Here is a 144,179-nt window from a genome sequence, read left to right on the forward strand (position 1 = left end):
TTAGAGAAGAACTTTGGGGACTTCTGTCAGAGTAAAGGATGCTATCAAAGAAGTATATGATGAACAAAGAAGGACTGTTTATATAGTGTGTGAAGGATAAATGATGGAAGGCCCATAGATTCCACTATGAAGTCAGGAAAAACTAAGAATTCCCTCAGCATGTTTAGTGGACTTTATAGGATAACATAGCTAAACTCTACATAGTTTGGGCAGGTCCAGATGAGTTGCAATCTGTATCTTTTGAATCAGTATCAATGAAGTCATGGATCCATAAGAATATTTGTGAATCTGTGTATGTGCTCTCTGGCTCCAGTATAATATAAACTCTTTTAGATCAGAGATCATTTTGCTTTTGTTTCTATATCTCCATTATTTAACATAGTACCCTTACATAGGATCAAGATCAGATTTCTAGCTCATCCAGGTCTTCATTTTACAGAAGAAAATTAAAGTCCAAAGAGGTTAATGCAGTAGACACTTAATAAATGCTTACTGAAGTGAATTTCCTAGAGTTGCATAAATAGCAAGTTGGGAAAAGGGGAATTTATCCCCAGGTCTTTGGATTCCAAGTACAAAGTGCTCATTTAACTACCTCTTCCTCTTGTCCATAATGAAATTTTAAAATGTTAGAGTTTTCTTTACTCTAGCATGTTATCTCTAAGACTATGACTAATAGAGTCAAGAAAAAGCAAAATGAACTCATCTCCAGTAAGCTCCAGAGTCCCATCAACTCCTTTCAGCAAAGCACTAAGGGATCTAGAAATCCCATCAGCTGGACCATCTAGTCTAAACTCCTCATTTTAAAACTGAGGAAACTGAGTCCTAAAGAGGTGGTGGGGGCAGCTAGGTGGTGTAGTGGATAAAGCACCTGCCTGGAGTCAGGAGTACCTGGGTTCAAATCCGGTCTCAGACACTTAATAATTACCTAGCTGTGTGGCCTTGGGCAAGCCACTTAACCCCGTTTGCCTTGCAAAAAAAAAAAAAAAGAGGTGATGGCAATTGTGTAAAATTCCAAATGGGTAGACTTGGATTTCAGCCAAGTCTAGGAATTGGATCAGGGGGTCTCTGACTCTAAGCCTACATCTATCCCATCGAATTATGCAGGAGGGTTGAGATTTGGGAAATGAAATTTTTATTTCCACAAAGTTCTTAAAAAGAAAACTTTGTAAGATGAAAAATGGATAGTTCCGATTACAATAAATTTCTAAGAGTGTTGTACAAATAAAAGCAATGTAGCCCAAGGTTAAATGAAAAGTAGAAGATTGGGGGTGACATTTTTATAGGCAATTTTTCAGATAAAGATATCATAACTCAAATATATAGAGATCATTGTCAAATTTATAAGAATGCAAGTTATTCCTCAATTGATAAATGGTCAAATGATTTGAATAGGTAATTTATCAATGAAGAATTGAAAGCTATATGTATTCATATGGATAAATGTTATAAATCATTATTGATTAGATAAATTAGGTTTTGCCATGCTGTGAAGGCCTAGCAACAGAATTAGGATGCTCTCCAAGGCTAATTAAGTACAGAAAGGTTGATCACCAGTAGGTGATGAATTCCTTGATCATGACAACTCAAGAAGCAGTCTGAAGATTAACCGGATTCTATATCAATATCACTATTTATTAGATATCATCTTCATGCCAGTCATATTGGCTAAAATGGTAGAAGGGGCAAATAGTAAATGTTGGAGGGAATTTGGAAAAATTGGGACACTAATACACTGTAGATGGAACTGTTAACTAATTCAGTCATTTTGGAGAGCAATTTCGAATTGTGCCCAAAGAGTTAAAAAACAGTGTAAATCCATTGAACCAATCATACCACTATTAGATCTGTTTCCCAAGGTGATTGGGGAAAAAGCATAAGAACCTGTATGTTCTAAAATATTTATAGCAGATCTCTTTGGGGGAGCAAAGAACTAGAAATTGAGAAGATTCTTATCAATTGGGGAATGACTAGACAAATTATGACATATGATTGTAACAGAATACTACTGTCCCATCAGAAATGATAGATCAGTGATATTAGAAACACTCTTGATACAGTTAAGTATCAGCAGTTTATTGTAGCAAGAACTAAGAAGAATACTATGATTCTGGTCAGAAATGGACTCCATTGGTGAGAGAAGGCTTTTATGGGATTAGTATGATACAATTCCTTCAGCCCCTCCCTTTCAAGAGTTATATTGGTCTAACTCTGTTCCAAGTTACAAACTTCCAGATATACCTTTCCTTAAAATTTTCCTTTCTCCTCACTAAGCATCCCATATTATGAAAATGAAGCTTAATTTTATGAGGGGAGTACAAAGTAATATATATTAAACTTATTAAGCTGGCACAGTTCTTTCTTAGGTCATTGCTAAGTTAGCACCAGCTCCCCCTTTATTCTGTCCCCCTTTTTGCTGTTTTTGTTCATTCTTTTTTAACTGCAAACTTAACTTCTTTATTTGACCTTGTATAGTCCTGATTAAATGTTTCTCCATGTAGTTATGAAAAGTTAACTCTAACATGATCCTGACCTTGTCCAGCTCATAAATAGATGATTCTCATCAAATAATTGTAGGAATTCAACCCTTTCATTGCTTACACTATCCTGACCTTGCCTGTCTCATGATTAGATATGATGTGGAAACTTAAATTTTTATTGCTTCAATAATCTTAGAAAAACATGGAAAGATTTTTATGAAATAATGAAAAGTGAAGTGAGCAGAACCAAGTGAATGCTGTACATAGTAACAGCAATATTGTTTGAAGGTTATGAACAACTAAGTTATTCTGAGTATTATAAATGCTCCAATCAACTACAGAGGACCTAGGAAGAAAGATACTCTCCACCTCCAGAGAAAGAACTGATAAATAAATAGTATGAGTTATGTGCATATGTGTACACATGGGTACACATGGATATATTTTACATAATTATAGATACACATACATATATAGTATATACAATATAAGCAAACTGTGGAATGAATATAATTTATACAGAGGTGGTATAAATGTTTATAAGCATTCATGTATATATGTATATGTGTGAGTATATACATAATCTCTGTCAAAGAGTGGTCTTTTCTATTGTGGTTTGGGAAGGAGGGATGGAGCCACTTTGTAAATTAAAATGTGACAAAAAATGTAAATTAAATTTTAAAAAGAGCACATGAATGGAGTCATTTCCCAACTCTCATTTTAGTTGGTGATATTTTGACATAATTTTCCTTTCTGAAAACCCAAGAGTGTTGTACCTAATAGCACAATGAAAGACTACCCTAACCCTGACAAATACCCCCCAAAAAACATGAAAAAAAGTAGAAGTTAAAGGATTTCCCCCCCCCATAGAAACTCTGTGACCAGAGAGACATTCATGGACTGTTTGATGAATTCCCTGGGTCTGACAGAGACACATTCCCCACTGTAAGTGGAACTGTTGTAAAAACCCCTACAATTCATTTTCTATTGCTATGACAGTTGCTCAAATGAATTAAAGTCTGTATTCAGAGAAAGCTGGTGTAAATAGATTAATTTGTTAAATTCCCATCTGGTTCTAATGTTGTAAGAAAGCCATGATACAAAGCAAGGAATATAAAACATTCTTGCTAAATAGGGGCAAAGGATTGATGAGAATTTTTGTCCCTGGTTTCCCAAGAGTGATTGTGCCTGCCCTGGTCCCTTGCTTCTGCAGCAGATAATCTTTTCAATTTACCTGACAGGGGAAACCTAGCTGTGAACAACCTATGCCAGGGAGCAACCTAAGAAGTCCTGTTATTTGCTTACTGAATGATCACATCTGAACAAATCCAGTAACTACTTCCGAAGATCCCTCTTAATTCAAATGCCTTCCCTCTGCTGATTATTTCAAATTTATCTTGTATATAACTTGTTTGTATGTAGTTGCTTGCTTGTTATCTTCCTCATTAGACTATTAGCCTCTTGAGATCAGGGACCATATCCCCAGTGCAAACAAAAACTGACCCATAATAAGTGTTTATGAAGTGTTGATTGACTTATTAACTCATTTTGATAGGTCCTGTTTTTAATGGCAAGCAATCCCCATGGAAAGTGGGACCTCAAAGCAGCCTCTTTGCAAATGAAGGTCATAGAAAGTTAAGATTTCACAGTCCATGATATCATCCAAGGATCAATCTGGCATAGGAGAATGAAATTTGAATTTATAGTTAGAGGACTTCGAATAGAAATACTAGCTGTATAAATTTAGGCAAGTTTCTTCCCAAGTTCCTTTGAATCTTAATTTCTTCATTTGTAAAATAAGAGGTTTAAACCAAATAATCATTAAGGTACCTTCTAATTCTAAAATCTGACCCTGGACTAGTGTCCCATCTTCACTATCACTGAAGGGCTCAGGGTAAGGGCTACAGGAAGAAAAGGATCTAAAAATGCTACTCTCCCTTTGCTGAAAATTCTACATTGAGATAAACAACAGTTGAGAGCCAGACAGGACAACTAGGTAGCTCAGTGATCAGAAAGTCAACTTCAGAATCTGAAAGACTCATCTTCCTAATTTCAAATCTGGCTTCAGATACTCAGAAACCACGTCACCCTGGGCAAGGCACTTAACCCTGTTGGTCTTAGTCTCCTCATCTGTGAAATTTGCTGTAGTTGGATATGGCAAACCACCCCAGTATCTCTGCCAAGAAACCCCATATGGGGTCACAAAGAGGCAAACATGACCAGAACTACTGAACAGCAACAAAGAGCCAGACAAATAATCAGATGGATAGAATCTTTGAAAGGACTTTTCTGTGAGCTCTCTCGCTCTCTCGCTCTCTCTCTCTCTCTCTCTCTCTCTCTCTCTCTCTGTGTGTGTGTGTGTGTGTGTGTGTGTCCCTCTGTCTGTCTCTCTACTCTCTCAGTTTTTCTCTGTTTCTCTCTTTTCCTCTTTGGTTTTCTGTCTCTGTTTCTGTCTGTTCCTGTCTCTCTGCCTCTCTAACTCTATCTCTGTGCCTGACTTTCTCTGTGTCTCTATCTCTGTTTTTTTGTCTCTGTCTCTGTCTCTCTCTCTTTTCCTCTTTGTTTTTCTGTCTGTTTCTGTCTGTCTCTGTCTCTCTGCCCCTCTAACTCTGTCTTTATGTCTGATTATCTCTGTGTCTCTATCTCTGTTTTTATCTCTCTCTCTCTCTCTCTCTCTCTCTCTCTCTGTATTCTATGTCAGACCCAACACATTGTGGGTGCTTGATAAATACAAAACAATAACAGCCATGTTTACCAGAGCCGTGAAAAGCAAGTCCACAGCTGTCTTTCCTCTCTTCTAGCCATTCACACTCTATTTGCTCCTTTCACATCTTCACTCCCCTGTTCTTACCACTTCAGAACAATTTCCGCTCATATTTAACTCGGGAATATCCAAGGCACCAGTTGGAGCAACAAAAGAAAATTTAAAAGTCAAACATTCATGGAGCTTTAATTACCTCCAAAAAAGAGAGGCCTCACCATCAGGAGGCAGGTTAAAATGCAGCCATGAGTGGAAGAATGAGGATGTTTTTTAAACAAAGCAAATCAAAGAAATTACATCTGCTCTTCCTTGTCCAAGGCTGTCCAAAAGCTCTGACTTTTCCACACTTACTGATGAAAAAGAAGTATCCAGGTACACTGGAATAGAGTGTTTGATTGGGAACCAGAGGACCTGAGTTTGTCTGACTCTGACACTATGACCTTGGACAAACAACTTAACCTCTGAGATATCACTTTCCTCTTTATAAAGAAAACCTCTATAAAAATATAACCTACATAGACAATTCACAAACCCTACTAGAACAACTCTGGGATCTCTTCCAGCTTAAAAAAATCTATGAAACCATATAATGAAGACTTGGAGTCTAAAGATTCCTGCTTCAGAAATTGATGCTGGAACAGAATAAAAGCAAGCAAGAGATGATTACTAAGAGCAAAGCCAGGTTTGCATAAAACATGGGATGATTTGAGAGGGAAAGGCCTACCTGTCCAAAAAGATTTCCTTCACTGATACTGGGAGTTAGGGAAAGGGAGAAGCAGGCAGAGATGAACTCTTATTATTAGTTATTCTTTATTATTCTTCTAAGCTAAATGAGAGAGGCCTTTGTTATAATGAAGTTTTCTATGAATAAATAATATAATAATTGTTGTTTTTTGTTCTTCATTCTCTCTTTTTATATTTACTTTCATCCATTTGTATAGGTATATTTCCAAGTTACAAAGTTTCCCTCCACCCTCCCTTCCCATCTCCCTCCCCTCAATTGGGAACAGTCAGGTTAGCATTTTACATACATATTTTGTTAAGCATATTTACAAATTAGTAGTTTTTGGCATGAGGAATTAGGATTAAGGGGAAAGAGATACATAAGAAATAATTTTATAAAGTGTCCATCAAATTTGGTAGGGATGGGTTTTTTCCTCTGTTTTGTTTTGCTTTGCTTTTCTTACTGTGGTTGGGGATAATATAGTTTATAATCTATCAAATATGGTTGTCCTAGCTTTCTGGACTGCCGAGAGGAGTTGATTCCTTCAAGGTTGTTTATCTCATAATGCTTAAGTGCAAATTGTTGTATTGGCTCTACTCCCTTCGCTCAGCATCAGATCCAGTAAGTCATTGCATGCTTCTCTAGAGTCCAACCATTTATTGTTTCTTATAGAACAATAATATTCCATAGTATTCATGTACCATAACTTGTTTAGCCATTTCCCAATTGATGGGCATCCCCTCAATTTCCAATTCTTTGCCACTACAAAAAGGGCTGCTAAGAATATTTTGGAACATGTAGGACTTTTTCCATTTTTTACAATCTCTTCTGGATATGGTCCTAGAATTGGAATTGCTGGGTCAAAGGGCATAAACAGTTTTATGGCTATTTGGGCATATTTCCATATTGCTCTCCAGAAAGCTTGGATCTGTTCGCAACTCCACCAGCAATGCATCAATGTCCCAGTCCTCCTACAACCTCTCCAACATAGATCATCTGATCATCTTCCTTTTTTCTCATCTGGGGAAATCTAATTAGGTGTGAGGTGATACCTCATTGTTCTTTTAATTTGCATTTCTCTAATCAATAGTGATTTGGAACATTTTTATATGCATAAATATATATATGTATAGATATATATATATAAAGCTTTAATTTCTTCATTTGAAAACTGTCTGTTCATATCCTTTGACTGGGGAATGACTTGTGACCTTATAAATTTGATGCAATTCTCTATATATTTTAGAAGTGGACCTTTATCAGAACTCCTGGTCATGAAGATTGCTTCCCAGCTTTCTGCTTTTCTTCTAATTTTGGCAGCATTAATTTTATTAGTGCAAAAACTTTTTAATTTAATATAGTCAAAATCATTCATTTTGCAGTTTATAATGTGCTCTAATTCTTGTTTGAGCATAAATTTAACCCTTTTCCATAGATCAGATAGATAGAATTTTTTTGGTCTATTAATTTATCTATGGTATTGCTCTCTATGTCTAAATCCTGTATCCATTTTGACCTTATTTTGGTATAGGGTGTGAGATGTGGATCTATGCCTAGCTTTTGCCATACTATTTTCCAGTTTTCCCAACTATGTTTGTTCTTCATTCTCAAAGAGGACCATGATATCAGGAAGGTGATGTAATGAAATGCAAGTGGATTGGATTTAAGTGAGGGAGAGCTGTGCATAGTCACCGGTCTCACTTTCTCTTTCAGGGTCATCTAGGTCCAGTGGACAGATATGAATCAGAACATCTGGAGATAACTCTGGATGCAGTGGTAGACCTTGATCTTCTTAAGAAAAAATCTATAATAATCTCAGTTTGACTGTTGCAATGCCATTCAGTGATCTTGGCTAGGTAAGGAAAAAAAGTAAGCAAAGAATGACCTTTTACCTGGTCAAAAAAATCAGTCTGTGAGAAGATCCTCAGGAATTCTGACCCAAACAGAAACAACTGCTATTTATATTCACTCTGAGCCAAACACTACAAAAATAATGATCAAGTAGGGCTTAGTCTTGGATTAATTGTTGGTCAATCAATGACAGCCAGAGTGATTTGGGACTGGCAAATCCAAAATATCTTGTCAGCTTTCACATTTAAAATTTACATTCCTTTGGGCAGAGAACCTGCCAATAAGGATATATACCCTATGGGATACTCTATGTAGAGAGAGAGAAAGAGACAGAGAGATTAAAAACTCCTAGATCCTAGGGGAATGAGAACTAGGATAGGTAAGTTTTAATTGAGGGAAACTAGTAAAAGCGAGGATGAAGAGAGGAGAGAAAATCACTTCAAACAAAACTTTGCCTGCTGCCTGCATCTTAATGTACAAACACAGGTATTTGTACTTTAATAGTAGGAAGAAACAAAATTTAATTGTGCTATTTTTTTATTGTCAGTAGAAAATAACTGAAAGGACAGGCTTGAGAAGAAAATGAGCACCAAACAGAAACAATATCAGCAGAATAAAAACATGGATGAAGCCAAGATCCTAAGAGGATGTTTCAGGGGACATGGAATATAAATCTTGAATCATTCCCCCAAAAAAGACATGTGCTGTAGTTTCACTTTTGGTGGTAACAAACCAGAGGACAACAGTGATTAATACATGGTGACTCCATGCATTAATGGTGATCTTAAGAAAACAAAAATGATATAGCAGGCTCATCACAAGCTTACCTAATTCTTCAAAGCCCAGTTCTACTCAAGGATTGAAAAGCTAATAAGCTGAGCTTAAATCAGGGTCATATTAATCAGAGAAACTGAAAAGCTCTTTGGCTTGGAGACATGTTTTTAAAGGAACAATTTTATAGAAGGAGGCTTTGGGGGAAAGGAAGGAGAGCTTAGTTATCTGGAGCATGTTATAAATAAAATCCCTTTCCTTTCTAATATCATTCACAGATTCTTGCCAGTGATAGATTTCTCTTTCTTTGTTTTTCATCTTGTTAAAATGAAAATGATATCTGCTTTCTTCCACCAGAACCACTAGTTCTGTACTGAGTACCATGATTGTCATTTTGTTTTTTAATAATCCATTTAAAGCCAGTTAGTGAGTGAGTATACACATTGGTGGAGGAAAGGCCTTAACTGGGAATCCAAAAAACATTCTTTTTTTCTCAGGCTTTTGCAAGGCAAGGGGGTTAAGTGGCTTGCCCAAGGCCACACAGCTAGGTAATTATTAAGTGTCTGAGGTTAGATTTGAACTTAGGTACTCCTGACTCCAGGGCCAGTGCTCTATCCACTGCACCACCTAGCCATCCCCAAAAAACATTCTTGGAGGAGGATGTCAGCACAGAGCTCCACTCAAAAATTTCCACAATTCAACTCAATATAAGGATTTGTTTTCTACTCCCTCTAAGATAGGATGGTTTGGAGCAACAGACTGCTCCAGGAAATCATTTTGCTTACTCTAGACTCCTCCAACATTGGCAAACTAAATCTCTGCCTTCAGAGCAGAACAGTCTTCAGCCAGTCCCCTGGATGATGAGTGTCCCCTGAGGAACTTCCCCCAGCCACACAGCACCTTTTGACCCATGAGTCTTGACTCTCTCTTGCAAAAAAGGGTTTTCCTTTTATAAAGCAGAAAAACACTATTTACAATGACTATAATATTGACAAGTTCATTGTGGAAAAAACAATAGTAAAAGAAATCAAAACTGAACACTGTCAAATTATATTGACGAAGTCTAGTCTCAAAGAAGAGATGAGACAATGTATTTCCTCTCTTTGCCAGAGATATGGTGGTCTACATGGGGGTTGATAAAAGAGATTAGAGGGAACATTGCATATAATCTGACCTGAGATATTTTCCAGTTGTTTTTTTTTTTTATTTTGGACAATGACTTTCCAGAGCAGTAACAACAAGGAGAGTTTATTTGGAGATAAAAGAAATGGAAGAGTTAATCATTGAATCAATGGACAAGCTTTTAGGAAGTGCCGACTTGGCCCAAGGCATTTGAGACTTCTTAGGCACAAAGACAAAAATGGTATTGTCCCTGACCCTGAGAAGCTTATATTCTATTTGGGGAGATTATGAATGCATAAATAAATTCAGTATACACAGACATCATGCAAAATAAACACAAGGTAATTTGAGGAGAGAGGATACTAGGATCTGAGTGATCAGGAATGGCTTTGATCAAAAGAAACAGAGGAGTGGGCTAGGTCCGATCTAGATACCATCCAAACAGCATTAGAAAAGGGTACTTAGAGGCTGCTATCTTAATAGTAAAATGAAGCAAAGGCTCAATCCTCTAAGCATACTTTGGGCCTGGGATCTTTAGAGTCTTCCTTTCACTAGAATGTCTCTTTCCTCCCCCTCTTCCTCCATCTCAACCTTGATTCCTTCTGCCTTTTCCTCACTTTGCCTCTGCCTCATCCTACATTAAGGGTTGTACAGACCAACAGGAGGTCATGACTTAGCTAACTATCAATAAAATGCTTTTAACTTAATTTGGTTTTTGCTCTTCCTTAAGGTCAAAACATCCCTATTTGGGGAGTTTTCCCAATAGTTTTATCAAGCTTAATGGAGAAAATGGTACATGAGCAGACTTTTGAAGGGAGTGAGGGATTCTAAGAGTATTAGGTGGGATGAAAATGTTTTCCATAAATGGAATTCGTGATGATATAAATACAGAGAGGAGATAAAATATTGTATATGTCAAATAGATCCTAGAGTCCCAGAGAGGAAGCAATATGTAATAAAATTGGAAAAGGGGGGGGGGGGTCAGGTTATTAAGGTCTTTAAAAGTTAGAGAAGCTTTTATTTTTTAGAAGCCACAGGGAAACACTGGAGATTACTTAATAAAATAGAGACAGGGTCAAGCTTGTTTTGGGGAAGTAACTTTGGTAGCAGAGTTGGGATGGATTGGGTTAGAGATATTTAAGATAGAAAGAGCAATTAGGACAGTCCCATTATAGTTCAGGAGAGAAATGATGAAGGGCTGGCTTAGGGTGGTAGCTGAATGAGTAGAGAAGGGCAGATAAGAGAGGTGTTGTGGAGGTAGAAATGCCAATGAAGTGAAATATCTCTTAAAACAGAGTATCTTCCTGAGTCATGTAATCACTCAGAAAGATTCCCTGTCCCCCAATATAGCTTCATATTTCAACCAGAAAATATATGATATTCCTCACTTCCTAGAGTTGCCACTATATCTGTCCAAAAGAAAAGTAAATGTTTAAAAATATGCAAAGGTACATATTACAGATGGAAATGAAAAATTGAAAATGGGACAATTAGAATAATGATATCTAAAATACCCGATTTGTCAAAGTCTCTTGTGTATGTGTGATATGTTCCCTTTTTCTCTTTATCCAGAGTTGCAAGGAGTAAGGAATGTAGAAATTGGAGGTTTACCAGGTTTTCTGGGAGAGTTAGGACAAAATCATCCTAAGACATTTGCCTCCTTCTCCACCCAGAAAGTAATCTGCATCTCCCTTCCTGACCTGTGACATAACAAAGCTCTCTGCACATTCCATAGTGAAACAGTATCCTGGAGACCAAGGTCAAGGGGGCCTTAAGGAATTTCAAGAAAAAGGGCTTTTTTTTTCCAGGTGAAAAATGCAAAACCCTCCCATTCCTGTCACCTGTGCTGAACATGACAGCAGTTAGCGCAAACTTGACTCCTGTCTCCTTCGTTGTCCTCTTTCTTCACTGTTGGGGAGATACAAAACCCCAGATGATCACCATTGATCCAGGTACAGTCAGAAGGTTCGAGATTATAACAAAGATTTTTTTAATCTTTTTACCGAACTTATTGTGAAAAGACATCAAATGAGAAAAATTCTCTCCCCATTCTATTTTCTGGTTGCCATAGGTTTCTTTATAGATACATAGATGAGAGAGAGACAAAGAGCAACAGAGAGAAGAGAGAGAGAGAGAGAGAGAGAGAGAGAGAGAGAGAGAGAGAGAATGTATATATGTATGAAAATATAAATATATATGTATATATGTCTTATTTGTCTGATCATACTTCCCTTACCCTCCTCTCTCTTTCTCCTATAGGCATAGGCATTTGAGGAGAAGGATAGGAAGAAAAGGAGTGCAGATTTTTCCCAAAGTTCATCATGGAGATCAGAGCTTCATCCTGTTCTCCTTAGTAATGCAAATTTGAGTTAACTTTGATCATGGGAATAACTGAAGTTATAATTACTCCTAGGAGGAAGGAATTGCAGGTTAATGGAAAGACCATTTACCTGAGAGTCAAGAATAAGAACCTAAGGTTGAGTGCTAAATCACAGTCTGTGTAGCCTTAGCCCAAAGACGTACAATTGATTTCAAAGGTTGGATGTTACAGATATATTAGCTCAATGAAAGGGGAAACTTTCTAATAATTAGAACTGTTAAAAAAAAGTGAGATAGTGAAACCGATGCCCCCCTATCAGTATCAGTCATCAATAGATCTAGACCTTGAAGGTCAACAATTCCAAACCTTTCACTTTATAAATTAGGCCTCTGAAGCACAAAGAAATTACATGATTTGTTAAAGAGTATATACTTAGTTAAGTAGTAGACTCAGGATTTAAAGGTATAGATTCTAGCATCTGATCTTCAGGGTTCAAACTGAGGCTGGATACCCACTTTTTAGGAATTCTGGAAAAGATGTGTTCATGGACTGGGCAAGAATTCATGCAAATGGCATCTATGGTCTCTTCCAGTTCTGAGATAATGCACATAGACTCCAAGGTTGCATTCTGTTCTAAAATTGTATAAAATAAGCACATTTAAGAGAGGTTGATTATTTATCTTTCCATGACTACCAAAAAATAGGCTTGTTTTTCTAGGGAAGGTTTCTCTCTATTCTATTTTTACAAAATAGAATTCTTGAGGCATAGTACTTACTGTTTGAAGCCCAATTACCTATCTATTTTATCATCTGATCTACCTGTGATTCTTATGCATCCACACTAAATCCCAATTGAAGCAGTGATAATTCAGAAAATTTTAATCCATCCACCCCCTTACCCTCCAATATTAGCTAAATAAAAATTAACGAAGGAATCAGAACACCTATCCTTTTGGACACGGTACAATCCACAGATATTGAGTGAGGCTTTTGTTTCAGAGCTTGCCTGGGGGTTTGTGGCATTTTTACATGGTAGAGATGAGGTGACAAGGGGAAAAGGGGAAAGTGTCTATACTCCACAATACACTCTTGGAAACCATACGACTATTATAAAACATAAATATTTTACTGCATGCGCTTACTGGCTGACTTGCACAATGCTTCCATTATAATTACGGGACAGACATGAAATGAAAAGAATATTTTTAACAAAGTGCTTGCCGATGATGCAGCTGTATCCATTCTTAATCATTCATTAATGTCTCATCAAAAGAGTACTGTACTTTCTGTTTGTTTCATTTACCAAAGGTCAGCATACTTGGAAGCAATTGTCATACACCATTACAGACCTTTTTACATATTTTCCCTGTATTGTTCTAAGCCATCATGTGCGCAAATGAGTCAATTGGTATGCAGATTGTCTGTCATTAAAACCATTTGAAAATCAGCTTTGTCACTGGTTTACTGTTGGAACTTGAGATTCTGGGAATACACGTCTTGAATATACTGTGCTGCTCAGAGCAGGTAGGTGCCTGAGCTTAGGGAAGACTTACTCTTTGGAGGTCTACTTGCTTTGACATATAAAGTACAAAGACTGGTCATCACCTTGATACACCAATAATTTAGTGGTAAAGGTCAAATATTCTAGAGTGTGAGGACCTGTGTTCTCTGCCACTAAATGGTCTAAACTGCCGGGTTTTTATTTACAACGCCGGCTTCTTAATGCTAGTCCGTCCTCTTACTCACCAGTCCAACGCGTGGTGAGTCTTCGGGGTACCTCCGGCCCCCACTCTTTGATGGGGGAAGAACCAGACAGAGCGCCTGAGGTGGGTCATGAGTCTTTATTCTTCTGTGATCACATTCCCGCTTCTTCCAACCTCTCAGCAGACCCTTTTATCCCCTCTGTCCTCCCTCCCATGAACTCTTACTCAATGAGGGGCCGAGTTCTGTAACATTCCCTTATAAGGTGATTATGTTTCCCCCTCTAAGCGACCGCCAAGCCTCTTCCCCCCGCCCCCAACATCTCCCCCTTTCTGTTTTACAAGGTTATCACTTGGTGTGACCTTAAGCGGTGCTGAGGTTAGCCTTAAGCGGTGTCATTTCTACTGGCCTCTGATAGCCGGGGGCGAGGAACCCTGTCTTAGGTCATCTCCTTCAACCCAGGACCTTGCCCGTCCTAGGCGCCCGACACCCTCAGGGCCTGTCTTAGGTGGCTGGGTGAGGAGAAGTTGCCCGTCTTGGGGATTACCTCGTCTTACCCCTAGGTGTCACATGTCATGCATGGCGGCTAGCCAGACTTGGGGATCCGCCGGGGGCGAGGAACCCTGTCTTAGGTCATCTCCTTCAACCCAGGACCTTGCCCGTCTTAGGTGGCTGGGTCAGGAGAAGTTGCCCGTCTTAGGGTTTACCTCGTCTTACCCCTAGGTGTCACATGTCATGCATGGCGGCTAGCCAGACTTGGGGATCCTCCCCCGTCTCCATGGCCATGAAGGCTTTCTGAGTAAGAAGCATATAGCCCCTCTGTCGCCTAGCTAGGCGGCAGAAACAGACAACAAGTAGGGTGATTCCCAGAATCAGCGTCCTTGTTCACCCTCAAGGGGGTATCCTCCCGCCATCTGGCAATCCCTCCATGGTATGGGATCCTCGATGTCTTCCCCTGTGGCCACACATGAGGGGCCCCACCGAGGCAGAAGGGAGCCCCATCGATGTAGATCGGGGAGTTCCGTGCTACCGGAAGGGGAGAGGGAATAACTCGGAGTATTCCCCATGTCGGATATCCTTCAGATGGAGCACCTCCAAGGATCCCTACGATGATCAGAAGGCCTGAAAAAGAAAGAAATTCCTCTCACCCCGTAGGGTTGGGCATTAATCAAGGTCTCTTATCTTGTAAACAGGGAGCCATCTTTCTGGCTCTTCTATCTTATCCTCGGGATGAAATGACAGGTGGCCCTGTCTTCTGTTCTTTACCGTTACAGGGCCATGCCAACCTCCCTCTTCATCTCTCCACATGACTTTAGAGCCTGGTAGGGCCTTGGTGGGAGAGGGCAGGAGCGTTGGTTCTTTCTTAGCATGTCCTTTTGGGGAGAAAAATCTCTGGGCGGCTGTAGTGCCGTCATCCCTGACTTGTAGGAAATTCATGGTAAATAGTACCTGAGACAGGTTTGCAAATTTTTCTTTGTCCTCCGGGTGGAGGGGAATGCTATAGAAGCAGTCTTTAACATCAATCACTATAATAGTCCACCCTTGCGGGACTGCAGTGGGCATAGGGAGACCAGGTTGGAGGGTCCCCATGGGTACCATGTTGGCATTTACTGCCCGAAGATCAATCAACATTCTCCAACTCCCCCCTTTCTTTTTTATGACAAAGACGGGGGAGTTATACGGGCTAAGGGACGGTTCCACTTTGTTCTCGTGCAGGAGGGTCATTACTATGTCTGTGAGGGCGATGAGCTTTTCTTTTGTCAGGGGCCACTGCTCAACCCAAATAGGTTTCTTATTAATCCATGTTATTCTGGGGGAAAAGCTCATCTCTAGAGTGGCCCCAATTAATTTCCCCGCAGGCTATCAGGGGTGGCAAGTGTCAGGTTAAGCTGGCTCAAGATATCTCTACCCCATAATGCATAAGGGAGGTCGGGTAGGCACAGTGGGGTGAAGAGTCCAGATTCTTCCAAAGCTGACCACCGTAAGGCGTGTGCTGCTTTCATGGCAGATCTATTGCCCCCCACCCCCGTCACTGCTTGAGGGCTCTGTAGGAGTGGCCACTCGCGCCTCCACTGTCCCCTATTTATGACAGAGCAATCGGCTCCAGTGTCAATTATCCCTTCGAGCTTCTGATTTTCCACCGTGACGGTTAACAGTGGTCGCCCAGAGCTGACCGGGTGGACCCAGTTCACATGAGCGGGAGGGGTCCGCAAGGGCAGCGCCTTTCCTACCTCTTGGCCCTGTTTTACCAAGGTGGGAAAGGGGTGGGGGTTTGTGACCCTTACGGATGTGGGACTTCCGGGACCAAAAATGACCTGGGTATGGGTGACTAAGTCCACACATCTCTCAGCCCCTGTGATGAGCGCTGGGAAAATATTTAGCTCGATGGGAATCATCGAGGTTTCCCAAGGCCCGATCTCTCTCTGCTGTGTCCCTTCTCTATAGTCAACCCTCACGGGGATAGTCACAGTAATGGGGCCGCTGTCTTCGAGCACGGGGGGGGCCCCGCGGCCGGGCCCCTCCCTTTCCCTTTTCCCGACTTCCCTTTGGATCGGCAGAACCTGGCTATGTGACCTGGCTTTCCACAGGAATAACAGGTCGGAACTGAAGTGGAGGGGGGCTGCTGCCTGCACTGTGCTTTGAGGTGCCCTGGCTTTCCGCACCCAAAACAGGTGGGTCTCACCTGCATACCATGAAGGGCGGTCAGGAGGCTATCCTCCCGGTTCTCCATGGCAGTCACTAAGGCCTGAATTGAATCCTCGCTGGCATGTCCAGCAATTTGTCAACAATTCCTTCTAATGAAGCGTCAGGGGGAAGGCTGCTAATGGCTGCGATCCCTTTGGGGCGAAGACCCTCTTTAATCAATTGTCTCATAAGTAGATCAGATCCCGGGGTGTCTCCCATTATACGAGTCACTGTCTCTTTAACCTCGTTCACAAATGAGAGGGGTGTCTGATCTGCTCTCTGCTTCAGCCCAACCAACTTCTGTGTGGCTCTCCCCCCTTTCATGGCTCCAATCTTATCCCAAGCTGCAACATGTGTTTCTTTAACAGTCTCTAGCTCAAACTGGCCATACTGGGCCTGAACAGCAGGGTCAGTATAGGCTCCAGTTCCACACAGGAGGTCAATGGCTAAATCCAGGGGAGTATAACCCCGGGATTTTGCCAGCTTAGAGGCCTCTCTGCGGGCCTGAGCCTTAAAAGCTAAATATAAGGAGGCATCTAGGCAAGCGGCTGCAATTTCGTCAAAGTCAGCAGGGGTCCAAGGGTGCGTAGCAAAGAGGTTTTGCATCAGTCTTTTTACATAAGGGGAGCTTGGGCCGTATTTAGTCACGGCCTCCTTAAGTTCCTTAAGCATCTTAAAAGGGACAGGGCGGTAGTCTCGGGCTCCGGTAAGGGGGTCCGTAAATACCGGATAGAGGCCCCAGTCATCCCAGTCCACCTCCTCCCCTTTCTCTATTGCTATGGAGGCACTGGTGGCAAGTAGGCCGGATGGGCGGAGCCCTTGAGGGGATCTCTGAAGGGCGGACAAGGAACACGGGGGATTTTTTGCCTCTGTTTCCTGGCTGGGCCGCCAAGCCTGGGGCGCGGCAGCTGTCCAATCAGCGCGGACTTCTCCCTCCTCGTCAGCAGCCTCCCGGTCCCACCTACTCACGCCCCTCTTCCTGCCACCCCTGAGGGCTGTTTGCACCCCTCCCTCCCCGCGCTCGGAAACTTCCGGCCCTGAATCTTCTCCCTGGGGGCCCCTTGTTCCCCCATTGTTTCTTCTAAGTTCCTCCCACGGATACAGGGGAGGGAGTGGCCTTCCCTCTTCCTCTGAGCCCTCTGAATCCGATCCCGCCAACGAGCTATCCACCTGAGTGCTGATTGTTCGTGCTAAAGTCACCTTCTGGGGATGCAGGGCTGCATCCACTATCTTATACACTGTAAAATCCTCGGGGGTCAGTTTTCCCGGGCAGGTGTCATTATAGGAGGCCATCTGCTGCCCTACCACCTTCCATTTATCTGGTTGGATCCCACTATGTTGCACCCAAGGGCAGATGTTCCAGATATTCTCAACAAAAGCACGGCACGTCTTGATAGGTAATTTACAGCCATGCTTAGCGCAGAGTTTATAAAGCTGCACTGCAACGGCCTCTTTTTCCTCCGGCTCAAAGGCGGGAATACTATTCCGGCCCCCCATGCTGTCTACTAGCCGAGGCTGCAATTCTAACAGGTGGCAGAACTGGAAAGTTCCCGTTCGGCAAAAGAGAAGGAGGAAGCAGGGCACAATCAGACAGGCCAGCACGGCAAGGAGTGTGATTAGAGCAGAAGGAGAAAGGGAGGGGAAAGAAAGCATAGTCAACACAATAGGGGTATGTCCTTCAGGCAATATCTGAGAGTAAACGCCCTCTCCTTCCTCCCGGTCAGAAACGACCGAGGCTGTCTGGAGAATCCGACCAGCGGATTCAGACGTTCCCTAGCAAAATCAGGTCCCGGGTTTCGGCACCACTTGCCGGGTTTTTATTTACAACGCCGGCTTCTTAATGCTAGTCCGTCCTCTTACTCACCAGTCCAACGCGTGGTGAGTCTTCGGGGTACCTCCGGCCCCCACTCTTTGATGGGGGAAGAACCAGACAGAGCGCCTGAGGTGGGTCATGAGTCTTTATTCTTCTGTGATCACATTCCCGCTTCTTCCAACCTCTCAGCAGACCCTTTTATCCCCTCTGTCCTCCCTCCCATGAACTCTTACTCAATGAGGGGCCGAGTTCTGTAACATTCCCTTATAAGGTGATTATGTTTCCCCCTCTAAGCGACCGCCAAGCCTCTTCCCCCCGCCCCCAACATAAACCAAGTCATTTCATCTGTGAGACTCAGTTTACTTGCCCTTAAAATGAAGGGTTGGATAAGATTATTCTGTCATTCCATAATTTTATGATCTCCTGCTATTTAATCCCAGATCCAGATAACCGTTAATGAAAGATTTAAGATTCTATCTCCCTTATTTGGAGAGGTTGGGTTACTATGAGCATGGAATGTTGCAAAAAAAAAAAGTCTGGCATAATTTGTGGGCTGATTGATTTTACTGAATTATTTTTAAGTCTTTGTTAAAAGACAGTACTGGGTATGGAATGGCATACATTCAAAAATTAAGATGATACAATTGCAAGTAATCTCAGTAGCAGGCATGAGGGGGGAAAAAGTAAGATTTAGAACCCTTTGCCTTATCTTTCAATGAAGTTGTAAGACAGATATAGATGAATATAGATATATAGATATAGATAGATATATAGACTAATTAGTCCTTACTTTATATTTCACAGTTTGGGTTATATCCATTTTTTTTAGCCAGTTTGTTTCCCCAATGTGTATTGTTAGACCAGTCTTTCTGATTTTCTATGGATTTCACTTGCTGCTTTGCCTTTAGAAATCTAACATTTAGAAAACTACATATTAATATTATCTATGCTTTATTATATTTCATTTATTTTGTTAAATATTTCTCGGTTACATTTTTATATGGTTTGGGCTACATATCTGACATCTCTATGCAGGCCATTTTCAGAAACTATTTGTAAAGTTGAGAAGTTTGTCATATGAACCAGTTGTTAATATTCTTCTGTTAACATTCTCCCCTCTTTCTGATATCTTGAGAATAAAGTTTTATTAAACGCTTTAAAACTGTTTTATCTCCACTGTAGAGGGAGAAAATAAGGGAATAAACTTATATTATCTATTATGTACCAGACACCAGCTAAGCACTTTGATCCACTTAATTATCCTGTGAGGCAGGTACTATTTTTATTCCCATTTTATAGCTGAAGAAACTGAGTCAGAGAGAAGTTAAGTGACTTGATCAGGGTCACAAAACTTGAAAGTTTCTGAGGTTACATTTGAACTCGGGTCTAAGTGACTTTGATGCTACCTAACTGCCTGACTATATTAACCAGATGTTTTTCTTAACTTCATTTAGTTTATTTTTTCATGTAACATATGGGTCACTTCATTGTTAAAAGTTCAAATATACAGACTCCATTCTCAAGAAAAAGACATAGTGCTAGATGCAGAGTCAGAAAGACTTCATTTGGATAATTACTAGCTATGTGTACATGGACAAAATCATTTCCCTTCTTGGAACCTCAATTTTCCCATCTGTAAAACTTTCATAATAAGATTTATAATATCTTGTTGTGAGGCTCAAATGAATTTAGGCACAAAGCATTTTGAAAATTTTAAAACATAATATAAATATTAGTTATTATTTTTACTTAATGATGTATACTGGCTGTATGACTCTGGAGAGTCAATTTCTCAGAACCCTAAGGCAATTCTCCAAAGCTAAAAGATTTAAATAAGGTGAGATCTGCACTAGAAAAGAGGAAGTTTTCTAAAACAATGGACTCAAAAGCCCAGTCTCTATCCTATCCCCATTCCTAATACTTTTCTAAAAACTTTTTTCAGACTCTTTTCTAATGTTTAAAGTATTTATTGCACTTATGCTTTCATCTTTAGTAAGAATTTTCTTAGTTGAACTTTCTGCAAGCTCATTTTTCTTAATACTACTTCTTATCATTTTATGGTAAAAACATAATCTTCTAGGGGTGACTAGGTGGCGTAGTGGATAAAGCACTAGCCTTGGAGTCAGGAGTACCTGGGTTCAAATCCAGTGTCAGACACTTAATAATTACCTAGCTGTGTGGCCTTGGGCAAGCCACTTAATCCCATTTGCCTTGCAAAAAAAACTTAAAACAACAAAAAAACGAAAAAAACATAATCTTCTCCCATCTTTATTTGTGAGATGTTACAAGGGAGCTTTCTTTAAAAGTACACCTGATAATTGCCTTTGGTCATCATATCTCCCTGCTTTCTAAAGATATCAGATGTTTGCTAGTCAATGTGATTTCTAGTCTCTTCTGATCTCCTGGTTGTGGTGATTAGTTTATATATTAAAGTTCCTTAGGTAATGGTAATAGTCTCCCATGAGACATGTTCTTTTAAACATTTCACATTCTGTGATGTCAATGAGTTGTTTAAATAGGTCAGAGGGCAGCTAGGTGGCACAGTGCTCTAGGACAGAGCCCTGACTCCTGAGTTGCAAGGACCTGAATTCAAATCCAGCCACTAGCTGTGTGATCTTGAGCAAATCATTTAGCCTTGTTTCATATTCAGGGTCATCTCCAATCATCCCGATCCATATCTGGCCACTGACCCCAGATGGCTCCAGAGGAGAAAGTGAGGCTGGTGAAAGCACAACACCCCTTACTCAAATCCAATTCATCTGCATGTCAAGAACAAACAACAACAATAAATAGATCGTTTGTTGTTTCCTCAATTATATGTCACCTCTACTTTACTCCTATATTTTGATACTGATTTTGAACTGTAACAAGTTTATAGTATGCTGAAACTTAATTTGAAATTTACTCTATCAGAAGTAACTTTTTATTTCCTATCCATTAAAATATAAATTAACTTTATTTTATGATGTTATTTTAAGTTCATCATGTCTGGTGGCTCCTAACAGTCTTCTCAAATAAATTATGAGCACAGAGCTTTTGAATAATCTACAAACCAACACATGATTTCCCTTGTTTCTTAACCCTGAGCCATATTTTCCAATATAGTTTTCACTGTCCTCCCTATGTCAACCTTCAGATGGATATCACAAAGCATTAAAATGTGTTGCTTTCATTTGGAGTATTTTAGCAAAATCTTCATGGAATTTCTTTGCCACTTCATCATCTGCAATAGATGTTGTTGCATAAGCAACAATTCTTGAATTTATCTGTTTGCTTATTTTTCTCATGAGCCCTGCAGTGGAGAGTGAAAAATTTTCCCATGAAAGGACAGGGTTTTTTCCCTTATTCAGAAGAATAATTAAAATCAACCCCAATAAACCCTTTATTTGCTTCTCTGAAAATCTAAGAGTCATTCTTCTATTTCCCTATAATTTTTTTTGTTCTTCTGGTTTGCAGTGACAATGTCAAGATTGAGATAAATTCAGACTTTTGTTTGTGAGAGTCATTATTGATGTTTAATGTGAACATTTACAACTCAGAAAAGGTGTAAGTTACAATTCAAACCCTTGATTTATTGTTGTGTAGATTTTAATGTTATTGTGTAGTTTTGTTTATTGTTCAGTTTTAATAATGCAGATTAAACTTGCAAGTCTGTGTGTGTTTGTGTGTGTGTGTGTGTGTGTGTGTGTGTGTACATGTGGGCATACTTCCTCCCATTCACCAAGACAGTCTGATTGTTAAACATTTATCAAAACACTCCTAGCTAGGATTCACTTCAAACTGCCATACAAAGGAAAAAGATGTTGCATTTAGAGTACCAACAGAGGGGGCAGCTAGGTGGAGCAGTGTATAGAGCACCTGCCCTGGAGTCAGGAGTATCTGAGTTCAAATCCAACCTCAGACACTTAATAATTACCTAGCTATGTGGCCTTGGGCAAGCCACTTAACCCCACTGCCTTGCAAAAACTAAAAAAAAAAAATGAAAATAAAAATAAAGAGAACCAACAGAGGAGTCAAAGTTTATATATGACTTTGAAATGGGTTCCTTGGCACTCCCTGCCTCTGGTCCCTTTTTCACCACTATCCCGCCACTACTGTAGAAACAGAAGAGAACAGAACATAGGACCAAGAACCATTTTGTACTATACTTTTATTTTATGGTTTACCATGGGCAAAGCATTGCATCACTGAAAGGCCAGTAAAAAGTCTTCCTATATTTAGCTAGACTGGTCCTCAGAAATCAGGCACAGAATGTCACCAGAATTGTATCCAAAACCTTTCAAGCATGGTAGAATTTCTTATATTGTGATTCATTCTATCTTTATTATCTGTATTATCTATATTACTTTATACTATCAATCAGTCAATTAATAAACATTTATTGATTACCAACTATGACTAGGGACTCTGCTAGGTATATAAAAACAGGCAAAAGACAGTTCTTATCCTCAAGGATAAGAATAGCCTTCAAAAAATCAATGTACCCATGGTTCCATGATGGGAATTGAGAGAAGTATTTTTTAAATAGTGAAATATGACTATACAATTATAAATTTTTATATGTCACTAAATATAGTATGGCATAGAAATTAGCATATTGGATTTAGAGTCAAGGACATGCATTCCAGTCTCTAAGATTTACTAGTTGTATAATCCTGGATAAGTCACTTAATTTCTATATGCCTTAGGTCATAGATGCATTGTGTTCTGCTTGAGTGAAGGGGATTTTTATAACTAATGAATATTTATCAATAGTAGTGAAGGCAGTAGACACCCACAAAAGACAAGAACTGGAATTCAGAAGACTTTGTCCATAGCCAACATGTTACTGACCAGTGGTCTTGGAGCATTTTATTTGCATTGTCATTTATTCTTCATAAGAGATGAATCAACCTTTCCATTCTTTCTTCCTTTTGGGGAGGTTTCAATAAGTAATGATTACCATTTGCTTTAAGTCTTGGAATATGGAAACTGAACTGCATTAATATTTCAATATATCTATTTTCCACTTTTCAGAATTAGACTGACACATTTCTGAAGCTTTCCCAGTTTATCCATCTAAGCATTGTTGATAAGAGAGGTGAAAGCATCATTTTTTACAAGTTATTATGTGTTCCTCTTTGCTTTCCTAAAAATGAAAAAAAAAATTAAGTGAACAAAAGCATCAGTGGGAACAGTGTGCTGAGTTGCATTGGTGAATTTGTGATAGTATTGTCAAAAGACCTGTGCAAAATATAATTCATTTTTATTGTAATATGCCATTTACTCTTACAGAGGCAAGGGTAAAGTCAATGAACAATGAACTGTGAGAATATCTTTTTATTAACCAGTTTCAGATATTGAATTTCCATCCTTTACAAAAAGTCACAACAGATCAATGGCTAAAACACATGGTAAGCAATAATCTCATTACACTCCCCTATCTGGTCTTTGTATTTTAAGAGGATACTGATGACAGTAGACTTGCCAGCCATGATGACAATAAATAAGATTAATAGTCATCATTTATATAGCATTTTAAATATTACAAGATTTCATGAATGCAGGAAAATTAGACTGGTTCAGAAGACAGATTGCTGGATGTAGAGCAAGAATACCTGAGTTCAAATCCTTTCCTTGGCCCCTTTGAGGAAGTCATTTAACTTCTCTGAGTTTCAGTTTTATTACTTTCCCTTATCATCATCACAACCCTTTAGGTAAGTGCTGTTTATATGAGTGGATTCATTCAGGCTTCTACTGACTCCTTGCCAGCACTCTCTTCACTAGAGCGGAAAAACTGGTGGTCCTTTCCTTGCTATACATATACATGTGGAGAAAGTATTTTTCTTTGAGGTCATTTTTTTCAGAATCTTCCACCTATATCCCATACATTCGTAGAGTCTTAGGGATGGAAGAGACTTTGGAGATCATATATTCATAACTCTTTAGTTTATATATAATAAGAACAAGAATAATTAGCATCTAAAGAGCACTTTGAATTCTGCAAAGTGTTTTATAAGTATTGTCTCCTATTCCCTCAACAACCCTGAAAGTGGGTACTATTGTTATTATTATTATTATATTATTATTTTTTAAATGTGGAATCTGAGACCTATAGGGTTTAAGTAAATTGACCAATGTCACTCAGTTAATAAGCGTCTGAGACATAATTTAAACTTAGATCTTCCTCTGGGTCCAGCATTTCATTCATTAGTACCTGAAATCTAGAGAAATAAAATGACTTGATTATGAATACACATGGTTTAAGTATGAGGGCTCCAGTAAAAATGCTTAAATTGGGAACTTAACCATACCTCTTTTTACATTGTGTGATTCTGGTCAGTGTGCATTGACTCAGACAACTTATATGTGACTACTTTTGTCCTTTGTGAAAAACTCCTGTCAAACTTCATTGAGTGGGGTCAAGACGCATGAATTCTGAGCCTACTTCTTTTACATACTCCCTGTATAATCTTGGAAAGACATTTAGGGGGAAAATCCCTGTCTTATTTATTTTATTTTTATAGACCCTTTCCCCAATTTCAGCACTCAGCACAGCACCTTGAATAGAGCAGACACTCAAATACATATATGGAATTGAATCTCAGTATCTTTATCTAAAAAATAGGAATAATATTAACTTTCTGGTCTAAATGCACAACTGTTATGATAAGTGAGTATCTTAGAGAGTCAACTTACATAATAGATAGAGCTAGATTCAATTCTAGGAAGACACAGAGGAGTCAGACCACAGCCTTCAGGCTGCATGTGTCAACAATACTCTCAAAACCAGATTAACATGTTAAACAAAATATAGTACAACATAGATCATATTAATGTGTGTTTTTCTAAGTCAATATTCAGTAGTTAGGTGGTATAGTAGACAGAGTACTGGGTCTGGAATGAGAAAGACTCAGAAAGAGGTCAAATCTGGCTCCAGATACTTACTAGCTGTGTGAACTTGAGCAACTTAAGACTGTTTGCCTCAGTTTTTTATCAGCTGGAGACAAAAATGGCACATCACTCCAGTATCTTTGCCAAGAAAACACCAATGGGGTCACAAAGAATGAGAGATGAGTGGAATGATATAACAACAACAAACAATTTAGTTTGGAATGGAGCAATGGATAGAGCACTGGGCTTGGAGTCAGGAATACTCAGGAATACTCATCTTCATGAATTTAAATCTGACCTCAGACATTTACTGTGTCATCCTGATCAAGTCACAACACTACTTGCCTCATTCCTCTAACCATGGAAACCATAGATGTATTCTATATTCCTACTGATGACACTTCCAGTCAACTGAATTTCCTTTTAATTGCTAATTTTCTAGCTAACTGAAATTCCTAATTGTTAATCAATATATTTAGCAGTTAAACTACTGAGAGAAAGTTCCCTTTGCATAAGTTTTAGAGCCTGGCTTTAAAATTTTTGTTGTTGATTAACCTTTCATTTTTGGAACTCTGAAATCCCAGTCTAATGGTTTCACCTCATTCTCCACTCAATATCATCCACAAGTCTCTCTCGTTTCCAGTTCATCTTTCACTCAGCTATCACATTGATCTTCCTAAAGCCTAAGTTTGATTATGTGACTTCCCTATGCAACAAACTCCAGTGGCTCCTTGTCTCTTCCAGGATCAAACAAATTCTGTTTGGAATTTAAAATTCTCCATAATCTACCCTCCTCCCATTTTTTTCAGTATTCTTCTTTAAAGAGCACTCACCCAATATCCCCATCACTGCCACGGTGACCACATATTCAGAGATCCAGCTACACAAATGCTGTTCCTTGAAAGACACTCTACCTCCTGACTCAGAATATTTTCTTTTCTTTTCTTTTTTTCTTATCCAATTAAGAACAAATATAGTTTTCAACATTCATCCTTTTTCAAACTTTTGAGTTTCAAATTTTTCTACCTTCCCTTTCTGCCTCACTTCCCTCCCCCCTCCTCATGGTAGCAAACAATTTAATATAGACTGTACATGTATAGTTTTGTTTAACATATTTCCATTTTAACAAGATATTTTCAGTGACTTGTGCCTTATGTCTAGAATGCTGTAAATTCTCATCTCTGCCGCCTAGATTCTCTGGCCTCCTGTACATCCTAGCTAAACTCCTACTTTCTAAGGGAAGCCTTTCCTGGTCTTTCTGAATTCTAATACCTTCCTTCTTTTGATTATCCCTAGACAGAGTTTGTTTGTATGCAATAGTTTACATGTTATCTCCCTCATTAAATTGTCAGCTTCATGTTAGCAAGGACAGTTTTTTATCTTGCTTTGCAGCCCCATTGCTTAGTACAATTCTATGCACATAGCAGTCTCTTATGGTTTATTGACTGACAGAATGACTTCAATTTCAGAAGCAGAATATCAACTACAGTTATCACTTTTATAATAACAGGAGCTAGGGGTATTTGGAAAATGTACCTAAAAGTTTTTGGTCCTCCTTGCATATTACAGAAAAAGTCTGGTTTTTTTTCCTTTTGGGGAGTGTTTGCAATACCTTTTTGCAAAACTGATTTGATAATCATACAATACTATAAATATATTTTAGGCTTTTCTGAGTTTTTAAACTTTTTCTGTGTCATTTTCTGTGTCATCTGTGGCTTCCACAAAACTCCTCCAAAATTCCCATATACTATTATATCAACCCACAGTATATTAAAACCAAGATGAGGAAACTCACAATGTGGAAGTGATAATTGTAGTGCCAATTAATTTTGAAAGAGATCTTAATTTCATATTTATATAGTAAGTATAATAAAACTTGTCCTATAATTATCAAATTAACCTAATTTCTGATCATTTGTTTTTTCCTTTTTTAACTAAACCCAGAAGAGAAGAAAACTTTATTTTTCCAAAGTTTCATATAAAGAGAATGCAAAAGGTTGGAAAGTTTGTACAAAATGACAGGTATTTCAGAAATAAACTTTGAGTAGAAACAGAAGGTAGAGGTGACTCTAAAGTAATCAGAAAATACTTGGAAATGAAAAGTACTTGACACAACCAGAAAGTACTCATTAAAATAATTAGTGATAATAATATCAATCTCAAGGTGCCTCTGGATCTCTTACCTAGAAAAATAAAGCTAGACTGAGTCTATGTTTTTCCCCCGATCAAAACTGCAATTTCTCTCTAGGTTGAAAACACAGAAGGAATCATAAACCTTTAGAAGTTTCTAGGCAATGACAAACAAATTGACTTCACAGAATTCTTAATTAATCTAATCTAAACATACATGGATCTATATATTCAGTCTTTGATACATGTATAAAGGACTCAGATTGTCATATTATATGCAAATTGTTACATAGAAATAACTGGAAGCTTCAAGAACCTCTTATCCATTCCCACTGCTGTTTCATGGATTTGTCTTCTGAGTTAGCTGTCCACTGGCTCTGACTTGAGAACTCTCCTTCTCCCCCTCTTGTACCCCATCACCATTTTTCATCAAACCCAAGGGCCCTATCCATTTGGGACAGGATGAACAATAAGTTAATAGCAAGGAGAAAAGCTAGGGAGGAGGGATAAAACTTTTTTTCACTCTTCTACCCCTAGTGGGGATTTTCCCAACCCCAATTCTACTATCTTTAGCAGTAGCTCCAAGTCCCATAAAATCTCCCATAGCCCTCTCAGATACCTGTTCCATCATCTTCATCTCAAATGGACATTTCTACCAAAGATGTTTTGATGAAATGAGTAGGATAACCTGAGTCTGGTTTTTTTTTTCTTAAAATTTAGAAAAATGCTGCTTGAATCTTTTATGCAAAGACTCACCTTTAACAACAAAATAGTTTCATCTTTCCTCATAAGGTCTAAGTGACCAGCAGATGGGTAGTTGGAACAAGAGTATTCATCAAGAAAGGGGAAATAGAATCAAATATTAGACTCTTTGAAAGCCAAAGTCATCATGTCATCTTGAAACAATAGTAGACTATGATGAAGATTCTGCAAAAATAAACCTCAGGTTCAAGTTAGCATTCTTCCCTGAAGGATTTACAACATGGTCAACCATTAAGGAGTATTTGGGGGTGGGGGGAGAAGTAGTCATTATAAACACTTGTAGAAGAGAGGCAAGTGATAGCTGAAGAGATTCTTTCCTTATAAAATTTATTATAATTAGTTACTATATCAGCTTTTTTAAAAAAGAAGCAAGATATAATAACTAGCCTTATAGTAACTATGTTAATCAATTAAATGACTAAAAGTAAGAAAAGAATTTCTATCTACAAGAGAGCTTGTAACATTCTCTAACATTTCTTATCACATATTCATGTGAACAAGCATTTTTACTTGATTCTTGTTATAAATTAAAATACAGAAATAAATTAATTGCAGAACCAGATTTGAGACCATCAACATTAAGTTTATATGTGATTTTTATATTGTATTTGACAATATAATTTCAAATTATAATGTGAAATAATATAATATAAATACAACATTTATAACATAATATATAATAAAATAAGGTAAATATAATTTTAAAGTTATAGCTTATATTTAAATATTATTTATATTCAACAAAAGTTATACAATAAATTTAATGTGAAATATTAAAGATATTAATAAACCTATAAGGTCTTGCTGAATTATTTATTTTAATTCTTATAGAATTAAATAATTAAAAATTAATTCTTATGACTTGTCCCCATAAAATATTCATAGTAATCTTATAATTTGAATTTTATCATTTTAAACCTAGAGTTTTTATAATTATAAGTAGAATAACATTTTATAAACACAGATTGAATTTTACTTAATTTTTCCAATTACATGCAAAGGTAGCTTTCAATATTCATCCATTTATAAGTTTATAAGTTCCACATTTTCCTACCACCTTCCCTTCCCTTCCCCTGCCCTCCTCATGGCAACAAATAATCTGGTAAAAATTATACATGTACAATTGTGCTACTATATATATCCATTTTACTCCTTTCATGAAAGAGGAATTAGAACTGAGGGGGAAAAAATCATGAGTAAGAAAGAAAAAACAAAAAAGAAATTTAAAAAAATAAATATATGCTTTGCTCTGCATGCAGGTTCCATATTTTTTTTCTCTAGATGTGGATGGCATTTTCCATAACTGGTCTCTCAGGATTGTCTTTGATCATTGAACTGCTGAGAGGAGCATCATCCATAATAATTGATAAGGTCACAATGTTGTTCTTAATGTCAACAATGTTCTCTTGGTTCTGCTCACTTCACTCAACATTAGTTCATGCACGTCGTTCCGTGCTTCTCTAAAGTCCAGCCACTTATGATTTCTTTTTTTTTAAGGTTGTTTTTTTTTTGCAAGGCAATGGGGTCAAGTGGCTTGCCCAAGGCCACACAGCTAGGTAATTATTAAGTGTCTGAGGCTGGATTTGAACTCAGGTACTCCTGACTCCAGGGCCGGTGCTCTATCCACTGCGCCACCTGGCCACCCCCACTCATGATTTCTTACAGAACAATAATATTCCATAGCATTCATATACCATAACTTGCTCAGTCATTCCACAATTGATGGGTATTCCTACATTTTCCAGTTCTTTTTCACTATAAAAAGAGTTGCTACAAATATTTTTGAACATGTGGGTCATTTCTTGATTTTTATGATTTATTTGGGAGATAGACCTAGATGAGGTATTGCTGGATCAAAGGATAAGCACATTTTATTATCTTTTGGACATAGTTCCAAATTGCTCTCCTGAATTGATAGATCAGTTTACAACTCCACCAACAGTGTTCCAATTTTCCCATATCTTCTCCAACATTGATCATTTTCCTTTTTTGTCATCTTAGCCAATCTGACAGATGTGAGGTGGTAGCTCAGGGTCATTTTAATTTACATTTCTCTAATCAATAATGATTTGGAGCATTTTTCATATGTTTATAAATATCTTTAATTTTTTCAACTGAAAAATGCCTATTCCTATCTTTGGATATGACTTGTAATCTTATCCTTGGATGGGAACTTTGGAGAATGATGTAATCTTGTAAATTTGATTCACTTCTCTATATATTTTAGAAATGAGTCCTTTATTGGAAACACTATCTGTGAAAATTATTTTCCAGTTTTATGCATTTCTTCTGATCTTGGCTGCATTGGTTTTATTTGTGCAAACCCTTTTTAGATTTAGTATAGTCAATATCATCAATTTTTCAATTTATAATGTTCCCTATTTCTTGTTTGGTCATAAACTTCTCCCATCTCCATGGATCTAATAGAGTGTTTTTTTTCTTAATTGGTCTTAATTTATGTCTAAATCCCATATCATTTCAACTTTATTTGGGGAAAGGATGTGAGATGTGGTTCTATGCCTAGTATTGCCAAACTATTTTCCTAGCAGTTTTTATCAAATACTGAGTTCTTATCCTAGAAGCTAGTGTCTTTGGGTTTATCAAACAGTATATTACAGTAGTCATTTACTACTGTTTTGTACCTAATCTAAGCAACTTTCTTAGATAGTACCAGACAGTTTTGATGACTGCTGTTTAATAATATAACTTTAGATCTGGTAAAACTAGAGCATTTCCTTTGCATTTTTTTTCCATCAATTCCCTTGATATTCTTGGCCTTTTTATTTCAGATGAATTTTACTATTTTTTAGCACTATAAAATAGTTTTTAGGTAGTTTGGTGTGACAATGATTAGGTAATTTGATTTGGATAGAATTGTCATTTTTAACATATTAACTTTGCCTAACCATGAGCAAGAGACATTTTTCCAATTGTTTAGATCTAATTTTGTGTGAAAATCATTTTGAAACTGGATTCTGAGTTTTTCTTGGGAAGTAGATTCCCAAGTATTTTATGTTACTTTAAAAGAAATTTCTCTTTCTAGCTCTTGCTCTTAGATTTTATTGATCATATATAGAAATTTTGATGATTTTTGTAGGTTTACCTTATATCCTATTAATTTGCTAAAGTAGTTTTTAGTTGATTTTCTAGGGTTTTCTAAGTGTACCACCATATTGTCTGCAAAAAGTGAAAGTTTTATTTCCTTATTGAATATTCTAATTCCTTCAATGTATTTTTCTTCCCATATTGCTAAAGCTAACATTTCTAATACAATATTAAATAGTAGTTGTGATAATGGTCATCTTTGTTTTACCCTTGATCTTAGGGAAATGCTGCTAGTTTAGTCCCATCACATATAATGTTTATTAGTGGTTTTATCTTTTAATCTGCTTACCATTTTAAGAAAAACTTCAACTATTCCTGTGCTCTCTAGTGTTTTAATAGGAAATGCTGCTGTATTTTGTCAAATGTTTTTTCAGAATCTATTGAGATAATATGATTTCTATTAATTTTGTTATTGATATGACTAGATATGTTGATATTCAATCATCCCTGCCCTCCAGTATAAATCCTTATGTATTATCCTAGAAAAAACTTGTTGTAATTGCTTTGCTAAAATTTTATTTAAAATTTTTGCACCAAAATTCATTAGAGAGATTGGTTTCCAATTGATTTTTAATTTATCTTTCTGTGATCTTTTATCAAATGCAATTTTTATTGTACCCTGATCTAAAAAAGATGTATTTAATATTTCTGTCTTTCTGCATTTGATTGTGAGGTTTTTTTAATGCTCTAATACAATGTTAATTTTGCCATGTGCTGCAGGAAAAAAAGATATATTCTTTTCTATCCCCATTCAATTTTCTTCAGAGGTTTATCTTATCAATGTTTTCTAAAATTCTATTCACCTTCTTAACTTTCTTCTTGCTTATTTTGTAGTTAGATTCATCTAATTCTGAGAGAAAGAGGTTGAGGTCTCTCACAATTATAGTTACACTGTCTATGTCTCCCTGTACCCTGTTTATTTTCTCCTATAAGAATTTGGATGTTATACCACTTAGTGCATATAAGCTTAATATTGATATTACTTCATTGCTTCATTCATATAGTTTCCTTCCTTATCCTTTTAAAAGAAATCTATTTTTACTTTTGCTTCATCTGAGATCAGGCATGCTTTTCCTACTTTTTTATAACTTCAGGTGAAGCAAAATATATTCTGCTTCGACTTTTTCCTTTAACCTGTGACTATCTTTCTGCTTCAAATGTGTTTCTTGTAAACAACATATTGTAGGATTCTGTTCCCATTCACATTTACAGTTATGACTACTAACTCTATAGTTCCCCCTACTTATACTATTCTCTTTTCTTTCCTTTAAATCCCTTCTCACCAATGTTTGGCTTCTGACTTCTGCCTCTTGAACAGCAATTTTTTTTCCTATTAGTCCTTTTCCTTTCTTTATTCCTTTCCCTTCTTACTTCGCTTTTTAACTTTATCCTAAGGGAAATAAAATTCTCAAGAGTTGTAAGTATTGTCTTCCCATGTAGGGATGCATTCATTTTGATGCTATTGACTAATGTTTTTTTCCCCTTTTCACTTACCTTTTTGAGCATTTCTTGAGTCTTTTATTTGAAGACAGAAATTTCTGTTCAGTTCTGGCCTTTTTATCTGAAAATTTTGAAATTACTCATTTCATTGAAAATCCATCTTTTGGGGGGACTTGAAGGTAGAGCCAAAATGGTGGCACTGAGGCAGGAATTCCCAGAAATTCTTCACCAGAAAACTTCAAATGACTCTAACAAAATTTTAGACAGGCAGAACTCACAGAAAGACTGAATGAAACAATTTTACAGCCCAATTTAGTAGATGCGTGGGAAAGGTCTATTACGCTGGGACCAGAGTCATAGGTCAGACTACAACCGCACAGTTCAGGAGCAAATCAGCTCAAGCCTTCCAAGAAGAGCCCATGGGGAACCTGGGTCCCTGGGAGAGCCTGGGTCTGTGGCATCTGCTGCACCAGAGTGAGTGCAGAGCTCAAATCAGTGGAGGCCTCAGGGCAGTCCTACCCCAGGAACCTGTGAAGCCACCCAGTAGCTGCTTAAGCAGTTCTAGTTCTCTCTGCTATTCCTGGGGCAGGACTCTGTTGTTTTGTTCATACTCTGATATAAGACCCAGTTTGTGCCCCACATACTGCCCTAAAGAGGGATTCTCCTCATAGCTGCAGGGCAGAAGGGAGTACCTGTGGTCATCCACAGACCAGAGCACAGATCAAGAGAGCAGAAAGAGCCTCTTGTTAGACACCAGAGGAATAAGATCTCTAGAGGGTATCCCCCCAAAATACCCAAATCTTTGGAATTACACTTTGGAATTACACAGGTCATAGACTAAGAAAATGAGCAAACAACGGGAAAAAAAAAGAATTTGACTATAGAAAATTACTTTGGTCCCATGGAGGATTACTTAGAAGATGACAAAGTCAAAGCTTTTGTATCCAAAACCTTCAAGAAAAATAGAAATTGGTCCCGGACTACAGAAGAGTTCAAAAAAAGACTTTGAAAAGCAAATAAGGGAGAGAGAGGAAAAATTTGGGAGAGAAATGAGAGCAATGCAGGAAAATCATGAAAACCAAGTCATCAACTTGGTGAAGGAGATACAAAAAAATACTGAAGAAAATAACATATTATAAACTAGTTTGGGTCGAATGGAAAAAGCAGTCCAAAAAGTCAATGAAGAGAAGAATGCCTTAAAAAGCAAATTTGGCCAGTTGGAAAAAAGAAAAAGTTTTCTGAAGAAAATAATTCCTTCAAATGTAGAATGGAACTAATGGAAGCTGATGATTTTGTAAGGACTCAAGAAATAAAACCAAACCAAAAGAAAGAGAAAATAGAAGAAAATGTGAAATATCTCATTGGAAAAACAACTGACCTGGAAAACAGATTGAGAAAAGTTTATTTTAAAATTTGGGCTATCTGAAAGTCATGACCAAGAAAAAGAGTCTGGATTTAATTTTTCAAGAAATTCTCCAGTAAAATTGACATGATATCCTAGAAGCAGAGGGTAAACTAGAAATTGAGGGAATATACCTAAAAGAGATTTCCCCCCCAAAAAAAACTCAGGAATATAATTTGGGGGGATGCCACTTTTATTTATAGCACTTTATGGTTATAAAATGCTTCAAATATCTTATTTGTATTTATAAATATTTGTTTTCTATTTACATAAAATGGTAATTTCTACCAACCATTTTTGCAAGGTTTTGACTTGTACAATTTTTTCTCTCTCCCTTCCTTCCCTGCCCCTCCCCCCAACAGAAAGTAATCTGATATAGTCTTTACATTTGCATCCAGAATAATTATAGATCAAAATTGAATGTGTTGTGAGAGAAGAATCAGATTTAAAATGAAGAAAGAAAACATTAGTGATAGCATAATTGCATAATAAGTCAACATTTAAAAATTGAAGATAATAAGCTTTAGTCTTCATTTAAGCTCCACAGTTCCTTTTATGGATATAGATGGTATTCTCCATCATAGATCCAATAAAATTATTCCTGATAATTGAAGTGATGGAGTGATCAAGTCCATCAACAATGATATTGTTGTTAATGTGTACAATGTTCTTCTGGTTCTGTTCATTTCACTCAGCATCAAGTCTTTCCAGACTTTTCTGAAATCCCATGCCTCATACTTTCTTACAGAACAGCAGTTGTTCCATCACATTCATATACCACAATTTGTTCAGCCATTCCCCAATTGATAGATATCCCCTCAATTTCCAATTCTTTACCACAATAAACAAAACTGCAATGAATATTTTTTTACATGTGGCTAAACCTTTTTCAAGATCTCTTCAGGATACCGACCTGGTAATGGTATTGCTAGATGAAAATATAGGCACATTTTTATTGCCCTTTGGGCATAATTCCAAATTGCTCGCCAGAAAATTTGAATTAGTTCACAACTCCACCACCAATGCATCAGTGTCTCAGATTTCTCATATTCCTTCAAACAATGATCATTATTCTTTCTGTTCACATTGGTCAATCTGAGAGGTGTGAGGTGTACCTTTAATTTGCATTTATCTAATCAATAATGATTTAGAGCAATTTTTCATATGACTATAGATAACTTTGATTTCCTCATCTGAGAACTGGCTTTACATTCCTTTGACCTTTTGTCAATTTGCCCAGGAATACGATAGTTAAATTCCAAAACTCCCAAGTCAGAGAGAGAAGCTTCCAGAAAGAAACAATTCAATTACTGTTTCCCTACAGATTTTGGCAGCATCTATATTAAGTTCTCATAAGGCTTATAATATGATATTCTGAAGACAAAAGAGTTTGTATTACCACCAAGAATCAACTACCTAGCAAAACTGAACATCTTTCAGAGGAAAAGATGGAAATTCAATGAAATAAGGGACTTTCAAACTTTCCTGTTGAAATGACCAGAGCTGAACAGAAAGTTTGCTCTTCAAGTACAGGACTCAGAGAGGATGGACAGGAAGGGCTAATTATGAGGGATTTAATGATGTTAAACTGCATGTATTCCTGCATGGGAAGAAGAAATACTGATAATTCATGTGAACCTTTTCATTTATAAGAACAGTTAGAAGGTGCATATATATATGTATATATATATATATGTGCATATATATATGTATATATATGTGCATATATATATGTATATATATATATATATATATATATATATATACAAGGCACAGGAAAGAGCTGAGGAGAATAATATAATATTATAAAGATGGAGTCAATGGAAGAAAAAGGAATGTACTGGGGGAAAGGGGAAAGAGAGGTAGAATGGGCTAAGATATTTCAATTAAGAGTCAAGAAAAAACTTTTGCAATGGAGTGAAAGGGGGGGAAGGTGAGGGGGAAAGAGGAAGCCTTCATTTTTATCAGAAATGGATGAGAGGAAATAGTAGAAGGGTATAGAAATCTATCTTACAAAAGAGGGAAATGGAGAGAAAAGGGATGGAAGAAAGGGGAAAGTGGAAGGAAGGAGGGGTGTAGGTGATAGAAGAAAGGGAAGATGGTGGGAGAGGGTAGTCAGTTACAGCACACTTCTGAGAAGAGACAGGTTGAAAGAGATTGAATAGAAGAAATGGGAGTGGGAACAAATAGAATGAAGGGAAATAAAGTTAAAAAGCATATGCAGGAAAAATATTGAAGCAACTTCTCTGAAGGACTTAAGATAAAGAATGCAACTCATCCAAGAGACAGAGCCAATGGTATCTGAACACAGACTGAAGTACACTTTTTTTCTATTTCTTTTGATGTTTATCTTTTTGGGGGGGGTTATGTTTTTTTTCACAGCAAGTATTATAGCAATGTGAAAATAAATAAACCATAAAAAAGAAAGTTCCCTCCTCTTTTCCTCTGAAAGAATATGCTTCAGGGTAATCATTCTTGGTTGTAATCCAAGTCTTTTGTCCTCCAGAATTTCATATTCCAAGTCATTTGATTCTGTAATTTTGAAGCTGATAAGTCCTGCAAAAGCCTGACTATTGTTCCTTGGTTTTTAAATTGCTACTTTTTGGTTGCTTGTAGTATTTTCTCTTTTGGCTGAGGATTCTAAAATTTGGTTATAATGTTTCTTGGAGGTTTTATTCTGAGATCTCTTTATGGAGGTGATCAGTGGATTCTTTCAAGAACTATTTTGTCCTCTGGTTAGTAAGGAAGTTTTCCAAAATAATTTCCTAAAAGATATTTTCCAGATTCCTTTTTTGATCTAGATTTTTAGATAGACCAATAATTCATAAATTATTGCTCCTAGATCTATTTTCCAGATAGGTCATTTTTCCTAAAAAAGTATTTTACATGCTCTTCTAGTTTTTCAGTCTTTTGGTTTCATTTGATGAAATCCTGGTATCTCACAAAGTCATTAGTTTTCATTTATTCAATTTTTTTGTTTATTTATTTTATATTATTACAATAAACTTGCAACAGTAATCGTAAGCCTCCCTCCAACCCCTCAAAAAAAAAAAGATGAGAAACCTCAAAAATAATGAGAGAGAGGAAAAAAAATGTACTTCAGTCTGTGTTCAGATTCCAATGGCTCTGTCTCTGGAATGAGTTACCTTCCCCCTTCCCTATCATAGCCACCAGAGAGGTTGCTTCAATATTTTTTCCTACAGTTGCTATTACTAACTATATTTCCCTCCACTATATTCCTCCCCACTCTCATCCATTCTCTCTCTCTCTCTCCTCCCCCTCTCTCTCCTTTCATCTTGTCCCTGTTCAGAAGTGTTTTGTATCTTAGTACCCTCTCCCACAATCTTCCCTCTCTTCTATCACCTATTACCCCCCTTCTCCCCCATTCCCCCTTAACACATCCCTTTCCTCTAATTTTTCTCTAGGGTAAGATAGATTTCTATTCCCTATTAAGTGTGTATGTTATTTCCTCTCTGAGCCATTTCTGATGAGAATGAAGACTCACTCATTCCACCTTGCCTTCCCCCATTCCACTCCATTGTAAAAGCTTTTTTTTTACTTTTATGTGAAATATCTTAGCCCCTTCTTCCTCTCCTTTCTCTCCCTCCAAGTACTTTCTTTTATCACCCATTGACTCCATCTTTTTACTATATTATACCATTATATTCAGCTCTTTCCTGTACCTTGTCTATATATGCTCCTTCTAACTGCTTTTATAAGTGAAAAGCTTCATATGAGTTTTCAGTATCTTCTTCCCATGCAGGAATACAAACAGCTCAACATCATTAAGTTCCTCATAATTAGTTCTTCTCATCCACCCCCTCTATGGTTCCCCCGAGTCCTGTAAGATCAAACTTTCTGTTCAGCTCTGGTTTTTTCAATAAGAAAGTTTGAAAGTCCCCTATTTCATTGAAAGTCCATCTTTTCCCCTCAAAGAGGATATTCAGTTTTCCTGGGTAGTTGATTCTTTGTTGTAAACCAAGATATTTTGCTTTCCGGAATATCATATTCCAAGCCCTATTAGCCCTTAATGGAGATGCTGCCAGATCCTGTGTAATCCTGACTATAGAGCCATGGTAGTTGAATTGCTTGTTTCTACTAACTTTTAGTATTTACTCTTTGACTTGGGGGTTTCGGAGTTGGCTATAATATTCCTGGAAGTTTTTCTTTTGGGACCTCTTTCAGGAGATGATCAGTGATCAATTTCTATTTTACCCTCTGCTTCTGGGATCTCAAGGCAATTATGCTGTATTATTTCTTAAAATATGAAGCCTAGGCTCTTTTCCTGGTCATGACTTTCAGGTAGCCCAATAATTCTAAAATTATATCTTCTAGATCTGTTTTCAAGATTAGTTGTTTTTCCAATGAAATATTTCACATTTTCTTCTAATATGTGTGTGTGTGTGGGGGGGGGTTGGTATAGTTTAAGTCATCAGCTTTTTTAGTTACATTCTGCCATTCTGCGTTTGAAGGAGTTTTTTCCTACAGAGAATTTTTTTATCTACATTTCCAGCTGGCAAATTCTGCTTTTTAAGGCATTTTTCTCCTCATTCGCCTTTTGTGTTGCTTTTTCCATTTGATTTAAACTGGTTCTTAATATGTTATTTTTTCAGCATTTTTTTTTGAAATACAAAAAGAAATACTTTCACGAAGTTGCTGACTTGGTTTTCATGATTTATCTGCATTGCTCTCATTTCTCTTTCCAATTGTTCCTCTACTTCCCTTAATTGCTTCTCAAAGCCTTTTTTTGAGTTCATCCATAGCCTGAGCCCATTTTCTATTTCTCTTGGACATTTTTGGATACAGAAGCTTTGATTTTGTCATCATCTGAGTATATATTTTGAACCTCCATGGGATCAAAGTAATTTTCTAAGGTCAGATTCTTCTTTTTTCTGTTGTTTGCATATTTCCACAGTCTATGACTGATTTACCACAATTCCAAGGCTTTGGGGGTTTGGGGGGACAACCCAAAGGGATCTTAAGTCCTCCAAGGTCCTTTGAGAGGCTCTGACTGTCCTGGTGATGTGAGGATGGTTCTTGCTCGACTATTGTGGTGTTGTGAGGGCCCAGACTGCAACCTTGATCTGAATGAGAGCAAACAGCAGAGTCCTGCCCCAGAGACAGCAGAGAGATCTCTGCAGTCTACCCCAGTGTCCTACTGGAGCTCTGCTCTGCATTCTTCTGATGCAGAAGAGTTCTTTCACCACCCCTTCTGGCTGTCCCCAATGATCTCTGGGTCAAGAGGTCTAGAAACCACTTCCTCTGCCACAGACCCAGGACCCCAGCCTGGCCATGCTGTCCTGAGGCTGCCACTGTACTGTGGCTTTTTCCAACCCCTGGTCCTGGTGGAACAGACCTTTTCTGTGGAACTGCTAAGTTGTCTTAGACTGGGAAATTGCATCACTCAGTCTCTCTGTGGGTTCCACCCCCTCTAAATTTTGGCTACAGTTATAAGTTGATGGCTTTTGGAGTTTTTTGGGAAGAGTTTCCAGGGATTCCTGCCTTCATGCAGCCATCTTGGCTCCCCCCCCCCCCCATTTGTCCAATTCTAATTTTAAGGGTTTTATTTTCTTGAATTAGTTTTTGTGTTTCCTTTTCCAGCTGTATAATTTTATTTTTAATTGAGCTGTTTTCCTTTTCCAGTTGGTTAATTTTACTTTTTTTGATGAGATACATACTTTTTTCAGTTGGTCATTTTTTTCTTTTAAAAGGAGTTGATTTCTGCAGTCAATTTTTCATAATTCTCCAGAATTGCTCTCATTTCTTTTTTCCAATTTTGCTTCTTCCTCTCTTCTTTGGTTTTAAAAACCCTCTTTGAGCTCCTCTAATAGGTCTTTTGCATTTGAGGTCAATACATAAACTTCTTTGTGGCTTCTCATGTAGGCATTTTGTCACTGCTTTCCTTTTCTGAGATGGTGTTTTTATCATCCCTATCAGGATATTATCTATCTATGGTTAGTACTTTTTAAAATTTTTTCACTCATTTTGATATTTGAGCTCTGATTTTGGGGCACAAGGAGTATAGTTCCAAGATTTTTGTGCTGAACTCAGGGTCTGGTCCCTGACTTATGACTTGCCTAGGTATTGATATTGTGGTAGTTTGTTTCCTTCTTCAGGCTTTCTATTGTCTATGCGGAAGATTATTGTTTCCTTTCTGGTAGCCCAAGTTTTCCACTTGCCAATTTGTTGCCTATGCAGTAATTTGTTCCCTACATTGGAGAAGTCCAGGTCTTTCTGATATGTGATACTAGTGTTCCCAGGGCTTGAGCTATGTCTTCTGAGATATGATTAGGACGCTCACTGCTGGCCTGCTGCACCACTGGCTTGCTAGCTAGAACCTGAGCAGTGCTGTGGCTAAGAGCCTCCTGCTGCCTTTCCAGTTATCCCCATTATTCTGGGTTTTACTCCCCTTTTACCCAGAAGAGACAGACCTTTACTGAAGTTACTCCATGATATCTTGGGTTGAGAAGGTGATTCATTCTTATTTGTGGGACATGTGGTTTCATTTAAAATTGCTTCAGGAAGAGCTCCAAGACTTCCTAGCTTCAAACCACCATCTTGGCTCCACCTGGAAAGTCCAATAGCATTTTATATTTTATAATTATGATTAAAATGTAAATTTTAATTTGAAGGCAAAAATCATCATTGTAGTTACTTTAAACACCTAAGGAATAAAACTAAGGAATAAATATAAATGAATAAATCTAAAAGAATAATTTTAGTAGCACATTAAGTTATCAGGAGTGGGGATGGTTAACACAATTCTTTTTTTGCTAGAAAGGAATTTGTGAACAACACTTCTCTTTCTAACTTTTTTAGAAATGTTTCTTCATGTTTGTTTTTCTTCTAGGTCAAGACTTGGGAAACCTCCCCAATATTCTTTGACAGATCACTCTTCTTAAATTCATTATTTGATAAAGTAATATACAGTCATATTAGATGATTTGGGGCATAGTACAAGATGTTTGCAATAATGACTTTAATATAGTTTTATGTTCTTTCCCTCAAGGTCAAAATCAACAGCATTTGATTTCTAAACAAAGACTACTAGCAAATGAAAAAATAGTGGAAGCAATTCAAAAATCAAGAGTCCAGAAAAAAGGCAAGTATTCCATCTTTTATAACTTTTAGTCCATGAATATATAGCTATCCATAAAAACTATAAGAACTTGTCATATGGTTCTATAAATCTTTATTGTCTATAAAGTTTTTCTTTACAATAACCCCCTGAGGACAGCAGTACAAGTATTACCACTCCCATTTTGTAGATAAGGAAACTTAGGCTCAGAGAGATTCTGACTTACCCATGGTCACATAGCCAATGAGTCTAATAGACAGAATTTGAATCCATAATGCCTCTTGATATTTCAAAAACTTTGGCAACCAGACTGCTTCACTTTTACTAGGCTTTTTGACATTGGGAGGAGCAGGATGGGAAGGAAAGATGGTTGAAAAAATGTATAACCTACAAATATTCAAATGAATGGATGTTGAAAACTTTCATAACTTGTAACTGGAAAAAATTAAAAATAAATTTTTTAAAAAGCTATGGCATCATACAGGAAGTAATTGTCAGAATTTGAACTCAGGTTCTGACTCCAGGTTCAAGCTTCTTTCTGCCATCATGCCTAGCTGACTTCAGCTATATTATCTTCAGAGCATTTAATTACAGTCTTTTTTTCTAAATGAAGTACCCATTAAAATGAAAAGAAAGTCACTTCTCAAAACTATTATGTATAATCATCTTCTATTCACATGGCAGTTAGCAAAGGCTACCATGTACAATTTAGCATTTCTCTGGAGTGAACCCTAAGATACAAATAAGGGGAGAGCTCTGAGCATCAAATCCACTTAGTGGTGCAAAAATAAGATTTCCAATGAGAACAAAACAAAAGCACCACAGTAATTCTATAAAATAAAGAAGAATTAAGTTCATGTCCAAAATAAAATCTCAAATTGTGAAAAAAAATGAGGAACATGAAAGACTATTCTTTAACAGGGAATAAATACATGATTGGACATGAAAAATACCTGATCCATACATTAAATTACATTCAACCATTGACAAAAGCATTTGACCTTATAATCTAATTATATAGAATTATAAATGAGTTATTTCTATTGGGGAAAAATACCTGGGGGAGCAGCATACAGAAGTGGATACAGAGGGGATAAGAGAGGCATGAGGCTATGGATAATCCCATCACAAAGGAAGAGAGAAACAAGAGTATTAAGGAAATTAATGGGGAAAAAATGTGAAGGATGGTGGTCTAGCTTTAACAGATCTCAAACTGTATTTCACATTAATAATGATTAATACAATCTGGTATTGGCAAAGAAATGGTGGTGGAGCAATGGAATAGATTAGGTGCACAATACAAAGTAGTAAGCAACCATAGTAATACAAACAAAATCAATGCAGTGAAGATTAGGAAGAAAGGAAGAAACTGAGTGGGAAAGGTATATAGTAAGTTTCTTTTATAAAGGCTTCATTTCTCAACTATTGAGAAAAATGAGTCAAATTTATAAGAATAAAAATCATTCCTTGATTGCTTAATGGTCAAAGGATATGAACAGTTTTAAGACTGAAGGATACAGGGGTGGCTAGGTGGCTAAGTGGTGCAGTGGAAAAAGCACTGGCCCTGGAGTCAGGAGTACCTGGGTTCAAATCCAGTCTCAGACACTTAATAACTACTTAGCTTTGTGGCCTTGGGCAAGCCACTTAACTCCATTTGCCTTGCAAAAAAAAAACCTAAAAAAAAAAGAAGAAGGATACAAACACTTTTTAGAAGAAATCAAAACTATTTCTAATCCAATGGAAAAATTTTTCTTAGTCACTCTTGATTAGAGAATAGATAGTTAAGACAACTCAGAGGTACAATCTCACACCTATCAGATTACCTACAGATTACCTAAAATGACAGAAAAGAAAAATAACAAATGTTTCAGGGTTTGTGGGGAAAACTGAGACACTAAAGCTCTGTTGATGGAATTGTTAACATAGTCAACCATTCTAGAGAGATATTTGGAACTTTGTGCAAAAGGCTATAAAACTTTGCATACCCTCGGTCCTAGCAATGCCACTACTAGATCTATATCCCAAAGAAATGAAAGGAAAAGGAAAAGGGTTTATATTTATAAAAATATTTATAGCAGTTCTTTTTTTAACCTAGTAATTCTTTTATTTAAAGATTTTATTTATTTCAAATTTTACAATTTTCCCTAATCTTACTTCCGTCCCCCACCCCACCCCAGAAGGAAATTTGCCAATCTTTACATTGTTTCCATGGTATACATTGATCCAAATTGAATGTGATGAGAGAGAAATCATATCCTTAAGGAAGAAACTTAAAGTAAAAGAGATAGCAAGATCAGACAATAAACTACCAGTTTTTTTCCCTAAATTAAAGGTAGTAGTCCTTGGTCATTGTTCAAATTCCACAGTTCTTTCTCTGGATACAGATGGTATTCTCCTTCGCACACAACCCCAAATTGCCCCTGATTGTTGTACTGATGGAATGAACAAATCCATCAAGGTTGATCATCATCCCCATGTTGCTGTTAGGGTGTACAATGTTTTTCTGGTTCTACTCCTCTCACTCAGCACTCAGTTCATGCAAATTATTCCAGGTTTCCCTGAATTCCCATCCCTCCTGGTTTCTAATAGAACAATAGTGTTCCATGACATACATATACCACAGTTTGCTAAGCCATTCCCCAATTGAAGGACATTTACTTGATTTCCAATTCTTTGCCACCACAAACAGGGCTTACAGCAGCTCTTTTTTGTGGTGTCAAAGAATTGGAAATTGAAGGGGATGTCCATTAATTGGAAAATGATTGAACAATTTATGATATATAATTGTGATGGAATACTAATGTGGTATAAGAAATGATGAGAAGGATGGTTTTTAGAGAAACTCGTTGGACTTATATGAATAGATGCAAAATAAAGTTAATACAGTCAGGAGAATATTGGGCACAGTAAAAAGAATATTGTATGATGATCAACTGTGAACAACTTAGCTATTCTCAGCAGTATAATGATTCAGACAATTCTGAAGGACTTATGATGAAAAATGCTAATGCTAACCATTCTCAGAGAAAGATCTGATGGAGTATGAACGAATATCAAAACATACTTCAAATTTTTCTTGTTTTGTAGGAGATTGTTTTGGTCTTTGTTTTCTCTTGTAACAAAGCTAATATGGAAATATGCTTTGCATGACTGCAGATGTGCAATCTATATCAAAGTGCTCACCTTCTCAAGGAGTGGGGAAAGAAAAGAGAATTTAGAATTCTAAAATTATAAGAAAATCAAAATTTATTTTGCATGTAATTGAGAAAAATAAAAGCATTCTTTAAAAAATTTTAAAAATAAAATAAAAGATATAGAGATGAATGTAACTTCCAAGTTAATATTCAAATAGAACTGGAACACCATTGTAGCCATCTAAAGTGAAAATTTCAAATAACGAGGCCAAAAATGTGCATAAGTATTATCAAATATATTTTATACTTCTCCAAGCCCCCAGTTGTCCATGTTGTTTCATCAAAAAGCTAGAATAGCCAATAAAATATGAGTTTCTTGTAGAAAGGTGCTATTTCCTCTACAAAAGTCCAATTTTGATGTTTCTTTGAGCTATGAACACAAACCAGGTTTCTCAAATACCTTAGCTAAGGACCTTAGACAAGTCCCTCAATTCTCTGGACCTTGGTTTGGTAAACTGTGAGAGAATTGACTAGATTGCCTTTTAAGACCTTCTTTAGTTCTTAATCAATGAATCTTATGTTCCCATGTCAGCAAAGCATAATCCAGTCAGAAATGTTCCCAACAGCTTGGGCATAATATTTTTTCAATATTTTCTTATTATAAATATAATTGCCCTGAAAGACCTATGTACATAATACACATTTTTATTGAGGAAAATAACCTTCTCAGGGTACAATTCCAGTAATGGGAGCAATGAATTATATAGGTAATAATTTAGTTACTTTAATTGCATAATTGCAAATTGTTTTCTAGAATGGTTGTTATCAATTAAAAGATCTACCAACAATATATTAAGCTATAGTAGGCAGGTTTTTAAAAATGATTTTTTGTAGTAGATCACATTTTCAAATCACACAATTGCCTGAATGATTTAAGAAATATGCAATACTACTCTGATTTGTCTTTGTCAAAAAAAAAAAAAGTCAATTGACTTGGTAAAGCAACATAACTCTTTAAAGGTTCTCCTTCAATAACCCATGAATATGCAAAGTGTTTATATAATTTTTGTTAAGTATAACCACAGAGATAATTGTTTGGTAATCCTTTTCTTACCAATATCAAGCAAGGCAAAAAAACAGAGGTGCATGCATACTGAAGCCATTTCTTATTGTCACAGGAAATATTCTCTGATGAGTGTTTTAATTCCTATTAAGAGGGGAGTTGATGAATCTCTTCTTCCTCAACATATTTAAAAACAGCATAGAATCTCATTCATGTGGACTGGTTTTGATTTGACCCCACCTGAACACAGGTGTGTGAGCAAGATAACTTCTTTAGGGCCCTTGCAGTCTTCAAATTCAGTGATTAAACTTCCCTAAGGTCCTTTCTTGAAATTAAAACTCCAAAGATTTTGTAATTTGTTGAGTACATTGACTTCTGTAAGTTGCCTAGAAGTCATAAATTAAATAGAGTTGAGTATTTTTTTTGATGCCTATGCTCACATTAGGAAACATTATAGGGTGATTTCAGGACTGAATGCTCTATGCATGAGATATAATGGCCCCATTAACACAACCAATTTGCATTATACCCATTGTCCTCTTTAAGTAAATTGAAAAGGAAATAAGAATAGAAAGAAAATATGTTCCAGACAGAGGGGAGTGGTGAAAGAGGATTAAGAAGGGGAAATGAGCATAAGAGAATGGGAAAGAAGGAAGGATAGGGTGAGGTAGATGAAGTTGTAAGAAACCTTGGGAAAATGGAGTTCAAGTCACAAGATGGGTTCCCCCCGCCCTTTGTCAGTGGAAAATATGTGTATGAGGTCCACTTAGAAAAACCATGTTGTTTTCAAATTCTGTTAAGATTTCTCTACCTGTCCATTTTTGTTCTTTATACATGAAGCAAGATCACTTGATGCTATAATGCATTTTGCTTGGCCCCAGATATGCAAAGGACTCTGACTCTTGATTCGATATCAACAGAACCATAACTGGAAATCGTTGTACCCAGAACAAATTTAAACTGAAGGATAAAAAGGAGGAAGGAGGAGGAAGGAGGTTGATCCATAGTAAATAATCCATTCTATTCTGCCACAGTTGAATCAGAAAAGTCAATGACATTCCCTAGAGAGTCCCCAAGTCATGATATACAGTCTGTCTCCCAAACCCCAGATGAGATAGGGAGAAGGTAGCAGTCAGGGTAAGGAAGTGAGTGGTAGGTGAAATCAGGCCCTGGGAGAGGGGTACCATGGCAACATGAGGCATATCCTTTTATCTTGCTACTTAAGGGCATAGTAGGGGAATGCCCTTCATCCCAACTTAGACTCTGAATTAAAACAGGGTTCGTTAAATGATCTGGGCACTCACTGATCAATTCACAGAACACTGAAAAATAGATATAGTTCCATGCATTACTATTTTGTTCAGTATAGTGTTTCTTCTACTTGAGGGTTGCTGTAGGGTTTGGCTCTCATAGAGATTTTTAGAGACCTCTGGCTTGGCTCTATAGATCACAAGTGATAACATAGCATAATGGATAAGTTAAAACTGTGCCTTAGATTCTTAATAACTGTATGACTCTGGGAAAGTCACTCATCTTTCCTGGGTCTCTATTTTTACATCTATAAAATAAAGGGGTTGGACTTGAAGACACATAAGTTCTTTTCGAATCTCAATCTATGATTTTGTATCCTATGATGTCAAGGGAAACACAGTATACATCTAGACAACTTAGAAGTACAATCTATGAAAATATTAAAACATGATGGAAAATAATCAGCAAGTCTATATGGGGATTGAACTTCTAACAATAGCATCATCATTATTTATTTCATATCTACTGGATGTCTTTTGAAGTCCTATTGAAAATAGAATAAAGACATTTTTGCCCCCAAGTCCAAGAACCATGAAACTTTCCATCTGACTTGCAGCCAGAGTTTTCATGTGTGGTCTTCCATTGGAATGGAACCTCTTGGAAATCAAGGATGTGTCCCCAGTGCTTAGAACACACTTTGTAGTAAACACTTATATAAATTATTCATTTGCAAATTCATTCATTCCTGGAAAGCTTAAAAGTCAGTTGTAACTATGCAAAAGGAATCTGTATCTGATGGAGAAATAGGAGAAATAAGTTGCCATTACTCTCCTCCTCCCCTATCCCATGAAAGATACCCATAAACCAACTAAGAAATCATATTTTTAAATAACCCAATTTTATATTATGCAGTTTGCTGTGAAAATCTATTCTTGGTCTTCCAAATCGATAAATATTATAGTATGTTCATCATATCTTTTATACCACAAGCACACAAATGAATATTAAAACTGTTTTAAAGCAGGTGAAAACCACAGAAAGCTCTGAAGGTTGCCAAATTGCCTTTCAGGTCCTTTCTTTAGTGGCAACTTTATCTCTGAAAGACCCATAGGTTATATTTTACAAAGTACATTAAACAATGGAAATTATATGAATACATATTTTTCTGCACACACACACACAATTATTTATACATACACATGTGATTGTTACATAGTTTACATATACAACTCTATGTATTAGAAAAGGCCCTGGAGGGGGCTGCTAGGTGGTGCAGTGGATAGACCACCGACCCTGGAGTCAGGAGTACCTGAGTTCAAATCCGGCTTCAGACACTTAATAATTACCTAGCTGTGTGGCCTTGGGCAAGCCACTTAACCCCACTAGCCCTGCAAAAATTAAAAAACCTAAAAGCAAAAAAAAAAAAGGCCCTGGAACAAGGCCATGTTCCATTACTTTCTATCTGTATGTCTTTGAGTGAATTACTGTGCCTGACATTTCTTTTCTGAAAAATGGGGATAAGAAAGGAAGAAAAATACTGAGACCTCTAGAATGTATTAGCCTTGATAAAATTCCTTACATATAGGATAATACTCCAGTCATCATTGTTATGGAATGGTTGTGAAGAATTCATGACATCAGAGAAGATAAAGTGTGCTAAAGTGTGCTTTGTAATGGTCAAGTGCTATGCAAGGATGAACTTTCAACACTTACTGGGTGACTGACGGCAAGTCATTTAAATGTCTGTATAAGTTTCCCTAGATGTAAAATGGTAAGATGTAAGATGTAAGATGTAAATGGCATCTATCTCATTGGGTTTTTGTGAGGAACCAAGAAAATCATGTAGGTAAAGTGCTAAGTTATTCACACAATAAACTTGTCATTGTCATGTGATATATGTGTCTCATGGTTAAATTTTTTTTTCAATCTGTATCCCATTGGCACTGGGCCTCTTCTCTGAAGGAGACAAATCAGGAGCTTAAAGACCTGCAGCCTCATTCCCCTCCAGGGTAGCGACTTTCCTGCTTGACAACAGGCATTTCTCTGCTACTGTTCAGTGCGTCCCAACAAAAGACAGATGGCCTCTTACTAAACAGTACACATGCTCAGAAATTGATGAACAGAAAAATTTCGTGAACAATTGATGCCACAAGGGATAGTATTTCTTCGTTTCTCTTCCCATGCTCACATTGTGACAGGAGCGTGTTACTCACAAGTATACAGCAGTATATTCATTCTGCCCTTGCTGGGTTCATCTCTGGGAAATCCCACCACCAGAGGCTGTCAGGAACCCCCCCCCACCTGCTCCCACCCAATCCAGTATAAAAACTGCCTGCTGGCCATGCTGACCCGCTGACTTGGGCACCTCCCCTGCCTTAGGCAGCATGCAGTGTATGATTTCATTGAGTTATTTCTTTGCTGGAGCAGTTTACATTTGCAGCTCCATCCCCATAGTGTGCAGTAGCAAGAACCATGAAATCCAATTGCAGATATTCCGTGGTGTCTTCCACTTGACTAGCTATGTAATTAATCAAGACAAAAGGCATCACAGCTTATTTTCTTTCAGCAGCAGTACTCTTCTTCCTGGATCTGTCTAGGACAATTAAAGTGTAAATACTGAGCATCAGAACAATTGGCCACTGGTATTCCCTTCCTCTCTCGCGCTCTCTCTCTCTCTCTCTCTCTCTCTCTCTCTCTCTCTCTCTGTCTCTCTCTGACTTTATTTGAGTGCTAATTTATTTTTTTTTATTTTTCCCCCAATGTAGATACCTTTGACTCTCCTAACAATCGTTGGATTAATCAAATTTTAAATACCTTGGAGAATCACATGGGTAAAACTAAAGGTCAGAAATTAAGATCAGAATACATTATAACTGAAATGAAAAAAACAGTTGTCAGTTATTAACGTGCTGTTAACATTCCTGTTCACAGATCCCCAGACCAATGATTCTCAAAGCAAGAAAGATCTCAGTGAACTCGTCAAAGACTTTCCAAAGTCTATTGACCTAGATAAAACATATGGTAGGTGAATTTTTCTAGCTGTTAAATTTTGATCAACATAGTTCTCTATTTGAAATCTAACCACTTAGAACGAACCCTTTCATTGTATTTTATAGATATATTTTTATGGTCAAGATGGCAAAAATAACCAAACTTTTCCTTTGTATCATGTTTTATGGTTATAATATTGCTCATACACATGATCAAATTTTGTTTTCCTCACAAGCATATATGTTAAACAGGACAGGTATTTTATATAACAAACTGAAGTAGCATGGAAAATTGGAATTTTACTGCACAGCACTAATATCTGGAAGGACAGAATAGAATTTACCTTTTCACATGGGATGGTTGGAGTACATTCTTTTTCTTTGTTTGTTGTTTTTTTTAGGGTTTTGCAAGGCAATGGGGTTAAGTGATTTGTCCAAGGTCATACAGCCAGGTAATTATTAAGTGTCTGAGGACAGATTTGAACTCAGATCCTCCTGACTCCAGGGCTGGTGCTCTATCTACTGTGCCACCTAGCTGCCCCTTTTTTAAATGAATGGACCCAGGACTGTAAGGATAATGAGAAAAAAAAAGAGAATCAGAATGGAAAGAAATCTCATTTTTTTTCCTTCAAGGAAGATCACACATCAATGAGGGTCCTGAACTAGTCCTCTCTCAGATTCACCTTCACCATTTAGATAACTATATGTGATCAGGATACACTGTCTTCCTGGGAATCCAAACAATACAGAACTTCTAGAATCAAAGACAACATCAATGCAGGATATCTTTGGGGGATATCCTGGGCTCTTTTTTCATAGTTATCACAGTTCTAGAGATGGAAGGGCATTAGAAGTCATCTAATTGAAATCCCTCCTTTTACAGAAGGAAATTCATCAAGTAGTAGTTCACCCCAGGGCCACAAAGTTGAAATATGAAACTATGAAGCTAGATACTATGGAAGTAGGTCCCTTGTCCCAGGAACTGTGTTTTCCCCAGGATATCAAACTGCCTTCTGTGCAACTTGCTCCCAGTGCCCGAATCTCCTGTCATGGCTTATGATTTGCCCCTTATTTTTGATCTTACGTATTGAGTGTTGAGTCCCTTTCCAGATTCCCTTAACCTTCCCCAGGTGAGAATCTAAGGGGCTGGAGACAAGAAAGACAAGTTCTCCTTTTGTACAACAAAGTCTCCATTTATTTACCACAATACAAGTGCTTAAATATCCTTCCCAATCCTTCCCAATCTCTAATCCACTCCAACTGCAGTGGCATTTAGTAAAACAAGGCTGGTGCTCAAGGACACCAGATGATGAAGGTTCGCAGCTTTCCCATACACAAAAGTCCCTAACAATTGAGGAAAGTGAGACTTCAGAGAGGAGGCTCAAGTGACTTTTCCAAGGTGGGATAGGTGTTAAGCCCAAGAGCCCAACTCAGCTCTTCTGATTCTAAGTCTAGGGATCAATTACAGCAAATGAATTTTGCAGAGGGCTGAGCTAAACTAAAACTTTAGCCTTGTGCTTTTGAACTGCGTACCAGATGGGCTGTGTAATGAGAAGTATTAAAAAGGACCCTTCTGATAAAGTTAAAGGGATGCTGACCTTGGATTCATAGGTCATGGATTTAAATTTTGACTCTCCTACTTATTTCCTGTGTATGATCCTTGTCAGTCATTTAGCAATTCTGTACCTCTGTTTTTGCATCTTTAATACTAGGGAGTTAGACAAGATAATCTAAGATGTTGCTGTCATCTCAATTCTAGTCAAGAATGCATTAAGTGACAGCTATGAGCCAGTCCTGGAGGCAAGCAATGGTGATACAAAGGGAAAAAAATCTTTGCCCTCAAAGAGCTTATAGTTTAATGAGGGGAGACAACATGCAAATAAATTATAAAATAGAATAAACTCAGCATTCTTCTTGAAGAAAGTCACTAGCATTAGTGATGACAGGCTTCTTGTAGAAAGCAGAACCTGAACAAAGTCAGAGAAGCTGGAAGGTAGAAATGTGGGAGAGAATTCCAAACCTAGGGAACAACTAGTGTAAATACACAATTGGGAGATGTAGTGTCTTCTGTGAGGAACAAGGAAGTCAGTGACATTGGATCTCACAATGAGTTGAAGGGAATATGACTGTGAGAGTAGGATTATATATAAGGAAAACTGAATGCTGCAGAATTGATGACATTAAATTGTGGTGCTGAAGAAGACTTTTGAATGTCCCTCAGACAGCAAGAAGGTCAAACCAGTCAATATTTAAATTAATTCAGGTTATTCCATGGAAGGTCAAATACTCAAGCTGAAGCTTAAATATTGTGACTACATAATAAGAAGATAGGACTACTTAGAAAAAACTCTGAAAGGAAAAGGAAAAAACAGAGGATGAGGTGAATACATAATGTCAGGGAACAATGAACATAAGCGAAAATAGAGGATAGGCAGGACCTGGCATGCTACAGTCCATGAGGTCATAAGTCTGACATGACTGAGAGACTGAACAACAACAATGTACAAGAAGGCTAAAAAGACAAGGAGGGGAACAGGTGAAAGACAATTAGAAGACTATTGTAATTTCCCAATTGTGGAATGATGAGGACCTGAAATAAAATGGTGGCAGTGTCAGAGGAAAGATGGGAGAATTCTGTGCAAGACATGTCAAGAAGATAAAACTGGCAAGTCTTGACAACAGTTTGGATATGAGAGGTGAGACAGAGAGTGGGGAGTCAGGAGTGACACCTCCAGTGAAAGAGAAGGGTGATGGTGCCATTGAAAATAATAAAAAATATTCGCTCCTTGAGGGTATGGGGTATTTTGTTTTTATCCACTAACATGGTAGTGCCCAGCAGAGACATACTTAAGAAATGCTACATTAATGAATAAAAATAATTCAATTTAGTTGGAATGTAGAATACATAAAGGTTAGTAATAGGAGCTAAAACTGGAAAATTTGAGAAGCTTGGTTGCCAAGATTTATGTTTTATTTGGTAGATAGTGTTGTGTGTGTGTTGGAGGGGGAGTGTTGATTGGTTTTTAAAAGAGGAGTTACATGTTCAGAGCAACACATGAGGAGGTTATTAAAGACTAGGTTGGATGTGAAGAATGTCTTGGAGAAGTAATAGATCAACAGAGATAGAAAGCCTGGTTAGGAGACTATTTTAATACTCTAATTACTCTAATTCAGAAGTAATGAAAACTTGAACAAAGGTGGCTATGAAGGGTGTTGAGAAGAAGGGGCAGATACAGGAAAAGGAGGAAGTCAAAGTTAACAGTGACCAACCCTTCTGGAAATCACACCTGGACTTGGGTCCTTTTCAGTGGCATATTTGCCTTTGTGTTTTCCAATGGGCCCCTTAATTAGAAATATGCACCAAAACTCCTCTGGCCCACATCATTGACCCCTGAAAGAGGCTTCTCTTCTTTTTCAAATTATTCATGGGACTGTCTTTGGACTTCTTAACATTAGTCTCTTTCTCCTTTGTGCTATTATCTATTGCAAATATGTCATTTTGCCTGTTTTTAAGATCTTTGAAGGCAAGGTACAAGTCATATCTAATTTATATTCAAGGCACATAGTGCTAGAAGCCAGGGCTACAAAGATAAAGTCAAATCAGTACCTACTGTCAACAAGCTTCTTAATTTACCCAGTGCCTTTTTTGTTCTGTTTATGCATTTGTATAAATTTTCCTATAAAAGCTTTTCTTAATTTAGTGCCTACCTGTATTCTGTATATTGGATGTTTTTGAACTGGATTTCTTGTTTTTTAAATGTCTTAAAATCGACATATCTAAGACTGAAATCATTTTCTTTTCTCCTAATATTCCCTCTTGTTAACTTTTTTTTGGTAATAAGGGTTAAGTGACTTGTGCAGGGTGTCACAGTAATTTAGAGTTCTCCTGACTCTAGATTTAGTGCTTCTATTTGGCAGAAACAACATTTGCACAGAAAGTTCAAAAGAAAATAGGTACATCATAGATACAAAATTTCCTGGGAGTTGAGAACTAGTATTTGGGAGCATCAGGAATGAGTTTTCTATAAGAAAAACTTAAGTAAAGCTGAGCTTTGAAAGAAGGTAAGTATTCTATGTTGTTGTGGAGTTGTTTCAGTTATGTCCAACCCTTTGTGATCCCATTTGGGATTTCCTCAGTAGAGATGCTGGAGTGGGTTGACCATTTCCTTTTCCAGTTCATTTTTCAGATGAGAAAACTGAGGCAAACCAAATTAAATGACTTTCCCAGTATTACACAGTTAGTAAGCATCTGAAAGTGGATTTGAATTTAGGAAGATGAGCCTTCCTAATTCTAAGCCAGGGCCACCTAACTGCCCACTATTTTATGTAGCTAAGGTGAGGAAGAAGTCTTAGGGGTAGCAGTATTTGGGGAGACAGGAGATGGAATGTTGTGTAAGTCATTTAATAGGAACGAAGATTTAGCTCATGAAAAAGAGTAGAGCACAATAAATATGAAAAAAGCCCAGGATTAGATTATGAATTACTCATAAAGACAAACATTCTCTACTCCCATTCTATCCTCTTTCCTCTTCATACCTTTTCCCCTGTCATCCATGTCAGGATGGAATGCTCTGTCTCTTATCTTCACCTGCTGAAGTACCTTCCTTGAAGGTCAAAATCAGGTGCTATCTTAACCACAAAATCTCCAACTTCAAGGTAAGTTCTCCTTTCTCTGATTTCTCACAGGACTTTGTCTGGACATCTCATTTACACTCGTCTCACTTTATCTCATATCCTTGCCAATTTATCTACATCTGTCCCTCATCAGATTTAGTTCCTTAAGAGCAAGGTATATGCAGAGAGATAGAGAGAAAGAGAGAGAGAGGTATATATATGCATGTATGTGTGTCTATATTATACATACACATTTATATATATATATGAATATATTCAAGTAAGAATGTCTATATGTATGTGAACACATTTACATATGTAACTTTACATATTTTATTGTGCATATCACAACTATAATCTTAATATACTTGTCTGGGTATAAGTTTGGAGGTAGAAGGTAAAGAATTATTCTCTTTTAGAATGAGGGTATTGTCAGTCACCACAAACCCCATATCTTTTCTCCTTCCTTCTTCACAGCTCTCAATTCTATGCTTGCAGAGAACTTTCTCTGTATATATGTGTGAGTAGGATGCTAAAGTGAGTGAAACTACACAACCTTGTAATCTCAGCAAAATGTTATTCTAGCTCATTCTTAATCTAGTACAAAGAAAAATCTCAGATGATAGTTGGTTCTACCCTTTGGGGAAGTTTATTTTTAAAATATAATAATCAAGGAAAATCATAAGATTATCATTTTCTCAGATTCCTCAGTTAGGATTTTTAAAAAGCCATTTCTGGGCAGAATGTGGCAAAACATCACATAATATACTGGTAACAAGTTTGAAACAATGAGCACAAAGACAACAAGTATGAAAAAATGGCAAGTGCAAGCAAATGCGAGTAAAAAATCTACAACCACTATTTTTAGACCCCAAGTTTTTCGGAAAAGGGTGCATCTTATATATGGGGAAATATAATAAACTCCTTTTCCAGTCCTATTATCACAATGTGCCCCTTCACTGCATAGGCAACTTTGACATTCCTTTCCCTAATTCCTTTCCCTAATTCCGCATCTCTTTAGTCTTTATCCTTTCTTCTGTCATTGTTAATCTCAGGTGTCACTTCCTTTGTAAAATCTTCCCTGATCTGCACCTCCAATTTATTTCCACTCTCCCTCTCTCCTTAACCTTTCCTCTTCCACCCCCCCACCTTCCCCTACTCTTTCTCCCTCTTCAAATACCACCCCATTTTGTATGTGGTGCAGGTTGTAAGCTGCTTGGGGACAAGAATTGGGGGAGGGGGTTGTCTTTCTTTCATAAATCATTGTTTATCAAATTGTGTTGAACAACCCCATGAGGTAGAAAATGTAGGGGGCAGCTAAGTGACACAGTGGATAGAGCACTGGCCCTGGAGTCAGGAAGACCTGACTTCAAATCTGGCCTTATAATTACCTAGCTGTGTGACCTTGGGCAAGTCACTTGACCCCATTGCCTTGCAAAAACAAAAAAAATTTTAAAAAATTTAAAAAATCTTAAAAAAATGTAAATATTATTGAAAAATTCCCAATTTTAAAAAAAGTAAAATTAGCTTAGAGAGGCTAAAATGAGGGAGTAAAGTATAAAATATATTTTATGTTGAATGTATTACTTTCCTATTATATTTTATTATATATTTAGGCTCCCATTTACTTGGAACTTGGATTATGCTTCTCCCTCTTTGCTAAGAGTTATTTGTAATTTTGTAAGGTTTGTAACTTTAACTTCCATTGGATTCGGTGGTCAGAGCAACTGTTATCTCTGAAAGTATCGTAATGACTCACTCGTCTTTTAAAAATACATTTGTATTATTTTTTTTACCTAGTCTCAATATAGTCAATATAGTCAATATCAATATAGTTCCTCCAATGCCAATGGAAAGAGTTCTTTCTTATAACAAAGAATTTCTGAGAGAATGAGAAGAGACAAAAAGAGTCAGAGACAGAGACAGAGAGATAGAGATACAGAGGGGCAGAGGCAGGGGGGCAGAAGTAGAAGAGCAGGGACAGAGGCAGGGGGCAGAAGAAGGAGGAGAGATAATTTAAAAATTAATATATTTTTAAAGTCAGATATCGTATTCAATTTTTCACACAGTGAACCCCAAAGTTCTGCAGAACAAGACAATCTTTAAACATCAGTCCGTCCATGATAAAGGGCTAAAGAAACAGGTTGAGCCATGATAGAATTTAGAAGTATCTCCCTCTGGGAACCCTATACCTGGCAATTATTGCTTTCCTTCTCTCACTTCCTCCTACAGTACTTCTTTGCTAGCCTGAGTCATACCTTTTAACTTTTAGAAAAAGCTAAATTGGGAATATTAAGGCAGCTCCCAATTTAACTTTGCTCCTAGAGAGTAAAGTATAAATTTAAGGTGGAACCCTCTCTGGAAACATGATTTTGAGCTGCTGTTCTAAGGTTACACTATCACAACTAAAGACCACCATGAGTAATTTGAAATGGAAGAAGTGGGAAAGAAATCTATGATGGAGGGTTAAAGGAAATGAGATAATTTAGGAATGAGGTTATTTAACATGGTTACCTATCATTGTTTCCTTTTCCTCTCCTATTCTTTTTTTTTATCAATCAACAAGCATTTATTAAATGTCAAATCTATACTAGGCACTATGCTAGGTACTGAGGATAAAAATACAGAAACAAAGCAACCCTTGCCTCCATGTGGCTTACTTTCTATTGACAAAAATCAGTAAGTAGTGCAACAATAGACTAGAACCCTAGACTGAGCTCAGAGATCCTCTTTCTAAATCAGAGACTCCTCACCTCCAAGATCACCTGTTTGGTTTAGACTTAGAGGAGTCTGAACTCTAAGAGACCTCTAAAGGGAAGATCAGACTCTTTCTTGCATTGTTTGACTCATTTTCATACCCTGGAAACCTGAGAGGAAATCCCTGAAAACATAGGAATCTAAGATTTTCCCAAAAGGAAACAGATACTCATGTTCAACTTAAGTGAGGAATAGGACAGATAGGACAGCTATTTATTTTCTCCACACAAAAGAAATGCACAAAATTCAAAAGATTTTTAAGCATACCCATTAGTAGACTTAAAATGACTAGGCTTGACATTCCAATAAACATTGACCTTGAGAGAGTTGTTCAGAGATTGCAGTTAAAGTGAAGATAAAATTGATTTCTAGCAATCCAACTAAATGATTTATGTGCTAATGTTTTAAATAAAACTTCTTCCTGTCACCCCACTTCCAAGGTGTGGTGTCCAAAAAAAATTGATTGCATTTTCCTCCAATCCCATTCTTTTTCTAAAATTCCCTATTTCTATTGATAGCATCACAATCCTTTGAGTCACCCAAGTTAAAAGCCTTGAAATTATTTCTAACTTCACTCTTTCAGGACCACATATCTAATCAATTGACCAATCCTGTTGAATCTACCTCAGTGATAATCTTTATTATATTAATCTTCTTCACAATCCTTACCCATCCTCTACTCTTAGATAACAGTCTTTTTTGTTTGTTTGTTTGTTTTTGCAAGTTACTGGGGTTAAGTGACCAGCCCAAAGTCGCACAGCTAGGTAATTATTAAGTGTCTGAGGTCACATTTGAATTTGGGTCCTCCTGACTCCAAGGACAGTGCTCTATCTAATGAACCCCTATCTGTTCCCAGTTCATAGTCTTAACATCTCTTGACTGGACTATTAAAATATTCCTGAAAATTGTTAGCCTTGACTTCAACCCCTTACCTTTTCAATTCATCTCCTATAAACTGCCAAACAAATTTTTAAAAGACGGATCTGGCCATGTTACACTTCTCAAAAATCTTTTAAGAAAAAAATTTTAAATGTCCTCAATCTGGTATTTAAGGCCCTTCACAATTTATTTTCCTCAATCCTATCCCCACCTTTCCAGTCCTATTTCATAGTCATCCCATTTATTCACTAAGTTCTAGTAAACCAATCCTAGTATCTTTTCTCTACAACTGGCATTCTATCATCCACTTTCCTACCTTTATACAGGTGGTCTCTCCTCTCTGACATACACTCCCTCTAATTGGCATTCACACTTTTCTTCAAAGTGCTACTTTCTCCTCTTATTATGCCTTTTTTCTCTCTCATTCAAAATTATTTTATGTAACTTTGTTTTTAACTTTGACCATAATTCTTATTTACTTAGCTATGCATATTTTATATACTCTAAATAGAATATAATCTTCTCCAGAGCAGAATTTTTGTGTTTGAATTCTGTCTTTTCTTTCAATTATTTCTGGCTCTTCATGACCCCCTTTGGGGTTTTTTTTTTTTGGCAAAGTTACAGGGGTGATTTTCCATTTCCTTATTCAGTTCATTTTACAGATGTGGAAATTGAGGCAAACAAGGTCACCTGGCTAGTAGGTTTCCTAGTCCAGACATGCTTAGATTCAAACTTAGGTCTTTCTGAGTCAAGGCCTTTGTACATTGTGTCAACTATCTTATACATAGAAGGCCCATAATAAAATGTTTTTAAATTAAACTAATTTGAGATGGTAACTTGACTATAAGAAATTATTAAATGATTATTTATGAAATAAGTGTTGAGCAATTTATTCATATCTGCAAAAGGCAGATGATAAATAAATGAAGCTAAGTTGTTAGAGGAAATATTTATGTCAGATATGAGAAAATACTTCCTAGAGAATGAGGTAGAATAGATTATCTGTTGTTTGAGAGAAGAGTGGACTCACAGGAGAATAGGATCCTGACACATAGTACATATTTAATAAAAGTTTGTGTCTTTGTTATCTAGTCCAAATTTTTGTTGTACTGAGAACCATAGAGGTGAAATAACTTGCCCAGGGTCACACAGGTAATAAGAAGCAATGGTTGAAATCAAGCTCAGGTCCTTTGATTCTCAATCCAATTAGATTATTACTTTAAGGTCCTTTCTCATTTTTTATTATGTAGAAGCAGAAATATATGAATGGAATGATACTCAGAAAGTAAAACACATCCCAGTAATTCCATAGCTTATAGGTTTATAGAGTTCAACCCCGAAGAGCTTGAATGTATCCTGTATCATTTTGCAGATGAAGAAGTTGAGGCAAAAAAGTCAATTGACTGGTACAACAGGCAGCAAGTCCTAAGAGTCAAAATACTAACCTAGGTTCTTTGCCTCTAAATTCCTTAACTTTAGGTGGAAATACAGGTTATCCCACAGACTCCCAGATAATTCAATTTAGTAGACATTTATTATACATCTATCAAGGCATGGCACTAGGTATTGACCAGGGACCAACTATCCTCTGAGACAAATAGATATGTTATTTTTCTTCATTTGGAAAACATTCTTCCCTTTCATCTCAGGAATTGGACTGTTTTGTATACTTTTTCCTAAGTAAAAACTAAGTCTGGACTCTATAAAAGTAGCCAAGATGACCACTTACCATGGAAGAAATACAAGGTAGGCAATGTTGTGTGAGATTCTTTCCAAAGGTATTTTCTTTTGACTTCATTTTCACATTTTTTGCCTTTTTAGAAAATCCTAAGAGCCATAAGAAGAAGAATTTTACTATCACTTCTTTTATTTTTCCTTCAGTGTTATTACTCTGAGGAGAGCTGAGGTCCCTGTCATACAAATGGAATGAGCTAGTGATGAGGGTGGTGACCTGGGTTTCCTGGGGGGATTTAAACAGCAGCAAGCTCTAGTGAGAAGGCCCCACTGGTCCATCAGGAAGCTTTAAAGTAATCAGTGTCCGATGCCTCATTAGAATATCAAATCAGTCATCTGAAGCTTTGTCTGAGGGGATTGTTGACTTTCTGAAAGGTGAAGATTTCAAGCAGGTTTTTTCTTCTTCTGAGCAAAGATTGACATCTGCTCAATTTTGTCAGGTATTTTCTGTGGAGCACAAACCAGAAGCAGGTTGCTGGGATCCCTCCCCCCACCTTCAAATGAATGTTTTAGCCTCAAAAGAATAGTTCTGGACACATAAAAATTAGCACATTAATAATCCGAATATTATTGTCACAAAAAGAAATTAAAATTGTCTTTAAAGCTTTGTTTAGAAAGATACCATGTAAACTCCCTTGGTTTTCTTTATTCTTCAGTATAAATAGGGGAATAAAGTAGAATTGCCTCCAGAAAGTAGGCCTCTTAATCAATCAGCATCTATGAAGAACCTATATTCTTAATAATTCTGGGACTGGAACTGTTTGCTACACTGAGAAGATAAAGAAAGTAAAAATAAAATAGTATCTGCTCTCAGGAAGCTTGCATTCTATCATGTCAGATAGATTTCCAGAATACAGGATCAGCAAGCAGCATACATAAGTGTTTTTCCTTTTTCTTCTTAGGCAAGTTTAGAAATGCAGATTGTCCCCAAAAGTGATCCAACAAATAACAATTTCGAAACAGAATAGTGACTTTCCTGAGCTGAGATCCTGGCAAAGTTGACCTGATCATCAATCCCTGAGAAACTTTGACAAAATAAAACTCATTAATGCAAAAATCCCACAAAATCCTGTTGTCAGGATATTTAATCATTCAATGGGTAATTCAACAAACCATGTGTACTAAACATCTATTGTATGCTTAGCAACTTTCAGAATTTTCAGAGTTTCCTAAAAATTTTTAATTTATTTTATTCTAACCCTCTCCTTGCCTATTCCATTCCATCCCATCCCAAGGCTTCCCATTCTATTCCATCCTATTCTATTCTAACCTAATCAACTCTATTCTATTGTATCCCATCCCATCCTACTCTACCCTACTGTTTCTACTCTACCCTAGCCTAGCCTAGCCTAGCCTGTCCTGTCCTGTCCTGTCCTGTCCTGTCCTATCCTGTCCTGTCCTGTCCCGTCCCGTCCCGTCCCATCCTGTCCTGTCCCGTCCTGTCCCGTCCTGTCCCATCCTGTCCTGTCCTATCCTGTCCCGTCCTGTCCTGTCCCGTCCCATCCTATCCTGTCCTGTCCTGTCCCGTCCTGTCCTGTCCTATCCTGTCCCGTCCCGTCCTGTCCCGTCCTGTCTTTTCCTGTCCCGTCCCGTCCCGTCCCATCCTGTCCTGTCCCGTCCCGACCCGTCCTGTCCCGTCCCGTCCGGTCCTGTCCTGTCCTGTCCCGTCCCGTCCCGTCCCGTCCTGTCCCGTCCTATCCTGTCCCGTCCCGTCCTGTCCCGTCCTGTCTTTTCCTGTCCCGTCCCGTCCCGTCCCGTCCCGTCCAGTCCCGTCCCGTCCTGTCCTATCCTATCCTGTCCTGTCCTATCCTGTCCCGTCCCGTCCTGTCCCGTCCTGTCTTTTCCTGTCCCGTCCCGTCCCGTCCCATCCTGTCCTGTCCCGTCCTGTCCCGTCCTGTCCCATCCTGTCCTGTCCTATCCTGTCCCGTCCTGTCCTGTCCCGTCCCATCCTATCCTGTCCTGTCCTGTCCTGTCCTGTCCCGTCCTATCCTATCCTGTCCTGTCCTGTCCTGTCCTGTCCTGTCCTATCCTGTCCTGTCCTGTCCTGTCCCGTCCTGTCCCATCCTGTCCTGTCCTATCCTGTCCTGTCCTGTCCTGTCCCGTCCCATCCTATCCTGTCCTGTCCTGTCCCGTCCTGTCCTGTCCTATCCTGTCCTGTCCTGTCCCGTCCTGTCCTATCCTGTCCTGTCCTGTCCCATCCTGTCTTTTCCTGTCCTGTCCTGTCCTGTCCTATCCTGTCCTGTCCTGTCCCGTCCTGTCTTTTCCTGTCCTGTCCCGTCCTGTCCTGTCCTGTCCCGTCCCGTCCCGTCCCGTCCCGTCCTGTCCTGTCCCATCCTATCCTGTCCTGTCCTGTCCCGACCTGTCCTATCCTGTCCTGTCCTGTCCCGTCCCGTCCTATCCTGTCCTGTCCTGTCCTATCCTGTCCTGTCCTGTCCCGTCCTGTCTTTTCCTGTCCTGTCCCGTCCTGTCCTGTCCTGTCCCGTCCCGTCCCGTCCTGTCCTGTCCTGTCCTGTCCTGTCCCGTCCCGTCCCGTCCCGTCCCGTCCCGTCCCGTCCTGTCCTGTCCTGTCCTGTCCTGTCCTGTCCCGTCCTGTCCTGTCCTGTCCTGTCCCGTCCTGTCTTTTCCTGTCCCGTCCTGTCCTGTCCTATCCTGTCCTACTCTACACTACTGTTTCTACTCTTCCCTATCCTATCCTATTATTAAGTGGGATTTAAGTGGCAGGATGCTGTTGCATCTCCTTTTCTGCACTGTCCCCTTTATATCTAGGTTGACCAACAGAAGAAATCATAAGCATGTGAAAAGAAGTAACATGAGAAAAAGACCAGAAAGTTAAGTGGATTTAAGGAGCAGAAAGCATTAAATTCCAGACTGAAGAGTTCCTATATCTTCTAGATTATTCTTAGAGATCCATATAAGTTGCCCAGCTATAGCTCATGAACATCTAGAAAATAATCTCTCAATGAGTAGTGCTACATTACTATTGGATAGTACTACAATGCTATTAATCCCTCTACAGCCCTGAAAGTGTTAATGGTGAAGAGCAGATTTTATTCCCTATGATTCAAGGGAGAATCATGAGGCATTTATCACTTTTCTGAATCTGACTGCTCATTGGAGCCTTTCAGAACTGAAACCTATGCTCTCCTAGATAATCTAACTAATAACAACATTCATCATCTTCCATGTTCCCCCTTAGACTGCCCAAGCAAATAAATTGCTCTTTTCTAACTCATTTTGAAGAGCCACTATGGGAATTATGTTTTCAAAAATATAAAACCCTGCATCTTCACAATATATGCAGTACAACAATAGTCCCTTAAAATAAATCAAAAATACACTTAAAAAATCATAGACTTGAGCAAGTTCCAAAGTGCTACACTCAAATAGCCATTCTAATAAAACATGTTAGCAGGATTAATTTTGTATTTACAATAATATAATAGAACATTATTAATTTTAACTGGATTCATTTTCTCCCTTTAAAGCTACACATCCTGATGTTCATCTCCTTTGAACCTAGAAGGAAATTTTGCAATGTGACTTTATAAACAGTAGAGAGGCAGGAAAGGCATCCCCTTTGATAGTTCCCCTTCCACCAGGATCATGGAGACAACAATCTTCAAGGAAGAATACTCTTTTAAGAATATATTGAATTTGGGGTGGCTAGGTGGCATAGTGGATAAAGCACCGACCTTGGAGTCAGGAGTACCTGGGTTCAAATCCGGTCTCAGACACTTAATAATTACCTAGCTGTGTGGCCTTGGGCAAGCCACTTAACCCCGTTTGCCTTACAAAAAACCTTAAAAAAAAAGAATATATTGTATTTGATATTCTCTGTGGTACCATGGGCCAAATGTAAACATTACATTAGGATCCTATCCTATCCTATGCTATCCTAAAAATACCATCCCAACCAATCCTATCCTACCCTATCTTGCACCATCCTAGCCTATCTTATTCTATTCAATACCACCACAATCTATCCTATTCTGTCATATTAGACTTGACTTGTCTAATAAGGACAGGTCCATGTACAATCAACATTTTTACTCTACTGTTATGGAAACCCATGGATGTGACTTGTTGTAGCTGCTGTTGCATCTCCTTTTCTGCACTGTCCCCATTATATTTAGGTTGACCAACAGGAGAAATCATAAGCATGTGAAAAGGAGTAACATGAAAAAAGCCCAGAAAGTTAAATGGGATTTAAGTAGCAGAAAGCATTAAATTCCAGATTGAAGAGTTCCTATATCCCCTAGAGACAATGGGAACCCACTGAAAGTAGCATAATTAGATCTATGCTTTAGGAAGATTGTATGGTATACAGCTTGGTAGCTGTATGAAAGATGAATTAGAAAAGGAAGAAATAAGGCAACAAGGTGAAATAGTGGATAGGGCACTGACCCTCAAATCAGGAAAAACTGAACTCTAATTTTGCCTGAAACACTTACTAGCTGTGTACCCTGCATAAGTCATTTAATCTCTGCTTCAATATGTTCAATGGGGATATTAATAGCACCTTCAAAGTTTCTTATGAAAATCAAATGAGATACTAAATGTGCTTTTAAAATGATTCCTGACTTGTAGTATATATATATATAAATAATATATATATTAAAGTATATATATATATATTAAAGTATATATTAAAGTATTAATATATTAAAGTATATTAATATTAAAGTATTATATATTAAAGTATATATTAAAGTATAAACATACATATACACAAAATGGAGAAGGAAATAGAAAACCACTTTAGTATCTTTGCTAAGAAAAATCTCAAATGTAAGACACTACTGAAAATGACTTACAACAAAATATATACACACATATTATATATACTATTCTCTCTCTGTATATATTTATAAATATTATATTACTATATACCATATGTTGTAATTATATATTTGGAACTTCTACTTTGTAATTATATTATATATAGCTATTGCATATTTTCATTTACATAATATATTATAAATATTGTGCTATATAAAGGATATTTGTTATTATATCTTCTTCCTGTAGAAACATTTTTTCCCCATCAAAGCATTCTCTTTTTTATAGGGATAACCATTTTCCCCCTTTTATCCTTTGCCCAGAATCTATTATTTTAGCTACTGTGTAAACTGGAACACCTAGAATCAAAAGAGTCAGTAATGAAGACAAAGGATACTTTTGCTCAATTTCTTTCAAAAGAGTAATTTATATACATATATATGTATATATAAATATATATGTATATATGCAAACTATATCTCTTTGAAGGACAAATAGAACCCTTTGTACCTAAAAAAAATATTCTAAGTGACCCATCATCCTAACCATCCATTCCTAATGAATGACACTATTTATTTCTTAGTAGTTAATTTTTATTAAATTCAGGATAGTCATCCAAGATCCTAGAAGTGAAAAGTGCTCCATATTCCTGAATAATTTCATCTTTGGTCCAACTGATTCCACCTGGACCATAGAGCCTTAAAAAATTGTCACAGGAGAACAATGAGAGGAGTGTTTTTTTTTCCTTTCTAGTATTCACTGTACAAAATCATTTTTATCTGCAGAGACTGGGAGCAAGCTACATCCTGCCTTCCGTGCTGCAAAATTGGAAAGTATAATGACTTCACAATACCCTGCTGAGCTGAGTTCTTCTCAAAAACGTGTGACTCCCATTTCTCAGCTATTTAGAGCAGGTCCTCAGCCAACTTAATATTGGGTTGATTTCACTGGAACTTTTGGAAGTTCCCCAAAATGAAATCATCCTTACTAAAAGGTGTTTTTCTGTAGTAAGTATTATTGCTGTTTTCTAGTTCTGAGGCTTTTTTGGCAATAGATTTTAACCTATATAGAAGTATATCTTCTCTGTAAATCTCAGTTTCCTTATCTGGCAAGGGAAGGGACTGGACTAGAAAAACTCTAAGAACCTTTTTAGTTAGAAATCTTAGTTCTAGCCAAAGATTTATAGACATTGGTCAGTTTGAATTGAAATTTGTCTGTTTGGACAAATACTCACATTAAAGAAATTCAGTAACTATCACCATTGTTGACAATAAAGTTTCAAAAATGAGAAATTAGAAAAAAGTCCTTTGAAGATATTCTACTTCATCAACATCCAGAGTATTAAAAATGCTGAAGTTCTTCTATATACAAATGTGTCACCTGTTCAACTCCAAATTTCTCTGCTTGAGTATAGTTAAAGATGGAAATGGTAGAGCTATCTAATTTTAGACAGTTGTCTAAAAATCAAATCTCCCCCCAATCACTCATTAGAATTACAATCAAAACACTAGGGACTGCACATTCAAAACATTAATATTAAGATGTTAGGAGCAGTGTTTCCCATGGAAGCCTTCCTTCCTGAGAGTTCCCTTCTTCAATAAGTTGGATAATTTGTCAAGTTTCATAATTCAGGTTAAGGATGATTTTTACAACTCCATATGTAAATGTAGCCTAATCTCTGGATTTACTCCCCCAAGGCCTCTTGGGTCACTATTATGAGGCTAGCTAAATAAAATAGCAACCACAACAACTAGTATGTCTAAATCTAATGGTCTTTTTTTCATTCTTCAGCCTTTGGCACTTTAGACCATCTCCATTCCTTTTGATAGCTTTGCTTGACTTCCTCTTCTTTATTTTGCCTCTCCTCCTCCTTAATCTCATTGCTTATAGACCTTCACTGATTCACCTCCCTTCTCTTGCTTCCTAGGTATGGGCATCCCTAAAGTTCTGTCTTCATTTTTCTCTCTTTGCTTTCTCTCTCTGATTATTATATCTATGTAGTTTATTTCCAAGTCTATATATAACCCCATTTTTTTTCTTGAATTTCAGTCCCCTATTTCTAAGTGCTTAAGGAACATCTTCACCTAGATGACCTGCTATCTCCTCAAACTTAATATAATCAAAAATGGAACTAATATTTTCTCTCCTAAAACTGTGGATTTTCCTTATTTTGATAGCACCATCATCTTTCAAATGATGCAACTTTGAAATCCCACTCATCTTTGGTCCTTCACTCTCCTCATCCCACATGTTACCTAGTCCTATCAATTTAAGTAGCAAAATATCCATCTCCTTAACCCCATTCTTACCACTTTCCCTCAATTTGAACCATTATTACCTCTTGCATTGACTATTATTATAACCACATAATTGCTTTCCTGGATCCCAATCCCTTCTCTCCCTGGTATGTCTTTTACCTAGCCATTGAAATACTTTTTATATTTTATATTCAATTCATGTAATGAAATAAGCTTTTCCATAACATAGTACAGTAAAAAAGTTGATTATACATGAATCTATATGTCCACTATGCACAACTCACTATTCCTTTCCTACATACAACAAAATTATCATGTAAATTTCTTTTTTTCCTTCCCTCCCCACAAGATAAATAGCCATTAGACAAAAATTGGCATGCTATATGTGTAAAATTATTCTATACATACTACTATTTGTCACTTCTTTTTCTGGATGAAGAATGCATCTTTCTTCTTATGTCTTTTATAGTTAACTTGGGTATTTATAGATAAAGCATATACTTGAAGTCATTGCTAAAACTGTATAATGTTACTATATACATTGTTCTCTTGATACTGCTCATTTTGTTCATTATTTTGTGAAAGTCTTTCCATGTTTTTAAGATCATTGAACTCTTCATTTCTAAGAGTCTGGTAGTATTCCAATCCAATCATATCATTCCTGTTGATAAGGGTCTCTGTAACCTTCATTTCTTTACCATCATATAGAAAGCTGCTATAAACATTTTAGAACATAAAAGTTCTTTTCCTTTTCCCCAATCATCTTTGGAAATAGACTAAGTAGTGGTATTGCTGTATCAAAGATTATAAGTATTCAATAACTCTTTGGATATCATCCTAGATTTCTCTCCAAAATTGCTCTCTCATTGCCATATTCAAAAGCTTTCAATAGCGTCCTTTGGCCTATAGGACAAAATGCAAACTCCTTAAACTGGTATTATCAAATAAAGATATTAATCTTCCATAGTTTTGCTTCTATTTTTCTAGTCCTATTTCACTCTCCTCCCATTCATACATCCCATATTGCAGACAAATTGAGATACTATTACACCTTTTTCCATACTTCAATATACCACATTCCCCATACCTGAAACACATACTTCCAACTCTGCTGGATAGAGCCCTGGTCTTACTTCAAAAGTAGTTCAACAATTTGGAATTATGGCCAAAAATCTATAAAACTTTGCATTGTTTTTGGTCCAGCAATACTAGATCTGTATTGCAAATAAATCACAAAAAGTGTAAAAAACCCATACGCACAAAAAATATCTTTAGTAACTCTTTTCATACTGGCAAAGAACTGGAAATGAAGGGGATGCCCATTAGTTAGAGAATGGCTGAACAAACTATGGTATATGAATTTGAATAAAACACTATTATTCTATAAGAAATTATGCAGGATGGGACTTCAGAATAGCCTGGAAAGACTTCTGTGATTTGATGCTGAGTAAAGAGAACAGAACTAGAAGTTACTAACTGTAACATTAGGGAATGGTCAACTATGAACCAACAAATGGACTTATTCATTTCAGCAGTACAATAATTAAAGATAATTCTTAAAGACTTGTGATGGAAAATCCATGTCCAGAGAAGGAACTATGGAGTTTAAATGTAGACCAAAGCTTACTATCTTCAATTTTTAAAAGTTGTCCTTTGAATTATCTTTTATCTCTTTAATTTCTTCAAGTTTTATTTGATTTTTTCTTTCACAACAGGATTGATATGGATTATATATTTAACATAGATCTACATGTAAAACCTTCATTAGATTCCTCTCTGTCAGGCGGGGGAAAGGGAAGGAGGAAGAAAAATGTGAAACTCAGAACCTTGCAAAAAAAGATTGTTGGAAACTATCTTTGCATGTAGTTGGAAAAATAAACAAATACAATATTTAACAAAAGTAACTCAGATGACTTCTTCTAATTGAAGGATGCTATGAAAGGTTTTCCATCTCTTCATATCTCTTTTTCTTTCTTTTTTTATAATTAAGTCTAATTGATGTTTTTTTTTTTATTTTTATATCACTGTCAGTTCGGGATACAGCAAACTCTCCAACAAATTGAACCCTCCCTCAGAACAAAGAAAAATAGTTAAACCAAAACAAATCATACAGTGCAGAAAATGTTCTGCCCCTACACACACACACACACACACACACACACACACACACACACACACACACACACCTCTAGAGTGTATAGTTACATTTCATTATCTGCTTTCTAGTACTAAGATTGATTATTACAATTACCCAGGGTCAGCTTTCTTTTAGTAATCTGCTCATTCATTGTGTAAAATAATCTACTTCTGCTTATTCATTTAGCATCAGAAGCCACAACTTTCCTATATTTCTTTGAATTTTTCATATTTATTATTTCTTATCAGAGTTTTGGGGCAGTTGTGCTGTGAATAGAGTGCCAGACAAGGAGTTAGGAAAACTCATCATCCTGAGCTTAAATCTGGCCTCAGGTACTTAGTTGTATGACCCTGGACAAGTCACCTAATTCAGTTTATCTCAGTTTCTCATCTAAAGAATGAACTAGAGAAGGAAATAGCAACATACTCTAGTATCTTTACCAAGAAAATCCCAAATGTGGATAAGAAAAACAAATTATAATCCTCTAATCAGTGAACATATGCTTTATTTCTAATTTTTGACACTAAGCAAAAAAAACTGCTCTAAATATTTTTGAAATTTTGTTTATTTTTTCTTTCGACCTCCATGGGGTAGATGAATCATAGTGGGATCACTAGGACAAAGGATAAAGATAGTTTAGTCAGGTCTTTGTTTTCTTGAAAACTCAGAGTTCAAATCGTTTCAGACACTTAACAGCTGTACCCTTGGCAAATCATTTGACCTCTGTTTGCCTTAGTTTCTTCACCTGTTAAAATGAGGATAATAATATCAACTACCTCCCAGTGTTGTTGTAAGGATAGAAAGAGATAATTGTAAAACATTTTTCAAAATTGAATACTAGTTATTATCATCACCCTTATCATCATCATCATCAACACTATTATTATTATTATTATTGTCATTATCATTAGACCACGCTTGTCAATTCATAAAAAGTGAGGTGAAACTTCAAAATTTTTAAATTTATATTTTTCTTATTATTGATCATTTGAAACAATTTGACTCTTTTTTTTCCAGACCTTTTTGCCTCTTAGTTCTCCCCTAGGGGCAGCTAGGTGGTACAGTGGGTAGAGAGCCCTAGTCTTGAAGTCAGACACCTGCCACTTACTAGCTGTGTGACCTTGGGCAGGTCACTTTACCCTGATTTCCTCACATCTAGGGCCATCACCAATAGTCCTGATTCATATCTGGCCATTGGACCAAGATGACTCTGGAGGAGGAAGTGAGGCTGATGACTTAGCATGGCACCCTCTCACTCAAATCCAACTCATTTGCTTGTCCTGGCAACAGCTTCCAACTTTGTCTAAATACCTTTTTTGCTCCTGTCATAGTCTTCCTTGGATTGCACTCACTTGAAGAAATTTGTCCTATTAGATTTTAAGTCCCCCTGAGAACTATTGTTTATCTTTTCTATAACCTATGATATTGTGCATGAAATAGCTGCTAAATTGGTTTTTGAATTATTATCCTTTTTTATTCTAATGTTATGTCATATTCAAAAAGGTTTTACATACCGTGATTCCAAAAGTCAAGTGGTGCTTAGCAGAGAGTATAGGTCCTAATATATTTTTTGGATGATAAGAAAAACTTGCATGAATACAACTATATCTATCTTATGAATATCTAACTCTGAGCTTATTCTTATGGGAAAATTAGTTGGTAATTAAAATTATTACCTCCTCTGATCAACTGTGAATAGAAAGAAAACATTGTAGGACACTGGGTTTGACCTTATTCTTCCATAGATTCAGAATGCTAGAGATGAATTGAATCTTAGAGATAATTTAATAGAGATCATTTAGTTCAGAGCCCTTACTGAGACAGGTAGGTGGCACAGTGAGGACTTGGTTTGGAGTCAGGACAACCTGAGTTCAAATTTGGACACCAGCTGTGTGATCCTGGACAAATCACTTAACCTTTAGTTGCCTCAGTTTACCCATAAAATGGATATAATAATGACAGCAAAGCGACACATTGTAAGATTTTTTTGATTGTGGCATTGTAACAGATTTTATTGATGAAAACACTGAGGATCTCATATGTCACTTACTGAATCTAGGTTTCAAAAGTCACTCAATTAGTTGCTGGGAGCCAAGATTAGACTCCAAGTCTATTGGCATCTTGTACTTCTATAGTAGGCTTCCCAAAAACTAAATCATGTACCGTCATCCTTCCAATCCAACTGAGAGTGCAACTCACAGATGTTGATAAAGTTTCATGTTTCTTGAATCATTTTCTGAGCAATACTCTCTAAATTGTAATTATAGTTTTATTGACTATATGTTCAACAAAATGATAAAATTCAGCAATAGGCTGCCAATGATGCATTTCTCTCATTTTTTTGTATATGGAGCTTTCTGAGGCATCATTATCACCCATAACAGCCATTAAAAACCAAGTAGCAGGATAAATAGAACTTAGAACCAGGCCTTTGAAGCACTCTATTGAAAAATGTTAAGCCAAGATTTTTCACAAATAATGAAGTCTATTCAATCACACTGCTTTTACGAAGATATTATTAATCATTTTAGTGATAATTCAAAGTTTTGCCAACTAATAAAATATAATAAAATTGTTTTTTAAATGTTATTTAATCTTTATTCTATTTCTATTTTTGTAAATGATTAAAGAATATTTACTCTATATATTATACACATACAACAACATATATAGCCTATATATTAAATTTTTACAATTTATTATATAGTATATATAATATTTTTATATATTTATTATACACATATTTGTATATTTCACACATATAGTATATTTTTATTATACACACATATTATATATATATTGGGATGTTTGCTCAGGAACATTTACTGATCAAAGTACACATCAAAAATGTTTGAAGATCACTGGGATAAAGGACAAGTCATTGAACTTGGAAACAGAAAATCCTTCATTTAGATTCTTCTCATGGGCAAGATCCTTAACTGATTTCATCCTATTTCCCCATCAGCAAAATGGGAAATTTATCTTTCACACCCACCTCATAAGGCTATTGGGATGCTAAAATGAGAAATTATAAAGTTATTGAAATTTTAGTTAGATAACTAGTTATATAATAAAGCATTATGTAATGAAGTGCTATGTAAATGTCAGTTATTATCGTTGTTGTAAAATCTCCCTAAAACCTATCTTCCCATTGGTATAAAGACCTCCTTTCATCATGGAAATTCCCTCCATCTATTATATCCACTAACATGGATCAATAACTCATGTTTAATGTTCAGGCTAAGAAAGTTGCCTGGAGATATTAAATGGGTTGCCAATGATCACATAATTAGCATGTGTCAGAAGCAGGACTTCCTGGCTCCCAAGAGGGCCTCTTTCTCTTACTCTTCTTGAATTCTTACTATTGCTCCATTCCATTCAATTCTATAAATATTTCTATATTGAGTTTGACTAAAGGAGGCCATGGATTCAATGAAATATTGAGGAAATGTTAGGTTTGTACTATTCTTATGGAACTACAATTTAAGCTAGAGAGGCACAATGGATAGAGCTTCAGTCTGGAGTCAAGAAGACCTGAATTCAAATCCTACCTCAGAAACTTACTAGCTGTGTGTGTTTGAGCAAGTCACTTAATCTCTGTTTACCTCAGTTTCCTCATCTATAAAAAGAGCTGCAGAAGGAAATGGGAGGCCACTCCAGTATCTTTGCTAAGGAAATTCCAAATGGAATCAGGAAAACTCAGACATGACTGAACAAAAAACATTAATGGACTTAGATCCTAGATCTAGAGTTGGAAGGGAGCTTAGAGGCCTTCTAAACCTACTTTATCCATTTACACAATGCAAAACAGCATAATTTTAGAAATAAGCCTAGAGAAGTCCAGCTAGTATCTTATCTAAGTTTACACTGGTACTAAGCATAAGAGGCAGTATGTGAACCCAGGTCTTCCATCTCCAATTTCAAAAAATCATATGGGATTTGGACATGGAATTTGAGCAAAACAAGATGGATATATAGATATAGATATATAGATATCATTCTTATAGTTGCACAAGTGAGCCTCATAACTGATAAACTAGTGGTGAATGTTGGATTAAAGTTTGCAGTCTATTATAAAGGTCTATTAGAAAAAACCTATCTAATTATTCCTATATGATTTATGCAAAATAACAATCTGATTAATACTGATTAGAACAGAGTAGGAGTTCAAATGAATCATTTCTCACAACATCCTGGGATTGGAATTACTTTGGAATTGTTTTAAACATTTTATGTAAAGTTCAAGATATTATTTATTCATACCATGAAATGACTTCCTATTATAAAAGGATGATGACTGACCATAGTCATGCCTTAACCTTACAATGAAGAACTGCAGCTGGGCGCAGGCAGAGTTAATAGCTTTCTAAAGTTGAAAGCAAAAGCATTTTGGAATTAAACCCTAATTATTTGTTGAGGCTTGATAATTATGCTTATTTCTCCCCCACAGAAAATCAGATGCCTTTATCAGAAAATTCAAAGGGCAACTTATCAAGTATAGAATCGATCCTTCAAACTCTTAAAAATAATTCAGGTAAATAGAAACTTAAAATCATGTTAATGATAATGTAAAGAATGGCTATTAATAATATGGTCTCAAAATACCTTTTTTTCCTGAAGAAGGACGAAGGAAAATAAATTTTCTATTCATTTGACTACAATAAAATCTTTTTTAAAAAACAGAAATGATAAGTAACAGAGTTAACTGCAGATGAACAGATTTTTTTTTCTCTGAATAGTTTGTTAGATTTGAAGGGGAATGTTATTTGACTCATGATATCTCCAAATACAAGGTCAGTTCTGATATTTAATTTTTCTGAGTCTCAATTTCTTATTTAATTAAATGAGATGATCAAGACAATCCTCAAACCCTTGTCCAATTCTAAATTTTATGATTCTATCATTCTCTGAAATTAGAGAGAAGGATGAAAGATTGAGTAGAGATTCTTTTATTTTTGAGGAGTAAAAAAGTAGAGTTTAGAAAGTTCACTTTAACTGGTTTTTTAAATTAAGGAGGAGATGAAATAACAACCACTACAGAATTAAATTTCCTTTAATTAGATATTTATTTATTTTTAACAATCTTTTTTTATTCCTGAGTTCCAAATTCTCTCCTTCCTTTTTGCTCTTCCTCCACCCATTGGGAAGTAAGAATTGTGGTATCAATTATACATGTGAAATCATGCAAAAAAATATGTTCCATGTTATACACGAAAAAAGAAAAAAATGAAAGTGACAAAAATATGTTTCAGTCTGCATTCAGGGCACTTCTGGGAAATGTATAGCATTTTTCATCATAGAACCTTTAGATATATCTTGGATTGTCTTGATCAGAGTAGCTAGGTCTTTTACAACTGATCATTGTTGCAATGTTGCTATTACTCTGTTCAATGTACTCCTGTTTCTGTTCACTTCACTTTGCATCAAATCTAGTAAGTCTTCCCAGGTTTTTCTTGCTCATCATTTCTTATAGTACAATAATATTCCAACACAATCATATACCACAACTTGCATAGTCCTTCCTCCAATTTCCCATGTCTTATCACCACAAAAATAGACACTCCAAATATTTTTGTATAGATAGGTCCTTTTATCCTTTTCTTGATCTCTTTGGAATACAGACCTTGTAATAATATTGCTGAGTCAAAAGGAATGCACAGTTTTAGAGTCCCTTGGGCATGGTTCCAAATTGCTCTTCAGAAAGGTTGATCAGTTCACATCTCCACCAACTGTAAATTATTGTGCCTATTTTTCCTCATCCTTTCCAGCATTTCTTATTTTCTTTTTCTGTCATATTAGTGAATCTGGGAGGTATGAGGTTGTAACTCTGATGAGTATTTTTCCCTTGTGGATATTGATAGCTTTGATTTCTCCTGAAAACTGCTTACTCAAATTCTTTGATATGCATACAACTAGAATTTATATAAAGCTTTAAAGTTTGCAAACACTTTGCAAGTAGCATCTCTTTTTACCCTCCCAATAATACTGTTATTGTTTCCATTTTTCAGATGAGAAAACCAATGCACATAGAAGTTGAGACTTTCCTCTTCCACTTCCTCTTCCTTCTCCTCTTTTTTTCTTCTTCCTCCTCATAAATGATGTTGCATACAAAGTCAGATTTGTTGATGTCAGATCCAGAATCCCATCCATTGGGCTTCCTAGTAGCTGTAAATGACTCTTGAGGAACTTTTAAAAGGTCTGAAATCACTGTGGGGACTTTGATGGGAAGTTGATGAAAGATTATTAAAATTGAGCAACAGTGAAGACTTGACTGAGATTAAATATTGCCTCAGAAAAATAAAAAAGATAGTAAGATCTTAGTTTGAACTCTTACTAGCTATCTGATTCTTTATAATGCCTGAGGTAATAAGGAACAAATGAGATAAGGAATATAGAATGTTTTGTAAAATTTAAAGTGGTACATCAACTATGATGATAAGAATGACTTCCTAGCAAATTGAAGTAATTTCATTTTTTTTTCTCTAACCAGAAAGGGGAATAGTTCTGGTTGCCCAAAGTCACTAATCTAAGGTGAATACGTTATGATACTAACTTGGTGTTTAACAATTCACAATGATGATGATAAAAAGATTTAGTAAATATGAAAGAAAATATGCCATGGAAGGATAGGAGATTGTGATTAACTTTCTTGTTTATTCACCAGAGCCTAACATCAACAGATCATCCAATTCTAGATGATCTTATTTCCTTTGTTTCATAAATATTAGTCTTTTCTGGTTTTCCTCTTTTCTCTATATGTACTCTCTCTTTATCTTTGCTTTCTCATCATTTACTCAAACATGTATATTCCCAAAAGAATTATTCCCTTTTCTCCTTACTTGGCAATAACATTCTTGATCAAGAGTTTCAAAAATCACCTCTACTCAGATAGCCCCCAGATATGTCTCTAGTCCTGACTCATCTTCTGAATTATAGACTTGTATATTTAAATTCTTAAAAGACATCTCCATCTAATGTCCCACTAGCATCTTCAGCTCAAGATCTCTAAAACTAAAGTTACTGTCTTTCACTCTAAATCTGTTGGCTTCAGTATTTTTGTCAGAGACCTGGCCCTTCACCCAGTCTCCCATGCTTACCCCCTTTGAATTGTCTTTGACTTTTGCCTCTCTCTCATCTGTCATAGCTAAACATCTATGCAAGTCCAAACATAAAAATCTCCTTTTAAGAGATCTTGTATCCATATGGTAATATTATGATCCTGCCTCCACTTTTTTCAATCTCTGATCCACCTTTCATATCATTTCCAGAAAACATTTTCTTTTATACTTGATCTGATCATATTATTCTTCTACCCAAAAATCTTCTGTAGCTTCCTTACATGCCTTCCAATGAAAAGTTCAGATTCTTTTTGACTAGTTTTCAAAGAACTCCACAATCTGACAACTTGGCACTTTTTAAAGCTCTTTCTTAACATAGCTCCTCTAGGTTAGAGGCAAACTGAAGCTCATTAAGTCATAGACTGTCAGAGATAGAATGGATCTGAATTATTTGTCCTCAAATCAACAATTATATTCACATATCTTGGGGACTTCACTTAGGCTGTGTCCTACATCAGGAATATTTTCCATTCCCCATTGTCATCTGTTGAAGTACTTCCTAATTCAAATGTCTCCCATGAAGTCTTCTTTTTCATGAATCTGCTTCTTTTAGAATTCTTTTAGACCGCTGTTGGTAGAGTGGAGAGAAATGAGTATAGGGGTCAGGAAGACCTGAGTTCAAAATTGGCCTTATTAGCCATGTGAGCCTGGGCAAATTACTTGACCTGTCATTACCCTGATTTCCTCAATTGTAAAGTAGGGATACTAATAACACCTACCTTACCAGGTTATTGTGAGGATCATATAAGGTAATATTTATAAAAGCTCTTAGCATTTAGTAAGTACAATATAAATGTTTATTCTTTCCCTTCCCCCCATGATCCCTATTGATATTCCTTCTTAATCATTCTTTATGTAGATTTTTTATTTTGTAGCTAATGCAATCACAATGTAACAATTATCTTTTTACATATCATCTCTTTATTAGATTGTGATCTCCCAAAAGAAGTCATTTATTAAAATCACCTATTTCATTATATCAACACCTCACACCCTATACAAAGATAAGATCAAAATGGACGCAGGATATAGACATCAAAAAACATTATAAGCAAACTAGGAGATCAAGGAACAGTTTACCTGTCAGATCTATGGGAAGGGAAGCAGTTTATGACCAAGGAAGAGATGGAGAACATCATTAAAAACAAACTAGATAATTTTGATTACATTAAATTAAAAAGCTTTTGCACAGACAAAATCACTGTAACCAAGATCAAAAGAAATATAGTAAATTGGGAAACAATTTTTACAACTAGTGTCTCTGACAAAGGACTAATTTCTAAAATATACAAAGAACTGAGTCAAATTTTTTTTAAAAAACAAGTCATTCCCCAATCAACAAATGGTCAAAGGATATGCAAAGGCAATTTACAGGTGGGGGAAATCAAAGTGATCCATAGTCATATGAAAAATTGCTCTAAATCACTACATATTAGAGAAATGCAAATTAAAGCATCTCTGAAGTACCACTTCAAACCTCTCAGATTGGCCAATATGACCAGAAAGGACAATGATCAATCTTGGAAGGGATGTGGGAAATATGGGACACTAATACATTGTTGGTGGAACTATGAATTCATTCAAACTTTTGGGAGAACAGTCTAGAACCATGCCCAAAGGGCAACAAAAATGTTTGATCCTTTGATCCAACTGTACTACTATTAGGTCTATGCCTTGAAGAGATTATGATAAAGGGTAAAAACATTACAAGTGATGTACAAAAATATTCATAGCAGCTCTGTTTGTGGTAGCAAAGAATCAGAAATCAAGGGAGTGTCCATCAATTGGGTAATGGCTTAATAAGCTGTGGTATATGTATATGATAGAACAATATTGTTCTATTAGAAACCAGAAGGGATGGGAATTCAGGGAAGACTGGAAGGATTTGCATGAACTGATGCTGAGCGAGATGAGCAGAAGCAGAAGAACATTGTACACTCTAACAGCAAGATGGGGGTGATCATCAATCTTAATGGACTTTCTCATTCCATCAGGGCAACAATCAGGCATAATTTGGGGGTATATACAATGAAGAATACTATCTGTATCTAGAGAAAGTATTGTGGAGTTTGAGCAAAGACCAAAGACTATTACCTTTAATTTAAAAAAAAAACCATTATCATATATAATTTTGCTATCTCTTATACTTTATTTTTCTTTCTTAAGGATATAATTTCTTTCTTATCACATTCAACTTAGATCAATGTATACCATGGAAACAATGTAAAGACTAACAGACTGCCCTCTGTGGGGGTGGGAGGAGGGAAGCAAGATTAGGGGAAAATTTGTAAAATTCTAAGTCTGATAGGCACGTGATAAATTCATGAATGAATGAGATTTCAAAAATCTTTCCAGAGAATGATTCTCTTCACAGGACAGAACTAAGATAAAATACCAACCTATTTCCAGTAAAACATTTTTCATCAAAAACAGGTAGCAGTAGGTTTTTTTTTTTTAGGCTTTTGCAAGGCAAATTGGGTTAAGTGGCTTGCCCAAGGCCACACAGCTAGGTAATTATTAAGTGTCTGAGACACCTAACTGGATCTGAATGCAGGTACTCCTGACTCCAGGGCCGGTACTTTATCCACTGCACCACCTAGCCTCCCCTAGGTAGCAAACTCCCCATCTCCATCTCTCAGTTTACTAGCTCTCCATCACTAGAACTGATGTGGCTAAGGGAATTTGAAAGCATACTTGATAAAGTTGTCCTTTTGATCACCTAGAAAATAGCTCTTAGTTAAGTCTTGATTTACTTGATTTCACTGTCACCCAAATACTTTTGAGGAACTGGCATGAATTATGATGCATTAATAATAAATTTAAATATCTTGGCCATCAGTCAGGGTTCAGAAATTGTCTTTGGCTTAAGATGGAGCTTAGAATATAATTAGAGGGGTAGCTAGATAGCCCAGTTGATAGAGCACTGACCTGGAGTCAGGAGGATCTGAGTTCAAATCCAGTCTCAGACACTTAATACTTACCTCTGTGACCTTGGGCAAGTCACTCAATTCCATTACCTTGAAAAAACAAGAGAAGGGAAGGGAAGGGAGGGGGAGGGGAGGGAGTGTGAAAGGGGGGAAGGGGGAAAGAAGGGGGAAGGGGGAAGAATAGGGAGAAAGAAGAAAGGAAGGAGAAAGCAAAGGAAAGGAGGAAAGGAAAGGAAAGGAAATAAAATAGAATGTAACTAGAGGAATACTATTCTTAAAATCTTTCATGAAGATGGCAACCATTGTCAGTTTTGGTATGGTGTATTTCAGCTATGTGATTAAAATAATTGCAATGGAGAAACAAGTGACTTTCAGGTTCCTTCAAGATTTTGACAAAATCTTCCACAGAATCTCCAGTTGAAGATACTGATTATATTCGACATTCATCATCATTGGCTGTTTCTTCTATTGTTGCTTCCTTTTGTCAAATACCACTAATATGGGCTATAAAAACTAATAGCATGTGACCTCAAACTTGTTCTCTTTTTAAGTTTATTTCATCTAGGTTTAAGTGAAGAAAGCTGTTATCTTTTGTTTAGAATTCCATTACTCATTTACCTTTTTATTAAGCATATACAATCAGTTCAGCTATAACTACTCTCCCCCCAAAAAAGCATGGGGTTATGCAAAATTGTGCAATTAAAACCACAAGTCTTATGGGGTAAATAGGGTTGGAGATACAATACTCAAAAACTTCATCAGTGACTCATAAAAAAGATAGGAACCAAATTTTAAAATAGTAACATAGGGCGGCTAGGTCGCGCAGTGGATAGAGCACTGGCCCTGGAGTCAGGAGGACCTGAGTTCAAATCTGACCTCAGACACTTAATAATGACCTAGCTGCCTTGGGCAAGCCACTTAACCCCATTGCCTTGCAAAAAAAGAAAAAAAATAGTAACATGGTCCTAAACATGTTAAATGATTAAGAGATACATAAATATTATGAAAATAGTGTGGGTTGCTGCTCAATTTGCAACTGGGTTTGTGACCTGCAAAGACTTTGGGGCCAGAGACCACAGTAGAACGTGGGGGAGTGCTAACTAGCCTTCCTCCAACCACAGCTCCTGCTACACCAAAAGATATATACATTAAATATAGTACTTTACCTTTAAAGAGACCTGAAGTTTGCCTGTGGAAGTGAATTGCAATTTAGCTAATGAAGCAGATAGAGCAACCAGCTCTGGAGCCAGGAGGACCTGAGTTCAAATTTGTCCTAGACACTTAATTTTTAATAGCTGTGTGACCCTGGACAAATCACTTTACCCTCATTGCCTCGCATCCAGGGCTATCTCTGATCATCTTGATCCATATCTCATCACTGGACCCAGATGGTTCCAGAGGAGAAAATGAGACTGGCACATTAGCACAACATCTCCTTACTCATATTCAACTCACTTGTTTGTCATGGCATCACCTCCCTGATGTCATGATCTTCTTTGAGAAAGAAGGGCAAACATCATCATCTTGTAAGTATGAAGTGATGCCTCTTTCTATTCTCCCTAATTCAGCAAACTCAAAACCAGGGTTATTCTCAAATTGTTCCCAAATAGGTCCCAAATATACATTTAGCCTTGAAACAAAGTCCATTTTCAAAATAAGCATCATAGCAGAACTAATGACACTCCTAATGGGTCAATGAGCAGGAAGAAATCTTGGTTTTCATTTGTAGACATCCAGAATAGGAAAATATAAAGAACATTGGTCTCAGAGTTAGTTAGCTCTAGCTTTAACTAAGCCATCAAGGGATCCCTTCCAGCTCCAGGATCCTGTGATCCCATTATTCATAGGTATCATCTCCAAACAACTAACAAATAATTGAATTGAACTGAATTGAATTGAATTCTTCCTATCTCTCTCTTCTCTTTACTTGGAAGCACTCTTTCTTTGTGACTGAAAGAAGCGATTTCTGAGAAATGATAGATGCACCCCTGGATCCTTCTAGCAGACAGTCTTCATATTAGCAGACCCACCACCCACACTAGTCATACTGATCCCTGTAATATAGAAGCCTCTGCCCAACTTAAAATCTGAACTTTTCAGTAACTGTTCCTCATCTATGTGTAGCAATAGAAAAATGCTCTGAGAGTGGAGAAGATGAGAGACCTCCATTTACAGATAAACAACCTCACTTTTTGACTCTTTAGCGTAGTCATTATAAAGCACTCAGAGCTGATCACCAGTCAGATTACTGGACTGACTGAACATTTCTTACCCTATAATTTTGCATTTAGAGAACATCTCATGCTGTGGCGCTAATGGTTCTTAGATTGTTCCATTGTGACTGTTGGACTCTGACCTTTGGGGGGGGGGTGTTAGCCTCAGAGAAGGCAAGTTGCTCTGAATGCAAGGAATATTTTTGATATTTCCCTGACTCAGGTGGCTTTTTTGTTTCTGTATTATAGGAGGCATTGATGCCTTGGTGGGGAGGGGCTGTTGCAACTACTATCATTCCCTATGATCAGAAGGGCAGAGCAAGGATAGAGGTCTCAAAATGTAGTCAGAAATTTTGAGTGGATCACCTTCATGCCCTTCATGTGTCAGGTGCTTTCATATGGAGATAGCCAAATTTTAAAATAGTAACATAGTTCTAAACATGTTAAATGATTAAGAGATACATAAATATTATGAAAATAATGTGGGTTGCAGCTCAATTTGCAACTGGGTTTGTGACCTGCAAAGATCTTGGGACCAGAGACCATGGTAGAATGTAGGAGAGTGCTAACAAGCCTTCTTCCAACCACAACTCCTACTACACCAAAAGATAAACATTAAATGTAGTACTTTACCTTTAAAAAGCATTATCAGATGCTTTTTAAATCGCAAAACTCATGTGATATTTAGAGGAGAAATGCATATTTATATGGGCTCTTCATTACCAATCAAAGAATACCACACTTAGAAGAGGCTGTAGAGGTCAAGTAGTACAACCCATATCTCAAATTTATTCAGGAGAGTTAAACGGAGATTGTAAGCAGCTATTCTCAAATTTTGGGGTATCAGGAAACATTTATGCTTTTATTTATTGAAGACCCCAAATATATCCACTGATGTTTATTGTATTAAAAATTACACTGTTCTTAGCATTATTATAAAAAGTTTGAAAATGTCTTAGGTACACCTAGGAATCTCTCAACTATACTTTAAAAACTACTACTGTGTAGAATCAATATACATATAAACATATATATGTATATACATATAAACAACATATATTCATACATGAACATGCACAAGCATACATGCATGCATGCATAGTTACACACTTCATAAATAAAAATTGTCCCATTGAGACCAGTAAAGTTGAAAATCCTAAGGTGCAAAGAAAGAAATACAAAGGTGAAGTCCTTTCAGGTATAAATGAACACATCTGAAGGGATTCTAAAGACCTTGAGTAATGCAATTGCATATGAAAAGGCCAATAGTGGCAATGAACTTGCCCCCAGAACATAAGCTGCCCAAATACTTATTAAAAGACACAAGAACTGTGATATTTACTGGAGCAGTCAACCTAAATTGGAGAAATTCATCTCGTTGAGAGAATCTGATTTGAACCAAGAAAAAAATTGCTGAATAGGAGAGGATCTATCTTTCCTACCTCCTTGAACATCACAAACTTCAAAGCCGACACTCAGAGGAAGTTTCTTGGTGGGGAGGGGGTGTTGCCAAGCTTGGATTAGGGGGCTCTTTTCTGATAGAGTACAGTAGCATTCCAGGTGAAAAGAACATTGCAGGGCTGCTACATGGCACAGTAGATAAGAGTACCAGCCCTGGAGTCAGGAGAACCTGAGTTCAAACCTGACCTCAAGACACTTGACATTTATTAGCTGTGTAACCCTGAACAAGTCATTAACCTTTATTGCCCTGAAACTTAATGAACAAATGAAATAGCAGCATTCCACCTGAAAGAGGCTGGTCACAACCACTGGAACCTGAAGAAGGAGGTGGTGGAGACTGCAGCTGCCCATTGAAGATTATACCCAGTAAGTTCATTGGATCTATTTGTTCAATATGGATGCCACACCTTTACAACCAAGTCTAGGGGTCAAATAAAGCAAGTTTAGCTGAGCAGTAGAATAATTCATCTAACATCAAAACTAATGCCCCAATCTGAAGTGACATATGTGAGGGCTCTACATAGAGAGAGAGAGAGAGAAAAAAAATATCTAGACCTTAATGTTGTGCATTGCTTGGACCACATGATTCCCTGTACATAGGTCTCACTACATTGTACTTTATACTTTTGCCTACTCTACCTATTTCCTTGGGACTTGTGTATTTATGGGAGAATGTGCCCCAGTTATGAGGAGACAATGCTTGGTAATTCCTTTTCTTATCATCCCATTTGAGCATCTTTTTTAAGGAGTAAATTGAATCTGCTTGGTGGTTGTTGGGTTTTTTTTTTGGTCAGTTGTTCATTCATGTTTGACTCTTCATAACCCCATGGACCATAGCACTTCAAGCTGTTCTAAACTGTTCGAGCTCATGTTTAATCCTTCTATGATATTATCTATCTCATCCTTTATTGTTCCTTTCTCTTTTACCTTCAATCTTTCCAAACATTAGGGTCTTTTTTCCTTTTTCTTTTTTTTTAATTTAAGGCAATGGGGTTAAGTGACATGCCCAAGGTCACACAGCTAGGTAATTATTAAATGTCTAAGGTCACATTTTAATTCAGGTATTCCTGACTCCAGGGCCAGTGCTCAATCCACTGTGCCACCTGGGTGCCCTATCAGGGTCTTTTCCAATTAATCCTGCCTTCTTATTATATGGTCAAAGTATTTAAGCTTCAGCTTCAGTATTTGATCTTCCAATGAATAGTCTGAATTAATTTCCTTAAGTATAAACTGATTTGATCTCCTTACTGTCCAGAGGCACTCTCAAAAATCTCCAGTGCCACAATTCAAAAGCACTGATTCTTCTGGCTTCACTTTCTTCTCACTGTCATACATTGCTACTGAAAAGAAAATAGCTTGGACTATATACAAATCTTTGTCAGCAAAGTGATGACACAATGATGCTATCCCAGTTTGGTATAGTTTTCCTTCCAAGGAGCAAGCATCTTTTAATTTTATGACTGTCAATGATCTCTGAGTACAAGAATATAAAATCTAACTTGCATCCATCTCTTCTCTGTCAGGAACTGATAAAACAACTTGCCATCATCTCAAGTTTTGTTTTGTGAATTTTAAACTTCAAGACAGCTTTTACACTCTCCTCTTTTGCCCTCATCAAGAGTCTTCTTAATTCTTCACTTTCTGCCCTCAGAGTGGTATCATTTACAAATGATATTAGTGATATTTCTCCAGACAACTTCAATACAGGGTTTTGATTCATCCACTTTGGTATTTTGCATGATATAGTCTGCAAATAAGTTAAATAAGGTGACGATATACAGCCTTGTGGCACTCCTTTCCCAATCTTAAACTAATCAATTGTTCTATGTTGGGTTCTATGTTTTTTTGACTTGTATACAGGTTTCTCAGGAGAAAAGTAAAATGATAAAATAATCCCATCTCTTTGAGAACTTGCCAGGCAAAGGCTTTAAGTGTATGAAGCAATGAGTCAAAAGTTTTTTTTCTGGAACTTCCTTACTTTCTCCATAATCCAGTGAAAGATGGTAATTTGGCCTCTACTTCCTCTGAGTCTTCAAAAACTAGCCTGTTCCTCTGGTAATTTTCAGTTCACATATTTCTAAAATCTACCTTGCAGAATTTTAAGCATAACCTTGCTGGTGTGTGAAGTAAGCACAGTTGTTCAGTAATTTAAATATTCCTCAGAATTGCCCTTCTTTAGGATTGGAATGTGAACTGTTCTTTTCCAAATCAGTGTCCACTGTGGAGTTTTCCAAATTTGCTGTATATTAAATGCAGCACTTTAAAGCATCATCATTTAGGATTTTAAATAATTCAACTGGAATTCCTTCACCTCCCCTGGCCTTATTGTTAGCAGTGCTTCCTAAGGTCCATTTGACTTCATTTTATAGAATGTATGACTAGATCAGTAACCAGACCAACATGGGTATCAATGCTGTTAAAACCTTTCCTGTATAGTTCTATATATTCTTGCCAGCTCTTCTTAATCTCTTATGCTTCTGTTAAATCCCTACTATTTTTGTCTTTTAACATGTCCATTTTTGCATGAAAGATTTCCTTGATGTTTCTCATTTTCTTGAAGAGATCCCTTGTCTTTTACATCCTAGTGTTTTCTTCTCTTTCTTTGCATTGCTTATTTGAGAACCTTCTTATCTTTCCTTGCTAGACTCTGGAATTCTGCATTCAGTTGAGTATATCTTTCCCTTTCTTCTTTCCATTTCGTTTTCCTTCTTTCTTCAACTATTTGTAAAGTCTCCTCAGAGGCTATTTTGCTTTCTTGCTCTTCTTTTTTCTTAGGAATATTTTAGTGACTGCCACCTATACAATATTGCAAACCTCTGACTTCAATTCTTTAGATACTCTATCTACCAGATCTAATCCTTTAAATCTATTCATTACCTCTATTTCATATTCATAAAGATATGGTCTGATGGTTTTCCCTACTTCAATTAAAGTCTGAATTTTACAATAACAAGCATATGATCTGAGCCATAGTCAGCTCCAGGTCTTGTTTTAACTGACTGTATAGAGCTTCTCCACCTTTGGTTGCAAAGCATGCAATCAATCTGATTTTGACATGGACCAACTGGTGATGTCCATATGTAGAGTCACCAAGGAGTGGGGGTGGGGGATTATTGTTGAAAAAGTGTATTTACTATGACAAATGGTGACCCATTGGAGAAAACTTGACAAAACTATTAATATCTGCTTTGCTTCATTTTGTATTCCAAGGTCAAATTTGTGTATTATTATAATTATGTTTTGAGTTCCTACCTTTAGTATTCCAAAACCCTTTGATGAATGTGACATCTTTTGGGAGTGTCATTTCTAAAATATGTCGTAGGTCTTCATTGAACTGATCAACTTTGACCTCTTTGGCATCAATGATAGACTTGTATCACTGTGATGTTGAATGAGTTGCCTTGGATTTAAACAAATATCATTTTGTCCTTTTGAGATTATACCCCAGTACTGCTTTTCTCAATCTTTCATTGACTATGAGGGTTACTCCATTCCTTCTAAGGGATTTCTGCCTGTAGTAAGATATGTAATTGTGGTAGCTAGGTGGTGTAGTGGATAGAGCAAATCATTTAACCCTGATTGCCTAACATCTAAGGTTACCTCCAGTCATCCTGATTCATATCTGACTATTTGAACTCAGATGACTCCAGAGAAGAAAATGAGGCTGGTGACTTAGTACAGCATGCACCTCACTTAAATCCAAATCACTTGTTTGTCATGGTGTCACCTTCGTGATGTCATAGTCCTCTTCAAGAATGAAAGATAGGGGCAGCTAGGTGGCACAGTGAATAGAGCACCAGTCTTAGAGTCAGGAGTACCTGGGTTCAAATCTGACCTCAAGCACTTAATAATTAACTAGCTGTGTGGCCTTGGGCAAGCCACTTAACCACATTTGCCTTGCAAAAAATAAAAGAATGAAGGACAAATATCATCAATAAATGTAATGATCACCTGAATTAAATTCATCCATTCCCATTCACTTCAGTTCACTGATATCTATGCCATTGATGTTTTAATCTTTCCATCTCCTCTTTGACCACATCCATTTTACCTTTGTTTATAGATCTTACATTCCAGGTTCCTATGCAATATTGATCTTTATAGCATCAGAATTTTCTTTTGTAACCAGACACATCTACAACTGAGCTTCCTTTCAGATTTGGCCCAGCCATTTCATTCTTTCTGGAATATTTGTAGCTGACCTCTACTCTTCCCCAGTACTATGTTGGATTCCTTCTGTCCTGAGGGGCTCATATTCCACTGTCATATCTTTTATCATTTTAATACTGTCCATGAGGTTTTCCTGGTGAAGATACTAGTGTGGTTTGCCATTTACTTCTCCAATGGGTCAACATCATAACCTATCTTTTTGTTTTTGGTTTTTGCAAGGCAATATAGGGTTAAGTGGCTTGCCCAAGGCCACACAGCTAGGTAATTATTAAGTGTCTGAGGCCGGATTTGAACTCAAATATTCCTGATTCCAGGGCCAGTTCTCTAGCCACTGTGCCACTGAGCCACCCCTTAACCAGTTTATATTGAGTAGTCCTGAACAGTATCACTAAAATTTTGTTAAACTACATAAGCCACTTTGCCCTGATAAGGCAGGGATCTGGGAGAGGACTGAATCTACTAGCTGATATTACTAGAAGCACACTAGTGAGAAAATCATTTAATGTTACTACACAAGGTTATCCCTAGAACCAGGAGTAGTAATGGCTGCTCTTGGGACCCAACTTGCTGGGGCCAGTGCAAGTTGGAGAATTGAATTGAGAAGAGGCATTATTCATAAATAATACTTGAACACATGTACATGCATGCATGAATATATAATAAATACATATGTATGTGTATCTTTGCCTGTGTCTGTGAATTGGGAGAGAAGAAGATAGAGAACTAGATATGTGATTTCTTTGGTATAGAGATCTCTGAGTGGAAAAATGCCCTTTAATAATATGTAGCTGCAACTGTTATATAACTTATTGAATTAGAAACTCGCCCAGAGCCCTGAGGGGTTAAGTGATTTTCCAGAATAATTCAAAAAGCCCTTACAGAAGTGAGACTTGAACACTAATCTTCCTGAATTCAAGATCAAACTTCTAGACACGAGTCCTCTATCTCATTTAGTGAGGGGAACCATTCAATTTATTTGTATATGTGTTTGCTAAGCTCCTTTGAAGGCAGGGACCAATGTCATTTTTCATTTTATAGCCACACCACTTAACCTGCCACACTTCTATGATTTTAATAGGCACTTAATAAAGACTTGGTTGTTGAACTGAACTGAATTTCCTCTCGGTGAGAATCCTTAGATCCTGGAATACACTGCTAAAGGTGACAATGGATTTTTCCCCTGGATATATTCTGATACATAGTAAGTTCTCATCTTCCAGGTTGATTTGATGTGACTCTGTCAGAAAACAGAAAGAGGAATTGGATAACCCCTCAAAAGGGTTCTATAACCTTGAAATTCTATGTTGAATATTTACAGTATTTATTTTTTTTAAATCTATCATGAGGAAATGAATTTGTTTATTTTATGGGTTTCACAGGATAAACAGGCATGGGTGGGTTGTAATCTGCCTCAATGCAGGGACCTCTCAAATCAATGAGATTCCACTGGAGTGTTTTGAGTATGAGGAAAGAAGCTATTGTTGCTTATCCTTTGTTCTCAAAGAAGACCATGACACCAGGGAGATAATGCCATGACATACAAGTGAATTGAATTTAAGGGTGTTGGGGGAATTGTCCAAGGTCACCAGCCTCACTTTCTCTTCTGGAGTCATTTGAGTCCAGGAATCAGTTATGGACTAGGACAAGTGGAGATAAGAGACCTTGGACATACTTTGACTCAGGCAATGCCCATTCAGTTTAAGGCTAGATGAGAGAGATGGAATAAAGAGGTGACCTCTTTCACTCGGTCCAAAAAAAACTAGATTGAAAGAAAAAAATAAAGCAAAAAATGGCCTCTTTTGCACAGTCAAAAAATTCAATCTGAAAGTGGAATACCTTCAGGGTTTCTGGTCAAAGCAGAAACATAGCTATTGAGAATATAGAAAATACCTGGAGAAGAGAAAGAAACTCTTTACATGTCATTCATCATAAAAATTTCACAATTAAAAAAAACACTGTTGATTAATTTTACATGCCTAGAACTTGCTTCCATACATGTATAAATATAATGTTGTGGGCCATCACTAATCATCTTGACTTGTGTTTTATCACTGAACTCCAGCGACTCTGGAGGAGAGAGAGAGTGAGGCCAATGATTGTACAGGCTGATGACTCACTGAATTCACTTTCAAGTCAAAAAAAATCACTTTCATGATGTCACTGGTCCTCTTTGAGAATAAAGGACAAACAACAAATATAATGTAACAGGTTCATTATCCCTAGGATTTTTATTACATTGTTTTCTCTGTAGTGAGATTAGATGACAAACCTTATTCTCTGAGCTATTCACATTCATGCAGTTGAGCATTGATATGGGATTATTCCACAAATTCACTTGGAAACCAATGCCCAGTGGTCTTAAAATTGAAAAAGCCAATGCCATTGGGTCAGCTTTATTGTTAATAATTGTATTACAAAACTGCATTATTTTGCCCAAAGAACAGCTAGAGAAGAAAATGGTGCAGTATGTCTTGTTTTCATGTACAGATTACCTGGTACATGAATTCTCTTGCATCTTGGACTGAGAAAAGGAGAAAAGGGGGGAAATAAAGGAAACAGAATGTTGACTTCTAAGCTGTTGAGAAGCAGGGACATTTTTATTCATTAAATTTCTTCTACCGGATATGAGACATGGAGTTGATAGATAGACAGGTAGGAAATTTTACTCCAAAAAGTCCTTTTTTTCTACGTGTGAATTTCTGTCTTTGTATCCCCAGTGATACTTAATTAATGTTGAATTGAATAAGAATTGGGAGTGGGAGGGAGGACCAATTACAGCAATACATATGAACTTTTTCCTTTTTTTTTTTTTTAAGAAATCTGAATGACTTCTCATTTGTATTCTAGAGGAAGCTATTTCCTTTAGGGAAAAGAACTAAGAAATCAGAAAATGGTAATTTTCCAAACTTCCTTACATAGAGGGAATAAAAGAGTTAAATGAGGAAGAGAGTAACAATGACATACATACCACCTCAGTGGTCTTAGTCAGACTTTTCAGGCTTCATTTGAATTAGGAAATGGACTATATGCCTGTGATGTGTTTTTTGAGAGTTGAAGAACAGTCTTCATATCAAACAGAGATGACTAAAGAAATTAGTATTTTAGCTTTCTTTCATGGAATTTTTAGCAAAATAATTATGAGCAGCCCTGGACTAACTTACATAAAGGCAAGTGGTTAACCTTGAGCTAATGCTAGAAATTCCCCACTTACTTATAGCTTCTCATAAATCTTTGGTATTCTTTGTAGCCAAGAATGAACTATGGTCCTCACTACATGATCTCTCAAGTTATAGGATGACTCCAATATTCTAGTTTAACTACCCTATCTAGTCTGCTAACTTCAGATTATCCCGCCTAGGACAGCTAATCAGATAGTAGCAAGGAGCTTCTGGAGTCAAACTCTAAGGAATCAGGATACTCTGTGAATATGATCAAGAAAATCTGGTTCAGAAAGACTTTATTATCAAACTGTGTATATTTATTATTCATATATTTTAAGAAGTATTATGATCTCTCTGATTGTTTGCTTTCTTATTGGAATTATCATAGTCCCAGTAAGTGAGCTCTATTTCCAGGAACAACCTATGGAGATATAAATGTGTCTAGAAGATGCAAAGTAAATTTGAATTCATCTTTTCTTATAAAACGATTCTTAGTACAACTTTGATGAACCACCTCACACCTATCAGATTGACTAAAATTATAGAAAAGGAAAATGTCAAATGTTGAAGGGATTGTGGGAAAATTGTAACACTAAATCCACTATTGATATTGTAGGGCTGTAAACTGATCCAATTTATCCAACTGATCCAACTATTTTAGAAAGCTCAGAATTCCTCTACTAGGTCTGTATCCCAAAGAATTATAACTGGAAATTGAGGGGATATCCATCATTTGGGGAATAGCTGAGTAAGTTATGGTTGTATATGAATGTGATGATACTATTGTGGTAGAAAAAATGATGAAAGGCATACTTTCAGAAAACTATGGGAAGATATATGTACTGATGCAAAATGATGTAAGTAGATTCAATTGAGGAATGAATGAATAAGTTGTGGTAAATGACCATGAAGGGATACTATTGTACTATGAGAAAATGATAAGCAGGATGCTTTTAAAAAACTGGGAAGACTTACATGAACTGATGCAGAAGGATGTGAGTACCAGGACAATATTGTACACAGAAATAACAACATTGTACAGTGATCAATGGTGAATGACAGCTATTCTCAGCAAAACAAGGATTTATGACAATTCTGAAGAACCTGGAATGAAAATATTATCTGCCTCCAAACAGAGAACTAATGGTGTCTGAATTCTGAACAAAGCATACTGGGTTTTTTGTTTTTTTGCCTTTTGTTTTCATTTTCCTTCTTACTTGTGGTCTTGCAACTACACTGGTGCAGTCCCCAGCAACTCGCTCACGGACTATAGCAGTAACCTACAATTTGGCCTCAAGTTTCTCCCCACTGCAATCCATCTTCCACTGAGGTGCCAAATTTATCTTCCTAAAGCTCAGCTTTGACAATAGCATTCCCTTCTTGATAAATTCTGGTAGTTCCCTTTTACTTCTGAGAGAAAATATAAAACCTTCTATTTGACATTTTAAAATCTTCATGAAATGACTCTTTCCTACCTTTCCAGTTTTCTTATTCCTTGTTCCCTTCTATACCTCTGATAATTAGGAACACCAGTCGTTTTGCTTTCACTCATTGCTCCATCCCTGATGCCAAGCTTTTTCTCTGTCTGGGAATGGTTTCCAGAATGCTTTCCTTTCTCATCTCTACTTCCTAACTTACCAGGATTCCTTTAAAACCCAAATAAAGGCCACTTTCTACAATAAGTGTTACCCATCCTTCCTCAATCTCAGTGAGATTTCCTTTGAGACTACTCCCAATTTATTCATTATATATTGTATCTTTAAGTTATTTGCATGTTGCCTGCCCCATTTGATTGTCACCTATTTGAGAGTAAGGGCTGTTTTTGTTTTTTAGTGGGGTTTTTCCATTTCTCTTTATATCCCCAGTGATAGGTTCTTCATAAATACAGATTGACACTTAACATATATTATCTCATTTGATATCCTTACCACAGTGATCTAGTGCTAAGATTTTATTCTCTTCATTTTATGGAAGAAGCCTGGTAAGTAGGTGAGTTAAAGTGAAACACATATCTTCTTGATTCTTTGGGAAAGGTTTGGCCATCATTTTCTTTAGGAAAGGTACCAATAGAGACACCTCTATTGTTTTATGTAACAACTTCATGATGACATAATATAAGAAAATGTCTCTCTGGACATCCATTTAGTTCAATTCAGCAGCTTTCAGAAGAAAAGAATGTGCATGTGGGATTCTCAGGTGATAATTCCCAATATTGTTTGACCTGTGAAGTCATGGGGTCTTAAAAGTATAGCCTTTTAAATCTAGAAAAGCTTTTAGAGTTCTAATCCAACTCACTCATTTAATAAATGAGGTAACCGTGACCTAGAGGAGAAGTTATTTGCCCAACAGGTAGGAAAAGTTAGGAATCTGGTCTTCTGACTTTACACCCATTGATCTTTCTGTATTGATGATGATTGAAGGGTATGTGTATAGAAATTCTATCTCCCCGTTCCTGATTTTGCTATAGGATTCTTAGAGCTGAGGGTCCACCAGTGGACTATTGACCAAACATAACCATTTAGCTTCTGCTCAGATGAATTGATCCAGACCAAAGGGATCAATGGCCACTCTCATCAGTGGCTTGGTTGAAGAGTACTAGGAAGGTCTGTCTGTGTGATCTGTCAGCTTATAATGGTGGTTCCATTTGCCTCTGCAATAAGTGTACAAGCTATCCTGAAGTACTTTGTTCTGTGCTTTGAGATACCTCTCTTTTGAAATGGATTGAACAAAATCAGCCTCTATTCTAACACTAATGTAGGCATTAAAAAGGTTAGAAAAACAGTTTCTGTGCGTGCACAGTGGCCAATTTTCAAACATTAACTCCTCTATCCTTAATATTTTCTGTAAGCCCCAAAGAAGGTTTGTTCCACATGACAGACTAAATGGCTGCATCATTTTATTTAAAAGAGAAAAATTGATTTTGAGTTTATGAGAGGGCAAAAAAAAATGTGACAAGCTCCAGAAAACATTTTTTTCAAAAAAGATTCGACTTTTAAAATGGTCAAATAGGCTTAAAAATATTTGTGGGGAAAAAAATGTGTTCCCAGGCTAAGATCCTACATGATGTATTTCAAACCAGAGTGCACTTTCACAGCTCAATTCTAAATCACTGATAATAGGACTTTATAAAAGGCAATTCTGACAACCCTTTAAGAAACCAAGACACTAAGCAGATAGTATTAGAACTCCAGGAAAGTTAATTGCTATGTCAGCTGTGCCAAGGGTTTTAGGAGTCCCGATGCTCAGAACCATGATTCTAGGCCAGCTTAATTTTGTTCCTATAATCTAGCCATGCAAATTAGCACATACCCACAGAGCCAGGGTCTTCTTGGAAAATCAGACTAGGGCTTAGCAAATCAGAATGACTCTGCCTCACCTCAATAAAGCTTTTCCCAAATAGCCTGCTCACATCCATCAGTGAATCATTCACTCAAATATTTATTGAATATCCACAGGGTCCATGGTGATTAAGTACCCTGGGGTCAATATTAAGGAAGGTCAGGAATCTCTCTTCTCTCAAGAAGCTTAAAATCTAATAGGAGAACCAAGACTGAAAAATGTATAATTTACAGAAATACGTTATTATATTATCTATAGAAGTGTAGGGAGAAGAAAAGTAGGCCAAGAGCTCGCACAGGCCTACTGAAGCTGCTAAATGGGGTGAAGATCCTGTGGAATGAGCAATTTAAAATAATAAAATATCATCTTAATTATTTTTTAATGAACAAAAAGTCATTATCTTTTTTCTTCCTCCATCCCCCACAAATGAAAATGAAAGAAAAGAAAAATTTCTGTTACAAATATATGTAGTCAAGCAATATAAATTTCTGCATTTGCCCTATCCAAAAATAAATTATCTTATTTTGTATTCTTGAGTCCTTCAATCCTCTAATGAGATGGATAGCATGTTTCATCATTGGTCCTCTGGAATCATGATTGGTCATAAACTGATCAGAGATTTTAATTCTTTCAAAGTTAATTAGTTTTACAATTCTGTTGTTGTTTGCTAGTTCTATTCACTTTACTTTCTATCAGTTCATACATGTCTTCTCAGGTTTCTCTTAAAATCATTCTTTTCATCATTTCTTACAGTACAATAGAACTCTAGAGCATTTATATACTGTACCTAGTTTAGTCATTCCCTAACTGATGAATATCCCTTCAATTGATAATTCTTTGCTATTACAAAAAGAGCTGAAAATATTTTTATATATCCTTTGAATTTATTTTCCTTAAGACTACTCCCTTCCTTAACTTACCTTCCTAATTCCCTCCTCTCCTTTCTTCCTTTCCTTCCTGATTTCTTATTGAACAAAATGTATTTCTGTGACTTACTCTCTGTATATGTGTGTTCTTCCTTATTTGACCTGTTCAACTTTTTTCTTTAGCCAAGAATTTTGACTATAATGTTCCTGGAAGTTTTCTTTTGAGGGTTTCTTTCAGATGGTGACCAGCGAATTCTTTCTATTTCTGCTTTGTATCTGGTTCAAAGTAATCTGGTCAGTTTTAAGATTTCTTGAATGTCTAGGCTGTTTTTTTGGCCATGACTTCAAATATACCAATGAATCTTCTTTCTTCTTGATCTGCTTTCCAGGTCAACTATTTATACTATGAGATACTTTACATATCCTTCTATTTTTTTTTTTGGTCATTTGACTTTGTTTTACTATTTCTTTTTGTCTAGTAGGTTCCTTGACTTTTACTTGGTCCATTCTAATTTGGGGGGGGAGTTCATTGCTTGGACAACGTTTTGTATTTCTTGTCCCAAGTAGTTAATTCTTTCCAATTCTTTTTCCTCCCCATAGCTCTTTTCCAGTTTTTCTGGTAATGTCCTCCCTTTATTTATAAACACTTTTTTGTACTCTTACCTAACTTTTTCATAAATTCTGATTCAATTTATGTCCAATGTCTATTTTCCTTTGAAATTTTAGTGTTAGATGTTTTTGTAACCATTCTTTTCTTCTGGGTTTGTGCCTTGGGTTTGTGCCCTGCTACCATAGTAAGCATTTATAATGGAATTGTGTGTGTGTGGAGGGGGGTTATTGCTGTTACTTTGGGGGAAAGGGGTGGGAGTATTAAGTATTCTGTCATTCCAGATTCTCAGGAATAGTTTGGTTTGGAAAACATTTTTAAGTTTTCAATTTTCCCAAAAATCATCTGAATCAAGGTATAGTCTAATCATTCCCTTCTTGGTCTGAATTGCACACGGTCCTGACTTAGATTCAAGCCTGAACAATAGATGTTTGGACTTGTCTGTCTGGAGTTTCAATAGATAATTGCTGACCTCAGTCATTATTAGCTAACTGGAAAGTTCTGCTAGTTGAGTAATAGAACTTTAGTCCCTCCCTTGGTCTGGGATTTTTGCCATGCTTATTCTCTTTTGACTTCAACTTGGTTTGGAACCTAGAACTGTGTTTATTGAGAGATAAGTCTTTAATAGCAAATGAGAAACATCAATCAATATAACTCTTAAGTTTTACATCATTCCCAGCAAATTGGCAAAGATAATAAAATATATGGATCATCAAAGTTGGAAGGGTTGTAGAAAGATAACTCACTAGTGCACTAATGAAACTGTTAATTTGTCTGATAACCTGGAAAGCACTTTGAAATTTGGTGAAGAAATTGACTAAAATCTCCATTTTCTATATTTTCAAAAGGTCGATGATAAAAAGAAAAACTTTACAAACTAAGATATGTATAGCTGTTCCCAGGAACTGGAAACAAAAGCAATTCCCATTGACTGGGGAATGGTGAAATAAGTTGTGAAACATTTGTTGTTGTTGTTGTTGGAACACAAATGTAATCAAAGATCATCATGCTATAAGAAACACTGAATAATTGAAAGAACAACAAAAGCTTGGACCAGAGAAGAGATGTAAGAAGTTATACCACTCTCCTTTCTGCAGAGTTGTGAGGGATTATAGGTATAAAATAGTGGAAATAACATCTTACTTCCTCATTGTATGTTTAATTCTGCTGAACTATTTTTTTTTCCTTTTATTCTTTGTAACAATGGATGGCTCTCTAGGTGGGGGAAGAAATGAAAGCGGAATACTTTGGGTTGTGTAGATGATATAAAATTGAAAGATATCAATTAAATTTATTTTTAAAATGAGTTTGCTGATTAAATAATTTATAAAAGGCAGTTCAACTAACAAATCTATTTTATTCATACATTTATTTAGTCATTCAACAAATTCTTATTAATCTCTATATAATGTAAATATTCTGAGTCTCTGATTTATTTATTCAAAACTAAATAAGACATTATATGTCATAGTAAAAAGAACACTGAATTAGAAACCAAGAAACTTGAATTCAAATCATGTTCTGTTACCTACTAGCCACACACACACACACACACACACACACACACACACATACACACATGCATGCATGCATGCATGCATGCATACATCACAGGAACTAGGGTCACAGCATCCCTGCAATCTGGAAAATCCATGTAATTTATATTGACCCCCCCCTCCATATTAGAGAAAAAGTTTGAATTTTTTGTTTTTCTTTTCTGGGATGTTTACAGTGTCTTACTGTAAAATTTGTGTTAAGTATTTGATTATCGCATCTGTGTCACTTAATGATCTTCATGTATTGTCTATGGCTTCTACAAATCTTTCCCAAAATTTCCACTTAATTTCTTATGCTTACCTGCAAAATGCCAAAACTTTGATGGCAAAAATTGCAGTGTAGAAGGGATAATCATATGTGTATGTGCGCATCTGTGTATCTGTGTGTGAATGTGTGTAATCCATATATACTTTTACATGTCAACAGAGCTATATGTATCTACACATCCATAGATATCTGTATATCTGTATCCATATATGTGTAGATATATACATACATTTCTACACACATAGATAGATAGATCTATAGTTGTTTATGCTAGCTTTCTATGTTTTCTTTTCCTAATACCAACCTTATTTGGAATTGTATATAAAACCTGAGGCTTGTGCTTTCAAGGTGTTTTTTTTTTTAAGGGGTCACATTTCTTTCTTCTCTCTTTAGCTCAGTTCAATTAAATTTATATTAACTTTACTAAGAGAATACATTTGTCCATTTCTCAAAATTTCATGAGCTCAGCTCATAGTTTGCTATGTCTGCTTCTCTTAGCAATAGAAACCATCAATGTAGAGAAATAAAGGTTTAAAGTAAGCAAAAAAATTACATTTGCTACTTTTTTCTTCTCTAGAAACATTAATTTGATTCTTGCCTCTACCATGAGGCTTATTTTACTTAATCTATCTGAACCTCATATTTCTTATATGCAAAATTGGGATTTGTGTTATTGCCATGGTTAGCAACAGCTAAACTTTAAAGTGCTTTATATATGTCAAACATTATTGTTATTAGTAATCTCTCACTATTCCTGGTCCTATATACTCTGAACCACTGCACATACATACACACACACACACACACACACACACACACACACACACACACACACACACACACCTCTTACCCAAAGTAAAAAGTCATCACAGCAGCATCTTAGTGTAAAGTAAGAAATAAAATGTCAATACAGTGGAACTTCAGGGTGGTCATTTGAGTTTTACCTGTGGCCCTAGGAAATAAAATCTCACTGTCTCATTATCCTGTAGTCCTTGATTAGTGCATTGACTTAGTGAGATATTGCTGTGTACACCCTATTTTTAAACCCTTGATTTATGCCTTTCAGATGGGTCTTATTCAGCTAAGATGTATTGTGTGTATTCAGCTGAAAGAGAGGAAACATTTTCTATGGTTCCAGCAATTTGTTTGCCTAGACCTCAATTACAAAATTAACAGGGCAGATTTTGTTGTCCTCGTTGAACTCTGAAGATTACAATAAAAAGCTCTAATGAAGTGAGACATAAGCAATAAGAATTAAAGACAATAATAATGAGAAATGGTTTATTTATTTACTGAAGTTGATTTAGTAACTCCACTGAATCATTTAGGCAAAGAATCGACAAAGAAAATAATTTCTAAATCGCTGTTCAACTCAAGACTGGGCTTAGGCAGAAGGCGTGTATAAAGGGAAAGGAAAGGAAGGTGTGGGAGAGATTGGTTACTGGCTGTTTAGTCTTTGATAAAGAAACCTTTCCTGGAAAAAACTAAGCATATAATATTGCTTAGTCATCTTAATGGCGTAGGATAGGTAAATGATGGAGACTAGGAAATGTTTGTCTGTACTGAGATATATGAAAGACTCTGGGAAGATATGGCAACAAATTCACAAAGCAAACAGATAATGTATGTACAACTAAAACCAAGGTCCAAGCCTTTATAAATTTTACCTTTTGAAAGTCTCCCTTTCATCATCTCTGCTCTAGAAGTATTCAGATTTATTCAGTGATGTAACAAATACATTAAACACCTACTCTAGGGGCAGCTAGGTGGCATAGTGGATAAAGCACTGAACTTGGAGTCAGGAGTACCTGGGTTCAAATCTGGTCTCAGACAATTAATAATTACCTAGCTGTGTGGCCCTGGGCAAGCCACTTAACCCCATTTGCCTTGCAAAAACCTAAAAAAACACCTACTGTATACAGAGAATGATATTCAATGCAAAGAATTTAGAGGGGGATATGCAAAAGTATCCAGAAATCTGGATGTCACCTGCATAAAGTTAAAGCCATGGGCCTGAAGAAGGTTGCCAAAGGAGGGGGTGTAAAGAGAAAAGGAAAGAGAGCCATGGACAGACTCTTGATGGGCACTTATATTAAGAAGTTAGAAAAGAAATGAAGAACCAATGAAGGAAATGGAGGACACATTAGAAAGATAAGATGAAAACTAAGAAAATAGGGTCTCTGCAAACAAGTGTAAAGAAAAAATCCAGTATGAGGAAGCCAAAAGCATCAGAAAAAATCAAGAATGGTTGAATTTGGGAATAAGAAGATTATTTAGTGTTCTTTAAGAATAGTTGCAATGGGCAGAGTCAAGATGGCGACAGGAAAAGAGCTTCTTAGGTGCTCTCTCGCTATAATATTTCAAAACTTATAAAATAATGACTCTAACTAAATTTTTGAGAGACAGAACACTTAGAGGAATCCAGTGAGGCAATTCTCCAGCCCAAGGTAACCTAGAAAATAGTGGAAAGGCTCCGCTTCATGGGGTTAGAGGGGCAGCCTGCCAGAGTGAAGGAACTTCAGACTCATGGAGGCAGCCCCAGGGCACCTGGGAGCCACAACAGGGGCAGTTTCCTGACCTGCATCCCAGGGAGCACTCGGCAGAGAGAGTGTGTGAAGCCCAGCTTTCAGGGCTCAGAGAGCAGCCTGGCCATGGCAGCCCAGATCCAGGAAACAGAAGCAGGCAGAGCAGGTAAGAGCCCCCAGGCAACTGAGCCTTGAGTGCTCAACCTAGTCATGGGAGTGGAGAGAGACTTCCCAGATTTGTCCTCTGTACCTGGAAAAGGTCTCTGTGGCTCTGACCACATTCAGATCCTGATCACAGTCTAGGCCCCCCTAGAACAGCAGGGTCCCTCCCACCTCAGGTCTGTGGCAGAAGGGTGCACTTGTGGTCATTCACAAACCAGGAGGGAAGACAGAGCTTCACACAGGGAAATCCTTTGTGGTGGGGGTGTCCCAATAATATTCAAGAGCTTAGGAATCACCCTAAAACCAGGCTCAGGCTGAGGAAATGAGCAAAGAAAAAAAGAGGAACACCATTGAGAAATAAATTGTATATGATCCCAAGAAGGATCAAAACACTCAATCTAAAGATGAGGAAGTACAAGCTTCTGCATCTAAAGACCACAAAAAAAAAACAAAAAAACCAGAAATTGGGTTCAGGCTATGACAGAGCTCAAAAAAGATTTTGAAAATAAAGTGAGGGAGATAGAAGAAAAATTGGGGAAAGAAATGAGAGAGATGCAGGAATAACATGAAAAAGTCAGCAGCTTATTCAAGGAGATCCAAATGAATGCTGAAGAAAATAACATGTTAAAAACTAGCATAGGTCAAATGGATAAAACAGTTCAAAAAGTTATTGAGGAGAAGAATGCTTTAAAAAGCAGAACTGGCCAGATGGAAAAAGAGATAGGAAAGCTCTCTGAGGAGAAAACAAATCCTTCAGATCTAGAATGGAGCTGAAGGAAGCTGCTGACTTTATGAGAAGTCAAGACACAATACCTCAAAACCAAAAGAATGAAAAATTAGAAGAAAATGTGAAACATCTCATTGAAAAAACAACTGATCTGGAAAACAGATTTAAGAAAGATAATTTAAAAATTATTGGGATACCTGAAAATCATGATCAGGAAAAGAGCCTTGACATCATTTTCAAAGAATTCTACAGGAAAATTGCCCAAATATCCTAGAAGCAGAGGGCAAAAGAGAAATTGAGAGAATCCACCAATATCTCCCAGAAAGAGATCCAAAAAAAATACAATGCCCAGGAATATTCTAGTCAAGTTCCAGAACTCCCAAGTCAAAGAGGAAAAATATTACAAGCAGCCAGAAAGACACAATTCAAATGTTGTGGAGCTGAAGTCAGGATCACATAGGACTTAACAGCAACTACATTAAAGGCCCATAGGGCTTGGAATATAATATTCTGGAAGACAAAAGAGCTTGGAATGCAACCAAGAATCAACTACCCAGCAAAACTGAATGTCCTCTTCCAGGGAAAAAAGATGGACTTTCAATGAACCAGGGGAATTTCAAATGCTCCTGTTAAAATGGCCAGAGCTAAACAGAAAGTTTGACCTTCAAATACAGGACTCAGGTGAAGCATAGAGAGTGGAGGAGAAAGGGTAAAATATGAGGGACTTAATGATGATGAACTACATGTATTCCTGCATAGAAAAAATGATACTAATAATACTCATAAGAAATTTCTTATTTAATAGAGCAGGTAGAAGGAGTTTTTATAGATGAAGCACAGAAGAGAGCTGAAGTTGAAGATATAATATGTTGTAAAAATGGAGTCAATGACTAAAAGGGAAATGTAATGGGAGTAAGAGAAGGGAGAGGTGGAATAAGGTTAAGATATCTCATGTAATAAGATTTTTTATTACAATGATATGGAAGGGGGAAGGCAAGGGGAAATGAGGGAAGTTTCACTCTCATCAAAGGTGGCTCAGAGAGGAAACAGCATATATAATCAATGGGGTATAGACATCTAGAGTAAGAAGGAGAGAAGGGGGATGGGGAAGGGGGGGATGTGAGTGATGGAGGACTGGGTGGACCATGGGGGAGAGTGGTCATATATAACACATTTTCTTTTTTACTTCTTGCAAGGGGCTGGGATTGAATGGCCTGTCTGGGACCACAGGGTCAGGTTGTTGCTAGGCCTTAGGGGTGGTATGTGGGCATGGGGCCTCTTGGCCCCGGGGCTAGATCAGTCTGCTGCACCATTCAGCTACTCTACAGCATATTTAAGAAGAGGGACAAAGGGCAGCTAGGTGGCACAGTGGATAAAGCACCGGCCCTGGAGCCAGGAGTACCTGGGTTCAAATCTGGTCTCAGACATTTAATAATTACCTAGCTGTGTAGCCTTGGGCAAGCCACTTAACCCCATTTGCCTTGCAAAAAAAAAAAAGAAGAGGGACAAAGTGAAAGGAGAGAGAAAATATAGTGTATGGTAGTGGGGAAATGCAAATGGAGGGAGTTGTGATCAGCAATGGCAACAGTGGAAAAATATGGAAGTAACTTTTGTGATGGACTTATCCGAAAGAATGTGATCCACCCATGACAGAGCTGGTGGTGTTAGAACACAAACTGAAGCACAATTATTATTATTACTATTATTATTATTATCATCATTATCATCATTATTATTTGGGGGGGGGTTGCAGGGCAGATGGGGTTGGGTGGCTTGCCCAGGGCCATACAGCTGGGTGATTATTGGGTGTCTGAGGCCGGATTTGAACCCAGGTGCTCCTAACTCCAGGGCTGGTGCTCTGTCCAGTGCACCACCTGGCCACCCCTATTAGTATTATTATCATAATTATCATTTTATTTTATTTTGTTTTGCTTTTTGCTTTTGCAAGGCAATGAGGTTGGGGTGGCTCTCCCAGGGCCACACAGCTGGGTGATTGTTGGATGTCTGAGGCTGGATTTGAACCCAGGTGCTCCTGACTCCAGGGCCAGTGCTCTGTCCACTGTGTCACCTAGCTTCTATTATTATTATTATTATTATTATTATTATTATTATTATTATTACTACTACTACTACTATTATTATCCTCTTTCCTTTATTGCTCATGAGGGTCTACATTTGGGGGGAGGGAGTATTATGTTTACTCTTAAACAAGAATATTTTGGTAATGTATAAAAATATAATTTGTACAAAAATAAAATAAATATAATTTTTAAAAAAGAATAGTTGCAATAGAAGGGGTGAAGATACTTCTTAAATAATGAAGTAGAAGCCAAAATACTGGCAACTTTTTCAAGAATTTAGCAGTGAAAGAGAAGACAACAATTCAATGGAACAAAAGGTAAAGAAATAGAGGGTCAGAAAAGGTAAAAGAAGTTATATGAATTAAGTAATATATAAGAGTGAGAGATCTGTGTCCATTTGTAGGTAGATTGAAGGAAGTCAATGGAGAGGGAGAGATTGAAGACTGTGAGGGAGGAGGGGAGATGATTACTGAAAAAAAAGGATCCTGGAGGAGGTGAGAGGAAATGGGATCCAGGGAACAGGTAGAGGAATCAATGAGAGGGAATTATGCTATATATTCTTACTGTTACCAAAGGAAAGGAGTAGCTAACTGCAATGATGTTGCAAGTCTTGAGGAATTAAAGATGGCAGTATTTGGAAATTCATACCAAGTAATATGAAGTTTTTTGTTGTTTGTTTGGAGGCAAACAGGCTAAGTGATTTATCGAGGGTCACACAACCAGTAAGTGTATGGAACTGAATTTGAACCCAGGTTCTCCTGACTCCAGCGCCAGTACACTACCTAGCTGCCCCCAATCTGAGTTTTCTCAATCAGTCAGTCATTCCAATATTGATCATTTACTATGTATCAGACAATTGTACTAAGCACTAGTGATATTAATACAAAAAAAAAATCTATCTCTTCAAGGAGTTTCTATTCCAATAGGAAAAAGTAATACAAAAAGAGACTAGGGTGGAATTTTCCATCTTCCACTAGGCTTTTCTTTTGACATAATTTTTTGGGTTTTTTTATTTTTCACTTTTGTTGTGTTTTTTGTTTATACGTGATTCATCAGGACCCCCCAGAAATGACAACATTTACTGAGGCATTTCTTGTAAGGGAAGAAGCAAATCAGGAATCCCTCACCATTGTTCCTCTCCTTTTCCTTTATAGTCTCTTGTCTTCTTTTTTAGGTGTTCGTCAGAATGTAACACCATCAACTTCTCTACTGACAGTCCTAAGGAACATCATCATAACCTGTCTCATAGTGACAGGCTTACTGTTTGCCTTAGTTTTGTTAATGTATATATTTGCTTCACTGTGTATGAAGAGCCGACTAAGGTGAGATAACTTTTAGCTCTCAGCTTTGCATAGGTCACATTCTGTATCCCAAATACCATGACTAGACAAGTATGTGACATTGCCAAATCTTGTTCTTAATGTGAATTTTCTCATTATTTTTTAATTCTGAACACCTCCAAAGTTTTCGACTAACCTATCTCTTCCTAGAACCAGATCAGATTGTGTCCAAAGTGATATCCTTGGGGTAGCCAGGTGATGCAGTAGATAAAGCACTAGCCCTGGAGTTAGGGGGACCTGAGTTCAAATTCAATCTCAGACACTTAATAATTACCTAGCTGTGTGACCTTGGGCAAGTCACTTAACCCATTGTCTTGCAAAAAAGCTTTTAAAAAAGTATTATTATTAGCAAAGTGATATCCTCTGAGGTATGGTTAGAAAAAGAAACCAACAAATAGAGAAGATGTTCAAAGTTTTACCAGAGAAAGGAAGGAGGAACAAGAAGGAAGAGCATGAATACTGATAAATAGCAACCACTAAATAGCAATACAGCTTTTTATCCTGGGTAGGTATTTACCTTGTTCTCCCTTCTCTGCTTCAAAACAGCCAACTCTGAACAGATCTGGGAAGATGATGGAATTTTTTTTTCCTTGTCTCTACTCAGATTTTATCTACCTACACATAATGGCCTTTGTAGACAGGAAGAGCAGGTGGTCACCTACAATAATAAGATACAGTGTTACAAAGACTTCTGGGCCCCCAAAGTATTTCTAATGCTTGAAATCATTAGAATTTAATTACCACTTTCTACCTCTTTTCAAATCCCACCAGTAATGGGAAGAATAAACTATTCTGTCACTACCACCATAGTGTGATTAATAATTAGCATTTCTCTAGCACTTTAAAGTTCATAGGATTATAGATTTAGAGCCAGAAGGGATTTTGGAAACCATCAGGATCAAGTCCTCATTTTGCAGATAACAGACAGAATGGTTAATCACCTTTCCAACAGTATAGTAAGTTTCTAAGGAAGAATTTGAACCTATTCCTCTTGATACCAAGTTCAGCATCCTACCTACTATCACATACTACCTTTCAAGGTTTACAAGACACTTTCCTTATAAATACCCTATGAGGGAGGTACTAAAAAAATTATTTCCTCATTTTACAGAAGAAGAAACTGAGACTTAGAAAGGTCAAGGCAGCTAGGTTGCACAGTGGATAGAGCACTGGCCCTGGAGTCAGGAGTACCTGAGTTCAAATCCAGCCTCAGACACTTAATAATTACCTAACTGTGTGGCCTTGGCCAAGCCATTTAACCCCATTGCCTTGCAAGAAAAAAACAAGGTCAAGTGACTTGTCCATAGTCACAAAGCTAATAAGTATCAGAGCTGATGTCCAACACAGTCCTCCTTAGTCCTAGTCCAGTAGTCTTTCTAATATATGATGCTCCTCCAAACAAGTTTAATAGTTTTATTTTTACGCTCATTACAGGACAGATCAGGAAACAAAAATATTGAGTGGTTGAGAAAAATGAGTGCAAAAATAAAAAATAATAACAAAAATTATTTTAGAACATCTATTATGTACTAAAGCTTATTAGTTCCTATTAGGTGCTATTATTAGTTGTACCTCACTTAGTTCCATTTTGCAAATGAGGAAACAAAAAAAAAAAACATGTCAAGTGAATGACCTAAGATCACAGAGCTGGTAAGTAATGTGACACAGGATTAGAACTCAGGTCTTCCTGACTTCAGCCCTATACTCTAACATCTATGTCACCTCAAGGACATAAAGTAAAAAGGGAATAAGAAAGATGGAATCACAGTGAAAAGACATCGTCTCTTTTATCATTTTTCCCAAATATGACTGTGCCATGTTTCTGTTCTGCCCTGAAAAGATTTATTCCTTAAGAGTTAATTCCTTGGGAGAATGACAATCATGAGCAGCTCATGTGCCATCTATTACAGATGTGTGATGGAATGGGGATAGGGATGAGGGTTCGTAGATAATTTCCCTGACATCACTTTGGGGAAAGATGAATCTTACATCTTCTTTTCCAGTTACTTTTCCAGTTATCCAAGACTAAAGTCTTATTACCTGAGTTCCACAAGAATCTGTCTCTGTTCTGAAAGTCAGTTGATGTGATATACAGATGAATATACTTATTTTACAGTTTCTATGCATTTTATTATAGGGAGCCACCAGTAAACAACACATACAACATTTACATAACTGAGGAAATGAAGAAAAATTCTGCCACCATTAAGGAAATACTCTCAGAAAGAAGAGAAGACACTGACAGATCAGAGTCCCCAAATCTCCAATCTATACAATCACATGGAATTAGAGAACCTGAGAACAAAGGAAGATTACTGGTTCAGAATTCTAACTACAATAATAGAACTATTTTTTCTGGGGATTTCATAAAGGGACAACTAATACCTTTGAATGGATTAATAGTTCCAAGTTACAGAAACCAATCAAGAAGATCCAAAGATTTCATTTCATCTTCAGAATTAAGTGACTCCGACTATATGCAGACCATATTCCTATCTAAACCAAATAGTAAGCCATTGCATGGTAATTCAGGTCTCGGTTTGAATAAGGAATATATGGAAAAAAAGGATCCCAATAATGTCTGTGGGTCTCAGCAAAAACCAGACAATTTGAGTCAATCACAACATAAACTAAATAATCCAGACAGAAAATGTCAGCATATCGCTTCCCCTGATTCATTGAATTACGCTGAAGAGACTCAGTCTGATATATATCCATCTTCACATACTACAGAGAACTCTGTAGATAGCCCCAAAAGAAGTAGGTCACCATTACTAAGGAGTGCTAGCTCCCTTAGCAGGTCTTCCCTCTCAGAATAAGACAGAGCAAAGCAAGAGTTCAAATTCTCATTTGTCAATGTACTTTAAACCAGTCCTTTTATGACCAGAAATCATGGTAGAGCCCCCATAGAATCCTGGATGTTATATTTTGTTATATTGGCACCCACACTCTTTTTTTAAATGCATAAGCTGTCTTTTAATGTGGTAGTGACCAACATGTGAATCAACATTGTTTTTATAAGCCTAAGAGCAAGGACAGAGCTGTGTTGCCTTTCTTCCTCCTTCCCAACCAAATTCTTGGGCATAGGTATGTGTGGAGCATAGGCCAGAGTCACAGAAATGACATAAGAAGCCTGGGAGTGTTGGCTGACTATAAGCTCACGATAACTCAATAGTGTGAGATGACTGCTCAAAAAAATTAAAATTAAATAAAATTAAAAAGCTAATGTAATCAGAAGCTGAATTAAAATATATTGTAATAATTCATATATATATTTAATAACTAATGCTTGGGGGGAAGTGCTTATTAGAAGCTTTTAAGTTTTATTTGTATTATTAACATTTTCTCCATTACTTTAAGTCTAGTTAATAAAACAGTAAGTCTAGCCCTGATTTATAGCCTTCACCAATTTCCAAGGTGTAAGTACTTAACTCTGAACATTTAACAATAGGGTCTCCCAAGCCAATTCAATCTGACTTCATCCCACAGCTGCTAAGGCCTTCTCTAATGCCTTCTCTAATGGTTGAACAGGAATAAATACTGGTTTCCTGAGAGGTATACTAGGTGGAGAAAAAGTGGACATCTGGGGTACATGGTCAAGATGGAGAACTAGACATTCTCTCTGATTTTCACACCCTCTCAAATTTCTCCAAAATAGAAGCTATACACCAGACATAAAACAGATTCACCCACCTCCATATTCTAGGACACCAAGAAGGTGATACAAACTCTACGAACTAATAGCTAAATCAATTTCACTTGGAACCCCCCCCTCACAAAATCCCATACTGTAGCAGCAAATTTTTACAAGTCAACCAATAGGATTTCAGCAGAACTCCACCCCACACTGCCCACATCCCTAACCCTTCTTCTCCCAGTAGCATGGGGGTCTAAAATCGAAATTTATTTAGACAGCAATAGCCAGGTGTCAGTGTTCTGTGCTGAAACAGAGCTCTGTTAGAGTGGAGGAAAGGAGAGAATAGGGAGGGATATCTGTTACAGGTATATACTTGAGCTCCTCTATCCATGGGAATTATATTTCTGCCCAACTTGTGGATGAGAGAAATTAACACAAGATAAAGACTGAAGAATAAAATTTCCCCCCATAATAGGAATTTTCTGGGAGAATCTCTGGAAAGGATTTGAGAAGACAATACAGAAGTAGTGAGGAAGGGACAGAGATCAAACATTTATTAAGTACTTACAATTTGACAGACTAGATCTTTAAAGCAGTCTTGTGAGGTAGGTGCTATTGTCAATCAGCAGGGAGAAGAAAATGAAGAAACAATGATTAAGTGAGCTGCCTGAGGTCACATCTAGGAAGTGTCTGAGACTGGATGTGAACTTGAGTCTTCCTCACTTCAAACCTAGTACTCTATCCACTGTAACAAGGCGGGGAAAAGGAGGAAATTTTTTCCACATAGATTGCGGCAGCAATGTAACCCAGTGGCAATGACATCTGCTGTTCTCTTTCTCAAATCCCAAGGGTAAAAGCTAGAGGTATGAATGAGCTATAAGACTATGGAGGTGCTCCCTCAGTGCTGAAAGGAAATAGACTCCTGTCTGTGATAGGACTTAACTAATCTTTGCCTTCTTTCAAAAAGGATGCTATATACACTTGGACCTTATTAAAAATTTCATCTAATTGATCTTATTTTTCATGGTGTGCCTATCTTTACACTTTCTTGTGTGGCCCTTGGAACTGAAGTGGACAGACTGGTTTTTCTTCAGACAGGGTAGGGATCCCAAACCCCATTCCATTGTTGAGAAGTTTCTATGATCATAATTATGAGTAATTCATATTTTTCAAAGCTATATTTCCAAAGTCAGAATCACTTCAAACTTGGGATGTTTTAAAATCTTGGAATGTTGTGTCATCAGACACAAATCTAACAGTCCCTCCATAGCTTATGAGTATGGACTTGAACCACTAGGGTGAATCATAAGCAAGAGTATAGAAAATGCAAGCATCACTTATCCTTGTGGGGAGGGTATGATGAATGATTAGTCCAAGGTAAAGGTCACTATTAATATATATTTCTGATTTTTTTTGGTTTTTGCAAAGCAATGGGGTTAAGTGACTTGCCCAAGGTCATACAACTAGATAATTATTAAGTATCTGAGGCCAAATTTGAACTCAGGTCCTCCTGACTCCAGGACCAGTTCTCTATCCACTGTGCCAATCTGTTTTTGATTTTTTTTAGAGAAAAATATCCTAGGCACCATCTCAGAGTTCAACTTCCTCAGTCAAAGCTTTCTAGATGCCTTAGATTTCTCCAAAGAAGTATTCTTGAAGAGTAGCTCATTCTTTTTCATGCCCCATGATCCCCATCTTTCTCTATCCATATAAATACTTAGGTTACTAAAATGTTTCTAAATTAACTTTTCCTCAACCTTTTACCCTAAAGCTACTCAAACTTTCCAATGTGCTCTCTGTAGTACTCACTCCATTGGTGATAAATTTGCTTCTGTCTTAAACCTTTTCCTTTCTCATTCCCTCCATCTTGCATTCACTACATCCCAGTTTCCACTTCATGACATAACTTCCTGGTGACCCTTTCTAGTCCTGGTTGAACTGTCACTTCATACCTCCCTACTCATTGATTATGGAACAGAAGTTAAAATATCCCTTATTTCCTTTCCATTGTCTCTCTCTACCACCATCATTCAGTAACATTTCCTTTGGGGTTTAGTCAACATTTAACACCCCATCAAATTTCTGTTAGCTGTTATCTAAACCACCCAGGATATATTTTTTTCTTTCCTTATTGTCCTAGATCGGTTTTTTTTTCTCTTCCCTAACCCCCAAACTCTCACTCTCATACTTGGGGACTCCAACATAAAATTTAATACTTCCTCAAACACCCTAACATCTCAGGTCTTCAGCTTACTCGTTTTTCATGACTTCCACTCCAGACCTACACACAGAGAAGTCCTACCCTTGATCTTGCCACCATTCACAAGTGTTCCACTTCCTCATTTATGAACTCTTCTATTCATTTATCTAATCACAATCCATTGTCAGTCCATCTCTCTTTCTGCTTTACAACCACAAATCCTGTTTTTGGTCCTTACTGTGACCTCCAGTAATTCCATCTCTCAGTTCCTTCTAAATTATTACCTTCAGGTGGGCTATACTCTAGCCTCTGCATGGTGCCTAGAACATCATATGGATTTAATACATTGAGTGGTTGACATTTTATTGGCAGTAAATTCAACTGACAATGGAAAATTCAACAAAAGAGCCTAATTCCATTAGAAATAGAAATAGTTAAGATTTGAATTCAGTTCGTCAAGGACCTATAGGAAATACTCTGAAGTTTAAAAGGTAAGAGTTACACAGAAGAAATGCTTAACAGGAGTAATAGACCCATGTTTAACACATTTGAATATAAATTGATTTTTTAATGTCAAAAAATAGAATGTGACATCATAGGTAGTAGAAAACAACCTTAGATAGGAATAAAAGACCCAGGACACATTCCCTGTTTGATCACTTTTTAACAATTCTATTCAACAAAAGATTATTAAATGTCCATATGCCAGAAACTATGCTACATGCTAAAGATATGAGATGGAAAATGATCCTTACCCTCAAGTAACTTATAGTCTAATAAAAGAATGTGGTTCTGAATTACAGTTACTTTATACTGAATTAAGCTTTTTGCTTGGTTCATTGGCTTCTCCCTGTTATTCTTAATTCTTCACTTAGAGACTATGGGGGACTCGGAATTTTACCATTCAGATCAGCACAAATTTGGAAATTGTTTTATGGAAAGTAACATTAGGACCACCTCTCTGGCCAGTGACACAGGTAAAGGTTGCCTTCCTTTTGGTTGACTTAGTCTGTCCTGAAATATCCAGCACTTATGCTAAACTCACAATCCTCTTCCTTAGTCTGAGCTATTCCTTAAAATTCCATTGTCAAGATTGAACTCTTGGTGGGTCTTCACAAAGGCTATGCTGAAGCCAGCTCTTAACATGTTGGGAGCCATTGTTAAATATTCACTGTGAGCATTTATACTTTAGAAATCAGCAATCCCTACAAATGAGGGTTTTATTTTGTTTTGATTTCATATTTAATAATTAGATTTATAATTAAATTAGATTTAATAAACTATTGTTTGTCCTTCATTCTCAAAGAGGACCAGTGATATCAGGGAAATGATGTCTTGACTGGTACATAATATAGATTAAACTTAAAGTATATGTGCACAGACTTCTGTGGCAGAACCATGATGGCAGTGTAAAGCTAGGAAATTCTAGGAACTTTTCCCAAAACAACATTAATGAAACCTCTAAATAGACCTCAAAGCTACAGATTCCATCAAAACAGTTCTCAACTCAAGATATCATGGAGGAAATTCATTTAAGGTTTATCTCTTTGGGGTAAAAAGCATAGCCCAGCATAGGCAGGAGAGCAGGAAAGTCAGCAGGAGGCTCTTACCCATATTGCAACTCAGGTCCCAATTTAGCAAGCCATTAGCCAGCAGGCCAGCAGTGAGGGTCCCAACCCCAACTCAGAAGACAAAGCCTGACACCCAACAAGTGGGACTGGGTTGGGAAGAAACCAGTACATAGTTAATACCTTAGAATAAAAGAGGAAATAATCCCCTGAATAAGCAACACTTGGACAAGTGAGAAGACAGGTACTGGTTCCTGGCCCCAGAACAAAAAGCTTGGGACTAGACCCCTATACCCCAGGAGCTGAGCTCAACTATCAAAAGGAGCAAAAAAACAAAAAGAATGTTAACCACAGAAAGCTATTATTCTGATAGGGATGACAAAAATACCATCTCAGAAGAGGAAAGAAGTGACAAATTACCCACAATGTGAAGCCTCAAAGGAGCTTATAAATTGATCTCAAATCCAAAACCTCTTAGAAGAGATCAAAAAGGATTTTAACAACCAAAGAAGAGAACAAGAAAAATGAAGAAAAATAACAGCCATACAGAAAAATTATAAAAAATCGACTGAAGAAATAAACTCCTTTAAAAAGTAAAAATGATCAACTGAAAAAAGGATGCAATCATCAAAAAATAAAATCAATCAATTGGAAAAAGAATTTAACTCATTTAAAAGTAAAATTAACCAATTGGAAAAGGAAACACAAAAGCATAGTGAAGAAAATAAAAACTCTAAAAATTAGAATTGGAAAAATGGAAACTAATGACTCTATGAGACACCAATATTGCATCAAACAAAACCAAAAGGCTTGAAAAAATAGAAGAAACTGTAAAGTACCTTTTAGGGAAAACAACAAACCTGACATCAAGGAGAGATGATTTTTGAATTATTCTTTTTTTTGAAGGAAAAAAAAGGCTTTTTTAATCTAGATAAAAAGGATCACAAACCTGTAACTTTGGGTCACCCATGTATCTAAGTATGTAGATGCCCTCCAGAAAAATGGGGAGGTGTGAGGTCTGGTCATGAGGCCCTTGAGAGCCCACCTTTGGCATTCCACATTTTATTTGTTTTCCAATTATATGCAATAGTAATATGTACCCTTCATTTTTTACAAGACTCTGAATTCTACAATTTCCCCCCCACTCCCTCCCCACCCAAGGCTGTCTGACAGTTTCTACATTGTTTCCATGCCATACATTGATGTAAATTGAATGTTATAAGAGTAAACATAAGAATAAACATAACCCCCCCCCCCAAGAAGATGGGAGAGCTCAAGAATGGAGAGAGAGAGAAAAAAAATGTACTTTAGTCTGTGTTCAGATTTCAATGGCTCTGTCTCATCTCTGGGGTGAGTTGCTTTCCCTATCATAGGTCCACCAGAGAAGTTGCTTCAATATTTTTCCCTCAGTTGCTACTACTAGCTGTACCTCCACTCTATTCCTCCCCACTCTCATTTATTCTATTCTCTCTCTCCTTTCATCCTGGCCTTGTCCAAAAGTGTGTGGCATCTGAGTACCCTCTCCCTCGATCTCCCCCTCTCTTCTATCACCTATTCCCCCCTTCCCTCCCCCCATTCCCCCTCATCCCGTCCCTTTCCTCCCATCCTTCTCCAGAGCAAGATAGATTAAGTGGGTATGTCATTTCTTCCCTGAGCCATTTCCAATGAGAATGAAGGCCCAATTATTCCCCCTTGCCTTCCCCCCTCCCCTCCATTGAAAAAGCTTTTTTTACTCTTATGTGAAATCTCTCAGCTTCTTCTTCATCTCCTTTTCCTTCCTCCTAGTACTTCCACCCATCGTCCATTGACTCCATCCCTTTACCACACCATACCATTATATTCCACACGATCCTGTGTCCTGTCTATATATGCTTCTTCTAACAGCATTTATAAATGAGAAAGTTCATATGAGTCATAAGTATCTTCTTCCCAGTGCAGGAATACAAACAGTTCAACATCGTCAAGTTCCTCATAGTTAGTTCCTCTCTTCCACGCCCTCTATGGTTCATCAGAATCCCATACTTGGAGATTAAACTTCCTGTTCAGCTCTGGTCATCTCATTAGGAAAGTTTGAAAGTCCCCTGTTTCATTGAAAATCCATATTTTCCCCTGAAAACTACCAGTTTTGCTGGGTAGGGATTCTCGGTTGTAAACCAAGATCTTTCGCCTTCTAAAATATCATATTCCAAACCCTACAAGCCCTTAATGTAGATGCCACCAGATCCATGTAATCCTGACTATGGAGCCTCAGTAGATGAATTGTCTGTTTCTGGCAACTTTTAGAATTTTCTCTTTGATTTGGGAGTTTTGGAATTAGGCTATAATATTCCTGGAAGTTTTTCTTTTGGGATCCCTTTCAGGGGGTGACCAGTGAATTCTCTCAATTTCTATTTTACCCTTAGCTTCTAGGACCTTGGGGCAATTTTGCTGTATTATTCCTTTTTTTTTTTTTTTTTAGGTTTTTGCAAGGCAAATGGGGTTAAGTGGTTTGCCCAAGGCCACACAGCTAGGTAATTATAAATTATAAATCCTGAGACAGGATTTGAACCCAGGCACTCCTGACTCCAGAGCCGGTGCTTTATCCACTGCACCACCTAGCCACCCTGTATTATTTCTTGAAAAATGAAGTCTAGGCTCTTCTCCTGGTCATGGCTTTCAGATAGTCCAATAATTTTCAAATTATTTCTTCTGGATCTGTTTTCAAGGTCAGTTGTTTTTCCAATGAGATATTTTACATTTTCTTCTAAGGTTTGGCTTTTTTGGAAGAGTTATTTCTTCCTGCTTTCTTGCAAAGTCATCAGCTTCCTTTAGTTCAATTTTGTATTTGAAGGAGTTATTTTCTTCAAAAAGCTTTTTTTTTATCTCTTTTTCCAGCTGACCAATTCTGCTTTTTAAGGCATTCTCCTCCTCATTTGCCTTTTGTTTTGCTTTTTCCATTAGGCCTAAACTGGTTTTTCGCATATTATTTCCTTCAGTACCTTTTTATATATCTTTTACCAAGCTTTTGATTTGGTTTTCATGATTTTTCTGCATCACTCTCATTTCTCCTCCCAACTGTTCCTCTACCTCCCTTAACTGCTTTTCAAAGTCTTTTTTAAGCTCATCCATAGTATGAGCCCATTTTCTATTTCTCTTGGAGGTTTTGGATACAGAAGCTTCAATTTTGTCATCATCTGAGTATGTGTTTTGATCTTCCATGGGACTGAGGTAATTCTCTATGGTCAGATTCTTCTTTGTCTGTTGTTTACTCATTTCCTCAGCCCAAGGCTAATTTACAGCACTTCCAAGACTTTGGGGTTGTTTTTTTTAGGGACATCCCACTAGGACCTTTATTCCTCCTAGGTTTTAGGCTCTCTAGCATATACTTTGATATGTAGAGGACCACAGCACTGCCCTCTGCCCTGGGGCTATAAGGCAGGATCCAGCTATCTTAGTATGGAAGCCCAAACTGCAACCTGGGTCTGAGTGTAGGCAAACAACCCAGGGAAAGCAGAAAAATCTCTGCAGACTTCCCTTACTGTCTCTGGGGATGCAGGCTGATTTCTCCAGATTCTTGCTGCAGATTCTGCGACTGTGCTCCTCATTCCATGCTCACCCAAATGAAGCAGAGTTCTCTCACCACTCCTTCAAGCTCTTGCGGGTGATCTCTGGGCTTTGCTGGGCTGCACCAAGACGTTTTTTCCAGCCCCAGTCCTAGCACACCTTTCCCACGGAACTTCTAAGATATCTTGGACTGAGAAAATGTATCACTCAGTCTTTCTATGGGTTCTGCCCCTCTAAATTTTGTCTAGAGCCACCCTTTGTTTTTTTTTGGGGGGGGTTGGGGGATCAGAGTTGTCAGGAATGCTGCCTTCATGACACCATCTTGGCTCCATCCCCTGAATTATTCTTGATCAAAAATTAAGTCTTGATCAAAAATAAGGACCTAGAAAATATCTTTTATGAAATTATCAAAGGAAATTACCCTGATATCTTTGAAAAAGAAGACAGAGGACTTCTGGCCAAGATGGCAGAGAGAAGACAGGCACAGTTCTAAAGTCTCCTGATCTTTCCCCATCTATCATATGAAACAAATCTCTTAAAAGAAATATGACCCACAAAACCCAGAAAAAAAAGCCAGGAGAAAGAACATCTACCTCAGGATTTGACTTCCACAGCAGCCTTGGGTGAGTCCAGGCAGGTCAGCCCCGATCAGCAAGATTAGCAGCTGAATTGGAAACAAAGTCTGCAGCCGAGAAGCGGACTTGCTGGATAAGCAGTGGGGCTAGACCAAGGGGGCTTGAGCCAACTAGCTAGCAGAGGCACTGGTGTTGGCTCTCACCCTCTGGAGCTTGCTGCTTGCTGACAGGGCTGGGGGGAGAGTTCCGGTGCAGGAGAGCTGCGGACACCATCCCTGGCTTCTCAGGTCTGAGGAACTCTGAATCCACCTCTCTATTGCAGTTGAGGCCTCTTCCCAGAACAAACAATTACAGACTACTTCTGCCTCAGGCACAGGTATGGGAGCAGAAGAACCAGACCAGCTGACAATAGGGAGAGGGATGACCTCACCAGCCCAGGGTAAAGCCCACCATTAATGGAAGGCAAAAGCTAAGAGAGAAGGCCTCAATCAAGGTCACAGGCACTCCAGAGAAAACAACCAGCATCTCCTACTGGCCATCCAGAGGAATTGCACTCAGTGAGTAAAGCCTCTAGCATTCCAACACCAAACCCCTGTGAACCAGCCCCTCCCCACCTCAAGGTCTTAGCAAAATGAAAACAGGTCAGCAGAAGGGTGGATCCATAGAAAAATTCTGGGAAGGAAAAGACCCTAACTCAGAGAGACATAGAACTTCTAAGGAGAATATGATCTCGTCTACAGCACAGAAAGACTTCCTTGAAGAAATAAGGAAGGAGTTCAAAAATCAAGTGGAAAATTTGGGAGAGACAATTAATACCTTGCAACAAGAAAACAAATCCTTAGAAAATAAAATTGGTCAAATACAAAATGATAATAATTCTCTCAGATCCTCAATTGGATAAATACAAAATGAGAATAATTCTCTCAGATCCTCAATTGGACAAATGCAAAAAGAAAATAATTCTATTAAAAACCACAATTGGTCAAATGGAAAGCTCTTTCAAAAGTAGAACTGACCAATTGGAAAAGGAGTTGCAAAAGGTTAATGAAGAAAACTCCTCCCCCCCCAAAAAAAGAATGGAGTCTGCAGAAACGAATGACTTCATGAGACAGCAAGAGCCTGTTAAGCAAAATCAAAAAATAGAAGAAATAGAAGAAAATGTAAAATACCTCATCAGCAAAACCACTGACCTCAAGAATAGATCAAGGAGGAGCAACCTGAAAATTATAGGACTTCCTGAAAACATTGAAGAGAAAAAAAAGCCTGGACTTACTATTACAGGATCTGTTGATGGAAAATTGCCCTGATATCATGGAACCAGAGGACAAAGTAGTTATTGAAAGGATACATCAATCCCCTCCAGAAAAAGATCCTAAAATGCAAACACCAAGGAATGTTGTGGCTAAATTCAAGAACTATCAGATAAAAGAGAAAATCCTGCAAGCAGCCAGAAAGAAACAATTTAAATATCAAGGAGCCACAGTAAGGATTACACAGGACCTGGCTGCATCAACATTAAGGGATCGAAGGGCCTGGAACGAGATATTTCAAAGAGCAAGGGAGCTTGGAATGCAGCCAAAAATCCACTATTCCACAAACCTGAGCCTTCTCTTCCAGGGAAAAAGATGGACATTTAACAAAATGGAAGAATTCAAAAAATTCCTGATAAAAAGACCAGAGCTAAATAGAAAATTTGGACATCAAACAGGAGGTTCAAGAGACACATGAAAAGGTTAAAAAAAGGGGAGGAGTGGTAAAAGGAAAAAAAACTGCTATCCAATAAGTAAAAACTGGCTATATCCCAGTATGGGGAAAAAAGATTCTCATAACTCTGGAGAATTGTGACTCTAACTGGGAGAATATACCTAGCCAGAAGTGATGGACATTCATGACCTATCCATGAGACTGCAATCCAATGGGATGTAACTGGCTTTAACCCCACTTGGGAGATAGACTCTAATAACTCTCAAGAATTGTAACTCTATTAAAAAGAATGTACTTAGCTAGAAGTGACAGATACTCAGAATTTTCTATGACTCAGAATGATTTTGAAAACACTACCTCCTTAAAAGGGGGGACAGGAAGGAGATGGGAGGAGGGAGGAGACTGAATGGGGTAAATCTCATTACACTAAGAGGTACAAAATACCTATAGTAATAGAGGGGAAGAAGGGAGGAGATGAGAAGCACCTAAACCTTCTTCTCATCAGACTTGGCTTAAAATCAACTTACACATCCTCAGTTAACTTATAAAACATCTAACCTTTCAAGTATTAAAAGGGGGAAAGGGGAGGAGGGATTGGAGAAAGGGAGGGAGAGGGGGAAGGGAACTAACTAAAGGAAAGGAAGGGAAAAGGGAAAAAAGGAAAGGGGAAAGAAATGGGAAGGGTGATATAGGAGGGCAAACACACTGAAGGGGGTGGCATTCAGAAACAAAATACTGAGGAATATGGATAAAGGGGGAAGGGGAAAAATACAAACAGAGGGGAGATAGCATGGAGGGCAATAAAGAATTAGTAATGGAACTTTGAATATGAATGGGATGAACTCTCCCTTAAAATGTAAGAAAATAGCAGAGTGGATTAAAAACCAGAGTCCTACAGTATGATGCTTACAAGAAACTCATTTGAAGCAGAGAGATACATATAGAGTAAAGATAAAAGGATGGAGCAAAATATATTTTGCTTCAGCTGAAGTAAAAAAAGAGGGGGTAGCAATCCTTATTTCAGACAAAGCAGCTGCAAAAATAGATTGCCTTAAAAGAGATAAGGAAGGAAACTTTATCCTCCTAAAAGGTATCATAAACAATAAAGTTATTTCAATACTGAATATATATGCAACCAATGGAATAGCATCCAAATTCTTAGAGGAGAAGCTGAAAGAACTACAGAAAGACATGGACAGCAAAACTCTACTAGTGGGAGATATCAATCTCCCACTCTCAGATCTAGATAAATTGAATCATAAAATAAACAAGAAAAAAGTTAAGGAGGTAAATAGATTGTTAGAAAAACTAGATGTGGTAGACTTATGGAGGAAACTGAATGGGGATAGAAAGGAATATACCTTTTTCTCTTCAGTACATGGAACTTATACAAAAATTGACCATGTACTAGGACATAAAAACCTAATGATCAATTGTAGAAAGGCAGAAATAGTGAATACATCTTTCTCACATCACAATGCAATAAAAGTCATATGCAATACTGGGCCAAGGAGATATAGACCCAGAACCAATTGGAAACTGAATAACCTCTTTTAAAGAATGAATGGAACAAAAACCAAATTATAGAAAGAATTAATCATTTTATCCTAGATAATGACAGTAATGAAACAACAATACCAAAACCTATGGGATTCACTCAAAGTGGCTCTCAGGGGTTATATTATATCTTTAAATGCTTACATGAATAAATTAGAGAAAGAGGAAATCAATGAACTAAACATGCAACTAAAAAAATTAGAGAAAGAACAAATTAAAAATCCCTAATTAAATACCAAATTGTAAATTCTAAAAATTAAAGGAGAAATTGATAAAATCAAAAGCAAAAAACTATTGAATTAATAAATAAAATCAAAAGTTGGTTTTATGAAAAAACAATAAAATTGAGAAAACTCTGGTCAATTTGATTAAAAAAGAGGGAAAAACAAATTGCTAGTATCATAAATGAAAAAGGTGAGCTCACCACCAATGAGGAGGAAATTAATTTGAAATTATTTTGCCCAGCTCTATGCCAATAAATTAGATAATCTAAGTGAAATGGATGAATATTTACAAAAAATAAGTTGCCCAGGTTAAATGAAGAGGAAATTAAATACATAAACAACTCTATCTCAGAAAAAAGAAGTTCAACAAGCCATCATTGAACTCCCTAAGAAAAAATCTCCAGGGCCTGATGGATTCACAAGTGAATTCTACCAAACATTTAAGGAACAATTGGTTCCAATTCTATATAAACTCTTCAGAAAATAGGGAAAGATGGAACTCTGCCTAAGTCTTTCTATGAAACCAATACGGTGCTGAATATAGATGCAAAAATCTTAAATAAAATCTTAGCAACACGATTACTAGTTATCACTGGGACAATACATTATGATCAAGTAGAATTCATCCCAGGAATGCAGGGTTGGTTCAATATTAGAAAAACTGTTAGTATACTCAATTATATCAACAACAAACCTATCAGAAATTATATGATCATATCAATAAATACTGAAAAAGCTTTTGACAAAATACAGTACCCATTCCTACTAAAAACACTAGAGAGTGTAGAAATAAATGGACTAACAAGTTCCTTAGAATAAATAGCAGTATCTATCTAAAACCATCAACAAGCATTATATTCAATGGGGATAGGCTAGAAGCATTCCCAATAAGATCACGGGTGAAACAACGGTGCCCATTTTCATCACTACTATTCAATATTGTATTAGAAATGTTAGCATCAGCAATTAGAGAATAAAAAGTAATTAAAGGAATCATAAGTGGGAAGAAACAAAACTCTCACTCTGCAGATGGCATGACGGTCTACCTAGAGAATCCCAAGAAATCATACAAAAAGCTACTGGAAACAATTAGCAATTTTAGCAAAGTTGCAGGTTATAAAATAAACCCTTATAAATCCTCAACTTTTCTGTATGTGTGTAGTAAGATACAGCAAGAAGAGCTAGAAAGAGAAATCCCATTCAAAGTAACCTTAGACAGTATAAAATACTTGGGAGTCTATTTGCCAAGACAGATTCAGAAACTTTTTGAAAACAATTATGAAACACTTCTCACACAAATTAAATCAGATTTAAATAACTGGGCAAATATCAACTGCTCATGGATAGGTAGAGCTAATATAATAAAAATGACAATTGTACCAAAACTAAACCACCTGTTCAGTGCCCTACCAATCAAAATTCCAAAAAATTACTTTAATGAATTAGAAAAAGTTATAAGTAAATTCATATGGAGAAACAAAAAGTCAAGAATTTCCATGAGCTTAATGAAAAAAAGTACAAAAGAAGGTGGCTTAGCCCTACCTGATCTAAAATTATATTATAAAGCATCAGTCATCAAAACTGTTTGGTATTGGCTAAGAAATAGAGTGGTGGACCAGTGGAATAGACTAGGAGCAACAGCAGGAAATGATTATAGCAATCTGCTGTTTGATAAACCCAAAGAGTCCAGCTATTGGGATAAAAATTCTCTCTTTGATAAAAACTGCTGGGAAAATTGGAAGTTAGTATGGAAGAAACTTAGATTAGACCAACATCTCACACCCTTTACCAAGATCAGATCCAAATGGTTACAGTATTTAGACATAAAAAAAAAAAATACTATGAGCAAATTAGAAAATCAAGGACTAGTTTACCTGTCAGATCTATGGAAAGGGGAGCAGTTTATGACTAAGAAAGAGATGGAGAACATCACCAAAAACAAACTAGATGATTTTGATTAAATTAAATTAAAAAGCTTTTGCACAGATAAACCACTGTAACCAAGATCAAAATAAATGTAGTAAATTGGGAAACAATCTTTACAACTAATGATTCTGACAAAGGACTCATTTCTAAAATATACAGAGAACTGAGTCATATTTTAAAAAAAAGCCATTCCCCAATTGAAAAATGGTCAAAGGATATGCAAAGGCAATTTACAGATGAGGAGATCAAAGCAATCTATAGCCATATGAAAAATGCTCTAAATCTTTAATTATTAGAGAGATGCAAATTAAAGCTTCTCTGAGATACCAACTCACACCTCTCAGACTGACCAATATGACCAGAAAGGATAATGATCATTGTTGGAAGGGTTGTGGGAAATCTGGGACACTATTACAATGTTGGTGGACCTGTGAACTCATCCAACCTTTCTGGAGATAAATTTGGAACTATGCCCAAAGAGCAACAAAAATGAGCATACCCTTTGATCCAGCAATACCCTGAAGAGATGATGAGAAATGGTAAAAATATCACTTGTACAAAAATATTCATAGCAGCCCTGTTTGTGATGGCAAAGAATTGGAAATCAAGTAAATGTCCTGCAATTGGGGAATGGCTTAGCAAACTGTGGTATATGTATGTCATGGAACACTGTTGTTCTATTAGAAACCAGGAGGGCTGGGAATTCAGGGAAGCCTGGAGGGATTTGCATGAACTGATGCTGAATGAGATGAGCAGAACCAGAAAAACACTGTATACCCTAACGGCAACATGGGGGGTGATGTTCAACCTTGATGGACTTGCTCGTTCCATCAGTGCAACAACCAGTGACATTTTGGGGCTCTCTGCAATGGAGAATACCATCTGTATCCAGATAAAGAGCTGTAGAGTTTGCACAAAGTTCAAGAACTATTCCCTTTAATTTAGGAAAAAACCCAGATATCTTATTGTCTGATCTTGTTATCTCTTATACTTTTTGTTTCTTCCCTAAGGATGTGATTTCTCTCTCATCACACTCAATCTGGATCAATGTAAAACATGGAAACAAAATAAAGACTGACAGATTGCTTTCCTTGGGGGGGGAGGGGAGTAAGATTGGGAGAAAAATTGTAAAACTCAAATAAAATCTTTAATAAAAGACAAAAAGAAAAAAGAAAAAGTAGACAGAATCCATCATTATCTCCAGAAAGAGATACCAGGATAAAAACTCCAAGAAATACAGAAGTCAAATTTCAGAACTCTCAGTTAAAGGAGAAAATATTGCAAGCAGTAAAAAAAAAAAGGATACAATTTAAATACCCAGTAACCACAGTCAGGATTACACAAGACTTATCAGGATCAACATTAAAGGATCAATGGACCTTGAATTAAAACCAAGGCCCAAATACCTGATAAATCTTTTAAGGGAAAAGATGAATTTTCAATGAAATGGGGGAAACTTTTCTGATCAAATGCGCAAAACCGAAAGAAAATTTGACCTTCAAATTCAAGACTGAAGAGTTATGTAAAATGATAAGTGGAAAGAGGGGGAAATGTTAGTCAATAGCATTATATATATACTGGATAAACCTCCACATGGGAAGACAATACTTGTAACTCCTGAGAACTCTATTTCCCTTAGGATAATTAAAAGAAGCATACTTAAAGGGTATAGATTGATCCTGAAAGTGAAGATGCTTTAGCTGATACTTTAGCATATGAGGGTTTAATATAGTTGGAGTGTGGATATATCTGGATCATGAAGTGATTCTGCTTTACAAGATACTTTTGTTCATGAAGGTTGTGTTTCCCTTGAGACAGATGGAGGGAGTATACTTAAATCATGAAATGATTTTGCTTTACTTGATACTTTAGCTACAATTGGTAGGAGTAAATTTAGAGGGGGTGGGTATAAACAAATCATGAAGTGATTCTGTTTTACATGATACTTTATCTCATGAGGATTGTATTTCTATAGAGGTCATTGGCAAAAGGGTGTGGTATAAATTGATAACCTAATGTTTACAGCTCTTGAGAATTGTATTTCTTTTTTTTTTTAGGTTTTTGCAAGGCAAATGGGGTTAAGTGGCTTGCCCAAGGCCACATAGCTAGGAAATTATTAAGTGTCTGAGACCCTGAGACTGGATTTGAACCCAGGTACTCCTGACTCCAAGTCAGGTGCTTTATCCACTACGACACCTAGCCACCCCGAGAATTGTATTTCTAATGGGACAGTTGAGAGACTTATACTTGGATAGGGCCTGTGAATATAAAATGACTATGAAGTAATGAAGCTTGTAAACCAATCTACCAATCAGTCCTTTAGAATTTTAACTCTATCAGGACACATAAAAGGAATATATCTTGACAAAGGAGGTGAGTACAAGTCAGGTTTAAACAATTAAGACAAGAAAAGAAGCATTATATTAGGAGAAGGCAAGGCATTAGAGAATAAATAACAACACATTAAAAAAAGCACAAAGATTATAGTGGAGGGGGGGAGGAGTAAGAGCATTGACTAAATCTTACTGCCCATAGATTTGACTCAAAGAGGAATGACATAATTTCCAATTGGGTTTAAAAATTTATCTTATTGTACAGGAAAGTAGGAGGAGAAGGGGGAAAAGAGGAAGAAGGAACTGGTAAAGAAGAGGGTGAAAATAAAAGGAAAGTTAAAGTCAAAGTAGAGTTTGTTTTTTTTTATTTTTGCAAGGTAGTAGGGTTAAGTGACTTGCCCAAGGTCACATAACTATAAAATAAAAGTTAAAAAAAAGTAAGAAAGTAAAGGTAAAAGAAAAAGGAAAAGGGCAAATAGGAAAAAGGGCTGATGAAGAAGCAACAGTTAGAAGCAATACATTGGTGAGAAGAGATGTAGGGGAAAGAAAAACGAATGTTAAAATGGGGGGAAGATAGCATGGAGGAAAATATAGAGTTAGTAATCATAAATCATAACTGTAAATGTGAATGGGATGAACTCTCACATAAAATGGAGGTAGACAGCAGAGTGAATTAAAAACCAGAACCTTACAATATGTTATTTACAAGAAACAGATTTGAAGCACAGAAGTAAACATAGGGTAAAGGAAAAAAGATTGAAGCAAAATATAGTATGCTTCAAATGAAGTTATGAAAAAGGAGGAGTAGCAATCCTGATCTCAAAGAAAAAATCAAAAATAGATTTCATTAAAAGAGATAAGGAAGGAAACTACATCTTTGCAAAAGATGTCATATCAATGAAGCAATATCAATATTAAACATAAGCACCAAGTGAGATAGCATCCAAATTCTTAGAGGAGAAGTTAAATAAGTTACAGGGATACACAGCAAGACTATAACAGTGTGGTCCCTCTCTCAGAGTTCGATAAATCTAATCACAAAATAAGCAAGAATGAAGTTAAGATGGTGAATAGAATTTTAGAAAACTTAGATAAGATCAACCTCTGAAGAAAACTGAATGAATATAGAAAGGCACATACATTTTTTTCTGCAGTACATGGCACATACACAAAAAGTGAACATGCATTACAGCATAAAAATGTATATTTACAATGCCATAAAGAGCCATTAAAAGATAAATTAAATATCAATTGGAAACTTAAAAAAACCTCATTTTGAAGAATGAGTGGATCAAACAACAAATCATAGAAATAATCAATTTCATCCAAGACAATGGTAATGATGAGACATTATATCAAACTTGTGGGATGCAAACAAAACAGATTTAGGGGAACTTTTATATTTCTAAATCCTTATATAATAAAATATAAATAAATAAAGAAAAAGTAGATCAATGAATTAAGCATGCAGCTGAAAAGCTTGTATGTATCTAAAGCTAGATTTGAACACAGATCTCTTAATTCCAAGAACAATATCTATCCACCACACCACCTAGCCACTCCCAAATACTGAGGGAAGTCTGGTGATTATAGGCTATAATAACAATAATAATAATAATAAATATAATATAATATAATGACATAATAATAATAACCTGTATTTTCTTTAGTCATGTTTTAATGTATATAAAGTAGTTTGCATTCATTATCTCATTTAAGCCTCACATACCCCTTGTGTACACCTAGATGATCATCATACTTCACATTTAATAATCTTTTCTTCTGGATTAGCATAATCTCAATATTTCCATTCTCTCTTTCAGTATTCTACTTCATTCTTCACACTATAAGGGAAAGAACTCAAAACACCATGCCAAACAAGAAATCATGAAGATCAAAAAGCATGTGCTGATGTTCTTTTTATAATGGGATAATTAACTATTTTGGACAGCTAAAAACACTGAACATAGAAACAGAAAGTCACTCTATATATTCTAGACTAACAGTCTATAGCAAAGATAGTTTGAAGGGACCATCTGGATCAATCCTCTCATTTTAAAGATTAAGAGACTGAAATGCAAGGAAGCCAAGTTAGGTAGTAAATATCCATGATGGATTTTGAACACAAATCTTCTAATTTCAGAATTAGTATTCTCATAATATCATGTTCTGACACATCCTGACTGAATGACCCTGGACAAATGGTTAAGTTTTTCAGTACCCCAGGAAATTCTCAAAGACTACAAACTGAATAGTAGTTGCATTGGTAGAGAATTTCCACATCAGAGGGTCCTTATATTGATGAAATTGCAGGTCTGAACCAAAAAGAATTATTTTTTAAAATTGTGAATATTGCTCTTTACCTGAACCAGCTAGCTAAGATTCAAACCATATGATATGCATAAATAAATATGACACAAAATAGAATGTGAGGTGGTAAAGAATGGATGCAAAATTCCTTAAGAAAATTTAAATAGGAAGAAATCACTTTCAGCAGGACATATGTGAAAAGACTTCATGGAGATATGATTTGAACTAGACCTTAACCTGAAAAGAAGATTTCAACAGGTAGAAATGAGAAGGGTGACCTGAAATCACAGATGAGTATCTGGGAATTTTGTTGTTGATGAGTTGTGTCCAATTCTACATGGAGGTTTCTTGGCAAGGATACCCTGGTTTGAGATTTTCTTCTCCAGTTCACTTTGCAGATGCGGAATCTGAGGCAAACAGGGTTAAGTGACTTGCCCAGAATCACAGTAAATATCTGAGGTCAGATTTTAACTTATGAGGATGAATCCTCCTGACTCTAGAACCAAATTTCTACCCACTGCATCATCTAGCTGGCCCTTGACAGGAGAATACAAGACTAAACTGGGGAACTGCTCATGAAAATACTTGTACAAAATAGCCAGAATTATTGGTTTCCAAGTGGGTAAGTTAGTAAATACAAATTTCAGTTTCTCTGTTGGCTAACTGGCAAGTAATATCTCATCTTTCAGTGAGAGTTGAGGCCTTAATTAATGGGCATTTTCAAATCCCCTTGGAAATCCTGGCATAAAAGATATTATACAGTAATAGTGCCAAATATTAAACATGAACATGCAGATAAAGCAGGCAACTAATGACATAGTTGATAAAGCATCTGCAGTGGGACGGCCAAAAGCCATATCCTCTTTTGGAAATGAGGCAGGTTTGGCTGTTTCATCTCCAAAGGAAATTAATAAAAATATTTGCAGATTATTATGAAAAACATATTAGCTACAGAAGTGCTGTTTTTTTAAAAGGAATACATTCTTTGCGAGTACCCAGTTTACATAGGATATCAAGATGGAGTGAGTCCAGATGCTGATACTAGCTATTAAATATTCATCCAGGATGTGCTCAAGATGAAATGGTCAGCAAACATGTCAGATTTATGAGAGTCTCTAGTTAGTCTCTACTTGCCACTACTTGGACCATCAGAAATCCTCCTGTTTTCCATTCATTTTACAATTGTGACTCCAAGTGGCAAGCTCAAAGGAGTTTAAGAACAGGATTTAAACCTACCTTATCCATTTACCTCATCTTTAAATTTGTCCTAAGTACAATGATAAGTATAAAATGTGAATGTAGAGAATTCCCCTGCTTACTGAATATGCATAAAAATTAGCAATGAGAAAATAAATCAGTGGTCCATAGGATTATTTTTTCTAGGTTCTAATTAAGACTGTTAGAACCCTCAATGCCAATGCAGTCTTCACTATTGTAATCATACTGAGACCTAAACCTCACACAATAGCGTGTGGAAGTGCACAAGCTTGGTGCAAATAATTTTAAGCTAAAATACAAGTAATCTTAAACCAAGGTTTGTTTCATAAAAACTTTCTATATTTTCTTTAGATACTACTGCAAACACATACACTGATATTCAACAAAGTGTCAGGCAGGCCTGACCAAAATCTCATGTAGGAATTCCCCAAGAGGAATGGAAAATGATAACTTCTTGATAACAGGGGCTATTTTTGCTCTTTGTTTTTGTTTTTTGTATCCCCAGAACCTAATATAGTACCTGGAACATAGAAGGTACTTAATAAATGCTTGTTTGGATGAATAGATATATGGATGGATGGACAAAGGGACAAATAATCTGACCTACAGTAATTCATGCTAGGTAGGCTACACATTACAGACACAGTTAAACCCAGAGCAGATGAAATTCTTCCTGCCTCTATCCCTAAAACAGATTGACTTCATCCTTCTAAGACAATCAGGGCTAATTGGTCTTTGATGTGTAATGAGTACTTACTGTTTTTCCTTTTTCCTATTGGGGCTACCTGAGCACAACCCAATAATCTACTTTTTATTGTATAATTTTGAATGTCACTTTCCTTTTCTATCACTAAGCTTCCATCTTAATAATCTGTGAGTTTATGAGATATAGTTATACTCTCAAAAATATAAGATGACTAGCATTCACCCATTTCTCATAGCCAAGGACTTCCATTTTTTTTGAAAGTCTATACTGTTCATAGGTCGTTCCTTTTTTTCTCTAAGACACTGATTTTTTTCAATTGGTATGGGCATGCATTTATTATTGTAGGTGCCATCAAAGTTACCAAAAATTTGCATACTACCAATTTTTATTTCATGATTATGTCAAGTATGAAAGATGAAGAATGTATGTCTCAACAATTCTCCACCCTTTTACCTTTTTTAAAAAATTTCTCTCCTGTGTAGGCAAAGCCCAGATGGAGTTCTCCTCCAAATCACTCGAAAAACCTTTAAATAATTACTTTTAAAAATTCTAGAATGGCAGAACCCACAAAGAGACTGAAACACTCTTCTAACCCAAGACTCTTGGAAGATCCGGGAGAGGACTGTTGAATCTGGGTAAGAGAAGTGCATAGAGCAGCGGGCTACACCAGAGAGAACTGACACCAGCAATCCAAAAAGAGACAGCAGGATGACTAGTGCAGTGGTGGTGGTAGTTTCCAGACCTCTCAGCCTAGAAATTGCCAAGGACAACTTTGAAGATCAACAGGAAAAGTCTGCAGCAGCAGGGTGAATTTGGAACCGGTATGAATCAGTTGAATGCCATCACTGTTCCCAATCCCAGGAATAAGAGGAACAATAATACCACAGAGGTTGCTACTATAGCAGAATAGGGACCCTCTTCACAGTTCCAGGGCAGAAAGGAGAACTTGTGGTCACCCCTATACCAGAGCACAGGCTGGGAGAAAAGCCAAAACCTCTTCTTAGATCTTAAGATCCTGGAAAATTGAAATCCAGCAGATCTTTAGAAGTGTCTATGAAAACAGCTATAAAAAAAATACAAAAGCTTGGGACAGTGCTCTCCACCCTGGAATCAGAGTCCCACCTTAACAAAGAATTAAAATAAAGTCAAAGACTAGGGAAATGAGCAAACAACAGGAAAAAAAACCTGACCTAGACAATTATTATGGTAATAAGGAAGATCAAAATGTACACTCAGTTGATAACAAAATCAAAACTTCTACATTCAAAGCCTCCAAGAAAAATATGAATTGATCTAAGGTCATAGAAGAGTTCAAAAAGGATTTTGAAAATCAAGTAAGGGAGGTAGAAGAAAAATTGGGAAGGGAAATGAAAGTGATATGGGGGAAATCATGAAAACTGTTCCAGTAGCTTAGTGAAGACGACACACACAAAATATTAAAGAAAAAAAAATCTTAAAAACCAGGCTAGGTCAAAAAGAAAGAGAGTCCAAAAAGCCTATCAATTACCCAGAAATTCCAACATACTTTTTTGGGGGGAAGAGAGATGAATATTCAATGAAACAGGGGACTTTCAAGCAGAATAGAAAATCAGATCTTCAAATATGAGACTCAAGTGAAGCTTAAAGAGGTAAACAAGAAAGACAATGAGGAAGTTAATGATGTTAACTCTTTATATTCCTTTTTATGAAGATGATACTGATAAGTTCAGTAATGAACTCTCTCATTTATTAGGGCAGTTAGAAGGAGCATATATAGTCAAGGCACAGTTGGAAGCTGAATATTAAGGAATAATTATATATATATAATTATATATATATAATTATATAATTATATATTTTAAAATGGAGTTAAGGGGTGAGAGAGGAATGGACTGAGAGAAGAAGAAAGGGGGAACAGAATGGGATGATATTTCTCCTAAAAGAAGCAAGAAAATGCTTTTGCAGTGGAATAGAAGAGAGAGGAATTAAGGGGGAGTAAGTGAGCCTTACTTGCATCAAAATTGGTTCAGAGAGGGAATAACATACACACTCAATTGGTATAGAACTATATATCCTCTTCTAGGAGCATCTAGGTGGCACAGTGGCTAGAGCACTGGCCCTGGAGTCATCTCACTTAATAATTATCTAGCTGTGCAACCTTGAGCAAGTCACTTGCAAAAAACAAAAAACAAAAATATATCCTCTTCTTGAGGAAAGTAGGAAGGGAAGAAGATGGGAGAAAGATGGGGGGGTGATAGAAGGGAGGGATTATTGTGGGAGAAGTAGGCATATTCAAATGCAAAACACTTGAGGAAAGAGGGTAAAAGAAGGAAGAGAATAGAATAAATGGGACTGGGGGAATAAGACTTAGAGAATACAGTTAGCAATACTTGTGGGAAACAATATTGAAACAAGTTTCTCTGATAAAGATCTCATTTCTCAAACACAGAACTGAGTTGAATTTATGAAAAATAAGAGCCATTTCCCAGTTGATAAATGATCAAAAGATATGAACAATTTTCAGATGAGCTTATCAATTCTGTCTATAGCCCTATTTCTAAAAAAATGTTCTAATTCACTGTTGATTGGAGAAATGCAAATTAGGACAATTATGAGGTACTACCTTATACCTTATACCTACTGGATTGGCTAATAGGAGGCTAATAATAATTGGACAGACAATGACAAATGTTGGAGGGGGTGTAGGGAAAATAAGACATTAATACTCCGTGGAGGAGTTTTAAAATGATTTTATAGAGCAATTTGGAACTATGCCCAAAGGGCTGTAAAACCATGCCTACCCTTGACATAGCAATGCCATTATGAGATCTATATTTCAGAAGAAATGAAAAACAGGAAGGAAAAAGGATTATTATATATATATATATATTATATATATATATCATACATATAATATATATAGATATTTAGACCATCTCTTTTCTGGCAGCAAGAACTGGAAATTGAGAGGATATCCATCATTTGAGGAATGGCTGAACAAAGTATGGTATGTGATTGGGATGGAATGCTATTCTGCTATAAGAAATGATGAACAAGATGTTCTCAGTAATATCTGGAAAGACTAAAATGAGCAGATGCTCTGAGAAATATACCATATACTAAGTAATAGCAATATTGTAGGATGATCAGCTGTGAATGACTTATAATAAAGTATACTATTCATCCCCAAAGTTAGAGCTGATGGTATCTGAATACAGATTAAAACATTTTTTTTTGCTTAACTTTTCTTGATGTTTCTCTTGGGGGGGGCTGTTTACTTTCACAACATTACTATTATGGTAATATTTTACATGACTAAACATTATTAACCTATATCAAATAATTTGTATTCTCAATGAGGGTGAGTGGGTAGGATGAAGAGACTATGGAACTCAAAGTTTTAAAAGTGAATGTTAAAATTTGTTTCTACATGTAACCAGGGAAAAATAAAATAAAGTATTTTTTAAAATGTCTCTCCTTCCAGTAATTACAATGTAGAAATAGGTCATGAGTTCAAGTTCAAAGAAGTCTTGAGTTGGTGTGCTGTATTTCTGAAGGTTAATTTGATATCTAATTTTACTAAACATCATGAGTCCACTGAATCTATTCCACCCCTCTCCATTTACCCCAGAGAAATTGTAGCAATAAGATGGAGCTGATTCAGACCCAATATTCAGACTTCACCCAAATGTAGCACTGTCCACTACCACTACAGTAGGCTAAACTGACTACAATGACTAAAAGCCTAGAGTCCTGGTCTTTGTCCAGCAAAAATACCCCTTAGACTCTGTGAACTTTATTTTTGAGCTAACATCCATTACCTCCCCTATGGCTAATGATTTCCCATCATCAGTTTTCCCCTATATCCCTGTATAAATCAACTATCAGTTACATAGGAGAAAAATTATCCCTAATTCCCAACTAATGTTCTCTAATTTCCAACTTCCCCACCCTTATCTCATTCATGTCCTACTTGAACCCTACCCACCCTTTAATCTGTGCCCTCTAGAATTCTTATTTCATAGTGAACAAATTGGCTTGGAAGTCTTTCTCTCACATTTCTTCCATGTACTAGTCTTCATTGAGACATGACTTTCCCTTGATGATATAATATCCCTGACCCTTGTCTTCCTCACTAACTCTTCCTTCATCCATACACCTAGATACAGTGGTCCTACTGGGGAATTCAAAATATTCTCTGCTCCCTTTGGTCATTTCTAAATTCTTCTTTTACTACCTCCATTCAGCAAATCATTGTCCTTTAAAGTATACTATCAAGATTTTCTGTCCAATTTTAATTGTGGTGGTGATTGCATATTGTACCCAGATCATTTTCTCTCCTTTTTCAAAGAATTCAGTACATGGTTAACTATCTTTCTCTCCTTCCCAATTCTTCCCTTATAATAGGAGATTTCGACAGTGATGTTGATGTTCCTCAATACTCCCTAGCTTCTCAATCAAAGTTGGGTAATTAAGCTGTATGCTGATGGAGTAACATTATAAATTCAGTTACCCAACTTTGTTTTTCTTTTGCATCTCACTCCCTACAAAAGTTTTTCTTTTCAAACCTCTTCTCTCTTCATGCCTTCCATACTTCTCCCTCCTCATCTCTTCAGCTTAGGACCTTGCCTCAGAGAATTACTGAAGAAAAAATAATTACTAACAAAAGTGAAGTTGTTTGATGTGATTGCTTTCTTCTCTTCATCTTTGAATCCCTTAATATCTCTCACTGTCTCCTTTTTCCAAGGCTCTGAAAATGAGATGGCCCTTCCTCTTTGCTAAGGAGAACTCCTTTACATGTACCCTTGATGTCCATTACCTCCTGTCTTCTCCAACAGATCACAACCTCAACCATTTCTTTTATCAAAATTGACCATTAGTCCCCTATGTCTAGAATGAATGCCTATGGTTCATTCTAACTGACCTCCTCTTTCTTCCTCATCATCTCTACTGTCTTTACACTGGACATCCTCCATGACCCCAAGAAGGATACTGCTTCCTGATTTCTGCCTCACTGAATTCCTCTTTTCCTTCAAGATAAAGCTCAATACCAAGTCAAAGAGAAAATACTAAAAGCTGCCAGAAACAAGCAATTCAACTATGGTGGCTCCATAGTCAGAATTACACAGGATCTGGCAGCATCTACATTAAGGGTTCATAGGGCTTGGAATATGATATTCCAGAAGGCAAAAGATCTTGGTTTACAACCAAGAACCAAGTATCCAGAAAAACATCCTCTTTCAGGAGAAAAGATGAACTTTCTTTTCTTTTCTTTTCTTTTCTTTTTTTAGTTTTTGCAAGGCAATGAGGTTAAGTGGCTTGCCCAAGGCCACACAGCTAGGTAATTATTAAGTGTCTGAGGCCAGTGCTTTACCTACTGCGCCACCCAGATGCCCTGAAAAGATGAACTTTCAATGAAATAGGGGACTTTCAAATTTTCCTATTGAAATAACCAGAGCTGAACAGAAAGTTTGATTTACAAGTACAGGACTCTGGTGAACCATAGAGGGGATGAACAAGAAGGACTAATTATGAGGAACTTAATGATATTGAACTGTTTGTGCTCCTGCATGGGAAGAAGATATTGATAACTCATATGAACTTTCTCATTCATAAGAGCAGTTAGAATGAGCATATATAGACAAGGCACAGGAAGGAGCTGAATATGAAGTATAATATAGCAAAAAATATGGAGTCAATGGGTGATAAAGGAAAGTACTGGCAGGAAGAGAAAGGCAAGGAAGAAGAGGCTAAGATATTTCACATAGGAATTAAGAGGAAGTTTTTACAATGGAGTGGAATGGGGAAAGGTGAGGGGGAATGAATGAGCCTTCATTCTCATCAGAAAAGGCTCAGAGAGGAAATAATATACACACTTAATAGGGTATAGAAATCTATCTTACCCTAGGAAAAAATGAGATGAAAAGGATGGGATAAAGGGGGAAGAGGGGGAGGGAATGAAGGAATAGGTGATAGAAGAGAAGGAAGATCATGGGAGAAGGTACTCAGATACAACATACTTCTGAATAGGGACAGGAGGAAAGGAGAGAGAGAATGTAATAAATGTGGGAAGGAATAGAGTGGAGGGAAATACAGTTAGTAATAGCAACTGTGGGAAAAATATTGAAGAAACTTCTTTGATGGACTTAAGATAAGGAAGGCAACTCATCCCAGAGACAGAGCCATTGGAATCTGAACACAGAATGAAGAATATTTTTTTCTCACTCACTATTCTTGAGGTTTCTCATCCTTTTTTTTGGGGGGGGTTATGATTACTCTCACAACAAGATTATTGTAATAATATTAAATAAAAAAAAAGATGCAACTCAAACATCACCTTTCTACAAGGTCTTTCTTATACTTCATATTTATTGGTATTTATTTTCTTTATATTTATTCTCTCTATATTCTATAAATTTATATACATGTATATGTATTTGTATACATTTGCCTTTGTTGTATAGAAATTTATTTCATTCAGTACAGTATTCTTGATACTTGGTACGTAGTATGAGTTTAATAGTGATTTGTTGATTGAGTAATGATTGCTGAACAATTTCCTAATAATACTACATACATGCTTGCCTTCCTCCTCCTCATCCTCATTGTTCCAAAAAAGCTCCTTTAGTAGAAGTTGCTTTGAGTAATTACTTTTTAATTCATAGATTACAAGTTACATTGTAGATGTAAGAAGCAATACTATGCTGTGTTCCAAATACAACTTGCATTAGAATCCTTGGTTTGCCTTTATCCCTCCAACCTTTACCTTTCTCTATTAATCCCACTCATGGACTCTAGAAACAACTTCTAGAAAGGTTTAATGGGAGTGCGGAGCTATTCTGCAGTCTTCACCATGATCTGAATTCCAGAGGCAGGATTAAACTAGAAATGAATGGACTAAATATTATCTGAAAATCCTTTCATGGATTCTAACTAAAAGCAAATCAATGCTCTAAACTAAATACCCCTTGTCTGACAAAAAAATTAAAGAGATGTTTCTTGTCCACTAGCATCTCTAGGTCTCAGGATGAAGATTCCTTTTGTAATAAATACATTAGGAAAATGAAACATGCAACATAAGATTAAGATGATACTTGAAGCAACTAATATATTGGAATAAGAAAGTGTCATTTAAATAGACATTTCTTAGTACAGTGTGCTGGGAGACCTTACTATTCTGGTCAAGGTGTTCCTAGTCTAGTTCAAGGTCAACAGTAGCCTATAGTACAAAGATCAAGGGGTTCCCTTTATCAGGTCATCTCCATTGCAAATATGAGATCTATAGGTGTTGTAGATAACAAAACAATGAAGGATACTGGAGAGAGCAAATAGATATTGAATAGGGCATGGTGTTATGCCTGCTTCTTTAGATAAAGATACAATACATGCTCTGGATTGGTATTTAGGATGTTGTCTCAAACAGAAGTCTATGATTTTCAAAAAATTTAACAAGAAAAGACTTAGGTTTCTTAGTTCTTTCAGAACTGAGTCTAGATTATATTATCTATGTTCCTCTTTTTTTTTCATTACTGTCTGTCTGCACCTCCCTGACTTTGAGAAAGATCAGAAGTCTGAATGATCAAACTTCTGGCCTCTGAGGATTCTAATGAAAGTCAACTTCAAATATATTCCAGGAAATCTCTAACAAAGGATAATGGTACTTCTGTATCTTACAGTTTTCCTTCAACTTTCTCTGTTACACCAAAGGAGGAAAAAAAAAAACTCAGCCTACTCATATATTCCATATGAAATCATGTTTAGGGTTAGAAGGAACCTTAGATTATGGATGATACAATTCATGTTGTAGAGAACAGAAAACTTGGGTCCAAAGAGGGAAAATGTTTAGGTGACTCAGTGGATAGAATGGAGGACTGGAAGACAAGAAGACATGAGTTCAAATGTGGTCACCAATACTTACTAATAATGTGACTCTGGTAACCTCTGTCTGCCTCAGTTTCCTCAATTATAAAATGGAGATAATAATGGCATCTACCTCTCAGGATTGCTGTAAGGACCAAATGAAACAATATTGATTAAGAGTCTAACAAATAAGGGCAGATAGGTGGCACAGTGAATAGAGCACTGGCCCTGGAGTCAGGAGTACCTGAGTTCAAATCTGGACTCAGACACTTAATAATTACCTAGCTGTGTGGTCTTGGGCAAGCCGTTTAACTCCATTACCTTGCAAAAAAACTAAAAAATAAAAGAGCCTGATGGTCATGCTTCATTTTTATTGTTCAATTATGTCTGCCTCTTTCTACCCTATTTGGGGTTTTCTTGGTAAAGATACTAGAGTGGTTTGCCATTTTCTTAATCATCTTATTTTACAGATGAGGAAACTGAAGCAAACAGGATGAAATGACTTGTCCAGGATTACACAGCTAAATAAGTGTCTGAGGCCAGATTTGAACTTGAGTCTTCTTGACTCCAGAACTGGTGTTCTATCCACTGTACCACCTAGCTGCCCATGGAAGGTGTTTGCCAAAAGCTAATTCCTTTCCTTCCCTAAAGTAATTTGCCCAGAGTCACATAACTGGTAGGGCATCAATTTGAATTCAATACTTCTGACTACAAATTCATACTTTCTTATTATTGACAAATTTCAATCACTCCTGAAGATACTTCCAGTTGTGTATGCCATACCAATACAAAGCTGCTGACCCTTCAACAGGGCCTAAGCTTCTTAAATGGAAAGTAACTCAAAGCAACATAAATTTCTGGTAGAATTGTCAAAGGATTCCAGTGATCATGTTGACAAGATGGAATAAGTCCAGAGGAAAACAATCATGTATGGTAAGAAGACAGAGTACATTTTATGTATGAAAAATACATCATTACATTAATTCATTGCTAGGAATTGGTCCAAATCCTTTAACAATATGGTAATATATGATAAAGTACATATGTCCTGTGACCCATTTATCCTACTTTTATGTTTATATCCTTAGGAACATTGGAAGCAAGAAATATCTGCCAGTATAAAAATATTCCTAGCAGTCAATTGGAAGTAAACTATGTGTCCAGTGATTGGGAAATGACTGAATAAATTGCAATATATGAATGTAAAATGATATTAGAACTTTGAAGGAAGAGGCAGGAACAGTGATTTTACTCTAATAAAGCGAAAATAGAAATTCTCTCTATAGATGTCAATTGGTTCTTGCTTGTCAATTGTATTATTAGAGAGGGGTCTGGGGCTTGTGTCACACAAGCACTATGTATCACAGAGAGAAATAGAACTCAGGGCTTCTTGAATCCAAAATTGGAGAGTACTTGTCTAATTTGACCATAAGGAATAATAGACATGAAGAATACAAAATAATATGGGAAGACATGAAATAATGTAGAATTTTGAAAGCAGAATTTTTAAAAAAACGATATGCACACTGGCTACAAGTAAATAAATGAGGACAATTTTAAACAGAAATATGACCTGCTAAATAAAGTGGTATTCAGTGTTAACTGGTTAAAGTTAACATACATAGCTGTCATTTTCTTTCACAATTAGTAAACCACGGATGCATACAGTTGCAAGGAAATCACTTGTTTTGCACTGGTTTTGATTAATTTTCAGTACTCCCACCTGGTCATCTTCCTTCCAGATGCAGTTTGATCACTATCTTCTGCATGAAGCCTTTCCTGATCCTCCCAATGGTTAATATCTTCCTTTCCAAATTCACATGTCTTTAACTATTTTGTATTTATTTTCTTTATATTTATTTTGCACATATGCATATATGTGTATATATTAACCAACAAGGACATATACATATGGACACGGTGTTTGTATGTGTGCACGCAATCATGTGTATCATATAGGCATATGTGTATGTTCATGTGTGTGTGTATATGTGTGCAATATATGTGTTTGTGACCATGCTGGCTCCCACATTGGAATGAAAGCCCTTTGCAAGTATTCATTGGTCTTGATTATAATTGTTTCCTGAGCATCCAGTATAGTGTCTGGGACATAATGGAAGCTTAATATGATTCTAGATTTAGAAGCTTGATTGATTTTAGAAGAGATGTTTGTTCAGATATGAGTTAGACTACATGCTTCTGAGATCAATGAATCAATCAATAAAAATTTATTAAGCACCTACTAGGTGCCTATTACTATGCTACACCGCCCCCCACCCCAGTTTACAGCTCTGAGATTCTGTGATTATCAGTCTTTCTTGAGTAATAATAGCTCACTTTTATGTAGCTTCTCAGTTACAAAGCACTTTACATACATTATCTCACTGTAACAGTCTAGTAACTGCTGTTTATAAGGATAGCCCTGAGTAACAAAGAAGTTAAATGATATACTCTAACACTTATTTACAGTAAGGAAATATGCAATAAATTTCAAATTTTAAACTAAAAGAAAAAAGTTTCCACATGTAAATCAATGTTTCCATTATCTATATCTAACTCATTTCCCTACAATGATGGGGGGGGGGGGGAAGTTCATGTTCTTTCTACATATCTTTGCTGCTTCCAAATCCCATAGACTTCCTTTCCTCAGAGAGAAAGATTAAAGTGTTTGGGGTTTTGTTTTGTTTTATTTTTTTTAATGCCTTTCTCCAGCATTCAGTTAGTTGCCTCTCCAATAAACATCACCTGTAATATCCCTCAGCAGTAAGGATCTTCTCTTTCTCCACTTAAAATCTGCTCAAGTTTGTAAACCCTTCCCCCTACATTCTAGACTTCCAAGGAATAAACCAAATAAGTGCTTTAATAAGGGAAATTAAAGTGTTGCCTTTCCTTGGTACATTTTTATATTATAGCATAAACAAGAGCTGATATGTGGGATGAGAACTTTGTATAGGAAGTAGCCAATCCTAGCTCCTTGTCAGTCCATGTTAAGCTTAGCTCTAGTCAACTGGTCTTGAGATGGTCTTTTTTTCCCCTGCATTTTTATTAAATCCTAAATCAGTTAAAGGCACAGTCATACAAATTTACTTTTCTTCTTTAAGAGACACCTGGCAACACGTCCACAGAACAATATCATAATCACTTAGCCAAATTTCCATCCCATTTTACTCAATTTTCTCGAAAGCAGAGGTACATTTTAGGAGAGTGGCTGGATCATTGTGTAATTCATACTTCTCCCTCCTTTTCCTCCTGTCACATACCCCCTCCACAAATATTCAAGGCATTTTCTCTAGCTTAGCTGCTTTTGGAAATAGAGTTTAAACTTTAAAAATGCAGCTTTGTCATACTGTTGGCAGAAGCAGGAGCCTGCTGGCGTGGAAGCTTCTCACCTTGGAGGTGCAGCCCATGTGCAGGGCTATTGTGCCCTGGCACTTAGCATAATGTGGCATACAGCAAACAATAATACTCTATCAACACATATATTTGTTATCTATCTACCTATCTATCCACATATCTATCTATCTATCTTTCTGTCTGTCTGTCCATCTGTATCAACCTATTTATCTATCTACATATCTATGTATCTATTTTATCTACCTATTTATCTCCATATCTATTTACATACATATATATATATATCTGTCTACCTATCTACCTATTTATCTTTCTAGTTACCTATTTTTCTATATATCTACATATCTATCTACCTATCTTCATTTCTACATAGCTATCTACCTACCTATTATCTATCTACATATCTATCTATCATCTAGCTAGCTAGCTGCATATCTAACTACCTATCTACCTATTTATCTATCTACATATCTACCTACTCATTTTTCTATCTGCATATCTGCTTATCATCTAGTTAGCTAGCTAGCTGGCTAGATTTATCTTCATCTATCTCCCCACCTATCTATGTTATCTTAATCATTAGAACGAATGGCAGGGAGTAGTTTTTTGCCTTTGTAAGTTCAGTGTTTAGTATAGTGCCTGACCCATGAGAAGAATTTAATAAATATTTTACCATTCTTTCATCATTTATCTTCTCCAGTGAGATAGGAAACATCAACACAGAATAATTCAGTTTGAAAATAACTTTTCCTTTCATGAGTATAGCAATCACCCCTGCTATTCTCTTTGTTTTCCCATTCTCAGAATCCATAGGGATATTTAACCAGTCTCACATTTTATAAGCTGAGGAAACTGAGGCTTAGAGGAAGCAAGAGAATTATCCAAGCTCCCATGGCCAGGTAGTGGCAAAGGTGAAACTTCAACATCTCTCTTCTGGCTTTTGGATTAGTAATCTGCTCCACCATATCAGTAAGTCACAGACATATGTGTATCATTAGCCTGACAGACAGCCAACCTTTTCTTTGGTTATGGAAAGAACTAATTTAAAAAAATGCACACTAATTCTGAGTTTCAGATTAGAATCTAAGCCTCAGAAAGCTTCCCAGGGTTCAGAATATGTATTGATCAGTTCCTAATCCTAAAGATCATCAGAATTGCAGCGGAGATGTGAAAAAGAGCAAAAAAGTCATTGTTTGCATAGACTTTATTTCTTTTCCAAGAGTTAGGGATTGAGGGAAATGGTGAGAGTGGAGATTCCTGAAAATATTTGGTTAAGTCAAGATGAATTCTAACCTTAACAATCACATCAGTCATACAATTCACTGACCTAAAATGAAAAGCACAAGGTAGATTCTTGTAAGACATTCAATAGTTCTTTGAACATCCTTAAACTGACTGTGTTCTTCTGAGGACAATTAGAAAAAAGCTTGTAGTGTTTTGGAACAGCAGGGAGATGACAAGCTGAAAACACAAATTCACCAATAAAAAAAATATTGGTTCTTCAATGTAATTTAAGCAGGTACAGCATGAATTGAATGCATAAATATCAAAGGAAAAATATTGTTCTAATATATAATGATTAAAGATACTCTAGACAGCTACATTTCTTCTTCATCTCCTCTGTTCTGTTTGTACTGAAATGCAACTTTTCTCCTATATAATTTTTTTTCACACTACAAATTAATTCTTAGATCTTAAATATGCAATCTCACAGTTTTTAAGTTGTGGTAACAAAATTTGTCATTAGGAAGCCTTGTATAAGTGAAATCTTCATTCAGAAGCAATTCTTCCCTTAGGTAGTTGAAACAGTGTCCTGTGATTTTTTGGTTTTTTGTGGGAAATAATATATTTTAGGTGAAACTTCTGTCTTCTCCACCTTATCAAAGTTACAGTTAACAGAAGTTTATGATGTGTTCAGGGAGGACGCACCACACCTCTAGTATAAGGGATGCTGAGATCTTTTCAAGATTGCTATTTCAAGATAACTTTGGTATCTCTCTGGCACTCAACTCTTATCCATGGCCCAAGAAGTTGTGGCATGGACAGTGGCCATACCCTGGTAAAATGATCTGCACAAATGGACTAGCTCAAGCTGAGGGTAACTGATAGTCCTCAACCTGGAATGGATGATTGAGAATAATTCATTCCAAAAGCCATCATGGTGGCTGAAGCAGGAATTGTAAAGCTTTTATAGCATGATCAAACATTTGAAGGCACCAAGTGCACCCACTGCATCCTGGGTCATTACTAGTCATCCTTATTTTTTGTGTTGTCCCTGGACCTTGATGACTCTAGAAGAATAAGTGAGGTTGATAACTTTGTAGAACTACCTCACTTAAGTTCAATTCATCCACTAGTCAAGACATTGCACTATGATGCCACTGGTCCTCCTCAAAAACAAAGGACAAAACAACATATTATCATGATGGATAAATCTTACGCATTCATAAAAGGACAATGACAGCAATATTTTTCAATTGAAAAAGCCTTCAAAAATCCTTAAGAGTCCCATACCTGTCTCTTTTTCCTCAGCCTTGTGTGCTGGGTACCTTGCCTCCATTTCTCTTAAGTCAAACGTGGGCAGGCAGAAACTCCAAATTCCACACCAACTTCAGATATTGTGTGTGTGTGTGTGTGTGTGTGTGTGTGTGTGTGTGTCTGTGTCTGTGTCTGTGTCTGTTTTTTTTGTAAGGCAATGGAGTTAAGTGACTTGCCCAAGTTTACACAGCTAGGTAATTATTAAGTGTCTGAGGCCAAATTTGAACTCAGGGCCTCCTGACTCCTGTATCCACTGTGCCACCTAATTGCCCCCCAACTTCAGATAGTAATCATAGTTTTCATAGGGATAGTGGTGATGAAAGGGCCAACCTTGGTGTCATAAATAATTAATATGATAATGTAAAGAATAGTGAAAGAGTACTGGATTGAATTCCAGAAACCTAACCTTCAATCTAATTCTACAAATAAATAGCTTTATGACCTAAGGCAAAACTTCATCTTTATTTAACCCAATTTCCTGTGGAAAATGAGGGAGGTAATGGCCCTTACCAGCCCTAATAAACTATGATTATTAAAATAGTTTTGACCAGAGCATGATCACATAATCACTCTGGGTTGGGAATGAAGAGATTATTTCATAACATGTCTGTGGAAGTGGGAAAATGTCAGACATTTGAAGGCCTCTTCCCCAATAGACCCAATTTAGAAAAGATAGAAATAGATTTATTTCTAACTGCATTGAAAAGAATGAATGTGAAAGTGGAACCAAGATGACAGAGAGTAGGAAACAATACAATATTCCCCTCTTCAAGCTTTTCCTATTAGATTTAGAAAATAACAGAACAAATTCCAAAGGAAAAACCAGAAAAGGTCACAAAGAAAATTTTTTGCCAATATTGAGAGATAGATGGGGAAGTCTGGGGACCCAAAACTCTGGATTGACCTAAAAGTATTTAAGTAGAATATTCCAGGTCTAGGGAAAATTGTGTACCAGGGCAAGACTTGGAGTTCTGGAGCATTCCCAGACCAATATTAGGCACTGTGATGGGTTCACTATCCAGGTCTGGGCCCCAGATCTATGGTGAAGTGAACAGGGGGCAATAGTATTCTCAGTTAGGCAGACCTTGAGCTATGTAAAATGAAAAGAGGATATTTAGAAACCAGCAGCAGAGTAAACGTATACCTCAGGTGCAATTAAGAATGTCTTTTAAAGTATGACCCAGTCTAATGGAGTATATAACTTGGGCAGGATCTCAGACCAAATGGAAGTTTACAATTCTATCACTCTGCACCAACAGAGCCTTCTAGTTGGTTGATAGTGGCAGAATCAAGGAACACTCCACTTTTTTTCAGACGAAAACCCAGGTCCAGAACCTCCTGAAGTTAAACCATGGAAAGAAAAAAGATCACACTTTTCCTTGGATTAAACCATTTGGGGACCAATGAAAGGTGCAGATCTCCAGTCTGTCCTTAGGTTCTTGGAATAACACAGCCCTCATAGACAAATAAAAAAAAATTATGCCAGAAGCAGTTATTATGCTAGATGCAAACACAGAAGAGAATTACTTTAAAACATCTACAAGCACTACCTCCCCAAATGGCTAGTTGCCTGAAGCTAGATTTGAACTCAGTTCTTGGTGATTCCAGACCCTGCATTCTATTCATTTAAATGCAAAAAGTACATCATATATTACCCTCTGTCCTCCTTTTACCCCTTCTCATTCTTCAGTTTTTCCATCCAAATTCACCTAAAGGTAGTTGTGAGGGTTTGGCCCAAGATATGTGAGACCTTCCTCCACCATTACTTTTCCAATTCCTTTACATTCTTCTTCCAACAGGAACATAAAATGACTGTTGATGAATTGGGTACAACTGACTTTGGAAAACAATTTGGAACTGTATCCAAAAAATTGCTAAGTTGTGAAATCCTTTGACCTAACAGGACATTATATCCCAAAGAGATAAAGGGGAAAAAAATCTATGTATAAACAGCATATTTATTCATTTATTCATTTGTTTTATGGTGTCAAAGAACTGGAAACCAAGGAGGTACTCATTAAATGAGAAAATGAAATCTGAGAAAATGATATCTGAATATTCATTGTTCTGTAAAAAATCGCAAAAGGGATAATTTCACAGAAACTTGGGAAGATTTGTATGAACTGATACAAAGTGGAATGAACCAGGAGAACAATTTATAAAATAACAACACTGTAAAAACCAGCAACATTGGAATACTCAAGAACTCTGATCAAAACAAAGACTAGGAATATTTCCATAATACTTCTGATGAACAATGCCATTCATTACGTGACAGATGAATGATGGATTCAATATGCAGAATAAGATACACATTCTGGCTATGACCAATGTAGTAACTTGATTTTCTTCACTATGAATATTTATTTTGTTTTGTTTTGTTTTGTTTTGTTTAAGGCAATGGGGTTAAGTGACTTGCCCAAGTTCACACAGCTAGGCAATTATTAAGTGTCTGAGGTCAGATTTGAAGTCAGTTCCTCCTAACTCCAGGGCCAGTACTCTATTCACTGTGCCACCTAGCTTCCCCCACTATGAATATTTATTACAAGAATTATCTTTTTTTCTCAAATGAGGGAAGGAGAGAAAATAAATGCTCATTTTTTTAAAGTCAAGGAAATAAATTCCACATTCATCTCTTTGCCATTATGTACTTAAAAAAAATCTTAATAATCCAACTTCCAGACTTCATTTATTCTTTTAAAAAAATCACTAGAGATGGAGTGATTTACTAATTTTATTCTTTCCTTGGTCGTTATATTTATTTACCATTTATGTGTTTCTATTGTTTCTATTGTTTCTATTCTGCTCTTTTTTTTGTAAGAAATCTCCAAATGCCACTCTTATTGATTGAGTGTCTTTCTTTATTGATTTGGCTAAGCTTTGCAGAGTATATCATTTTTGATTGCATCTTGAATCTTTTTGCTTTGAATTACAGTTGCATAATGTGCTTATTTTATATATATATATATATATATATGTATGTATGTATGTATATATACTGTGTTATGTTGTATCTATACTATTCCATCACTTTCTAAAGTTTGCTGTGGATAAAGAATAGTCTTGTATTTTTAGAATTTTCTTTCCTTTATATCTGAGGGTCTTTCTCCTGGTCACTTGAAGACATTTATTTCTCATTAGAATTGCTAAATTTAACCATGTATCCTAGATTTTGAAGCATAGACTTTTTTTCTTTTTTCTTTTCTTTTTATATTGGAGATGATCTGTGTATTCTTTAGACTGCTAATGACTTTCAAGTTATATGAACAAGATGGAAGATTAGAACTTTCTGTGATTCCCCACAACCTCAAACCTCTGCAAAACAAAAATGGTGTGCAAAACATAAAACAACTTCAGTTGTCTCCATTGTTTATGGCACCTGGAATCTAAAAGATTAAAAAGAAAAACCCAAACTCATAAACTGATGCTCACTGACCCTGAGCTCAGTCAATATCTGTCCCATACTTCCCACACTACTGGCAACAAGGGTGCAGTGGTAGACCCAAGGACTTAACACAAGCTTTCACCAAAACCTACCTCCATACCACAGTCTCTACTTCCCTCTTTCCAATGTCATATATGTTCTGGTTCCAAGCTTGGTCAGGATAGTAAGATAGCCACAGTCCCTCAAAACAGAAACTTGTTAAGGGTCATACTCCATAGCACCAGGGCTATAAGCTCCACACTGCCTGTGAACCAATGAACAGAGGGAGTGGGAAAGGACAGCATAACAGGATACTATCTTTGTGTTGGGAAGCTTGAGGAGAAGAGTTGTGTAGAACTCCACTAAGTCTGAGGGGGGGGGGAGGGAGAGA

General features: G+C 36.7%; 1 protein-coding gene across 3 annotated transcripts; it reads left to right on the plus strand.

Annotated features, from left to right (window-relative positions):
* Positions 1-11,460: 11,460 nt before the first annotated feature.
* Positions 11,461-106,365, plus strand: LOC141491938 (uncharacterized). 3 transcript variants are annotated; one of them, XM_074192654.1, is made up of 7 exons: positions 11,461-11,658; positions 40,947-41,039; positions 49,229-49,306; positions 49,395-49,484; positions 73,062-73,145; positions 102,967-103,114; positions 105,270-106,365. In XM_074192654.1, the coding sequence occupies exons 1-7, from the start codon at positions 11,559-11,561 to the stop codon at positions 105,949-105,951; spliced, it is 1,275 nt and encodes a 424-aa protein (XP_074048755.1). In that variant the 5' UTR covers positions 11,461-11,558; the 3' UTR covers positions 105,952-106,365. The 3 variants fall into 3 exon arrangements, with proteins under 3 accessions (XP_074048755.1, XP_074048757.1, XP_074048756.1); XM_074192656.1 differs by lacking the exon at positions 73,062-73,145; XM_074192655.1 differs by lacking the exon at positions 49,229-49,306.
* Positions 106,366-144,179: the final 37,814 nt, after the last annotated feature.

This window comes from Macrotis lagotis, chromosome 6 (genome assembly GCF_037893015.1).
Source record: "Macrotis lagotis isolate mMagLag1 chromosome 6, bilby.v1.9.chrom.fasta, whole genome shotgun sequence".
NCBI classification, from domain to species: Eukaryota; Metazoa; Chordata; class Mammalia; order Peramelemorphia; family Peramelidae; genus Macrotis; species Macrotis lagotis.

Coding starts and splice junctions, on each gene's coding strand:
- LOC141491938 (XM_074192654.1), top strand. CDS start 11,559: ATGACAGCAGTTAGCGCAAACTTGACTCCTGTCTCCTTCGTTGTCCTC. Junction 11,659..40,946: donor GATGATCACCATTGATCCAG/GTACAGTCAGAA, acceptor CTTTCCCTCAAG/GTCAAAATCAACAGCATTTG. Junction 41,040..49,228: donor ATCAAGAGTCCAGAAAAAAG/GCAAGTATTCCA, acceptor CCCCCAATGTAG/ATACCTTTGACTCTCCTAAC.